This window comes from Diplotaxodon limnothrissa, linkage group LG17, assembly GCF_057381915.1.
Source record: "Diplotaxodon limnothrissa isolate DT_005_m linkage group LG17, D_limnothrissa_male_GT1.1, whole genome shotgun sequence".
Lineage (NCBI taxonomy): Eukaryota > Metazoa > Chordata > Actinopteri > Cichliformes > Cichlidae > Diplotaxodon > Diplotaxodon limnothrissa.
Genome location: NC_140612.1, coordinates 3,742,116 through 3,884,954, shown reverse-complemented (window position 1 = coordinate 3,884,954; position 142,839 = coordinate 3,742,116). Strand labels below are relative to the sequence as shown.

At 42.9% G+C, this 142,839-nt stretch overlaps 9 protein-coding genes across 14 annotated transcripts in view; 3 read left to right on the top strand and 6 right to left on the bottom strand.

Annotated features, from left to right (window-relative positions):
* The first annotated feature begins 52,203 nt into the window (after positions 1 to 52,203).
* On the top strand, positions 52,204 to 61,694 carry LOC146614503 (NXPE family member 3-like). The gene is made up of 7 exons (XM_085375797.1): positions 52,204 to 52,412; positions 54,291 to 54,444; positions 56,770 to 57,195; positions 59,308 to 59,600; positions 59,823 to 59,893; positions 60,824 to 61,030; positions 61,114 to 61,694. The coding sequence occupies exons 2-7, from the start codon at positions 54,325 to 54,327 to the stop codon at positions 61,665 to 61,667; spliced, it is 1,671 nt and encodes a 556-aa protein (XP_085231923.1). The 5' UTR covers positions 52,204 to 52,412; positions 54,291 to 54,324; the 3' UTR covers positions 61,668 to 61,694.
* A 1,880-nt stretch (positions 61,695 to 63,574) lies between these two features.
* LOC146614502 (angiopoietin-related protein 5-like) lies at positions 63,575 to 65,834 on the bottom strand. 3 transcript variants are annotated; one of them, XM_085376368.1, is made up of 7 exons: positions 65,776 to 65,834; positions 65,541 to 65,621; positions 65,394 to 65,421; positions 65,201 to 65,292; positions 64,481 to 64,598; positions 64,095 to 64,280; positions 63,575 to 63,902 (listed from the first exon to the last, which is right to left on the bottom strand). In XM_085376368.1, the coding sequence occupies exons 2-7, from the start codon at positions 65,613 to 65,615 to the stop codon at positions 63,604 to 63,606; spliced, it is 798 nt and encodes a 265-aa protein (XP_085232494.1). In that variant the 5' UTR covers positions 65,616 to 65,621; positions 65,776 to 65,834; the 3' UTR covers positions 63,575 to 63,603. The 3 variants fall into 3 exon arrangements, with proteins under 3 accessions (XP_085232494.1, XP_085232495.1, XP_085232496.1); XM_085376369.1 differs by lacking the exon at positions 65,776 to 65,834 and having other exon boundaries at positions 65,547 to 65,618; XM_085376370.1 differs by lacking the exon at positions 65,776 to 65,834 and having other exon boundaries at positions 65,394 to 65,415; positions 65,547 to 65,618.
* A 13,254-nt stretch (positions 65,835 to 79,088) lies between these two features.
* selenoo2 (selenoprotein O2) lies at positions 79,089 to 85,581 on the bottom strand. The gene is made up of 9 exons (XM_085376230.1): positions 85,148 to 85,581; positions 84,070 to 84,273; positions 83,785 to 83,962; positions 83,559 to 83,689; positions 83,159 to 83,436; positions 82,896 to 83,058; positions 82,303 to 82,488; positions 79,529 to 79,685; positions 79,089 to 79,256 (listed from the first exon to the last, which is right to left on the bottom strand). The coding sequence occupies exons 1-9, from the start codon at positions 85,579 to 85,581 to the stop codon at positions 79,089 to 79,091; spliced, it is 1,899 nt and encodes a 632-aa protein (XP_085232356.1).
* A 448-nt stretch (positions 85,582 to 86,029) lies between these two features.
* LOC146614500 (uncharacterized) lies at positions 86,030 to 94,503 on the top strand. Its single transcript, XM_085376222.1, has 9 exons — positions 86,030 to 86,165; positions 86,948 to 87,150; positions 87,288 to 87,386; positions 87,498 to 87,590; positions 87,905 to 88,015; positions 90,660 to 90,783; positions 90,879 to 91,980; positions 92,200 to 92,252; positions 93,236 to 94,503. Exons 1-9 carry the CDS (start codon positions 86,132 to 86,134, stop codon positions 94,501 to 94,503), a joined length of 3,087 nt encoding a protein of 1,028 aa, XP_085232348.1. The 5' UTR covers positions 86,030 to 86,131.
* A 134-nt stretch (positions 94,504 to 94,637) lies between these two features.
* apex1 (APEX nuclease (multifunctional DNA repair enzyme) 1) lies at positions 94,638 to 98,248 on the bottom strand. Its single transcript, XM_085376148.1, has 5 exons — positions 98,190 to 98,248; positions 96,511 to 96,629; positions 96,237 to 96,400; positions 95,963 to 96,155; positions 94,638 to 95,583 (listed from the first exon to the last, which is right to left on the bottom strand). The coding sequence occupies exons 2-5, from the start codon at positions 96,569 to 96,571 to the stop codon at positions 95,069 to 95,071; spliced, it is 933 nt and encodes a 310-aa protein (XP_085232274.1). The 5' UTR covers positions 96,572 to 96,629; positions 98,190 to 98,248; the 3' UTR covers positions 94,638 to 95,068.
* Positions 98,249 to 98,525: 277 nt separating this feature from the next.
* Positions 98,526 to 107,125, top strand: osgep (O-sialoglycoprotein endopeptidase). Of its 2 annotated transcripts, none has more exons than XM_085375684.1 (12): positions 98,526 to 98,646; positions 101,656 to 101,784; positions 101,881 to 102,000; positions 102,760 to 102,935; positions 103,082 to 103,177; positions 103,281 to 103,330; positions 103,432 to 103,510; positions 103,613 to 103,678; positions 104,362 to 104,452; positions 105,400 to 105,475; positions 106,103 to 106,201; positions 106,434 to 107,125. In XM_085375684.1, exons 2-12 carry the CDS (start codon positions 101,670 to 101,672, stop codon positions 106,471 to 106,473), a joined length of 1,008 nt encoding a protein of 335 aa, XP_085231810.1. In that variant the 5' UTR covers positions 98,526 to 98,646; positions 101,656 to 101,669; the 3' UTR covers positions 106,474 to 107,125. The 2 variants fall into 2 exon arrangements, with proteins under 2 accessions (XP_085231810.1, XP_085231811.1); XM_085375685.1 differs by having other exon boundaries at positions 98,526 to 98,650.
* A 37-nt stretch (positions 107,126 to 107,162) lies between these two features.
* Positions 107,163 to 110,727, bottom strand: LOC146614497 (uncharacterized). The gene is made up of 4 exons (XM_085376285.1): positions 110,617 to 110,727; positions 108,283 to 109,068; positions 108,146 to 108,178; positions 107,163 to 107,965 (listed from the first exon to the last, which is right to left on the bottom strand). The coding sequence occupies exons 1-4, from the start codon at positions 110,630 to 110,632 to the stop codon at positions 107,916 to 107,918; spliced, it is 885 nt and encodes a 294-aa protein (XP_085232411.1). The 5' UTR covers positions 110,633 to 110,727; the 3' UTR covers positions 107,163 to 107,915.
* A 4,801-nt stretch (positions 110,728 to 115,528) lies between these two features.
* Positions 115,529 to 120,370, bottom strand: LOC146614496 (uncharacterized). Of its 3 annotated transcripts, none has more exons than XM_085376282.1 (7): positions 120,265 to 120,370; positions 119,164 to 119,366; positions 118,981 to 119,073; positions 118,347 to 118,442; positions 118,140 to 118,250; positions 117,210 to 117,333; positions 115,529 to 117,058 (listed from the first exon to the last, which is right to left on the bottom strand). In XM_085376282.1, exons 1-7 carry the CDS (start codon positions 120,290 to 120,292, stop codon positions 115,587 to 115,589), a joined length of 2,127 nt encoding a protein of 708 aa, XP_085232408.1. In that variant the 5' UTR covers positions 120,293 to 120,370; the 3' UTR covers positions 115,529 to 115,586. The 3 variants fall into 3 exon arrangements, with proteins under 3 accessions (XP_085232408.1, XP_085232409.1, XP_085232410.1); XM_085376283.1 differs by having other exon boundaries at positions 117,210 to 117,294; XM_085376284.1 differs by having other exon boundaries at positions 119,164 to 119,338; positions 120,265 to 120,315.
* Positions 120,371 to 125,892: 5,522 nt separating this feature from the next.
* Positions 125,893 to 142,839, bottom strand: part of nav3 (neuron navigator 3) — a 182,074-nt gene continuing 165,127 nt past the window's right edge. The window contains exons 24-40 of the mRNA XM_085376519.1: positions 142,455 to 142,538; positions 141,291 to 141,402; positions 140,920 to 141,044; positions 138,110 to 138,133; positions 137,481 to 137,647; positions 136,204 to 136,357; positions 133,021 to 133,207; positions 131,803 to 131,900; positions 131,612 to 131,707; positions 131,200 to 131,368; positions 130,800 to 131,035; positions 130,210 to 130,364; positions 129,776 to 129,847; positions 129,036 to 129,232; positions 128,690 to 128,808; positions 127,813 to 128,016; positions 125,893 to 126,247 (exon numbers count right to left, since the gene is read on the bottom strand). Of these exons, the coding sequence (XP_085232645.1) occupies positions 126,128 to 126,247; positions 127,813 to 128,016; positions 128,690 to 128,808; positions 129,036 to 129,232; positions 129,776 to 129,847; positions 130,210 to 130,364; positions 130,800 to 131,035; positions 131,200 to 131,368; positions 131,612 to 131,707; positions 131,803 to 131,900; positions 133,021 to 133,207; positions 136,204 to 136,357; positions 137,481 to 137,647; positions 138,110 to 138,133; positions 140,920 to 141,044; positions 141,291 to 141,402; positions 142,455 to 142,538 (2,319 nt within the window). The 3' untranslated portion in view covers positions 125,893 to 126,127. The remainder of the gene's footprint in view (positions 126,248 to 127,812; positions 128,017 to 128,689; positions 128,809 to 129,035; positions 129,233 to 129,775; positions 129,848 to 130,209; positions 130,365 to 130,799; positions 131,036 to 131,199; positions 131,369 to 131,611; positions 131,708 to 131,802; positions 131,901 to 133,020; positions 133,208 to 136,203; positions 136,358 to 137,480; positions 137,648 to 138,109; positions 138,134 to 140,919; positions 141,045 to 141,290; positions 141,403 to 142,454; positions 142,539 to 142,839) is intronic.

Below are 142,839 nucleotides of genomic sequence, written 5' to 3'. Positions count from 1 at the left end.
ATGCATGTAATAGCGAGAAACGCACTAACGTGGTGAAACAAAGCGTTTTTCATGGTCTTCATAAAGACAGCTGTAACTTTTGATAGACGACTCAGACACACATGTTTATGGCTTCATCTTATCGAATACAATTTCCCCGTGCTGGGCAAACAGGTTTTGCAGCTGTTTGAACTAAGATTTTAAAATTATTCACAAAATGAAAACTACTTTGTGTCGGGCGAGAACTCCATTCAAATGCATGTAATAGCGAGAAACGCACTAACGTGGTGAAATAAAGCCTTTTTCATGGTCTTCATAAAGACAGCTATAACTTTTGATAGAAGACTCGGAAAAACATATTTATTTCTTTATCTTATAGAATTCAATATCCCCGTGCTGGGCAAACAGGTTTCGCAGCTGTTTGAGCTAAGATGGTAAAGTTATTCACATAATGAAAACCTATACTTTGTTTTGGCGAGTTCCCCATTCAAATGCATGTAATCGTCAGAAAAGTATAGTCTCGGCGAAAGAAAGCGTTTTTGTACAACTTCATATATATAGCTGTAACTTTTGATAGAAGATTCAGACTCACATATTTATGGCTTTATCTTATAGAATTCAATATCCCCATGCTGGGCAAACAGGTTTTGCAGCTGTTTGAACTAAGATTTTCAAGTTATTCACATAATGAAAACCTATACTTTGTGTCGGGCGAGAACTCCATTCAAATGCATGTAATAGCGAGAAACGAACTGTCTTGGCAAAATAAAGCGTTTTTGTACAACTTCATATATATAGCTGTAACTTTTGATAGAAGATTCAGACTCACATGTTTATGGCTTCATCTTATAGAATTCAATTTCCCCGTGCTGGGCAAACAGGTTTTGCAGCTGTTTGAAATAAGATTTTCAAGTTATTCGCATAATGAAAACCTATACTTTGTTTCAGGCGAGTTCCCCATTCAAATGCATGTAATCGTCAGAAACGCACTGTCTTGGCGAAATAAAGCGTTTTTGTACAACTTCATGAAGACAGCTGTAGTTTTTGATAGAAGACTCAGAAATACATATTTATGGCTTTATCTTATAGAATTAAATATCCCCGTGCTGGGCAAACAGGTTTTGCAGCTGTTTGAACTAAGATTTTCAAGTTATTCACATAATGAAAACCTATACTTTGTGTCGGGCAAGAACTCCATTCAAATGCATGTAATAGCGAGAAAGGCACTAACGTGGTGAAACAAAGCGTTTATCATGGTCTTCATAAAGTCAGCTGTAACCTTTGATAGAAGACTCAGAAACACATATTTATGGCTTTATCTTATAGAATTCAATATCCCTGTGCTGGGCAAACAGGTTTTGCAGCTGTTTGAGCTAAGATGTTAAAGTTATTCACATAATGAAAACCTATACTTTGTGTCGGGCGAGAACTCCATTCAAATGCATGTAATAGCGAGAAACGAACTGTTTTGGCAAAATAAAGCGTTTTTGTACAACTTCATATATATAGCTGTAACTTTTGATAGAAGATTCAGACTCACATGTTTATGGCTTTATCTTATAGAATTCAATATCCCCGTGCTTGGCAAACAGGTTTTGCAGCTGTTGGAGCTAAGATGTTAAAGTTATTCACATAATGAAAACCTATACTTTGTTTCAGGCGAGTTCCCCATTCAAATGCATGTAATCGTCAGAAACGCACTGTCTTGGCGAAATAAAGCGTTTTTGTACAACTTCATGAAGACAGCTGTAGTTTTTGATAGAAGGCTCAGAAACACATATTTATGGCTTTATCTTATAGAATTAAATATCCCCGTGCTGGGCAAACAGGTTTTGCAGCTGTTTGAGCTAAGATTTTATAGTTATTCACAAAATGAAAACTACTTTGTGTCGGGCGAGAACTCCATTCAAATGCATGTAATAGCGAGAAACGCACTAACGTGGTGAAATAAAGTGTTTTTCATGGTCTTCATAAAGACAGCTGTAACTTTTGATAGACGACTCAGACACACATGTTTATGGCTTCATCTTATAGAATTCAATTTCCCCGTGCTGGGCAAACAGGTTTTGCAGCTGTTTGAGCTAAGATGTTAAAGTTATTCACATAATGAAAACCTATACTTTGTTTCAGGCGAGTTCCCCATTCAAATGCATGTAATCGTCAGAAATGCACTGTCTTGGCGAAATAAAGCGTTTTTGTACAACTTCATATATATAGCTGTAACTTTTGATAGAAGATTCAGACTCACATATTTATGGCTTTATCTTATAGAATTCAATAATCCCGTGCTGGGCAAACAGGTTTTGCAGCTGTTTGAGCTAAGATGTTAAAGTTATTCACATAATGAAAACCTATACTTTGTTTCAGGCGAGTTCCCCATTCAAATGCATGTAATCGTCAGAAACGCACTGTCTTGGCGAAATAAAGCGTTTTTGTACAACTTCATGAAGACAGCTGTAGTTTTTGATAGAAGACTCAGAAATACGTGCTGGGCAAACAGGTTTTGAAGCTGTTTGATCTAAGATTTTCAAGTTATTCACAAAATGAAAACTACTTTGTGTCGGGCGAGAACTCCATTCAAATGCATGTAATAGCGAGAAACGCACTAACGTGGTGAAATAAAGTGTTTTTCATGGTCTTCATAAAGACAGCTGTAACTTTTGATAGACGACTCAGACACACATGTTTATGGCTTCATCTTATAGAATTCAATTTCCCCGTGCTGGGCAAACAGGTTTTGCAGCTGTTTGAGCTAAGATGTTAAAGTTATTCACATAATGAAAACCTATACTTTGTTTCAGGCGAGTTCCCCATTCAAATGCATGTAATCGTCAGAAATGCACTGTCTTGGCGAAATAAAGCGTTTTTGTACAACTTCATATACCGGTACCAAATGGAGAGAGCATATAACCCCAATTTTAGCCTCTTTACACTGGCTCCCTGTCCCCTACAGGATCCAATTTAAACTCTTACTTTTTGTTTTTAAGTCACTCAACGCCCGAGCCCCCCCCTACTTGTCAGAGCTCCTCTCTGCCTATGCTCCAGGAAAACCCACGAGATCTAGTTCAAAACTATTGTTGTCCATTCCACGGACTAACCTCAAATCTCGTGGTGATAGATCCTTCTCTGTGGCAGGTCCCAGACTTTGGAATAGTCTCCCCTTTAATATTAGATCTGCTCAAACTCTTGAGCAATTTAAATCTTTACTAAAGACACACTTTTACGCTCTGGCTTTTAACACATTATGACCCAAGCATTTTGGATTTATCTGAATTAGTTAGTATTGTTTCAATTCTTCTATTTTATTGTTTCTATTGTTATTATTGTATTACACTGTAGTTTTTAATTTTATTGTTATTGTTAAGCACTTTGTGCAGCATCGGCTGTTGGAAATGTGCTATATAAATAAATCTGACCTTGACCTTGACCTATAGCTGTAACTTTTGATAGAAGATTCAGACTCACATGTTTATGGCTTCATCTTATAGAATTCAATTTCCCCGTGCTGGGCAAACAGGTTTTGCAGCTGTTTGAGCTAAGATTTTCAAGTTATTCACATAATGAAAACCTATACTTTGTGTCGGGCAAGAACTCCATTCAAATGCATGTAATAGCGAGAAAGGCACTAACGTGGTGAAATAAAGCGTTTATCATGGTCTTCATAAAGACAGCTGTAACTTTTGATAGAAGACTCAGAAATACATATTTATGGCTTTATTTTATAGAATTCAATAATCCCGTGCTGGGCAAACAGGTTTTGCAGCTGTTTGAACTAAGATTTTCAAGTTATTCACATAATGAAAACCTATACTTTCTTTCAGGCGAGTTCCCCATTCAAATGCATGTAATCGTCAGAAACGCACTGTCTTGGCGAAATAAAGCGTTTTTGTACAACTTCATGAAGACAGCTGTAACTTTTGATAGAAGACTCAGAAATACATATTTATGGCTTTATCTTATAGAATTCAATAATCCCGTGCTGGGCAAACAGGTTTTGCAGCTGTTTGAGCTAAGATTTTCAAGTTATTCACAAAGTGAAAACTACTTTGTGTCGGGCGAGAACTCCATTCAAATGCATGTAATAGCGAGAAACGCACTAACGTGGTGAAACAAAGCGTTTTTCATGGTCTTCATAAAGACAGCTGTAACTTTTGATAGACGACTCAGACACACATGTTTATGGCTTCATCTTATCGAATACAATTTCCCCGTGCTGGGCAAACAGGTTTTGCAGCTGTTTGAACTAAGATTTTCAAGTTATTCACAAAATGAAAACTACTTTGTGTCGGGCGAGAACTCCATTCAAATGCATGTAATAGCGAGAAACGCACTGACGTGGTGAAATAAAGCCTTTTTCATGGTCTTCATAAAGACAGCTATAACTTTTGATAGAAGACTCGGAAAAACATATTTATTTCTTTATCTTATAGAATTCAATATCCCCGTGCTGGGCAAACAGGTTTCGCAGCTGTTTGAGCTAAGATGGTAAAGTTATTCACATAATGAAAACCTATACTTTGTTTTGGCGAGTTCCCCATTCAAATGCATGTAATCGTCAGAAAAGTATAGTCTCGGCGAAAGAAAGCGTTTTTGTACAACTTCATATATATAGCTGTAACTTTTGATAGAAGATTCAGACTCACATATTTATGGCTTTATCTTATAGAATTCAATATCCCCATGCTGGGCAAACAGGTTTTGCAGCTGTTTGAACTAAGATTTTCAAGTTATTCACATAATGAAAACCTATACTTTGTGTCGGGCGAGAACTCCATTCAAATGCATGTAATAGCGAGAAACGAACTGTCTTGGCAAAATAAAGCGTTTTTGTACAACTTCATATATATAGCTGTAACTTTTGATAGAAGATTCAGACTCACATGTTTATGGCTTCATCTTATAGAATTCAATTTCCCCGTGCTGGGCAAACAGGTTTTGCAGCTGTTTGAGCTAAGATTTTCAAGTTATTCACAAAATGAAAACTACTTTGTGTCGGGCGAGAACTCCATTCAAATGCATGTAATAGCGAGAAAGGCACTAACGTGGTGAAATAAAGCGTTTATCATGGTCTTCATAAAGACAGCTGTAACTTTTGATAGAAGACTCAGAAATACATATTTATGGCTTTATCTTATAGAATTCAAAAATCGCGTGCTGGGCAAAAAGGTTTTGCAGCTGTTTGAAATAAGATTTTCAAGTTATTCGCATAATGAAAACCTATACTTTGTTTCAGGCGAGTTCCCCATTCAAATGCATGTAATCGTCAGAAACGCACTGTCTTGGCGAAATAAAGCGTTTTTGTACAACTTCATGAAGACAGCTGTAGTTTTTGATAGAAGACTCAGAAATACATATTTATGGCTTTATCTTATAGAATTCAATATCCCCGTGCTGGGCAAACAGGTTTTGCAGCTGTTTGAGCTAAGATGTTAAAGTTATTCACAAAATGAAAACTACTTTGTGTCGGGCGAGAACTCCATTCAAATGCATGTAATAGCGAGAAAGGCACTAACGTGGTGAAATAAAGCGTTTATCATGGTCTTCATAAAGACAGCTGTAACTTTTGATAGAAGACTCAGAAATACATATTTATGGCTTTATTTTATAGAATTCAATAATCCCGTGCTGGGCAAACAGGTTTTGCAGCTGTTTGAACTAAGATTTTCAAGTTATTCACATAATGAAAACCTATACTTTGTGTCGGGCAAGAACTCCATTCAAATGCATGTAATAGCGAGAAAGGCACTAACGTGGTGAAACAAAGCGTTTATCATGGTCTTCATAAAGTCAGCTGTAACCTTTGATAGAAGACTCAGAAATACATATTTATGGCTTTATCTTATAGAATTCAATAATCCCGTGCTGGGCAAACAGGTTTTGCAGCTGTTTGAGCTAAGATGTTAAAGTTATTCACATAATGAAAACCTATACTTTGTGTCGGGAAGAGAACTCCATTCAAATGCGTGTAATAGCGAGAAACGCACTAACGTGGTGAAATAAAGCGTTTTTCATGGTCTTCATAAAGACAGCTGTAACTTTTGATAGACGACTCAGACACACATGTTTATGGCTTCATCTTATCGAATTCAATTTCCCCGTGCTGGGCAAACAGGTTTTGCAGCTGTTTGAACTAAGATTTTGAAGTTATTCACATAATGAAAACCTATACTTTGTTTCAGGCGAGTTCCCCATTCAAATGCATGTAATCGTCAGAAACGCACTGTCTTGGCGAAATAAAGCGTTTTTGTACAACTTCATGAAGACAGCTGTAGTTTTTGATAGAAGGCTCAGAAATACATATTTATGGCTTTATCTTATAGAATTCAATATCCCGTGCTGGGCAAACAGGTTTTGCAGCTGTTTGAGCTGAGATGTTAAAGTTATTCACATAATGAAAACCTATACTTTGTGTCGGGCGAGAACTCCATTCAAATGCATGTAATCGTCAGAAACGCACTGTCTTGGCGAAATAAAGCGTTTTTGCAAAACTTCATATAAATCGGTGTAACTTTTGATAGACGTTTCAGACGTTTCATGGCTTTATCTTATAGAATTCAATATCCCCGTGCTGGGCAAACAGGTTTTGCAGCTGTTTGAGCTAAGATTTTCAAGTTATTCACAAAATGAAAACTACTTTGTGTCGGGCGAGAACTCCATTCAAATGCATGTAATAGCGAGAAACGCACTAACGTGGTGAAATAAAGCGTTTTTCATGGTCTTCATAAAGACAGCTATAACTTTTGATAGAAGACTCGGAAAAACATATTTATTTCTTTATCTTATAGAATTCAATATCCCCGTGCTGGGCAAACAGGTTTCGCAGCTGTTTGAGCTAAGATGGTAAAGTTATTCACATAATGAAAACCTATACTTTGTTTCGTGCGAGTTCCCCATTCAAATGCATGTAACCGTCAGAAACGCACTTTCTTGGCGAAATAAAGCGTTTTTGTACAACTTCATGAAGACAGCTGTAGTTTTTGATAGAAGACTCAGAAATACATATTTATGGCTTTATCTTATAGAATTCAATAATCCTCGTGCTGGGCAAACAGGTTTTGCAGCTGTTTGAGCTAAGATTTTCAAGTTATTCACAAAATGAAAACTACTTTGTGTCGGGCGAGAACTCCATTCAAATGCATGTAATAGCGAGAAAGGCACTAACGTGGTGAAATAAAGCGTTTTTCATGGTCTTCATAAAGACAGCTGTAACTTTTGATAGAAGACTCGGAAATACATATTTATGGCTTTATCTTATAGAATTCAATATCCCCGTGCTGGGCAAACAGGTTTTGCAGCTGTTTGAGCTAAGATGTTAAAGTTATTCACATAATGAAAACCTATACTTTGTTTCATGCGAGTTCCCCATTCAAATGCATGTAATCGTCAGAAAAGCACTGTCTTGGCGAAATAAAGTGTTTTTGCGCAACTTCATGTAAATAGCTGTAACTTTTGATAGACGATTCAGATATACGTATGCATGGCTTTATCTTATAGAATTCAATATCCCCGTGCTGGGCAAACAGGTTTTGCAGCTGTTTGAGCTAAGATGTTAAAGTTATTCACATAATGAAAATCTATACTTTGTTTCAGGCGAGTTCCCCATTCAAATGCATGTAATCGTCAGAAACGCACTTTCTTGGCGAAATAAAGCGTTTTTGTACAACTTCATGAAGACAGCTGTAGTTTTTGATAGAAGACTCAGAAATACATATTTATGGCTTTATCTTATAGAATTCAATAATCCCGTGCTGGGCAAACAGGTTTTGCAGCTGTTTGAGCTAAGATGTTAAAGTTATTCACATAATGAAAACTTATACTTTGTGTCGGGCGAGAACTCCATTCAAATGCATGTAATCGTCAGAAACGCACTGTCTTGGCGAAATAAAGCGTTTTTGCAAAACTTCATATAAATCGGTGTAACTTTTGATAGACGTTTCAGACGTTTCATGGCTTTATCTTATAGAATTCAATATCCCCGTGCTGGGCAAACAGGTTTTGCAGCTGTTTGAGCTAAGATGTTAAAGTTATTCACATAATGAAAACCTATACTTTGTTTCAGGCGAGTTCCCCATTCAAATGCATGTAATCGTCAGAAATGCACTGTCTTGGCGAAATAAAGCGTTTTTGTACAACTTCATGAAGACAGCTGTAGTTTTTGATAGAAGGCTCAGAAATACATATTTATGGCTTTATCTTATAGAATTCAATATCCCCGTGCTGGGCAAACAGGTTTTGCAGCTGTTTGAGCTAAGATGTTAAAGTTATTCACATAATGAAAACCTATACTTTGTTTCGGGCGAGTTCCCCATTCAAATGCATGTAATCGTAAGAAAAATACTGTCTTGGCGAAAGAAAGCGTTTTTGTACAACTTCATATATATAGCTGTAACTTTTGATAGAAGACTCAGAAATACATATTTATGGCTTTATCTTATAGAACTCAATATCCCAGTGCTGGGCAAACAGGTTTTGCAGCTGTTTGAGCTAAGATTTTCAAGTTATTCACATAATGAAAACCTATACTTTGTGTCGGGCGAGAACTCAATTCAAATGCATGTAATAGCGAGAAAAGCACTAACGTGGTGAAATAAAGCGTTTTTAATGGTCTTCATAAAGACAGCTGTAACTTTTGATAGAAGACTCAAAAATACATATTTATGGCTTAGCTCAAACAGCTGCAAAACCTGTTTGCCCAGCACGGGGATATTGAATTCTATAAGATAAAGCCATAAATATGTGAGTCTGAATCTTCTATCAAAAGTTACAGCTATATATATGAAGTTGTACAAAAACGCTTTCTTTCGCCAAGACAGTATTTTTCTTACGATTACATGCATTTGAATGGGGAACTCGCCCGAAACAAAGTATAGGTTGTCATTATGTGAATAACTTGAAAATCTTAGCTCAAACAGCTGCAAAACCTGTTTGCCCAGCACGGGGATATTGAGTTCTATAAGATAAAGCCATGAATATGTATTTCTGAGTCTTCTATCAAAAGTTACAGCTGTCTTTATGAAAACCATTAAAACGCTTTATTTCACCACGTTAGTGCGTTTCTCGCTATTACATGCATTTGAATGTTGAACTCGCCCGAAACAAAGTATAGGTTTTCATTATGTGAATAACTTTAACATCTTAGCTCAAACAGCTGCAAAACCTGTTTGCCCAGCACGGGGATATTGAATTCTATAATATAAAGCCATGCATACATATATCTGAATCTTCTATCAAAAGTTACACCGATTTATATGAAGTTGTGCAAAAACCTTTATTTCGCCAAGACAGTGCGTTTCTCACTGTTACATGCATTTGAATGGGGAACTCGCCCGAAACAGTGTATAGGTTTTCATTATGTGAATAACTTTAACATCTCAGCTCAAACAGCTGCAAAACCTGTTTGCCAAGCACGGGGATATTGAATTATATAAGATAAAGCTATAAATATGTATTTCTGAGTCTTCTATCAAAAGTTACAGCTGTCGTTATGAAGACCATGAAAAACGCTTTATTTCACCACGTTAGTGCGTTTCTCGCTATTACATGCATTTGAATTGAGTTCTCACCCGACACAAAGTATAGGTTTTCATTATGTGAATAACTTGAAAATCTTCACCCAACCAGGGTCTCTGCTGCTCGTTGATGCCATCCACATTACACCTGGGCCTTTGATGCCGGCTTCTTCACCACACAAGGTTCTTTGCTGTTCGCTGAGGCCATCCATATTACAACAGGGCCTGTCCTACTGGGTGAGGACATTTACATTTCACCACGGCCTGCGTTGCTTGGTCATGCCATCCACATTTCACCAGGGGCAGTGGTGTTGGCTAAGGCCATTCACATTACACCAGTGCCAGTGGTGTTGGCTAAGGCCATTCACACTACACCAGGGTGTGTGATGCTGACCAATACCATCCATATTTCACCAAGGACTGTGTTGTTAGATGAGGCCATCAACATTTCACCAGGGCCTTTTCTACTGGCTGAGGCCAACTACATTTCACCAGTGCCTGTCTTGGTGGCTGATCCCATCCACAATATACAAAGGCCTGTGCTACTGGCTGATCCCATCCATATTACACCTGGGCCACTGCTCCCTGTGAGACCATATTCACCACACCAGGGCCTGTGCTGCTGGCTTATACCATTCTCCTTTCACCAGGGCCTGTGTTGCTGGCTGAGGCCAACTACATTTGACCAGGGACTGTGCTACTCGTTGATTGCATCCACATTACACCCGGGCCTGTTTTGCTGTCCGAAACCATCCACATTTCACCAGGGCTTGTGTTGCTGGCTGATGACATTCACAAAACACAAGGGCCTTTGATACTGGCTGATGCGATCCACATTACACCAGGGCCAGTGGTGTTGGCTGAGGACATTCACATTACACCAGGGCCTGTGCCAATACCATCCACATTTCACCAGGGCCAGTGTTGTGGGATGAGGCCATTCACATTACACCAGTGCCTGTGCTATTCGTTGATTCCATTCACATTACACCAGGGCCTGTGGTGCTGGCAATTACCATCCACATTTCACCAGGGCCAGTGTTGTTGGCTGAGACCATCCAGATTACACCACGGCCAGTGCTTCCTGTGATGCCATCATCACATCAGGGCCTGTTCTACTCGTTGATACCATCCACATTTCACCAGGGCTTGTGTTGCTGGCTGATGCGATCCACAATACACAAGGGCCTGTGCTACTGGCTGAAGACATTCACGTTAAACCAGGGTGTGTGGTGCTGGCCAATACCATCGATATTTCACCAGGGCCTGTGCTGATGGCTGAGGTCAACTACATTTCACCAGGGCCTGTGTTGGTGGCTGATCCCATCCACAATATAAAAAGGCCTGTGATGATGCCATCCACATTGCAACAGGGCCACTGCTCCCTGTGAGGCCATCCTCATTTCACCAGGGCCTGCATTGTTGGCTGATGCCATCCACATTGCACCAGTGCCAGTGGTGCTGGCCAATACCATCCACATTTCACCAGGGCCACTGTTGTTGGCTGAGGTCATACATTTTACACCAGGGAGAGTGCTTCCTGTGAGGCGATCTTCACCACACAAGGGCCTTTGCCCTGGGCTGAGGCCATCCACATTACTCCTAGGCCTATGGTGGTGACTGATATCATGCACATTTCCCAGGGCCAGTGGTGTCGGCTAAGGCCATTCACATTACACCAGAGACAGTGCTTCCTGTGAGGCCATCTTCACCCCACCAGGGCCTCTGCTGCTCGTTGATGCCATCCATATTACGCCAGGGCCTGTGGTGCTGACCGATATCATGTACATTTCACCAGGGCCTGTGGTGTTGGCTAAGGTCATTCACATTACACCAGGGCCCTGGCCTTTGTTGCTTGCTGAGGCCATCCTCATTTCACCAGGGCCTGCGTTGCTTGGTCATGCCATCCACATTACACCAGGGCCTGTGCTACTGGGTGAGGACAACTACATTTCACCAGGGCTTGTAACAACACAAGCCCTGGCTGACGCCCTGGCTGACGACATCCACATTACACCAGGGCCAGTGGTGTTGGCTAAGGCCATTCACATTACACCAGGGCCACTGTTGTTGGCTGAGGTCATACATTTTACACCAGGGAGAGTGCTTCCTGTGAGGCGATCTTCACCACACAAGGGCCTTTGCCCTGGGCTGAGGCCATCCACATTACTCCTAGGCCTGTGGTGGTGACTGATATCATGCACATTTCCCAGGGCCAGTGGTGTCGGCTAAGGCCATTCACATTATACCAGCGCAAGTGGTGCTGTCCTAAACCATCCACATTTCACCAGGGCCTGTTGTTGGATGAGGCCGTCCACATTACACCACTGCCAGAGCTTCCATTGAGGCCATCATCAACACACCAGGGCCTGTGGTGCTGGAGGAGGCAATCCACATTACACCAGGGCCTGTGCTACTTGTTGATACCATACACATTTCAACAGGGCCATCCAACAGTGGTGTTGGCCGAGGACATCCACATTACACCAGGGCCTGTGATGCTGGCTTCTACCATCCACATTACACCAGGGTCAGTGAGGCCATCTTCACCACACCAGGACCTTTGCTTTGGGCTGAGGCCATCCACATTACACCAGGGCTTGTGATGCCGGCTTCTACCATCCACATTAAACCAGGGACAGTGCTTCCTGTGAGGCCATCTTCACCCAAACAGGGCCTCTGCTGCTCGTTGATGCCATCCACATTACACCTGGGCCTTTGTTGCCGGCTTCTACCGGAATCACAGGCCGATAGAAGCCTGGTGTAATGTATCCTTGTGTAATGTGGATAAGTTACACCAGGGACAGTGCTTCCCTTGAGGCAATCTTCACGCCACCAGGGCTTCTCCTTCTCGTTGATGCCAACCACATTAAACCTGGGCGTGTGGTGCTGGATTATCATGCACATTTCACCAGGGCCAGTGGTGTTGACCAATACCATCCATATTTCACCAAGGACAGTGTTGATAGATGAGGCCATCAACATTATAACAGGGCCTTTTCTACTGGCTGAGGCCAACTACATTTCACCAGTGCCTGTCTTGGTGGCTGATCCCATCCACAATATACAAAGGCCTGTGCTACTGGCTGAGCACTGGCCCCATATTACACCTGGGCCAGTGCTCTCTGTGAGACCATATTCACCACACCAGGGTCTGTGCTGCTGGCTTATACCATTCTCCTTTCACCAGGGCCTGCGTTGCTGGCTGAGGCCAACTACGTTTGACCAGGGACTGTACTACTCGTTGATTGCATCCACATTACACCCGGGCCTGTGTTGCTGACCGAAACCATCCACATTTCACCAGGGCTTGTGTTGCTGGCTGATGACATTCACAAAACACAAGGGCCTTTGATACTGGCTGATGCCATCCACATTACACCAGGGCCAGTGTTGTTGGATGAGGCCAACCACATTACACCAGTGCCTGTGCTACTCGTTGATTCCATTCACATTAGACCAGGGCCTGTGGTGCTGGCCAATACCATCCACATTTCACCAGGGCGAGTGTTGTTGGCTGAGGCCATCCAGGTTACACAGTGGTGTAAGCTGGATGGCCTGGCAGTGGCCAGTGCTTCCTGTGATGCCATCATCACCACATCAGGGCCTGTGCTACTCGTTGATACCATCCACATTTCACCAGGGCTTGTGTTGCTGGCTGATGCGATCCACAATACACAAGGGCCTGTGCTACTGGCTGAAGACATTCACGTTACACCAGGGCCTGTGGTGCTGGCCAATACCATCGATATTTCACCAGAGCCACTGTTGTTGGCTGAGGCTATACACATTACACCAGGGACAGGGCTTCCTGTGAGGCCATCTTCACCACACCAGGGACTGTACTGTTGGATGAGGCCATGGACATTACACCAGGGACATTGTTCCCTGTGAGGCCATATTCACATTACACCAGGGCCTGTGCTGCTGGCTGATACCATCCTCCTTTAGCCAGGGCCTGCGTTGCTGGCTCATGCCATCCACATTACATCAGGGCCTGTGCTGCTCATTGATGCCATCCACATTACGCCTGGGCCTGTGGTGATGTCCGAAACCATCCACATTTCCCCAGGGATTGTGTTGCTGGCTGATGACATCCACAAAAAACAAGGGCCTGTGATACTGGCTGATGCAATCCACATTTCACCAGGGCCACTGTTGTTGGCTTAGGCCATACACTTTACACCAGGGACAGTGCTTCCTGTGAGGCCATCTTCACCCCACCAGGGCCTCTGCTGCTCGTTGATGCCATCCACATTACACTTGGGCCTGTGGTGCTGACCGATATCATGCACATTTCACCAGGGCCATTGGTGTTGACTGAGGCCAAGTACATATCACCAGGGCCTGTATTGGTGGCTGATCCCATCCACAATATACAAAGGCCTGTGCTACTGGCTGATGCCATCCACATTACACCAGGGCCAGTGGTGCAGTCCAAAACCATCCACATTTCACCAGGGCGAGTGTTGTTGGATGAGGCCATCCACATTACACCACTGCCAGTGCTTCCATTGAGGCCATCATCAACACACCAGGGCCTGTGGTGCTTGATGAGGCCATCCACATTACACCAGGGCCTGTGCTACTTGTTGATACCATACACATTTCACCAGGGCCATCCAACAGTGGTGTTGGCCGACGACATCCACATTACACCAGGGCCTGTGATGCCGGCTTCTACCATCCACATTACACCAGGGACAGTGAGGCCATCTTCACCATACCAGGGCCTTTGCTGTGGGCTAAAGTCATCCACATTACACCAGGGACAGTGCTTCCTGTGAGGCCATCTTCACCCAACCAGGGCCTCTGCTGCTCGTTGATGCCATCCACATTACACCTGGGCCTTTGATGCCGGCTTCTACCGGTATCACAGGCCGGTAGAAGCCTGGTGTAATGTATCCTGGTGTAATGTGGATAAGTTACACCAGGGACAGTGCTTCCCTTGAGGCAATCTTCACGCCACCAGGGCCTCTCCTTCTCGTTGATGCCAACCACATTAAACCTGGGCGTGTGGTGCTGGATATCATGCACATTTCACCAGGGCCAGTGGTGTTGGCAAAGGCCATTCACACTACACCAGGGTGTGTGATGCTGACATATACATCCATATTTCACCAGGGACACTGTTGTTAGATGAGGCTATCCACATTACAACAGGGCCTGTGCTACTGGCTGAGGACATTTACATTTCACCAGGGCCTGTGGTCATGGCTGAGGGCAACTACATTTCACCAGGGCCTGTGGTCATGGCTGATGCCATCCACATTACACCAGGGCCAGTGGTGTTGGCTGAGGACATTCACATTTCACAAAGGGCCTGTGGTGCTGGCCAATACCATCCACATTTTACCAGGGCCACAGGTGCTGTCCGAAAACATCCACATTTCACCAGGGCCTCTGCTGCTCGTTGATGCCATCCACATTACACCTGGGCCTGGGCTGCTGACAGATATCATGCACATTTCACCAGGGCCAGTGGTGTTGGCTAAGGCCATTCACATTACACCAGGGCCTGTGGTGCTGACCAATACCATCCACATTTCACCAGGGCTTTTGTTGCTGGCTGATGACATCCGCAATACGCAAGGGCCTGTGGTGATGTCCGAAAACATCCACATTTCACCAGGGCCTGTGATACTGGCTGATGCCATCCACATTACACCAGGTCCAGTGGGGTTGGCTTGGGACATGCACATTACGCCAGAGCCTGCGTTGCTGGCTGAGGCTATCCACATTTCACCAGAACTACGTTGCTGGCTCATGCCATCCACTTTACATCAGGGCCTGTGCTACTAGTTGATGGCATCGACATTACACCCGGGCCTGTGGTGCTGTCTGAAACCATCCACATTTCACCAGAATTTGTGTTGCTGGCTGATGACATCCACAAAACACAAGGGCCTGTGATATTCAATTCAATTCAATTCAATTCAATTCAATCTTTATTGGCAGACTACATGTCCATAAAAACAAGACAAGAAACACACACACACAACTCCCCCCCCCCACACACACAACACAAGGTATACCATTAAATATATATATGTATATAAATAAGTATATAAAGCATTTGTAAAAATATAAAACCATAATATACATAAAACACAATTACTTAAAATAAATCAATAAATACACAAACACTTTAACCAGTGCTTTCTGAGACTGGATGAGTAACGGGAACCACTCACTGTCGGATCTGTAAGTGCTAAAATTATACTGTTACTCGAACCATCCAGTCGTTCTCTAAAACTGAACATTAACTTTCTTAAAAGTGCTTTAAAAGTCCAGACACCCACAGCTACAAACATCTGACTGGCACTACCACTTCTAGGTATCCTGCAAAGGATTCTCATCGCATCATTATATGCAACATGCAGCTTCTGCATGCTACATTGTTTGTAGGATGACCACAAGGGGGCAGTATATAGCGGTGTGCAATACGCTTTAAACAAAGCCACTTTAACTGGAAGTGAACAAAAGCTGAATTTGCGTGCAATAGTATTTGCCTGCACATAGAGCTTACATCGTTGTCTGTATATGTCATCATCATCATTCATTTGCTCAGTAATAAAGTGACCGAGGTATTTCACCTTTTTATGAACTTCAAGAGTTTTTTTTTGCCAGTTTAAACAAAGGGAAATTTAGCTGTTTATCCTGTTTGGTTCTACATATCAAAACAGCACTTTTAGCAGCATACTTAGATACTGGCTGATGCCATTCATATTAAACCAGGGCCAGTGGTGTTGGCTGAGGACATTCACATTACACCAGGGCTTGTGCTGCTGGCCAATACCATCCACGTTTCAGCAGGGCCAGTGGTGCTGATCAATACCATCCATATTTCACAAGGGACAGTGTTGTTAGATGAGGCCATCCACATTACAACAGGGCCTGTGGTCATGGCTGATGCCATCCACATTACACCAGGACCAGTGGTGTTGGCTGAGGACATTCACATTACACCAGGGACAGTGCTTCCCGTGAGGCCATTATCAACACATCAGGGCATGTGGTGATGGATGAGGCCATCTTCACCACATCAAGGCCCGTACTGTTGGATGAGGCCATCCAAATTACACCAGGGAATGTTCTTCCTAAGAGGCCATCATCACCACACCAGGGCCTGTGGTGCTGGATAAGGCCATCCACATTACACCAGGGCCTGTGCTTTTGGCTGAGATCATCCACATTACACCAGGGACAGTGCGTCCTGTGAGGCCATCTTCACCCCACCAGGGCCTCTGCTGCTCATTGATGCCATCCACATTACACCTGGCCCTGTGCTGCTACCCGATATCATGCACATTAAACCAGGGACAGTGTTGTTAGATGAGGCCATCCACATTACAACAGGGCCTGTGCTACTGGCTGAGGACATCTACATTTCACCAGGGCCTGTGTTGGTGGCTGATCCCATCCACAATATACAAAGGTCTGCGTTGCTGGCTGAGGCCATCCACATTGCACCACTGCCAGTGCTCCCTGTGAGGCTGTCTTCACCACACCAGGGCCAGTGGTGCTGGCTGAGACCATCTTCACCAGACCAGGGTCTGTGCTACTACCTGATGCCATCAACATTACACCAGATTCAGTGCTACCTGTGAGAACATCTTCACCAGACCAGGGTCTTTGCTAGTGCCTGATTCCATTCACATTATATCAGGGCCACTGCTTTCTGTGAGGCCATCTTCACCACACCAGGGCCTGTACTACTTTCTGAGGCCATTTACATTACACAAGGGCCTGTGTTGCTGGCTTATACCAATTAAATTTCACCAGGGCCTGTGCTACTTGTTGATGCCATGCACATTACACCAGGGCCTGTGGTTTTGGCAGTTACCATCCACATTTTTACCAGGGCCAGTGTTGTTGGATGAAGCCATCCACATTACACCAGAGACAGTGCTTCCTGTGAGGCCATCATCACATTTCACCAGGGCATGTGGTGCTGGATGAGGCCATCCACATTACACCAGGGCCTGTGCTACTCGATGATACCATCCACATTTCAACAGGGCTTGTGTTGCTGGCTGATGCGTTCCACAATACGCAAGGGCCTGTGGTGCTGGCCAATACCATCCACATTTCACCAGTGCCAGTGTTGTTGGATGAGGCCATCCCCGTTACACCAGGGACAGTGCTTCCTTGTAGGAAATCATCACGACACCAGGGCATGTGGTGCTGGATTACGCCATCTTCACCAAACAAAGGCCCGTACTGTTGGATGAGGCCATCCAAATTACACCAGGGACAGTTCTTCCTGTGAGGCCATCATCACCACACCAGGGCCTGTGGTGCTGGATGAGGCCGTCCACATTACACCAGGGCCTGTGCTACTCGATGATACCATCCACATTTCACCAAGGCTTGTGTTGCTGACTGATGACATCCACAATACGCAAGGGCCTGTGCTACTGGCTTAGGACATTCACATTACACCAGGGCCAGTGGTGCTGGCCAATATCAACCACATTTCACCAGGGCCACTGTTGTTGACTGAGGCCATCCACATTACATCACGGTCTGTGATACCGGCTTCTACCAACCACATTACACCAGGGACAGTGCATCCTGTGAGGCCATCTTCACCCCACCAGGGCCTCTGCTGCTAGTTGGTGCCATCCACATTACACCTGGACCTGGGCTGCTGACAGATATCATGCACATTTCACCAGGGCCAGTGGTGTTGGCTAAGGCCATTCACATTACACCAGGGTGTGTGGTGCTGACCAATACCATCCATATTTCACCAGGGACAGTGTTGTTAGATGAGGCCATCCACATTAAAACAGGGCCTGTGCTACTGGCTGAGGACATTTACATTTCACCAGGGCCTGTGGTCATGGCTGAGGGCAACTACATTTCACCAGGGCCTGTGGTCATGGCTGATGCCATCCACATTACACCAGGGCCAGTGGTGTTGGCTGAGGACATTCACATTTCACAAAGGGCCAGTGGTGCTGGCCAATACCATCCACATTTCACCAGGGCCTGTGGTGCTGTCCGAAAACATCCACATTTCACCAGGGCCTGTGATACTGGCTGAGGACATTTACATTTCACCAGGGCCTGTGCTACTGGCTGAGGAAATTTACATTTCACCAGGGCCTGACGTGCTGTCTGAAACCATCCACATTTCACCAGGATTTGTGTTGCTGGCTGATGACATCCACAAAACACAAGAGACTGTGATACTGGCTGATGCCATTCACATTACACCAGGGCCAGTGGTGTTGGCTGAGGACATTCATATTACACCAGGGCCTGTGCTGCTGGCCAATACCATCCACGTTTCACCAGGGCAAGTGTTGTTGGCTAAGGCCATTCACATTACACCAGGGCCAGTGGTGCTGACCAATACCATCCATATTTCACAAGGGACAGTGTTGTTAGATGAGGCCATCCACATTACAACAGGGCCTGTGGTCATGGCTGATGCCATCCACATTACACCAGGGCCAGTGGTGTTGGCTGAGGACATTCACATTACACCAGGGACAGTGCTTCCTGTGAGGCCATCATCACCACACCAGGGCATGTGGTGATGGATGAGGCCATCTTCACCACATCAAGGCCCGTACTGTTGGATGAGGCCATCCAAATTAAATTTCAAATTCAAATTTTATTTGTCACGTACACAGTCATACACAGTACGATATGTAGTGAAATGCTTGGACAACTGCTCGTGACCTAAAGAGAACAAAAAAGGAAAAGGCTATGAATAAGATAGGAAATAAATATGAAAAATTAAAAAGGGTAAATTTAACTAGGAAGGAATAAAATATAAATTAAGGTTAAAAATGAAATAACTGTACAACACAAATTAGAATGAAGGGTAAATTTAACTGGGAAGAATAAGATAAAGATAAATATATAAATTAAAGTTGAAAATAAAATAACTGTACAACAAAATACACAATACACAATATAGAACTATATAAGAATGTATGAAGGAATCTAAATATAAATAAATATATACACAATAACAGCAGCTGTACAAGTATTAACCGGAAATGAAGAATATAGTGACCAGTGTTGTGCAAAACCAAAGTCCAGAAAGTCCAGTGTGTGTGTAAGAACCATATGTGTGGGTCAGTACTGTGTGGTGGTGTGATTGAGAGACCGTATCGCCTGCGGGAAGAAGCTCCTCCTCAGTCTCTCTGTGTTGGTCTTCAGGGAGCGGAATCGCTTTCCTGACCTCAACAGAGAGAACAGTCTGTTGTTGGGATGGCTGAGGTCCTTCACGATCTTCCTGGCCTTGGTCCAGCACCGCCTGCTGTAGATTGAGTGCAGGTCAGGGAGCTCGGAGCGGATGGTGCGCTCAGCTGACCGCACAACCCTCTGTAGAGCTCGTCTGTCCTGCATGGTGCTGTTCCCGAACCAGGTTAAGATGTTTCCCGCCAGGATGCTCTCTATGGTGCACGAGTAAAAGTTCCTGAGCACCTTGGAGGGCAGTTGGAAGTCTCTCAAGCGTCTGAGGTGGTAGAGACGCTGTCGGGCCTTTTTCACCACGGTGTTGATGTGACAGGACCATGACAGGTCCTGCGTGATGTGAACTCCGAGGTATTTGAAGCTGTCCACTCTCTCCACTGGGCACTCGTTGATGACGGGGGTCTGGTAGTTCCTCTCCTGCTTAGTGCTGAAGTCCACTATCAGCTCATTTGTCTTACTGACGTTTAGAAGGAGGTTGTTCCTCTGGCACCAGTTCTCCAGATTCCTAATCTCCTTCAGGTAGGCCGTCTCGTTGTTATCAGAGATCAGGCCCACCACGACGGTGTCGTCAGCAAACTTGATGATGGTGGTGGAGCTGGTAGTGGCCACACAGTCATATGTGTACAAAGAGTACAGCAGGGGGCTCAGAACACACCCCTGGGGGGCTCCAGTGCTGAGAGTGGTGGAGGCTGAGACATGTCCGCCCATCCTTACTGCCTGTGGTCTGCCAGTTAGGAAGTTGGAGATCCACTGACACATAGATGAGCTGAGTCCCAGATGCTCCAGCTTGGTGGTGAGTGTGGAGGGAATTATGGTGTTAAATGCAGAGCTGTAGTCTATGAAGAGCATTTTAACATAATTCCCCCTTCTAGTGTCCAAGTGAGTGAGTGATGTGTGGAGGAGATGAGAGATGGCATCGTCTGTGGAACGATTTGGACGGTAAGCGAACTGTAGTGGGTCCAGTGTGTCTGGTAGTGAAGAAATGATGAAGTCTCTGACCAGGCGTTCAAAGCACTTCATTACTACTGAGGTGAGGGCTACAGGGCGATAGTCATTGAGAGAAGCAGGGTGGGGTTTCTTCGGGACAGGAACAATGATGGACTCTTTGAAGCATGTGGGGATCACCGACTGAGATAAAGAGATGTTGAATATCTCAGTGAACACAGGAGCTAGCTGGTATGCGCAGTCTCTTAGGATACGACCTGGGATGCCGTCTGGTCCTGCTGCTTTCCTGGTGTTCACTCTCTTGAAGGCTCTCCTTACTTCATGCTCGGAGATGACGAGCACGTTTCCGGTGCTGGCAGTATCTTCCTGTCTGCAGCCGTTAGCGCCGCTAACACTAGCATTGTTGGAGACCTTAGCTGCAGCCTCGAAGCGAGCATAGAAAGTGTTCAGCTCGTCTGCCAGAGTCACGGCCGCGTTCGTCATACCGGTTGTTGGTGCTTTATAGTCCGTTATTGTCCTTAGTCCCCGCCACAGGCTCCTAGAGTCACTCTGTTGGAGTTGTGACTCTAGTTTCCTCCCGTAGCGCTGCTTCGCCTCTTTCACCGCCCTCCGCACGTTATATGACGCGGCTTTGTACGGGTCCATGTCCCCCGTCATGAGTCCCGTGTTGTAGGCAGCGGTGCGGGATCTCAGAGCGTCGCGGATGGTTTTATCCACCCACGGCTTCTGGTTGGGAAACGTTGTGATAGTCTCCACGGTATCATCCGCTAGTTTCCCGATGAATCCCACAACCGCTTCCGTAAACACGTTGACGTCATCGTCGGAGCTGTTTCTGAACATGCCCCAGTCTGCGTCATCGAGTGCGTCCTGTAACGCGGCCACCGATTGATCCGTCCAGCGCGCGACCTTCCTCTGAACCGGAACTTCCTGTTTCAGCCTTTGTTTGTATTTTGGCATGAGGAAGATGGCGGCGTGATCAGATTTGCCAAACGGGGGGCGGGATTGTGCCTTGTAGCCGTCCTTGACCGTAGTGTAGCAGTGGTCCAGTGTCCTTTCACCCCTGGTGGGGCAGGTGATGTGTTGATAAAAGTTCGGCGCTGCGCGTTTGAGGTTGGCGCTATTAAAGTCCCCCATCACAATAAGCGCAGCGTCCCGGTGTTGTGTCTGGTGCTGTGTGAGTGCCTCATGCAGCTCGCATAAGGCGGTGACCGTGTCCGCTTGTGGTGGAATATAAACGGCACTTACAATGACCGATGTAAATTCCCGAGGTAGATAAAAAGGACAACACATGATGGACAGTAGTTCCAGATTTGGTGTGCAGGAGCGTGTGAGAGGAACAACGTTCGCACTGTTGCACCAGTTGTTGTTCACCATTAAACACACGCCGCCTCCCCTTGACTTCCCCGAGTCCCGTGTCCTGTCCATGCGGTGAACCGAGAAGAACTCGGCCGGCTGGATGGCGTGGTCCGGCACCGCTGGGTTCAGCCATGTCTCGGTGAAGCAGAGGAGATTGCAGTCCCGAATGTCTCTCTGGAACTTTATCCTGGCCCTGAGGTCGTCAAGCTTGTTCTCCAGTGACTGGACGTTGGCGAGCAGGATGCTAGGCAGAGGTGTGCGGTGTGCACGAGCTCTCAGCCTGTTCCTGACGTCGGCTCGCTTCCCTCTAGGCCGCCGCCGCTTCCCTTTGTTCTCCCTCGAGATCTCACTCGGCCAGCTCGGATCCGGAGTTAAAAACTTCGAATTGTGAGTACATTGTATACCAATAGAAACAAGAGTGTCACTGTCATACCTAATGTACCCAATGGTGATGATTTTGCCGATTTAGAAACGCTGAAAACTAACTTAAAAAACAAAGACAAAGAAAAAGTGGTCGGAGCAGTCGTGACGGCAGCCGACCTCACCGGCGCCATCTTAAAGAGGCATCTTAAATTACACCAGGGAATGTTCTTCCTAAGAGGCCATCATCACCACACCAGGGCCTGTGGTGCTGGATAAGGCCATCCACATTACAAAAGGGCCTGTGCTTTTGGCTGAGGCCATCCACATTACATCACGGCCTGTGACTCCGACTTCTACCATCCACATTACACGAGGGACAGTGCGTCCTGTGAGGTCATTTTCACCCCACAAGGGCCTCTTCTGCTCATTGATGCCATCCACATTACACCTGGCCCTGTGCTGCTGCCCGATATCATGCACATTTAACCAGGGACAGTGTTGTTAGATTAGGCCATCCACATTACAACAGGGCCTGTGCTACTGGCTGAGGACATCTACATTTCACCAGGTCCTGTGTTGGTGGCTGACCCCCTCCACAATATACAAAGACCTGCGTTGCTGGCTGAGGCCATCCACATTTCACCAGGGCCACTGCTCGCTGTGAGGCCATATTCACCACACCAGGGCCTGTACTTCTGGCTGATACCATCCTGATTTCACCAGGGCCTGCGTTGCTGGCTCATGCCATCCACATTACACCAGGTCCAGTGGGGTTGGCTTGGGACATGCACATTACGCCAGAGCCTGCGTTGCTGGCTGAGGCTATCCACATTTCACCAGAACTACGTTGCTGGCTCATGCCATCCACTTTACATCAGGGCCTGTGCTACTAGTTGATGGCATCGACATTACACCCGGGCCTGTGGTGCTGTCTGAAACCATCCACATTTCACCAGGGCTTGTGTTGCTGGCTGATGACATTCACAAAACACAAGGGCCTTTGATACTGGCTGATGCGATCCACATTACACCAGGGCCAGTGGTGTTGGCTGAGGACATTCACATTACACCAGGGCCTGTGCCAATACCATCCACATTTCACCAGGGCCAGTGTTGTTGGCTGAGACCATCCAGATTACACCACGGCCAGTGTGATGATGCCATCCACATTGCAACAGGGCCACTGCTCCCTGTGAGGCCATCCTCATTTCACCAGGGCCTGTGCTGCTTGTTGACACCATCCTCAATTCACCAGGGCCTGCATTGTTGGCTGATGCCATCCACATTACACCAGGGCCAGTGGTGCTGGCCAATACCATCCACATTTCACCAGGGCCACTGTTGTTGGCTGAGGTCATACATTTTACACCAGGGAGAGTGCTTCCTGTGAGGCGATCTTCACCACACAAGGGCCTTTGCCCTGGGCTGAGGCCATCCACATTACTCCTAGGCCTGTGGTGGTGACTGATATCATGCACATTTCCCAGGGCCAGTGGTGTCGGCTAAGGCCATTCACATTACACCAGAGACAGTGCTTCCTGTGAGGCCATCTTCACCCCACCAGGGCCTCTGCTGCTCGTTGATGCCATCCATATTACGCCAGGGCCTGTGGTGCTGACCGATATCATGTACATTTCACCAGGGCCTGTGGTGTTGGCTAAGGTCATTCACATTACACCAGGGCCTTTGCTACCCGCTTAGGACATTTACATTACACCAGGGTGTGGTCATGGCTGAGGCCAACTACATATCACCAGGGCCTGTATTGGTGCCTGATTCCATCCACAATATACAAAGGCCTGTGCTACTGGCTGATGCCATCCACATTACACCAGGGCCAGTGCTCCCTGTGAGGCCATCTTCACCACACCAGGGCCTTTGTTGCTTGCTGAGGCCATCCTCATTTCACCAGGGCCTGCGTTGCTTGGTCATGCCATCCACATTACACCAGGGCCTGTGCTACTGGGTGAGGCCAACTACATTTCACCAGGGCTTGTGTTGCTGGCTGACGACATCCACAATACACAAGGGCATGTGATACTGGCTGATGCCATCCACATTACACCAGGGCCAGTGGTGTTGGCTAAGGCCATTCACATTACACCAGGGCCAGTGGTGCTGACCAATACCATCCATATTTCACCAGGGACAGTGTTGTTAGATGAGGCCATACACATTTCACAAGGGCCTGCATTGCTGGCTCATGCCATCCACATAACAAAACAGGGCCTGTGCTACTGGCTGAGGCCAACTACATTTCACCAGGGCCTGTGCTAGTCGTTGATGCCATCCACATTATACCAGCGCAAGTGGTGCTGTCCTAAACCATCTACATTTCACCAGGGCCTGTTGTTGGATGAGGCCGTCCACATTACACCACTGCCAGTGCTTCCATTGAGGCCATCATCAACACACCAGGGCCTGTGGTGCTGGAGGAGGCAATCCACATTACACCAGGGCCTGTGCTACTTGTTGATACCATCCACATTTCACCAGGGCCATTTAACAGTGGTGTTGGCCGAGGACATCCACATTACACCAGGGCCTGTGATGCTGGCTTCTACCATCCACATTACGCCAGGGACAGTGAGGCCATCTTCACCACACCAGGGCCTTTACTACTTTCTGAGGCCATCTACATTACACCAGGGCCTGTGTTGTTGGCTTAGACCAATTAAATTTCACCAGGGCCTGTGCTACTCGTTGATGCCATGCACATTACACCAGGGCCTGTGGTTTTGGCGGTTACCATCCACATTTTTACCAGGGCCAGTGTTGTTGGATGAGGCCATCCACATTACACCAGGGACAGTGCTTCCTGTGAGGCCATCATCACATTTCACCAGGGCATGTGGTGCTGGATGAGGCCATCCACATTACACCAGGGCCTGTGCTACTCGATGATACCATCCACATTTCACCAGGGTTTGTGTTGCTGGCTGATGCGTTCCACAATACGCAAGGGCCTGTGCTACTGGCTGAAGATTTTCACATTATGCCAGGGCCTTTGGTGCTGGCCAATACCATCCACATTTCACCAGGGCCAGTGTTGTTGGATGAGGCCATCCCCATTACACCAGGGACAGTGCTTCCTGGTAGGAAATCATCACCATACCAGGGCATGTGGTGCTGGATTAGGCCATCTTCACCAAACAAAGGCCCGTACTGTTGGATGAGGTCATCCAAATTACACCAGGGACAGTTCTTCCTGTGAGGCCATGATCACCACACCAGGGCCTGTGGTGCTGGATGAGGCCATCCACATTACACCAGGGCCTGTGCTACTCGATGATACCATCCACATTTCACCAGGGCTTGTGTTGCTGGCTGATGACATCCACAATACGCAAGGGCCTGTGCTTAGGACAATCACATTACACCAAGGCCAGTGGTGCTGGCCAATATCAACCACATTTCACCAGGGCCACTATTGTTGACTGAGGCCATCCACATTACATCACGGTCTGTGAAGCCGGCTTCTACCAACCACATTACACCAGGGACAGTGCTTCCTGTGAGGCCATCTTCACCCCACCAGGGCCTCTGCTGCTCGTTGATGCCATCCACATTACACCTGGACCTGGGCTGCTGACAGATATCATGCACATTTCACCAGGGCCAGTGGTGTTGGCTAAGGCCATTCACATTACACCAGGGTGTGTGGTCCTGACCAATACCATCCATATTTCACCAGGGACAGTGTTGTTAGATGAGGCCAACTACATTTCACCAGGGCCTGTGGTCATGGCTGATGCCATCCACATTACACCAGGGCCAGTGGTGTTGGCTGAGGACATTCACATTTCACCAGGGCCTGTGGTCATGGCTGATGCCATCCACATTGCACCAGGGCCAGTGGTGTTGGCTGAGGACATTCACATTTCACCAGGGCCTGTGGTGCTGCGCAATACCATCCACATTTTACCAGGGCCTGTGGTGCTGTCCGAAAACATCCACATTTCACCAGGGCCTGTGATACTTGCTGATGCCATCCACATTACACCAGGGCAGTGGTGTTGGCTAAGGCCATTCACATTACACCAGGGCCAGTGGTGCTGACCAATACCATCCATATTTCACCAGGGACAGTGTTGTTAGATGAGGCCATACACATTTCACAAGGGCCTGCATTGCTGGCTCATGCCATCCACATAACAAAACAGGGCCTGTGCTACTGGCTGAGGCCAACTACATTTCACCAGGGCCTGTGCTAGTCGTTGATGCCATCCACATTATACCAACGCAAGTGGTGCTGTCCTAAACCATCTACATTTCACCAGGGCCTGTTGTTGGATGAGGCCGTCCACATTACACCACTGCCAGTGCTTCCATTGAGGCCATCATCAACACACCAGGGCCTGTGGTGCTGGAGGAGGCAATCCACATTACACCAGGGCCTGTGCTACTTGTTGATACCATCCACATTTCACCAGGGCCATTTAACAGTGGTGTTGGCCGAGGACATCCACATTACACCAGGGCCTGTGATGCTGGCTTCTACCATCCACATTACGCCAGGGACAGTGAGGCCATCTTCACCACACCAGGGCCTTTACTACTTTCTGAGGCCATCTACATTACACCAGGGCCTGTGTTGTTGGCTTAGACCAATTAAATTTCACCAGGGCCTGTGCTACTCGTTGATGCCATGCACATTACACCAGGGCCTGTGGTTTTGGCGGTTACCATCCACATTTTTACCAGGGCCAGTGTTGTTGGATGAGGCCATCCACATTACACCAGGGACAGTGCTTCCTGTGAGGCCATCATCACATTTCACCAGGGCATGTGGTGCTGGATGAGGCCATCCACACTACACCAGGGCCTGTGCTACTCGATGATACCATCCACATTTCACCAGGGTTTGTGTTGCTGGCTGATGCGTTCCACAATACGCAAGGGCCTGTGCTACTGGCTGAAGATTTTCACATTATGCCAGGGCCTTTGGTGCTGGCCAATACCATCCACATTTCACCAGGGCCAGTGTTGTTGGATGAGGCCATCCCCATTACACCAGGGACAGTGCTTCCTGGTAGGAAATCATCACCATACCAGGGCATGTGGTGCTGGATTAGGCCATCTTCACCAAACAAAGGCCCGTACTGTTGGATGAGGTCATCCAAATTACACCAGGGACAGTTCTTCCTGTGAGGCCATGATCACCACACCAGGGCCTGTGGTGCTGGATGAGGCCATCCACATTACACCAGGGCCTGTGCTACTCGATGATACCATCCACATTTCACCAGGGCTTGTGTTGCTGGCTGATGACATCCACAATACGCAAGGGCCTGTGCTTAGGACAATCACATTACACCAAGGCCAGTGGTGCTGGCCAATATCAACCACATTTCACCAGGGCCACTATTGTTGACTGAGGCCATCCACATTACATCACGGTCTGTGAAGCCGGCTTCTACCAACCACATTACACCAGGGACAGTGCTTCCTGTGAGGCCATCTTCACCCCACCAGGGCCTCTGCTGCTCGTTGATGCCATCCACATTACACCTGGACCTGGGCTGCTGACAGATATCATGCACATTTCACCAGGGCCAGTGGTGTTGGCTAAGGCCATTCACATTACACCAGGGTGTGTGGTCCTGACCAATACCATCCATATTTCACCAGGGACAGTGTTGTTAGATGAGGCCAACTACATTTCCCCAGGGCCTGTGGTCATGGCTGATGCCATCCACATTACACCAGGGCCAGTGGTGTTGGCTGAGGACATTCACATTTCACCAGGGCCTGTGGTCATGGCTGATGCCATCCACATTGCACCAGGGCCAGTGGTGTTGGCTGAGGACATTCACATTTCACCAGGGCCTGTGGTGCTGCGCAATACCATCCACATTTTACCAGGGCCTGTGGTGCTGTCCGAAAACATCCACATTTCACCAGGGCCTGTGATACTTGCTGATGCCATCCACATTACACCAGGGCAGTGGTGTTGGCTGGGGACATGCACATTACGCCAGGGCCTGTGGTGCTGGCCAATACCATCCACATTTCACCAGGAAAAGTGTTGTTGGCTGAGGCCATCCACATTACACCAGGGCAAGTGCTCCCTGTGAGGCCATATTGACCACACCAGGGCCTGTGCTTCTGGCTGATACCATCCTGATTTCACCAGGGCCTGCGTTGCTGGCTCATGCCATCCATATTACACCAGGGCATGTGGTGCTGGATGATGCCATCCACATTTCACCAGGGTCAGTGTTGTTGGCTGACACCATCCACATTACACCACTGCCAGTGCTTCCTGTGAGGCCATCATCACCACACCAGGGCCTGTGGTGCTGGCTGAGGCCATCCATGTTTCACCAGGGCCAGTGCTCCCTGTGAGGCTGTCTTCACCACACCAGGGCCAGTGGTGCTGGCTGAGACCATCTTCACCAGACCAGGGTCTGTGCTACTACCTGATGCCATCAACATTACACCAGATCCAGTGCTACCTGTGAGATCATCTTCACCAGACCAGGGTATTTGCTAGTGCCTGATGCCATCCACATTATATCAGGGACACTGCTTCCTGTGAGGACATCTTCACCACACCAGGGCCTTTACTACTTTCTGAGGCCATCTACATTACACAAGGGCCTGTGTTGCTGGCTTAGACCAATTAAATTTCACCAGGGCCTGTGCTACTCGTTGATGCCATGCACATTACACCAGGGCCTGTGGTTTTGGCGGTTACCATCCACATTTTTACCAGGGCCAGTGTTGTTGGATGAGGCCATCCACATTACACCAGAGACAGTGCTTCCTGTGAGGCCATCATCACATTTCACCAGGGCATGTGGTGCTGGATGAGGCCATCCACATTACACCAGGGCCTGTGCTACTCGATGATACCATCCACATTTCACCAGGGCTTGTGTTGCTGCCTGATGCGTTCCACAATATGCAAGGGCCCTACTGGCTGAAGACTTTCACATTACGCCAGGGCCAGTGGTGCTGGCCAATACCATCCACATTTCACCAGGGCCAGTGTTGTTGGATGAGGCCATCCCCATTACACCAGGGACAGTGCTTCCTGTGAGGCCATCGTCACCACACCAGGGCATTTGGTGCTGGATGAGGCCATCTTCACCACACAAAGGCCCGTACTGTTGGATGAGGCCATCCAAATTACACCAGGGTCAGTTCTTCCTGTGAGGCCATCATCACCACAGCAGGGCCTGTGGTGCTGGATTTGGCCATCAATATTACACCAGTGCTACTCGATGATACCATCCACATTTCACCAGGTCTTGTGTTGCTGGCTGATGACATCCACAATACACAAGGGCCTGTGCTACTGGCTTAGGACATTCACATTACACCAGGGCCAGTGGTGCTGGCCAATATCAAACACATTTCACCAGGGCCACTGTTGTTGGCTGAGGCCATCCACATTACATCACGGTCTGTGATGCCGGCTTCTACCATCCACATTACACCAGGGACAGTGCTTCCTGTGAGGCCATCTTCACCACACCAGGGCCTCTGCTGCTCGTTGATGCCATCCACAGTACACCTTGGCCTGGGCTGCTGACAGATATCATGCACATTTCATCAGGGCCAGTGGTGTTGGCTGGGGCCATTCACATTACACCAGGGTGTGTGGTGCTGACCAATACCATCCATATTTCACCAGGGACAGTGTTGTTAGATGAGGCCATCCACATTACAACAGGGTGTGTGGTGCTGGCTGAGGACATTTACATTTCACCAGGGCCTGTAGTCATGGCTGAGGCCAACTACATTTCACCAGGGCCTGTGGTCATGGCTGAGGCCAACTACATTTCACCAGGGCCTGTGGTCATGGCTGATGCCATCCACATCACACCAGGGCCTGTGCTGCTGGGTGATACATCCTCATTTCACCAGGGCCTGCGTTGCTGGCTGAGGCTATCCACATTTCACCAGAACTACGTTGCGGGCTCATGCCATCCACTTTACATCAGGGCCTGTGCTACTCGTTGATGGCATCCACATTACACCCGGGCCTGTGGTGCTTTCTGAAACCATCCACATTTCACCAGGAATTGTGTTGCTGGTTAATGACATCCACAAAACACAAGGGCCTGTGATACTGGTTGATGCCATTCACATTACACCAGGGCCAGTGGTGTTGGCTGAGGACATTCACATTACACAAGGGCCTGTGCTGCTGGCCAATACCATCCACATTTCACTAGGGCAAGTGTTGTTGGCTAAGGCCATTCACATTACACCAGGGTGTGTGGTGCTGGCCAATACCATCCACATTTCACTAGGGCCAGTGGTGTTGGCTGAGGACATTCACATTTCACCAGGGCCTGTGGTCATGGCTGAGGTCAACTACATTTCACCAGGGCCAGTGGTCATGGCTGATGCCATCCACATTACACCAGGGTCAGTGGTGTTGGCTGAGGACATTCACATTACACCAGATACAGTGCTTCCTTTGAGGCCATCTTCACAACACCAGGGCCTGTGCTTTTGGCTGAGGCCATCCACATTACATCACGGCCTGTGACGCCGACTTCTACCATCCACATTAGACCAGGGAAAGTGCTTCCTGTGAGGCCATCTTCACCCTACCAGGGCCTCTGCTGCTCGTTGATGCCATCCACATTACACCTGGGCCTGGGGTGCTGACAGATATCATGTACATTTCACCAGGGCCAGTGGTGTTGGCTGAGGCTATCCACATTTCACCAGAACTACGTTGCTGGCTCATGCCATCCACTTTACATCAGGGCCTGTGCTACTCGTTGATGGCATCCACATTACACCTGGGCCTGGGGTGAGGACAACTATCATGCACATTTCACCAAGTCCTGCGTTGCTGGCTGAGGCTATCCACATTTCACCAGAACTACGTTGCTGGCTCATGCCATCCACTTTACATCAGGGCCTGTGCTACTCGTTGATGGCATCCACATTACACCAGGGCCTGTGGTGCTTTCTGAAACCATCCACATTTCACCAGGAATTGTATTACTGGCTGTTGACATCCACAAAACACAAGGGCCGCTGATGCCATTCACATTACACCAGGGCCAGTGGTGTTGGCTGAGGACATTCACATTACACCAGGGCCTGTGCTGCTTGCCAATACCATCCACATTTCACCAGGGCAAGTGTTGTTGGCTAAGGCCATTCAAATTACACCAGTGTGTGTTGTGCTGACCAATACAATCCATATTTCACCAGGGACAGTGTTGTTAGATGAGGCCATCCATATTACAATAGGGCCTGTGCTACTGGTTGAGGACATTTACATTTCACCAGGGCCTGTGGTCATGGCTGAGGCCAACTACATTTCACCAGGGCCAGTGGTGTTGGCTGAGGACATTCACATTTCACCAGGGCCTGTGGTGCTGGCCAATACCATCCACATTTCACCAGGGTCTGTGGTGCTGTCCGAAAAAATCCACATTTCACCAGGGTCTGTGATTCTCGCTGATGCAATCCACATTACACCAGGGCCAGTGGTGTTGGCTGGGGACATGCACATTACGCCAGGGCCTGTGGTGCTGGCCAACACCATCCACATTTCACCAGGGCAAGTGTTGTTGGCTAAGGTCATTCACATTACACCAGGGTGTGTGGTGCTGACCAATACCATCCATATTTCACCAAGGACAGTGTTGTTAGATGAGGCCACTCACATTACAACAGGGCCTGTGCTACTGGCTGAGGACATTTACATTTCACCAGGGCCTGTGGTCATGGCTGATGCCATCCACATTACACCAGGGCCTGTGCTACTGGCTGAGGACATTTACATTTCACCAGGGCCTGTGGTCATGGCTGAGGCCAACTACATTACACCAGGGCCAGTGGTGTTGGCTGAGGACATTCACATTACACCAGGGACAGTGCTTCCTTTGAGGCCATCTTCACCACACCAGGGCCTCTGCTGCTCATTGATGCCATCCACATTACACCTGGCCCTGTGCTGCTGACCAATATAATGCACATTTAACCAAGGACAGTGTTGTTAGATGAGGCCATCCACATTACAACAGGGCCTGTGCTACTGGCTGAGGACATCTACATTTCACCAGGGCCTGTGTTGGTGGCTGATCCCATCCACAATATACAAAGGCCTGCGTTGCTGGCTGAGGCCATCCACATTGCACCAGGGCCACTGCTCCGTGTGAGGCCATATTCACCACACCAGGGCCTGTGCTTCTGGCTGATACCATCCTGATTTCACCAGGGACTGCGTTGCTGGCTCATGCCATCCATATTACACCAGGGCATGTGGTGCTGGATGATGCCATCCACATTTCACCAGGGTCAGTGTTGTTGGCTGAGACCATCCACATTACACCACTGCCAGTGCTTCCTGTGAGGCCATCTTCACCACACCAGGGTCTGTGCTTTTGGCTGAGGCCATCCACATTACATCACTGCCTGTGATGCAGGCTTTTACCATCCACATTACACCAAGGACAGTGATTCCTGTGAGGCCATCTTCACCCGACCAGGGCCTCTGCTGCTCGTTGATGCCATCCACATTACACTTGGGCCTGTGGTGCTGAACGATATCATACACATTTCACCAGGGCCAGTGGTGTTGGCTAAGGCCATTCACATTACACCAGGGCCTTTGCTACTGGCTTAGGATATTGACATTACACCAGGGTGTGTGGTCTTGGCTGAGGCCAAGTAAATTTCACCAGGGCCTGTGTTGGTGGCTGATCCCATCCACAATATACAAAGGCCTGTGCTACTGGCTGATGCCATCCACATTACACCAGGGTCAGTGTTGTCGGATGAGACCATCCACATTACACCACTGCCAGTGCTTCCTGTGAGGCCATCATCACCACACCAGGGCCTGCATTGCTTGCTCATGCCATCCACATTACACCGGGGCCTGTGCAATTCGTTGATGCCATCCACATTACGCCAGGGCATGTGGTGCTGTCGGAAACCATCCACAATACACAAGGGCCTGTGATACTGGCTTATGCCATCCACATTAAACCAGGGCCAGTGGTTTTGGCTGAGGACATTCACATTACACCTGGGCTTTTGGTGCTGGCCAATACCATCCACATTTCACCAGGGCCACTGTTGTTGGCTGAGGCCATACATTTTACACCAGGGAGAGTGCTTCGTGTGACGCGATCTTCACCACAAAAGGGCCTTTGCCCTGGGCTAAGGCCATCCACATTACACCAGGGCCTGTGGTGCTGACCGATATCATGCACATTTCCCAGGGCCAGTGGTGTTGGCTAAGGCCATTCACATTACACCAGAGACCGTGCGTCCTGTGAGGCCATCTTCACCAAACCAGGGCATCTGCTGCTCGTTGATGCCATCCACATTATGCCTGGGCCTGTGGTGCTGACCGATATCATGCACATTTCACCAGGGCCAGTGGTGTTGGCTAAGTTCATTCACATTACACCAGGGCCTTTGTTACTGGCTTAGGACATTTACATTACACCAGGGCCTGTGGTCATGGCTGAGGCCAACTACATTTCACCAGGGCCTGTGCTAGTCGTTGATGCCATCCACATTATACCAGGGCAAGTGGTGCTGTCCGAAACCATCCACATTTCAACAGGCCAGTATTGTTGGTTGAGGCCATCCACATTAGACAACTGCCAGTGCTTCCATTGAGGCCATCATCAACACACCAGGGCCTGTGGTGCTGGATGAGGCCATCCACATTACACCAGGGCCTGTGCTACTTGTTGATACCATCCACATTTCACCAGGGCCATCCAACAGTGGTGTTGGCCGAGGACATTCACATTACACCAGGGCCTGTGGTGCTGGCCAATACCATCCACATTTCACCAGGGCCAGTGTTGTTGGATGAGGCCATCCACATTACACCAGGGCCTGTGATGCCGGCTTCTACCATCCACATTACACCAGGGACAGTGAGGCCATCTTCACCACACCAGGGCCTTTGCTGTGAACTGAGGCCATCCACATTACACCAGGGCTTGTGATGCCGGCTTCTACCATCCACATTAAACCAAGGACAGTGCTTCCTGTTAGGCCATCTTCTCCCCACCAGTGCCTCTGCTGCTCGTTGATGCCATCCACATTACACTTGGGCCTGTGGATATCGGTCAGCACCACAGGCCCAAGTGTACCAGGGCCAGTGGTGTTGGCAAAGGCCATTCACACTACACCAGGGTGTGTGATGCTGACCAATACCATCCATATTTCACCAAGGACAGTGTTGTTAGATGAGGCCATCAACATTACAACAGGGCCTTTTCTACTGGCTGAGGCCAACTACATTTGACCAGGGACTGTGCTACTCGTTGATTGCATCCACATTACACCCGGGCCTGTTTTGCTGTCCGAAACCATCCACATTTCACCAGGGCTTGTGTTGCTGGCTGATGACATTCACAAAACACAAGGGCCTTTGATACTGGCTGATGCCATCCACATTACACCAGGGCCTGTGGTGTTGGCTGAGGACATTCACATTACACCAGGGCCTGTGCCAATACCATCCACATTTCACCAGGGCCAGTGTTGTTGGATGACGCCATCCTCATTACACCAGTGCCTGTGCTACTCGTTGATTCCATTCACATTACACCAGGGCCTGTGGTGCTGGCCAATACCATCCACATTTCACTAGGGCCAGTGTTGTTTGCTGAGGCCATCCTGATTACACCACTGCCAGTGCTTCCTGTGATGCCATCATCACCACATCAGGGCCTGTGCTACTGGGTGAGGCCAACTACATTTCACCAGGGCTTGTGTTGCTGGCTGACGACATCCACAATACACAAGGGCATGTGATACTGGCTGATGCCATCCACATTACACCAGGGGCAGTGGTGTTATCTAAGGCCATTCACCACACCAGGGCCAGTGGTGCTGACCAATACCATCCATATTTCACCAGGGACAGTGTTGTTAGATGAGGCCATCCACATTTCACAAGGGCCTGCATTGCTAGCTCATGCCATCCACATAACAACAGGGCCTGTGCTACTGGCTGAGGCCAAATACATTTCACCAGGGCCTGTACTAGTCGTTGATGCCATCCACATTATACCAGGGCAAGTGGTGCTGTCCGAAACCATCCACATTACACCAAGGACAGTGCGTCCTATGAGGCCATCTTCACCCCACCAGGGCCTCTGCTGCTCGTTGATGCCATCCACATTACACTTGGGCCTGTGGTGCTGAACGATATCATGCACATTACACCAGGGGTGTGTGGTCTTGGCTGAGGCCAAGTACATTTCACCAGGGCCTGTATTGGTGGCTGATCCCATCCACAATATACAAAGGCCTTTGCTACTGGCTGATGCCATCCACATTACACCAGGGCCAGTGGTGCTGGCCAATACCATCCACATTTCACCAGGGCCACTGTTGTTGGCTCAGGCCATACATTTTACACCAGGGAGAGTGCTTCCTGTGAGGCGATCTTCACCACACAAGGGCCTTTGCCCTGGGCTGAGGCCATCCACATTACACCTGGGCCTGTGGTGCTGACCGATATCATGCACATTTCCCAGGGCCAGTGGTGTTGGCTAAGGCCATTCACATTATACCAGAGACAGTGCTTCCTGTGAGGCCATCTTCACCAAACCAGGGACTGTGCTTTTGGCTGAGGCCATCCGCATTACATCAGGGCCTGTGATGCCTACTTCTACCATCCACATTACACCAGGGCCAGTGCTTCCTGTGAGGTCATCTTCACCCCACCAGGGCCTCTGCTGCTTGTTGATGCCATCCACATTACGCCTGGGCCTGTGGTGCTGACCGATATCATGCACATTTCACCAGGGCCAGTGGTGTTGGCTAAGGTCATTCACATTACACCAGGGCCTTTGCTACTGGCCTAGGACATTTACATTACACCAGGGTGTGGTCATGGCTGAGGCCAACTACATATCACCAGGGCCTGTATTGGTGGCTGATCCCATCCACAATATACAAAGGCCTGTGCTACTGGCTGATGCCATCCACATTACACCAGGGCCTGTGCTACTGGGTGAGGCCAACTACATTTCACCAGGGCTTGTGTTGCTGGCTGACGACTTCTGTTAGGCTTTGTATTGTTGATTGTCATTTATGCTTAGAAATATTTAACCATACAGTGGGGCAAAAAAGTATTTAGTCAGCCACCGATTGTGCAAGTTCCCCCACTTAAAATGATGACAGAGGTCAGTAATTTGCACCAGAGGTACACTTCAACTGTGAGAGACAGAATGTGAAAAAAAAATCCATGAATTCACATGGTAGGATTTGTAAAGAATTTATTCGTAAATTAGGGTGGAAAATAAGTATTTGGTCACCTCAAACAAGGAAAATCTCTGGCTCTCACACACCTGTAACGTCTTCTGTAAGACGGTTTTCTGTCCCCCACTCGTTACCTGTATGAATGGCACCTGTTTGAACTCATCATCTGTATAAAAGACACCTGTCCACAGCCTCAAACAGTCAGACTCCAAACTCCGCCATGGCCAAGACCAAAGAGCTTTCGAAGGACACCAGGAAAAGTATTGTAGACCTGCACCAGACTGGGAAGAGTGAATCTACAATAGGCAAGCAGCTCGGTGTGAAAAAATCAACCGTGGGAGCAATCATCAGAAAATGGAAGACATACAAGACCACTGATAATCTCCCTCGATCTGGGGCTCCACGCAAGATCTCATCCCGTGGGGTCAAAATGATCATGAGAACGGTGAGCAAAGATCCCAGAACCACACGTGGGGACCTGGTGAATGACCTGCAGAGAGCTGGGACCAAAGTAACAAAGGTCACCATCAGTAACACACTACAACAGCAGGGAATCAAATCCCGCAGTGCCAGACGTGTTCCGCTGCTGAAGCCAGTGCATGTCCAGGCCCGTCTGAAGTTTGCCAGAGAGCACATGGATGGTACAGCAGAGGATTGGGAGAATGTCATGTGGTCAGATGAAACCAAAGTAGAACTTTTTGGTATAAACTCAACTCGTCGTGTTTGGAGGAAGAAGAATACTGAGTTGCATCCCAAGTACACCATACCTACTGTGAAGCATGGGGGTGGAAACATCATGCTATGGGGCTGTTTTTCTGCCAAGGGGACAGGACGACTGATCCGTGTTAAGGACAGAATGAATGGGGCCATGTATCGTGAGATTTTGAGCCAAAACCTCCTTCCATCAGTGAGAACTTTGAAGATGAAACGAGGCTGGGTCTTCCAACATGACAATGATCCAAAACAAACCGCCCGGGCAACAAAGGAGTAGCTCCGTAAGAAGCATTTGAAAGTCCTGGAGTGGCCTAGCCAGTCTCCAGACCTCAACTCCATAGAAAATCTGTGGCGGGAGTTGAAAGTCCGTGTTGCTCGCCGACAGCCCCAAAACATCACTGCTCTCGAGAAGATCTGCATGGAGGAATGGGCCAAAATACCAGCTACTGTGTGTGCAAACCTGGTAAAGACCTATAGTAAACGTTTGACCTCCGTTATTGCCAACAAAGGTTATGTTACAAAGTATTGAGTTGTATTTTTGTTATTGACCAAATACTTATTTTCCACCCTGATTTACGAATAAATTCTTTACAAATCCTACCATGTGAATTCATGGATTTTTTTTTCACATTCTGTCTCTCAAAGTTGAAGTGTACCTCTGGTGCAAATTACTGACCTCTGTCATCATTTTAGGTGGGGGAACTTGCACAATCGGTGGCTGACTAAATACTTTTTTGCCCCACTGTATATGCTTAGAGGTGTATAATCAATTGTGTAGTGATAGGACTGTGATCTTTAACAGGCTGCAAAGGCTTGGTGTGTATTCCACACTAGAATGCACACCCACATCCTGGGAGCACGAGAGAGGTCGTACCTTCTCTTATTGTTTTATGGTAGGATTAACGTAGCTACGTCTGTTCTAGTCTAAGTGCTTTTTGTTTAGATGAACTGTTGGATTTTCCAGACCAGCAGGTTAAGGAAGTCGTTTATGGGGTCACACTCTGACCCCCCCCCGCCCCCCCCCCACACACACACACACACACACACACACACAGTATTCTTTGTTTACATGTATACCTATGTAAGATGTTATATGTTAATGACCCTATGCATATTCATGTAACCACAATTAAAGGAGTGCTATGGGGAACCTGGCTGAGAGTCTGATGGAGGTCAAGTGGTGGAACGACACTTGGCTCCAGGCAGGACTCCCTCATGCATGAGTAACATGAAGAACTTTGCCTACTTGTGTCTTGCTTTGCAGTGTAATTATATTGTCTTCAACGTTCCAGCAGATGGGTTCAAGCTACAAACCTATCAACTTCCACAATACACAAGGGCATGTGATACTGGCTGATGCCATCCACATTACACCAGGGGCAGTGGTGTTGGCTAAGGCCATTCACATTACACCAGGGTGTGTGGTGCTGAACAATACCATCTATATTTCACCAGGGACAGTGTTGTTAGATGAGGTCATCTACATTTCACAAGGGCCTGCATTGCTGGCTCATGCCATCCACATAGCAACAGGGCCTGTGCTACTGGCTGAGGCCAATTACATTTCACCAGGGCCTAGTCGATGATGCCATCCACATTATACCAGGGCAAGTTGTGCTGTCCGAAACCATCCAGATTTCACCAGTGCCAGTGCTTCCTTTGAGGCCATCATCAACACACCAGGGCCTGTGGTGCTGGATGAGGCCATCCACATTACACCAGGGCATGTGCTACTTGTTGATACCATCCATATTTCACCAGGGCCATCCAACAGTGGTGTTGGCCAATACCATCCACATTACACCAGGGACAGTGAGGCCATCTTCACCACACCAGGGCCTTTGCTGTGGGCTGAGGCCATCCACATTACAACAGGGCCTTTTCTACTGGCTGAGGCCAACTACATTTCACTAGTGCCTGTCTTGGTGGCTGATCCCATCCACAATATACAAAGGCCTGTGCTACTGGCTGATCCCATCCACATTACACCTGGGCCAGTCCTCCCTGTGAGACCATATTCACCACACCAGGGCCTGTGCTGCTGGCTTATACCATTCTCCTTTCACCAGGGCCTGCGTTGCTGGCTGAGGCCAACTACATTTGACCAGGGACTGTGCTACTCGTTGATTGGTTCCACATTACACCCGGGCCTGTTTTGCTGTCCGAAACCATCCACATTTCACCAGGGCTTGTGTTGCTGGCTGATGACATTCAGAAAACACAAGGGCCTTAGATACTGGCTGATGCCATCCACATTACACCAGGGCCAGTGGTGTTGGCTGAGGACATTCATATTACACCAGGGTCTGTGCCAATACAATCCACATTTCACCAGGGCTTGTGTTGCTGGTTGATGCGATCCACAATACCCAAGGGCCTGTGCTACTGGCTGAGGACATTCACATTACACCAGGGCCTTTGGTGTTGGCCAATACCATCCACATTTCACCAGGGCCAGCGTTGTTGGATGAGGCCATCCAAATTACAACAGGGACAGTGCTTCCTGTGAGGCCATCATCACCACACCAGGGCCTGTATTGCTGGCTTAGGCCATCCACATTGCACCAGGGCTAATGCTCCCTCTGAGGCCAACTTCACGACAGCAGGGCCTGCGCTGCTGTCTGAGGCAGACTACATTTCACTAGAGCGCATGTTGCCGGCTGAGGCCATCTACATTTCACCAGGGCCTGGCTGCTGTCTGAGAACATCCACATTACACCATGGCCTGTGCTTCCTGTGAGGCCATCTTCACCACCCCAGGGCCTGTATTGTTGGATGAGGCCATCCACATTACACCAGGTACAGTTCTTCCTGTGTGGCAATCATCACCAAACCAGGGCCTGTGGTGCTCGATGAGGCCATCCACATTTCACCAGGGATTGTGTTGCTGGCTGATGCGTTCCACAAAACACAAGGGCCTTTACTACTGGCTGAGGATATTCACATTACACCAGGGCCTGTGGTGCTGGCCAATATAATCCACATTTCACAAGAGCCACTGTTGTTGGCTGAGGCCATACACATTACACAAGGGACAGTGCCTCCTGTGAGGCCATCTTCCCCACACCAGGGCCTGTACTGTTGGATGAGGCCATCCACATTACACCAGGTACAGTTCTTCCTGTGTGGCAATCATCACCAAACCAAGGCCTGTGGTGCTGGATGAGGCCATCCACATTTCACCAGGGATTGTGTTGCTGGCTGATGCGTTCCACAAATCACAAAGGCCTTTACCACTGGCTGAGGATATTCACATTACACCAGGGCCTGTGGTGCTGGCCAATATAATCCACATTTCCCAGGGCCACTGTTGTTGGCTGAGGCCATACACATTACACAAGGGACAGAGCCTCCTGTGAGGCCATCTTCACCACACCAGGGCCTCTGCTGCTCGTTGATGCCATCCACATTACACCTGGGCCTGTGGTGCTGACCGATTTCTTGCACATTTCACCAGGGTGTGTGGTGCTGACCAACACCATCCATATTTCACCAGCGACAGAGTATTTAGATGAGGCCATCCACATTACAACAGGGCCTGTGCTACTGGCTGAGGACATTTACATTTCACCAGGGCCTGTGGTCATGGCTGAGGCCAACTACATTTCATCAGGGCCTGTGATCATGGCTGAGGACATTCACATTACACCAGGGCCAGTGGTGCTGGCCAATACCATCCACATTTCACCAGGGCCAGTGTTGTTGGATGAGGCCATCCAAATTACACCAGGGACAGTGCTTCCTGTGAGGCCATCATCACCACACCAGGGCCTGTGGTGCTCGCTGATACCATCCACATTAGGGCCTATGATGCTGGCCGATATCATGCATATTACACCAGGGCCAGTGGTGTAAGCTAAGGCCATCCACATTACACCAGGGTGTGTGGTGCTTACCAATACCATACATATTGCACCGGGGCCATTTGGTTGGATGAGGACATTAACATTACACCAGGGAATGTGTTGCTGGCTGAGGCCATTCACATTGCAGTAGGGCCTGTGCTGCTGGCTGAGGCCACCTATATTTCACCACGGCCTGTGTTGATGGCTGATGCCATCCACAATACACCAGGGCCAGTTATTTCTGTGAGGCCATCTTCAATAGACCAGGGCCTGTGCTGCTAGCCATCCAAATTACCCAAGGGCCTGTGTTGCTGGCCGAAAACAACCACATTTCACCAGGCCCTGTGGTGTTGCTGGATGAGGCCATCCACATTACACCAGGGCCTGTGCTACTCGTTGATACCATCTACATTTCACCAGGGCTTGTGTTGCTGGCTGATGCGATCCACAATACACAAGGGCCTGTGCTACTGGCTGATACCATCCCCATTACACCAGGGCCAGTTGTGTTTGCTGAGGATATTCACATTACGCCAGGGCCTGTGGTGTTGGCCAATAGTCAAAGGAGCTTGCAAAGAAAAGCGTCTGGACTTCTTTAAGTTGCTTGAAGACGTTTCACCTCTCATCCGAGAAGCTTCTTCAGTTCTAATGTCAAATGGTGGAGAGTCCCAGATATAAACCTAGTGGGAGTATATCTGGGACTCTTCACCATTTGACCTAGCCGAACATCATGAAATCTGTATGTGTTTCATAGTGTCGAACAATCTTTGTACAGTTAAAGCCAGCAGTTAATACATGACGGAAACACCAACGTTATCTCTTTTATGTGTTTATACACAGGTCACGCTGATTACTGAACAAAAACCCAAAGATCAGATGTTAAACAGATTTATTTGCTCTCTCTCCTCCTTAAACATGTTTTTAATGTTAGTTATAATTCAGAATTGGCGACTGAAACACGTAGGACACATAAGAACATCAGGAAATAAAACACCGATAAATAAAAGAAGTAAAAGAAGTAAAAGAAGTCAGCGGGGGTTACTACAGCTGTGTACCGGGGCCTGCGCTTTGTCGGTGGGATTGCTTGCGAGGCGAGCGGGTCTATCCCACGCTTTGCCGTGAGACTGGGCAGACATCTCCAAAATCATCGAAACACTTTTGCAAAGAGGCTGTATCTTGACAAACCGACCAGACACATGAAGATTAAACCACTACATTCTCGGCTAAAAAAAATATTAAAACGGTATTTGGTAACACACAAACAGGGTTTTTCAAAGCTCAGTTCTGTTAGCTTCCACATGCTGTTGTGTGCTAGAAACAATGGCCACCAGGCCAAAGCAATGGTTTTGACTCGATCAGCGTTAACCCCGCCCCCTGAGTTTGATAAAATTATTTCATGATGAGAGCCAGGCGCCAGGACTGCCAAAATGAAATAAATAAATATATCATTAAATAATTAATTAAATGTGTCAATAATTAATTAAATGTGTCAATAATTAATTAATTACATGTGTCAATAATTTATTAATTACATGTGTCATAACTATTTATTTAATTAATTAATTCCAATTTTAATTAATTATTGCCACATTTAATTAATTATTTAATGGTGTATTTAATTAATTCATTATGGCAGTCCTGGCGTTCCATAACATTAAACATTATCTTTGTTAGAATTAGCTTTGAGTGTATATTCCAGATATCTATAGTATTATTAGAATCATGAGATTACAACACATTTACCTCTCCTCCACTTCTTTGAAGTGTCTCCCAGTGCCACTGGTTAGCATGTTTTGGTTCGTGCAACTGGTCCGTCGGGTTATTGTCTCCCCAGGAACATTTCCGTTGTCTTTTTTCCTATTTCCGTTGTGCTTTGTGTGCTTTTGCAGCGTTTTTCTTTTTGCAGCGTTTTTCTTTTTGCAAGTGTTTTCTGAGGTTGCAGTCCGTTTGGCCTCTCAGGGCCACTGTAAGGAGCTGAATAACGCGACTGAAAAAAATCGCAGTGTTTGCCCAGCTTAACGCAGACTGTTTAAATTAAGCTGCTGTTTCACATAATAAACCCTGTCAGCCGCAGTATTGCCTTCTGTCTTAACAGTTAAAGCAGTAGAGACGAGCTGTTTACATGTGCGTGGAACTCTAGCGTCATTAACCATGCTAGCTGTTAGCTTATAGCTCATGCTAGCTAACCAGCGAGCAGTTAAAAGGACAACCGAAGCTGCACAAAACACCCACAAACTTATCTCACTACAACGTAGCGCCGAAAATATGACTCGCAGCTCGAGCTCGACACAGCGTCTGTAACATAAGACTGACATCCAGCTAACCACAGCTAAAAAGATATTTAGAGAAAACTTACTGTTTCCTCAGGTTACACGAGTTTTTTCACGCTGAAAAGTTGTTGTTTTGGCTCTCACTGAAGACACTGACGCTGAAGACATAGCTGTTCTTTTGTACTGCTTTTAAGCGAAACATCCTTTGTATGTAAGGTGTTAAGGTTCACATAATTGAGGAAGGAGAGTACAAACAACCAGGTCCAGAAGATCTTGGTCAAACAATTGATTTTAATGAATACACGCGTGGGAAGACCACTGTACGCAGACAGCACTTGATCTTCGACTTAATCAAAGCATACACAGATTTTTATAGCATCAGGGTTTGAATTAACGACACCCCTTCATACGTCACAAACAGAATATATACATACGTCAAATCAAAACCACAATGACTTTTAACACAGTTTAAAAGAACGTTGTCTTCGTCTCGTCTGGAACACGAGCCCCACATCCTGCCAGACGCTGTTCCTCTTTCCAGAGACAAACATGACCAACTTCTCACCTATAAATGAGTCTAACTAGTGTGTGTGTGTGTATGTGTTGACCTTACATGCTCTCTCATCTCACCCGTTGCACTTCTGACCTTTTACCAAACCAGAGGCTCATCCTTATGTGTAATAACCTAACTGAAACTACATGTACTATGTTGAATAAATGTTTTAATCAAGAACCTCTACTAAGAGCTTAGTAAAAGAATATAAAAGTATAACAGACAATTTGAATAACCTAGTAATTCAAATAGCCTCGTCTAACCTGCTACTCAGAATAACTTAGACTCTGCTTTCACTTCTGCTTTCACTTCTGCAAACTCTCTGCAACTTCCTGTCAGCCTGCAACTTAGTCTTTCTAAAAGACACACACACTGTTTAAACCTCTGAATACAATATCAATGCTGCAGATTCTATTATTAATGCAATGGTAATGATGATGATTATTTAACAATAGCAGTAAAATAATTTCCCTGCTCCACAAAGGCCAAGGGTGTTCATCCTCTTCAGCTCTAGCGTAGACGACTGGCTCTGCCATGTTTTTAATGTTTCTTCTTTCCGTGTGTCCGCTACTTTGAAACGCTTGGGCCGCTCTGCCCGCCACAGGTTCAAACTGGTCATATCACTGCATGGCCACATCTGATTGGTAAAAAAGTTACCGGAAACTCCACTGGCAGCATGTTATCTAATGTGTTAAACTAATTATTTTTTAAAAAGTAACGAGTCAAATTTTGCAAATGTAGCGGAGTAAAAGTACCGTTTCTTCTTCACAAATGTACTCAAGTAAAAGTAAAACCTATCGTGCAATAAAGATACTTTAAAAGTACATTTTTTTCAAAAACTTACTCAAGTAAATGTAACGGAGTAAATGTAACTCGTTACTACCCACCTCTGAGTACACAAGGGACTGAGCTGCTGTTGGTAGAGGCCATCTACAGCACACCAGAGCCTGTGCTGCTGGCTGAGGCCATCTAAAGCACAGAAGGGCATGTGCTGCTTGCTTAGGCCATCTACATTACATCAGGGTCTGTGCTGCTAGCTAAGGCCATCAACATTGCAACAGGGCCTGTGCTGCTGTCTTAGGCCATCTACGCCACACCAGGGCCTCAGTTTCTGTTGGTAGAGGCCATCTACAGCACACCAGGGTCTGTGCTGCTGGCTGAGGCCATCTACAAAACATCAGGGTCTGTGCTGCTGGCTAAGGCCATCTACATTACACCAGGGCCTGTGCTGATGGCGGAGGCCACCTACGTTACATCAGGGCCTTAGCTGCTGTTGGTAGAGTCCATCTAAGGCACATCAGGGCCGGTGCTGCTAGCTGAAGCCATCTACAGCAGACAAGGGCGTGTGCTGTTGGCTGAAGCCTTCTAAATTACACCAGGTCCTGTGGTGCTGGCTGAGGCCTCTTTTTTTTTTTTGACTAAATAATATCAATGCAGTTTATTGTAACAAGTCCTTTTTTCCAATAAGAATATAATTTAAAAAAAGAAAAAGAAAAAGAAGGGCCAACACTACAAATACTGACTCTTTGCATAAATGTCATGTAATTGTCGATAAAAGCCTTTGAAACATATGAAGTGCTTGTAATTATATTTCAATACATCACAGAAACAACTGAAACAAAGATCTAAAAGCAGTTTTTTCCCATTGTGATGTTTTCAAAGCGTTCCGCTTAATTTTATTTTGAGCAGTCAAAAATATTCAGATGAGCAGTGTTTGTTGCTCTCAAAAGGAAAAAATAAAATAAGGTGGTTTCTATGAGGGAATGATCTGTTTTGGCTTTTCTTGATCGAGCTGTTGTTATAGGTCAGTTAAGAAATAGAGAGATATTTTTTAATGCGTATTTGCTCATTAGATTGTTTTATGTGTAAAAGAAGGCCAGCTTTGAGACTAGGTCACAGGCTGACAGGAAACTGCATGTTTTTTGTAGACTATGAGCTCCAGACAGAGTGAAACTAAGTTCAGAGAGGTTGCCCTGGCAACAGACCTTAGAAAGGGGAAGTTATTGCAAGCTGCACAGGAAGTTTTAGTGCACAGGCATATTCATAAATCAGACACAGAAAAGAGGAACTGAATAGAAGAAGTTTTGTTTGTAATGAAACTGTGTGTGTCACGTGGGACGTGTGTGACGTCTGAAGTACCGAAATAACACCATATAAGACACATGTTGAGCTGGTAATGTTAGAGATCCTGCAACTGGCGTTTTGGGCTGTGAAGGGGTCTCTCTCTTCCGGAAGATGATTGAATAAAAAGAAATATAAAATGTTTTGACCGCTATGAGTTGGGTTTTCTCTGTTCTATCATGGGGACTGTCATGAAACGCTGTGTGGCAGGCAGGAGATGTGGACCCAAAATGCAGGACTCACAGACTCAGGGGAAGAACTCAAAATCACAGCTTTATTTGCTGGCAGGAAAAAAAACATATAAACTAAACTAGGGAAACAACAAACTAAAACTCACAGGGAGATCCACACAGCATGAGGGACAACACGACACTGACTCAGAGAAACACAGGGTTTAAATACACTGGGAAGTAACGAGGGGAATGAGACACAGAAGGAGAGCACAGCTGGGAGAAATCAGAACTGACAAGACAAGGGAGCAAAGTAGGATACACTCACATGAGACATAGACCTTCAAAGTAAAACAGGAATTAGCACAGACGCAAACTAGACTAGGGGAGACAGAGCAACTAAGAAACACAGACAACACCAACTCAGAGAACTAAACAGAATACAAGAAAACCAAACTAAGACACTACACTAAAGAATAAGCTGGGACAACAAAGAGAACTAAGAACATAATACAAAAAACTCAGAGGCACAAGAAACTCAAAACACTGGGTCACTGACCCAGGACCGTGACAGGGACAAAAGAGTTAAACTGTGGTTTAATACTGTGTACACATTGCATGGTCTGAATGGTCATCTGAATAACTGAGTTCAGACTAAGTCAGGATTAAACATTGCATTCCCTTTCATCTGAGAAATGTTTCAGGTCAAGCATGCCCATATGGAAAAGAAATAGTAAAAACTTATATGTGATTACTCATGAAAGTGGCCACTTTCATGAGTAAATCATATAAGGCTTACATGATTTACTCATGAAAGTGGCCACTTTCTCATTACTTTCATATATTGTTTTAGTAAGTATCCACAAGTTTCATTATATAATTTTTCAAGGGATCTTACAGTGGGGCAAAAAAGTATTTAGTCAGCCACCGATTGTGCAAGTTCCCCCACTTAAAATGATGACAGAGGTCAGTAATTTGCACCAGAGGTACACTTCAACTGTGAGAGACAGAATGTGAAAAAAAAAAATCCATTAATCCACATGGTAGGATTTGTAAAGAATTTATTCGTAAATCAGGGTGGAAAATAAGTATTTGGTCAATAACAAAAATACAACTCAATACTTTGTAACATAACCTTTGTTGGCAATAACAGAGGTCAAACGTTTACTATAGGTCTTTACCAGGTTTGCACACACAGTAGCTGGTATTTTGGCCCATTCCTCCATGCAGATCTTCTCGAGAGCAGTGATGTTTTGGGGCTGTCGCCGAGCAACACGGACTTTCAACTCCCGCCACAGATTTTCTATGGGGTTGAGGTCTGGAGACTGGCTAGGCCACTCCAGGACTTTCAAATGCTTCTTACGGAGCCACTCCTTTGTTGCCCAGGCGGTGTGTTTTGGATCATTGTCATGTTGGAAGACCCAGCCTCGTTTCATCTTCAAAGTTCTCACTGATGGAAGGAGGTTTTGGCTCAAAATCTCACGATACATGGCCCCATTCATTCTGTCCTTAACACGGATCAGTCGTCCTGTCCCCTTGGCAGAAAAACAGCCCCATAGCATGATGTTTCCACCCCCATGCTTCACAGTAGGTATGGTGTACTTGGGATGCAACTCAGTATTCTTCTTCCTCCAAACACGACGAGTTGAGTTTATACCAAAAAGTTCTACTTTGGTTTCATCTGACCACATGACATTCTCCCAATCCTCTGCTGTATCATCCATGTGCTCTCTGGCAAACTTCAGACGGGCCTGGACATGCACTGGCTTCAGCAGCGGAACACGTCTGGCACTGCGGGATTTGATTCCCTGCCGTTGTAGTGTGTTACTGATGGTGACCTTTGTTACTGTGGTCCCAGCTCTCTGCAGGTCATTCACCAGGTCCCCCCGTGTGGTTCTGGGATCTTTGCTCACCGTTCTCATGATCATTTTGACCCCACGGGATGAGATCTTGCGTGGAGCCCCAGATCGAGGGAGATTATCAGTGGTCTTGTATGTCTTCCATTTTCTGATGATTGCTCCCACAGTTGATTTTTTTCACACCAAGCTGCTTGCCTATTGTAGATTCACTCTTCCCAGTCTGGTGCAGGTCTACAATACTTTTCCTGGTGTCCTTCGAAAGCTCTTTGGTCTTGGCCATGGCGGAGTTTGGAGTCTGACTGTTTGAGGCTGTGGACAGGTGTCTTTTATACAGATGATGAGTTCAAACAGGTGCCATTCATACAGGTAACGAGTGGGGGACAGAAAAGCTTCTTACAGAAGACGTTACAGGTCTGTGAGAGCCAGAGATTTTCCTTGTTTGAGGTGACCAAATACTTATTTTCCACCCTAATTTACGAATAAATTCTTTACAAATCCTACCATGTGAATTCATGGATTTTTTTTTCACATTCTGTCTCTCACAGTTGAAGTGTACCTCTGGTGCAAATTACTGACCTCTATCATCATTTTAAGTGGGGGAACTTGCACAATCGGTGGCTGACTAAATACTTTTTTGCCCCACTGTATGTATATATGTAGCTGTAGCCAGTCTTATTCATGATCTCACTGAGGCCTTTGCAGAACAGCAGTGGGGACAGCGCATCTCCTTGGTAGCACTTGATGGTGACTTACACTGTAAAAAAAATAACCCTATTCAAATTAAAAAAAATGATGTCCAGTTGTCACATCCAAAATATTTGGCTTTATAGAATCCAAATTGAGTCACTTGATATGACCTGATACTTTTATGTTGATATAAACAATATTACTAGACTTGACTGAAACTTTAAATTTTGCATTGATCCAAATTGATTTTTTTACATAGAACCATATTTTAATTATTGAACCAAGCTAATATATTGAAATTTAACCAACCTAATGTATTCACATCGAACCAAATTAACATGAACTAATATGTTTGTGTTGAAGCCAGGTAATTGATTTACATATATTCAAACTATATTTTTTACATTTCATTTCAGTTCAAAAATGCTCTGCATTTCCTATAAAAAACAAGACAGTTGGCCAACCAATTATTTCAAAATTATTTATTGTTCCAAACCATTTTAACTATAATCAATAGAGAGGATTAGTAATATACAGATTTAGTGCTACGGCAGAAATGATTAGAGAAATGTTTGTTTTATAAAACCTGCAATCTTTTGAAAACCAGTATAAAACCTGCAATCTTTTGAAAACCAGTATAAAACCTGCAACCTGTCTAAAACTGGCATAAAACCATTATAAAAACTCTTTTTAAACCAATTTGCAAGTACTCAAAAATGTTTATATGTGCACTGTGCCTGTACAATGTAAAAAAAAAATAATCTACACATGTATCAATGAAATCAACTTAAATCTCCCTTTCAAATGGGTGTTCTTATAAATTTTGAATGTAGAATACCACTGCAGGCCAACCAAGCAAAATAACCAAGCACACATGCACATGCATGTGCACATACACATGCACACATGCATGCAAACACACTACTGTGCAGTGTTAAGTTCACAATTAAGTTTGCGAATCTTAGAGGTCATCTTGTTAAAGTCAAGCTCCATCATAATCTTTTGAAGAGCCTCAAAGGTGAACCTGAATCCTCGTGGATATTCCATATTAAGAGCATAACAGAGTCCAAAGACCATTGCCACTCCAGCTGCCACAGAAGGCAACTCATTCAGGACTTCCACACCATCAATGATTATCCCGATGTCTCGAGGCTGATGTAGGAGGCTTGAGTTGTCCCTGAAGACGAAGAGTGCCATGGTGGTACTCTGCAGCTCTTCCTCAGCTTCATCTTTCTGGGATATCTTGAGGTAAAATATGGAACAAAATGTACAAGTGAAGAACTGAAGTCTGGCACACCTGATAAATCTTTGACCATAATAAACTACTATTTTGATAGTTGTTTGGTCACAGACTATTAGAACAATTATTTGACTAATCAGATTGTGAATTGCATAATCATTAAATTAAATCAATGGTGGAACATTTTCATAAATGTTCCACAAAGCCCAAGAAAAAAAAAAGAAAACAATACAGAACCCTAAGATATTAACTTGATGAGTTGATTAATCGTTGCTGTCCTACATTAATCACTGCATTTAATAGCAGAGTTGTCAAATTTACATCAAGAGACTGCATCTCATGTAGAGACAGAACAGATATGGACATACCATGTATTCTTTTATCAAGTCCTCAACACATCAGCAAGGTGAATGAGAGGATAATGAGGGAGAGTCTAGATTATTATGAAATGTTTAAAAAGGATGTGCAGTGTAAATGCAAAATGATACCTGTTCAGATTAAATGAAAATGTATGCTTCAGCCATGGAATGGATGGAGCGATCTGTGGTTCTGAAAGCATACAGAAAAAAAAGAATAATGTTACTTCTCTATAAAACACATTACATAGAAAAACCAAGAAATACGTAACATGACATACCAAACAGTCTACAGACCAGCCATTAGCGACTAAGTTTGGCATAGGGTCAATTTTTTGCTGTTAAAATTAAAATTTCTTCAGAAAATGCACATTTTTCCGAGCCGCGCCTGAAAGTCAATTGAAGGAATTAGTCTTATGTCATTGATCTTATATGCTGGCTTGTTATTTCTGTCTCTAAATCATGCACATTAATAATTATCTTTTGCGCTCGGTGTACACACACATAACACACAGATATTTATATGAAGAGAGACAAACGTGCGCGCACAAACACAAGCTTGTGTCTAGAAACCGCGAGCTCACCAGAAAAATTCAAACGAAGCGGAGCACGGAGTTATACTATGAATGTTATGAACTATGAACTTATGCTAGCTAGCTTTATCCACCACCGATGCATCGTGGTAACGCTAGCTAGTTAGGCAAAAAGCCGTTTTTTACCAGTATACTAACTTGTATTCCCGACTGTGATGGTCGGTTTCTGGTAACCAGTTCTAACGTTGCGCAGGATAGCTAGCTAGCTTATAGCTAGCAGCTACAATCATGCAAAAATTAGGGGTGGCTGTCGACCCAGCTTAAATGGGGTTATTTTCTGCAATTTTGGCAATACAAATTATAAAAGCTTTTGTAACACACTTGGCTTTACTTACGTTTATTTTCAGATGAAATTAATCAAAGATGTGACATGATGTTTCCAGCAGCCATGCAGAATAAAAATGGGTCCCGGTCTATTTCTGGTGGGCGTGTTCAAGTGCAAATCACTTTGACTCAAATTAAAGATATTATCTGTTCAACATGAAAAGAAATATATGTTTTGAGAGAAATCAAAAACTTTGCGTTGTGTCCTTTGTACAGATATTTAGTTTCATCCAAATCAAAAGTGGTATTTTAAAATGCAAAAAGAAAGGGTTTCACAATCAAATCAATGATTTTATTCTGTTTTGAATGGCACTTATTAGATTGAATGAATGACTGCATGTTAGACTTTTTTCAGTGTATCGTATGGGCTTGAAGTTGGCCTGTAGTGTTGCACTCCACATAGAGTTTCCGATGAAGGATCCAGGTGTGGGGATATTCTTCTTTTTGACATCCATAATCTAGAGGGGTTTTGGAGCCAGCCTTTGGACGCAATTCCCAGAAATAAGGAGTGACAAAGAGTGAGCAAATGTTCTCTTGTACAGCCACGACAATAATCAGGTGGTGAAAGGCCTTGTAGGAGGAGAACATGTTCAGAGGTAAAAATGTGTGGGGGGGCAGGAGTGCTTGATGAGGAACCCAACGTGGTTGTGGAGAGTCTCCCCTCTTCCAGTTATTGTGCCGTTCTCATCCTCCATCCCACAGAGTAAAAAAAATACTCAGTAAAAGCAAAGGGGTATAGAGAGAAACACACTGACACTACTGGCCAAGTAAGAACAAAATCCAAGTCAATGCTGAAGTACTCCTGTCCATGTTTTTCTATCCTCCTGCGTGGAAAGTGGCGCCGCATGACGTCACACATAAACAGGAAATAACGATAGTGAGCGGTGCTGTGGAGAAAGAATTAAGAAATCACGACCTGTCGGATTTAAAATATTAACACACAAATACAATGTAAAGCTATCAGTAACAGTTAAGACGGACGAAGTCTGAGTTTGGTCCCAGTACGACGTGTCGTTTTCCCAGCTCCAGGAAATCAGCAGGCTCAATGGTCCAGAACGGCACAGATCAGGTCCTGCAGCACGTCAAACCTGTGAGTCACGCTTTGTGCTAAGAAAGACTTAAGTAGGGGAGACCGGGGATAGTTGTAACATTTTTGACATTTCTGTCTGTAAATTGGAGCTCTTTTAAGGTAGTGGATTCAAAATGTAATGCAAAGTATTTACATGTCTCGGCTATTAAATAGTGCAGCTATTTTCTCTGCAGCACAATTACCCATTGCATGGTATGGCCTCAAACACAAAGAGTGAAATGTTACAATTAACCCCATAGTCTGGGTTAGTTGTAACATATCCCGGGGTGAAATGTAACACAATGAAATAAGGGTACTAACAAAACATTAACATGTAATCTTTGTTTATTCAACACATGAATGCACTTAGAGCCATTTATGTAGCTGTGTGTGTGTGTGTGTGACAGAATGCAGAAATCTAGCTTTTGAACATATTCCAACCCCCCAAAAAAGACAAATTATGGAATTTTCTGTTTTCTGCAACTGAATATTTCATTAATTTTGGTTGGTCTTCCTTGCGTTTGGCCTCATTGGCTCAGTGGGCATTATAACCTACAACTCTTGCACCAATTTTGAACATAACAATGAAGCTGAAAAAATTTAGTTGTTCACCAGCATCGCAATTCCATTACTTTTTATCATGGCTTACCTTGGTGTGGTTTGCAGAGTGCTTCAGAAAGATGAGGAAATCTGTTTCTTGCACCCATCCTGATTTATTTCCACTACCAGTACTTCCTACTGGTCCATCTCTGACACAGTGTGGGAATGTGTATGTGTGGGAACACAAACAGTGGAGGAATTTTGTTCCCAATGGCATTAACCGCATATACAAAGGTGACCAGTGAACCTCTCTCTGCTGATGTCATTGCCCCAACTTGTTTAATATAAGTTAAAGTAATAGTGTGGTAAGTTGTAACATCTGCATTAACCCAGACTGTTGCTGTTACAACTGACCCAGACTCCTATAGCCATGAACTAGCTAACATTACAGCCAACGGCTAAAACATTAGCTCTAAAGACCTACACAGAATATATCCCCATAGACATACAAATAACATAATTTAAGTTTGATGAGTTTAACTGCAAAGCAGATAATGCTATTAGAAATTGAAATAAAGTAGAAAAACTTACTTTTTGGCATACAAATTACTTTTTTTCGTGTTAAATTGTTTGTGTTTGACAAAATGTGCTGATTTTTCACATGTGATAGCAGAACTGAGTTGGGCATGCACAGGATTAATCACATCATTTGAAACTTAGCCCTGATTGGAGAAATTGGAAGTGTTACAACTGACCCACGTTACAACTATCCCCGGTCTCCCCTACAATAACTAGAGTCAGTTATCCGCAAAAACAAACATGACGAGGTCATATTTGTTAGGATAAGACCATATGTCATTTATGTTTATTTATCCCAAAGTTGTGAAATTCAACTACAGCTGTCATAAGTGTGCGTGCGTGTGTGTGAAAACCTAGATGAATATGGAAATGCACAGTAGTTTATACAGGAACCATTTTCCTTGTTTTAGTTTTATATTGTTTTAAATGCAGGGAAAACGTGCTGCTGTTGTACTGAAGGGTTAAAGTACCAAATAATCATAAACAGCCAAAATAAATAAATATCTGCTTACACCTATGAGTAATGTTGAAAGCTCATTTATATTTTACAGGCTGGGCCGCAATCATTATAACGTTCAAATATTTTGATGAAAAATCACTCCATGTTTATTAGCTGGCAGATGTTCATCATCTTCTATGATTCCAGAGAAGTTTTATGAGAAGTTTTATGAGAACTTTTCTTTTCTTTTCTTTTCTTTTCTTTTCTTTTCTTTTCTTTTCTTTTTGAATAAATAGTTACCAACCCTTTTTTTTTTTTTCTTTAATTTTTACCTGTACCAGGTGAGCTGGGAAAGATGAGTACTGTTCATCGATCATGAAATTCCAAGTTTATAAAAGAAAGGTCTGCACATGCCTTCCAAGGTATGGCTGCATCTTCCTATTCTTGGTCGTGTTTGCCTTAAGCTTCGTGATAGATTTCATGGACATCCTGGAGGTGAGGAATTGTTTTTTCATTCATTTATACATCTTTTCTCTTACGCTTGTCCAATTCAGGGTCATGAGGGCTGTCCCAGCTGTCTTTGGGGAGGAGGCAGGGTGCACCGTGCACATAGAGACAGACAACTATTCACACTCACATTCACACCTATGGACAATTTAGAATCACCAGTTAACCTAACCCCACTAATTGCATGTCTCTTTATTCATTTATTTGGGACTTAAATCATTTTAGGCAGTGAGATAAGGTTCAAGAACTGTGTTTTTAGAATAGTTTCATTTAATGACAGGCATTGTTTTTGTTTTGTTTTTTTACATTTCAAAATTAGCAGTGTAGTTTTCTTGCCAATGGTTTCTGTATTTAACTGGAATGTTGTAAATATAACCAGCAGACATGATGGTGAAGGATTGATCTGTGAACTCTATGTGGCAAATAAATGTCTACCTGTGCTAACCAAGAAGCATTGTAAACAGGTGTATTTATCTTATTTCCACCAGTCCTGATACGAGAGTAATTCTTTCACCTAGCATGTAACAAATAAATCTAAACCAATTTAAAAAGTGATTGGTGATTATACCCCCACATTCCATACATTATACACCTCTCCAGAAGTCCCACAGTCACTGTGAGTGGAAACACATGTAAAAAATGTTTGTACAAAATGGCCTTGGGCACCTTAAATAGCAACATAATGGCTTCTTACACAAAAAATACAATTTCTAATCTGACAACTTAACTATAAACTTTGAAAAAAGTAACAAAATAGGAGTATATTTCACAAATAATTATTTTAAATATTGCTTCAGTAAAAATGTTTAAAATCCACAGTATACTACTAAAAGTTTTCAAATCTATTACAATCGACTGTGCTGTTCTCATTGTCAAATACAAATTCTTTTCCATTATGTGTATTTTGTCGTATATGATAGGAAAGGTCTAGAAGTTACTCCATAGTCATTTGCAATTACACTGTAAGGAGGGGAAGTCTTATTTCCTATTTACCCATTGGTAAAACTAAATACCTACACTAACTGAGCAAAAGAATGAGAAACAATATACAGAATCTTCAAGTTTTATTTGTTTTGTCCCTTTTACCAGGACAAGGTAACTCCATAAACCTTTTTTTAGGTTTGCCCCCTTATGATTGAGGAGACACGCTGAAGCTCACTCACCAGATAGCTTCCAACTCTCTTTACTTGTAAGCACAATCAATGAAGAGCAGTTACAACCCACTCTCTGAATAATGATTTGTATTCACAATGTAAGAAGAGAAGGTTAACATGCTCCATAATATGGGCTGCATCAAAAATATTGTGCAGTTAAAATGTGCAAACATCATTGTTTTTTTTGTTTTTTTGTTGAAAAACAACAAAAATCTATCTAGTACGACCATCTTTTTTTTTAACTACTCAGAAGGTACTCATTAGTTTAAAAAAAATAGATGAAGTATCCATCCATGTAATTTGAAAGTTTTGTCATAATTTCTTTCTCTTGCAGTGTATTTTTAATCTTTACTGTAAAAGTCCAGGTCAAAAGAAAATTAAACCATGAGTCACGGGCAAGCAACATGACTTACTATGTGTTAATAGACCTCTCTGCATTGACTCATACTTGTTATTAATCTCTGTCTTCCTTCTCTCTCCCCAACCGGTCGCGGCAGATAGCCGCCCCTCCCTGACCCTGCTTCTGCCGTAGGTTTCTTCCTGTTAAAAGGGAGTTTTTCCTTCCCACTGTCGCCAAAGTGCTTGCTCATAAGGGGTCATACGATTGTTGGGTTTTTCTCTATATGTATTATTGTAGGATCGATCTTACAATATAAAGCACTTTGTTTGTATAGCGACTTTTGTATTGATTTTGTGCTGTATAAATAAAATTCAATTGAATTGACCGTGGACCACAAATTACGCCCTTGGAACTGTTCTGTAGGATGGATGTCTGGAAAGATGGCTGGCTTTGTTGCCTCATTGTCCTAAATAGAGCCAACATTGTGATAAAGTGCATGTTCATGGTAAATCATCTCTTTCTGTCAGTTTAATGTTAATGTTAACCCAGACAAACCTGAAGTAACTCAGATATTGGAACAAGCTCGGGTTTAGTGCACTCATTTGTATTTGACATCTTCACTGAATAGTTTATTAATTTTACTGAAGATTGAAGATCAAGCAGATGTGGATCATTAGACATTTGTATTGGCACAAATAAGACATGAAAGTAGGAAATACAATTTCAAGAGAAACGTTTTATTGTAATTTGTTAACTGCTGGCCATTTATTTGATGGATTTTTGTGTCTGCTGTGCTCTCTCTCTGTTTCCCATTTTCAGAATACTGTGAAATCTACCATCCATAGCTCATATGCAGACAGACATTATGACTTCTGCAAATTCCAACCACTGTCCCTTAAGGAGACTCGTGAAGAACACCTCCTATTAAAGTCCATCGCTTGGCCTGAAACTCCACCTTTACCATTTCCTCATTACCTGAGCAAGACCAGTGATCCCTCACACAGCAGCTTCACCATTCTCTCAGGGAGGGAAGACGGAGAGTGGCACAAAGATGATAACCTGGAGATTCTGATCAAAATGTACGACTTCCAGGGGCTTCCAAAGAAATTTGGGGGAGACGTTTTACTTGCCCGGCTCCATAACCCGACTCTTGGTGCAGGTGTGGTAGGGCAAGTGGTGGATCATCTCAATGGCTCCTATTCTGCTGTGTTCTATTTACCCTGGGAAGGAAACGCAGAGGTTGAGGTGATGCTAAAACTGAATTTCAATGTGATCATGGTCTTTCAGTCAACCTTCCTTTTTAATACAATATGATCTTCAGACAAAGGTAGGATTCTCATTTCAAGATAGTAGACTAAACAAGACACAGGTGCAAACGATTAAAATAAGGATAGGGAAGTAAAATTCAGACACAGGAGACAACTTTCAAAGTAAAACACAGAAATGGTAACAGAATCTAACCAATCAGACACAATTCACACTTGACATAAAATGAACTAAATCTGAAAGCCAAGCTATAAACACTGAAAAAAAAGGTTTCAGGTCCTAAAAGGACATGGAAGTTAGCTCTAATTTGGCACTTGTCACGTTTAACTTTAAACTTTGTTAAAACTTCAACTGCACCCAGTCAAAAAGCCACACTCTAAAGCCGAGACCACATTTTTGTGCATGACTCTTACTGCAACCAACTTTAAGCATCAATATTATGTGATACATCATACAACCTCACTTCCAAAAAAGTATGGACGAAGTGATTTGCAAATATCATAAATCAAGATTTTCTTCATAATAGAACAATATAACAAGTTTAAACTGAGAAAATGTCCTGCTGTAAGGAGAAAAAATGTCATTTTGAATTTAATGGTAGCAATACATGTTGAAAAAGTTAGAACTGGGTCGTGTTTACCACTGTGTGGCATCTCTTCTTCTTTTAACAACTAAGGAAACCAAATTTTGTATCATCCTCACTTGATATAGGATTCTAGTGGCTTAACAGGCCTCATTTTATTTTCCTAATGTTGGTCAAAGTCTGTACTGTAGGTAGCCCAATTAAGCAGTATGTGACTCTTCTACTATGAAGCCATGATGTTGCAAAAGATGCACTGTTTGCTTTTGCATTCTCTTTCTGAAACATGAAAGTCTTCCCATGAAAATGCCATCATCTAGATGGGAGCATATATTCCTGTAAAACCTGTAGAAGAACGGATCCTCCCACCAAGCACTGATGATGCTTTTCCACATGTGCAAGCTGCCAGTTCCAATAGCATTAATGTGGTGCGCCTGACATCAGAGAAGCAGGCTTTTGAACGGAGTGCTACTAACATGTTTCCTTTCCTCTTTATTAGAATTTCAATTCATATGACCACAGAGCAGTTTTTTCCACTTTGTCTTAATCCAAATGACCTTAGCCCAGAGATGATAGTGGTGTTTCTTTATCATGTTCACATGTTGCGTCTTCTTTTCAGGATAGATCTTTAACCTGCACTTGTGAATTGCATGGTGAACTGTGTTCACAGAGTGATTTCTGGGAGTGTTCCTGGGGTCACACAGTGATTTCCATGACAGAATTATGCATGCTGTCTGTAAGCCTGAAGGTCATAGCTATCTAATATTTTTTCCCCTTATCCCATGCTTACAGAGATTTCTCCAAGATGCTTGATGATATTATATATTGTAGGTGCCGAAATATGCTAAGTGTTTTCAATCCTACATTTTGGAGCATTGTTCTGAAATTGTTCCACAATTTGTAATTTTTGCATATTTTCTTTTATTCAAAGAAACTGGGCCTCTCTGAAATGTTCTTTATACCCAAATATGTTACTACCATGTTGCCCATTAATCTAATTACTGCCAAATCCAACTGTGTTTTAGTAGAGCTCACTTTTCCACTTTTCTTTCCATTATCCCAATTTTTTTTGAGATGCTGCCATCAAATCCAAATTGAACTTCTATTTCTTAGAAAATAGTCAAATCTTCAAACTTCTAAAAGTATGTTTAAAATGAACAAAGAAAAAAAATGTATATATATAAAATGTATTTCTGTTCCCTTACAGATAAATACTCAGAGAGTGCACTGGTGTGGTAGCGGTTTGCACTCCTGGAGTACTTCTTTTGCTTGTTGATTTCTAAAGCAACTAAAACCATATTAATACTGATAAGATGACCACTATACATCGATATACATGATGTCTAAAAGTGTGGTTTGCATATTTAACTTCAACCATTTGTTCTTGTCATAAGCAGTATGCCGAGGCATGATCATTATGACGTCATCATGATCTAAGGGAAGTTTAGCTGTGCTGTATGCCAATCCACAGGGAAATACACAAATAGGAATGTCATTCTTTGTCCTCCCAGGTAACACTGGTTCACCCCAGTGAGGCAATCACAGTGCTGCGCAGTCTGACCAGAAAACACCCTGACAGGATTTACTTCAAGAGCTTCTTCCGCTCAGGCTACATCAATGAAACTACTGTCTGTAACGTATGTTTGCGTCCAACCCAGCAGCCTGTGTGCAACTACACTGACCTCAGTACAGGCGAGCCGTGGTTCTGCTACAAGCCAAAGAATCTGAGTTGTGATACCAGGATCAATCACTCCAAAGGAAGGCTTAAAAAAAACCTCAAGACCACAGAGACCCTTTTTCAAAGGTGTGTATATGCCACATTATCTGTGTGACCTAAATGGGGAATTTCTAAAGTCGAGGCAAAAAGTGGGTTTTGAGGCTTTTCTTCCAAAAAGCTAATTATTTACACTCTGATATGAAGAAAACTTCGTCTGTACTTGTGTTAATGGTAAATGGGCAAAAAAAAGGGTATTTTTGTTTTGTTCTCTGCAATCTAAATCATTTTGTTGCGTGTGCTTTGCCTCAGTGATGTCAACATGAAAGTCTCCATTCCAGCTTCAGGACCTTCCTGTGTCACTGTTTTGCCAAAAACTAAAGGTAAATTACAAGTTTTCCAATTTTTTACATTTTTTTTAGTAGTATGGAGTAAGCTAAAAGTTTTTGGATGCGATGTTAGTGTTCATGTGGAGAGATAATCCCTAAGAAGTTTTTTTCAGTGCTCCTTCAGAAGCTTGACTGCTACACATGGATCACTCCCTGGAAGCCATGTTCTGTGCCCTTGCAGTGCTGGGTCTTCGTAACTGTGTCAAAACACAACTTGTCTTGATCTCACAATTTTCTTTGCACTGTGTGTGGGCCCACAGTTGTGTGCTGATACATACTACATGTTCAGTTTCCAGTGGATATACTCAGACTTCCCAAAATGTTACAGTACAGCTGTCCTTCAGGAATTCACCTGCACAAACCTGTAAATGTCAAACAGTGACTACAGTTCCAGTTGATCTCCCACTGGATGTGCTCTCTGCACAAATTTAAGGTCCATAAGTAAATGTAAGTGATTATAACAGGACCTTCCAGATGCAATTTAAAAGTAGCTGCAACAGAAGAGTGTCATAAATGAACCATGAGCAAGAGATAAGGTTTTTGGTTTTTCTGACTAGTTTCCAAAATGTTTTGATCACAACACAAGCTGCACTTAGCAGATAAAATGCTGAATGAAGTGCACCCTCTCTCTTTAATCTTCAGTTTGAGGCAAGTTTTCAACATCCACATATGTGGTGAGTTGTAAGGTTTACAATCAAGACAGATTATGATATGTTCAAAGCTGCCATGATTTCATGTAGATGGCCACAGGGTTAAACTGTTCCAAAACTAATATAGTGGTGTGAAGTCTTGCATCTGTAGTATGATGGTAGAGTGGCTTTTTTTCTCTGGAATTTGCTTAACTTACGCATGATTGCCACAGTAAGATTAGACTTATCAGCTGGTTAAAAATATACTATTATTTATTTTTTAACGTCTTCTCAGGTTGGTCCATGGTGAGTAGGCGCACTGTGAAGTCTAGACCCTCTGGGTATTATTTCCACGGTGTGTGGCGAGCATTACGTGGCCACAGAGTTCCTCACTTCAACACTTCCTCAGCTATCACTCAGTGTCTGAAAGGAAAGGTGGTTCATATATACGGAGACTCCACCGTCAGGCAGTGGTTTGAATACTTTAACGCAACACTACCAGGTAGCTGCTCCACAAACCTCTCTGGCAACAATTTGATTTTTTTCACAGTGAAACTTAAATCATTCTCTCTGTATTATTTTCAGATCTTAAGGAGTTTAACCTGCATAGCCAGAAAAAAATTGGACCTTATATGGCTCTAGACTATGTGAACAACATCTTGGTGACATACCGCTGCCATGGTCCTCCTATCAGGTTTTCCAAAGTCCCAATCAGCGAGTTGCGCTATATTGCCAACGAATTAGACAGCTTGACTGGAGGCAGCGATACCGTCGTAGTTCTTGGCATTTGGTCGCACTTCAGCACTTTCCCCGTTGAGGTCTACATCCGGCGTTTGCAGAGCATCCGCAGGGCGGTGGTGCGGCTGCTGTCCAGGGCTCCAGATACACTGGTTGTCATTCGGACTGCAAACCCAAAAAATCTGACGCTCTATGAGACAATCACTAACAGCGACTGGTACTCGCTGCAGCGTGACAAGGTGCTCAGGGCCATGTTCAAAGGACTGAATGTCCATCTGGTGGATGCTTGGGAGATGGTCGTGGCCCACAACCTGCCACATGAACTCCACCCACAGCCTCCAATTATTGAAAACATGATTAATGTTCTCTTGTCCTACATATGCCCTAAAAAAGGTGGCTAGATGTGATTGTTTTTCAGCAGCCCATGCACACACACATTTATTCCTTGCTTATTTATAACAGAGATAAATAGTAATGAATAATTAAACTGAGCCTTTGGATTCTCATGCAACAATCCAGGAAATACTGGAACTCCTTATCTGACACACAAGCAGGATTTACATAAGGGAATATTGCCTCATACAGGCTCATTCCAATGAACCAATCTATGACACACTATGAATGTTTTATTGACAGTAGGTTGTAATTCAAAGTCACTTATTGAGTAGTTTACTCATTACCACAAAAGAAGTAAGCTTCACTATGCTGCCTTGCTTCCAAAGAAAATGTGTTTCGCCACAGTCATCTTTTCAGTGCAACTCTTATTGTGTTTTCTGCAGCAAATCAAATAACACAAAAAGGCAAAATAAAAACGTAAAAAGGGGTAACATTGAGCAAAGTTAGAAATAATTCAAATGTTTGCCATAGATATATATTCAGGTGGACATAAAAATACCGAAATTAATGCTACTAAGAAGGGACATAAGATGGGATATAACATCTCGAAATAGTCACTGATTGTTAATTTAATAATGCTAAACATTACTTTATAAAATATGTAAACCCTGTAAAATGACGTCAGATTTTACACAACACTGCCAGTGAATTTGCATCTATTTCTAGAGTACTGTTGGGAGCATTAATCTGACTGACTTCTCAGGTATTACCTCTAGAGTTAAGTGTTTACTGAAAATATCACAAGACACGTGAATGTATTTTCTGGATTCATGAAAGGACAAAAACAAGAAAAATGTTCTCCAGCTGAATGAAAAGAAAAAGGAAGTCCTTGTCTTTGCCCGTGACAGATTAAGTTAATGACAACTTAGGTTCTCTTGCCACATTTGCTAAATCTTCTATCAGGAACCTTGGTGTAACGTTTGACTCTGTCTTCACTGTCAATGCTTACTTTAAATCTCTGGTTCGTTCTTATTTCTGTTACTTGGATCACCAGGTTGAGTTCTACTGTGTCAGGCTTTGGATTGATATTTGTTATTTATGCCTTTATTTTATCACATCTGGATTACTGTAAATTCATTGTTTACTGGTTTTAATAAAGCATCCTTGGAATGCCTGCAGGTTGTTCAGAACGCTACCCACATACATTAATCCAGGTGCACTGACTGAATTATGCTAAGGACAATTTGGAGAAAAATTATTTATACCAAAAGCATGACCTGTGGTCAGATGAGACTAAACTAGGTCTATTTGGGTAAAGAGATACTGCTCATGTTTGAAGAATGAATCCATCCACAACCCAAAGAATACCGTCCCCAAAGTAAATATGAAAAAAAGATATGAGAAGATTTTGAAAGTAGTCAGCAGCAAAACTTGGGTTCTCGTGTTCTCTTTCAACACGACAATCTCCAAAAATATACGTTGGCATTCTGGTCTGCACATAGCCCTGACTTGAATCCCATTCTCAGGGGTGAAGACCAAGAACCATGCCAGAAGATGGTCAAATCTGGAGAAGTTTAAGAGATTTGCCAAAGAAGAATGGTCTAGGACTGCTCAGGTGGTGCATGTGAGACTTGTTGAAAAAGACAACAAAGGACTGCTGGCTGTTATCCAGCAAAAAGGATTTTCAACATAATTACTGGCAACAGAGGGGCTAATAATGTTGACTCTGGCATATTTTAGTTCTTGTAAAAATATTTTTAATACATAAAAAGAGAGGGTAAGCAGTGCTTTAACAGGAAGAGACCTCGGGTAGAACTTGATTATCTGGAAGGCATGTTTTTCAGTTTAGTACAGAAATGACTAAGCATTAACAATACACTGATTTTCATGCTTTTAGCATTGTATTTTACATATCTCCTTCACAGTTACTTTTCTTAAAAGCTTTGTTGAAAGTTTTTTGCAGAATGAAAATCAGCACTTGATAATTTGAGGAGGTTCCTTTCACACCGACTTGATCATCATTCTTGTGGCCTTGGCTGAGTATGGTGCAGGTGGTTTCCAGGTGCGCCAGTGGAGGCCCGAAGCCCAACCTATGTGTTCACCGTAGGAATGCCAGTCACCGTTTAGATTGGCGGACCCACACTTGCTGTACCACCACCCGCCGCCCTCTGTAACGGTACATGCTCCAACAGCAATGTCACCAAAGATGCAGGGGGAGCAGCCATCATTATCGCGGTCAACTGTGCTAAAGCCATAGCCATTCTGATCAATGCCTTTATAGGCACCACGGATGGCATCACCTTTGGATAGAGTGGGAAACAAATCAAGAAAAATGAATTTTTAAAATTCACAGGGTTTCTTTAAAGTACAAAAAAAGAACAATATCTAACACCTGATTGCATTAACAAACAGTGAGTAACATTTATGTGTATATAAAAAGCAAAAGAAATATGGCGACAGTAAAAACTTCAACAGGCTTCAGGCTTCAGTACCTGCATTTCCACGGTACTTCCCAACATGTAGTTTGAACGCAGTTTTCTCATTTCCCAGTCTAAAGTTTTTGTACTCAGCGAAAGCAGTCCCATCTTCATGATCCCACAGATCCACCCTCATTGTCCACTTCTTGGACTTGTCTTTGGTAAGATAAAAAATCTTATTCAGCCCGAGCCAGTGGTCCTCTGAAAATCAAAGCACAAAGAAATAAATGGTAAATGGCCTGTATTTGTATAGTGCTTTATTTAGTCCCTAAGGACCCCAAAGCGCTTTATACTACATTACACTACAAAGAAAAGATTTAATATTTTTATGTTAGATCCATTCTTGATCTCTAGGATTATATATCACTACATCATAATAATAATCATTGTAATTTATTTACGTGTCAGGTTTCCAAAGCCAGTTTTATATGCTGCCCATTTTCTGTGGAAAGAAACGGCTCCTCCGCTTCGTTTTTGAAACACCGTCCAGCCTCCATCTGGATGCATCTCACAGTAAACCTGAGTAAGAAGTTCATTCACCACATATTAAGAAATTCAGCTGGCATTTACTTCTACTTTTTATCTAAGGAGCAAGAAACATTTTAGAATATGGCCTACAAGTAGTGGAGTAATTCACCTGTAATAAATGGAAATTGAATATTTTATTTGAAATTACAATCTAATCATACTAACCTATGAATACTTAAAAGTAGGTACACTACAATAACTCGGGTTTTTACAGGAAACAAAGAAATTATTATATTGTATGTTAAGTACAGTGTAAGTAATTTTAGCTTGTGTAAAATGTCATGGTAATTTTGCAGAAAAATAAATATTTATGTATCTTACATCCATTTAGATAAGGGGAAATTACACCCTTGGTCGGGGCTATATTATCGAGTATATAACCAGAAGCTCAGTGTGCTTTTTGTCTAACATTATTGTTAACTTAATAGTTATGAATATAAAGTAAACTGTATCCTGTTATCTATAACCAAATGAAACCTTGTTCTGGTGAAATCATTTGATAGATAAATTGCAGTTATAGTTTACAGTGCTGCTTCTGTTTGCTGTGATCTTATAAACATGACTTTGTTATTATTTCTTGGCTCGATCGATACCTTAAACTTGGTCGCGGCTCCATTTGGCTGGATCGTATAAATGCCACTGGATGCTCGTGGTGACAGAGTCTTAATCTGTGTGCAGTCTGTTCCTGAGGCGTACACCATAACAGAAAGAAACACAATAAGAAGCAGAAGAATAAGACTGAAATAGTATACTTATCTGAGTAATAACAAACAAGATGATCCATACCTTGAGGAGAACCTGCTTTGTCCTGTCTCTAGCAATACAAAGAAACAGTTTTAAAGTGAGTCTTAACCTCGTTTAAATATCCATCTTAAATACTGACAATACAGAAGCAGGACAGACCAAGTAGGGAAAGAATTTTAAAGCTCTTACTTTTACCCCGGCCTGTTCTGTGCAGCTCGAAAGAAATGCCAGGATGAGTCCACAATACACAACCAGACTCTTCATTTTGACCTGTGTTTAAAACAGACCAGACTGTAAACAGTGTTTAGTCCGATGAAAATTGCTGGTAACTCTGCTCTCAGAAGATGACTGGCTGCTCAGAGTAACTCTGTCCTGTTCATTACTGCAGCAGTAATAGTCAACAGTTTTTTCTCCAAACACATACTTGCGTGTTAGGTGAACCTTAAACCCCGTCTCAAGATTAACAACAGCAGCAGTCCCTTTATCCAATAGCTTAACTACCACACCCCCTTCACTGCTATGACAAGCGCGTCACTTCCTACCTTAGGTCAGTGTGAGTGTGACAACTCAAATCTGAACAACTGATGCAGTCATCCAACATGAACTGCACTGTTCTCTGAAAGAGCTTGTTTACCTAATGTTACACAACTTTCACAATGCTAATTTCTCAGACCTCTCTGGCTACACCTCTCTCTAACATTCCAACTGAGTAGTTCTATTTGCACAGCAATAAAGTCAATGTTTGTGGAAGCCAGTTACAGACATTATCTTTTTATTGACTCGGATAGCAAGGGATGTTTACAATTGCTCCTTTGGCGTCTGTAGTTAGAAAAATTACATGTTTCCCTTAAATCTAAATTTCTCTTCAGATATTGTTATTCCCCAGAGACTCTGCTCAGTCATTTCTTCTTATTCTTGAAGATGATAAATTTGATGTAGATATGAAACTGAAAGAATAAATTCTAACTACTTTTAAGCAATTGCCTAACTTTTTATTTAATGGCTCCACCAGATGAAATGTTTTAACCATTTAAGCATGGCACCAAATTTTCCAGTTATTTATGGTTTGTAGTAGTTTCAGTGATCGCCAGGTGTCCCATGAGACGTGTCGTTTTAAGTAAAATGTTTTTGCAACTTTTAACTTCAACTTTTTACTATGAAACACAGAGGTGCCACAGTTCTCAAACCAAACTCTGGAAGTTGATCAAAAAACAATTTATGTCTTATTTTTCCAAATGTTTACAGTAACTTTGGATAAAGCACTTGTGAGATGCTCCACATTTCCCTTGTGTATCTGCGATAATGTCTATATGTACTCTAGCAGGATGATCTTTGTGGTTGTTATGCTACAATCACAGTAGGAAAAACAGTGGTTGGAGAATGCAACACAACCAAAATTACTGTGTATGGTGCGCAATGAACTTGGTTGTTTCGAGTGATTGTTTCGACGACGGGGCCAGCATGACGCACAGGGTGACGGCTGAGGGAGTTGCATGCTTAATCTCTGGGTGACCTTGGTTAGAGCAACTACTTCCAACTGGTTTTTGACAGCAAAGAAATTGCAATTGTTTCTAGGGAGGTTGCAATCTACTCTGGTGTGACTGAGCCATTAAATACAAAAAAGCTAGACTGTGGTGAGTAGAGCAGACAATAATAGCAATTAAGTATGTTATTGTGTGTACCCAATAGGGTAAGCATGAACATGCATGAAGATTGTCACACATACAGCGATTATCAACAGCTATACATATAATTCTTTTGATTTTCATATTTATCATCCCCCTGTGAATCCAATGTTATTTGTTTCCACAATGGAATTTCACCACTAAATAGGGAATGAAGAAATTGAAAAATTTGATGTAATTTGGTGTAACTTGGTGTACCTATTTCTACTGGTCATGTCATCGAGTCAAGTGCTGACTTGGAGTCAAAATTGGGACCAGTCATTGGTTGGGAGCAATGGGACATCTGCAAAAGGGATGTTTAGTGCAGCTATCAAGTTGAAAGCTAGCAGTTACAGTATTAACATTTTATAACCTGTTACCTTGGTCTTGAATATTATTAATGGAATGAACATGGTTTCTGCCATTTTTATGGTCATTTTTTTTTACCTCTTCTTTTGTGGCAAACTAGTAATGGAGTGGGCTCATTGGAGGGTGAAAGAAGGTATCTTTTGTAATTAACTGATTTAAGCCTTGTGTAACAGAGATGACTGTTAAGCTGTGAATGCTAAGTTACGAAATTTGGGCATGTGCTATGGTACTAAGGTTTATCCAATTTATTGTAAATCTATTGTGTGATATGTGTAGTGTGGTGTATTTTCCAGTTGTTTAATGATTCAAAAGCTGTATATTTTAATTATATAAAACTCTAAGTAGCCAATTATGACCAACTGTCACCAACATGATTATCACTATTGTTTTCATCAGCAGTGATTTTTGAATTATTTGCCACAATTATTCATCGGTTTTAGTGACAAAAATATTTTTAATGCACTGCCATCTACACCAAACACTGCTTTCGCATTTTCTCACCTGTACAAATCTTTACATCCAAGTAAAACTGGTCTTCCGCCTTCCTCCTGCTTTAATTCAGTGCATCTCTTATCAGAAAAATAAAAAATTGACACCAAAACTTAAAGAAATTACATCAACAGGGCATTGCCTTCACTTTTACATTGTCCTACATTCCTGCTAATTAAAATTTCTTTGCAGGAAATGTGTTTAGTATAAGTCCTTCACTACATGCATTGTAGGGGGGGCGTGGTATGAAAAGGGGAAAAAACCCCAAAGAAAATGCTTGGACACTGCTAGCATGGGCGCCCACACAAAGGCAAAGCAGGAGATGAAGCATCGCTGAATATGTTTCCAAAACAACTTCATTCTAAGCAAAGACTAGAAAATATGGTGAAGCATATCTTCCCTTTGGCTTCACCTGCACAAGTGCCAAGATAGGTCTCCCTTGCATAATTGGGTTTCCCTTTGTTGGAAGCACGCGTTGGGCTCTTCAAATCACGGACAAACAGTATCCCACATTCTTAATTTTTAGTTCACAAACACTTCTTTAATGACTAACTACTGACATTTTGGGGATGTTAGCTCTTTATACAGTAAGGTTACAGTGGGATACAAATAATATCAGGCTGATCCTGCCACGATTTGTTCCCTCAGTTCAAATCACGGACTAACAGTATCCTACAGTTGTTTATGTTTTTAAACCCATTTTGCACAGAGAGGCATTTTTTGACAAATGTATTGATAGCAATGTTGAATATTATTATCCATCCATCCATCCATCCATCCATCTTCATCCGCTTTATCCGAGGCCGGGTCGTGGGGGCAGCAGCCTAAGCAGAGAGGCCCAGACCTCCCTCTCCCCAGCCACCTCCTCCAGCTTATCCGGGGGAACACCAAGGCGTTCCCAGGCCAGCCGAGAGATATAATCTCTCCAGCGTGTCCTGGGTCTGCATGCCCGGAACACCTCACCCAGGAGGCGCCCAGGAGGCATCCTTGTCAGATGCCCGAACCACCTCAGGCTGGCTCCTTTCGATGTGGAGCAGCAGCAGCTCTACTCTGAGCCCCTCCCAGATGGCCAAACTTCTCACCCTATCTCTAAGGGAGAAGCCAGCCACCCTTCGGAGGAAGCTCATTTCTGCCCCTTGTATCTGCGATCTCGTTCTTTCGGTCACTACCCACAGCTCGTGGCCATAGGTGAGGGTAGGGACGTAGATCGACCGGTAAATTGAGAGCTTCGCTTTTACACTCAGCTCCCTCTTCACCACGACGGACCGGTGCAGCGTCCGCATTACTGAGGCTGCAGCCCCAATCCGTCTGTCGATCTCCGGCTCCCTTCTCCCATCACTCGCGAACAAGACCCCGAGATACTTGAACTCCTCCACTTGGGGCAGGAACTCATCCCCGACCCGGAGTGGGCACTCCACCCATTTCCGGCTGAGAACCATGGCCTCAGATTTGGCGGTGCTGATCCTCATTCCCGCTGCTTGACACTCGGCTGCGAACCGTTCCAGTGCGAGCTGGAGGCCCCCATCCGATGAAGCCAACAGAACCACATCATCCGCAAAAAGCAGATTCTGAGGCCACCAAAGTGAAAGCCCTCCGCCACTTGGCTGCGCCTAGAAATCCTGTCCATAAAAATCATGAACAGAACCGGAGACAAAGGGCAGCCCTGGCGGAGCCCATCACCCACCGGAAACAAGTCCGACTTATTGCCGGCAATGCGAACCAAGCTCTTGCAACGGTTGTATAGGGATCAAATGGCCCATAGCAATGGGCCAGACACCCCATACTCCCGCAACACCTCCCACAGGACAGCCCGAAGGACACGGTCGAATGCCTTCTCCAAGTCCACAAAACTGTTGTAAACACGCAGTTCTTTGAATCTTTGGGCTGAAGGAAGGACACTACTCGGTGTATATATGCTCAATCAACAATCATTTATTTCGGTACAAATCACAATAAGAGCATTACAACGTCCGGACGGGAGAGATGCCTGCAGAGGTTCGACAGCATGTCTCAAAATGGTGGCAACTTTCACAGACTTTTATAGCTAATCCTGGCCCCCCTCTTTGTCATAAAAGCTGCATCTTCACATGTTTTTCTAATTCTTAGTGAGCCTGGCTCCTGACCTTGCCTCCCTGTCTTTCTGTGTGAAACTAGAAGGGGGGTGAAGAATGTGGTTTTATCTCTTCTGCCCAGACACCTAGTCTCCCTCTTATGGCCTTCTTCACATGATTCAGCAGTAAAACATTCTCAAGAAGACAGTGTCAGACATTCACAGCTGATCAAGGATACAGAGTAATGCACATTTTGTCTAATGAACTACAAATGATTATGTTTCTTTTATTCAAGAGTATAATAGAGACTAAACTACATACATAGCACACCATTAGAACTAAAGGATAATATATGGCCTGCAGCTGTTAAGCTAATCTACTACCTTGACTACTGGTCATAAAATGGCATATGTTTAGCTACTTGTCATTAACAACAAAACACATGTAGACTGGTTGGGCAAACTCCCATGCACCCTCAGGTATCCTTGAGAGGATAAAGAGCTGGTCCAGTGTTCCGCGACCAGGACGAAAACCGCATTGTTCCTCCTGTATCCGAAGTTCGACGAGTGGACGGACTCTCCTTTCCAGCACCCTGGCATAGACTTTCCCAGGGAGGTTGAGGAGTGTGATCCCCCTGTAGTTGGAACACACCCTCCGGTCTCCCTTCTTAAAGATGGGGACCACCACCCCGGTCTGCCAGTCCAGGGGTACTGCCCCTGATATCCATGCAACATTGCAGAGGCGTCCACAACGTCCTACAACGCCCAGAGCCTTCAGGAACTCGGGGCGGACCTCATCAACACCAGGGGCTCTGCCACCAAGGAGTTGTTTAACTGCCTCAGTGACCTCGCCCCTGGAAATTGGCGGGTCATTCCCCTCATCCCCAGACTCTGCTTCCTCCCCAGAAGACGTGTCAGTAGGTGCACCCGGTCTGTCCAGCGTCCTCCCCCGCCACCTGATCCAACTCATCACCAGGTGGTGATCAGTTGACAGCTCAGCCCCTCTCTTTACCCAAGTGTCCAGAACATATGGTCGCAGGTCTGGTGATACGATTACAAAATCGATCATCGACCTGCAGCCTAGAGCGTCCTGGTGCCACGTGCACTTATGGACACTCTTATGTTCGAACAAGGTGTTCGTTATGGCCAAACTGTGATTTGCACAGAAGTCCATTAACAAAACACTGCTCGGGTTCAGCACGGTGGCACGGTGGTTAGCACTGTTGCCGCACAGCAAGAAGGTCCTGAGTTCAGTTCCAACATCAGGCCGGGGTCTTTCTGTGTGGAGTTTGCATGTTCTCCCCGTGTCTGCGTGGGTTCCCTCCGGGTACTCCGGCTTCCTCCCACCGTCCAAAGACATGCAGCTTGTGGGGATAGGTTAATTGGATAACCCAAATTGTCACTAGGTGTGAATGTGCAAATGAATGTGAGTGCGAATGGTTGTTTGTCCCTGTGTGTTAGCCTTGCGACAGACTGGCGACCTGTCCAGGGTGTACCCCGCCTCTCGCCCTATGACAGCTGGGATAGGCTCCAGCGCCCCCTGCGACCCTGAAAAGGATAAGCGGAAGTGAATGGATGGATGGATGGATGCTCGGGTTCAGACCAGGGAGGCCATTCCTCCCAATCACGCTGTCGTTACCCACGTGAGCATTGAAGTCTCCCAGGAGGACAACAGAGTCTCCAGGTGGAGCACCTTCCAGCAATTGATTAAAGCAAAAATGAAAGCTTTCACGTAATGTCAAAATTGAAAAGCTTCGATTTTTGAGTTCATATATTTGTTTATCTGACTCAGAGGAGTCAGTGCCTTACCAATCATGAACCTCACTGCACGTCACTGATGTGAGTTATGAAACACTGCTTAATCACTTATCTGGATTATGTGTTAATATTTTTGACTTTGTTTTGTAAAGAGGTTGAAAGGAACCAAAATAGGAAACTTCCCTCATATTGAGTTCTTATCTCCACCAGAATCCCAGCGTTGATGTTTGACGGGAATGCATTCTGAAAGCTGTCTGTGTCTACTTAAATGAAAAGCCAGATAACCTGTTCAAGGAATTCTTGGTAAGTTAAAAACGGAACGATCAGTTATTTTCCTTTTTTTTAATTTGGGATTGGAAATGGAAGGTGGACTTACTTGTCCATATGTATATGTAATTAACTTATCTTTTTCTTTTATTTTTATTTATGTGGATCTTGGAGCAAGCAGAGAAACAGAGAAGCTGACTTTGGGAGTCTATGTTGTCAGACATGAAGGAGCAAGCTCTGCAGATACACCTTAGGACATTGGTGTCATCGTAGAAGGATGCACTGTGCAGCAAGCTCTTAGTGATGTGGCAAAGGGTTGTGCCCTCCTGCTTGGACTAATCTACACTCTAAATCTGAGCATTTGAATTTCTTCAGAAGGTACTGATGGAGTTAGATGGGAACAACCTATCCATGAAGGTGCAGGTTCTGAAAAACAAACTGCTTGAGTTTGAGCAGCCTGCACTCTATAGTTCTATAGAGGACACTGAACTTCTGCAAGGCCTTTCACTTTTCTGCGTTCTTTGTTCTTGGACCTTTACCAACATCCAACTACACTGAAAAAGACTGCTCCTAACTTTGGACTTCAGTTTACGTTTTGAAGCAAAGGTTATTTTTCTAAATATGGACAAAAATGACACTAAAGTAATTTCTCCCTGCTGTTTGCAGGGCTGTATTGTGGGCTTTTCATTGTAGCCCAATCAAGTTTACATTAAGTCATGTTAATGTTAAAAGGGCGATTGTGGCTCAAGAGTTGGGAGTTCGCCTTGTAATCGGAAGGTTGCCGGTTCGAGCCCCGGCTTGGACAGTCTCGGTCGTTGTGTCTTTGGGCAAGACACTTCACCCGTAGCCTACTGGTGGTGGTCAGAGGGCCCGGTGGCGCCAGTGTCCGGCAGCCTCGCCTCTGTCAGTGCGCCCCAGGGCAGCTGTGGCTACATTGTAGCTGCCATCACCTGTGTGTGAATGGGTGGATGACTGGATATGTAAAGCGCTTTGGGGTCCTTAGGGACCATTTACCATTTAAAAATGTTGGAATCACAACACTTTCCAGTTTTAATCATTTCAGTTTAACATGACATTCTTTATCTTGTCTTCCTGCGCTTAAAATGCACTTGAATACATGTAAAGATTGTTTAGGAAAAAAGATCTAGAAGCATTTGAATTGCTCAAAGTGTGCTTCAACAAGTTTTACACAAAGTGTTATTAAAGTTAGGTTAACTGAATAAACTTGTGTTCGATTTTTTAAATTTACAAACTTAAATAGAGTAAGTTGCAATTCTGTTAAAGTGATTTAATCCTATAGTTTCAGTAGAGCGTGTTTTGGGTGAGTAGATTTATCAGATTTACTTAAAATTTGTTGTTCAAATTAAATATATCATACATTTTATATTTCACTAACCCAGTTGTGTGGAACCGGTTGACATAACTGGGTGGAGTAAATACAACATTTTATTTCTTAGAGTGTATAGAAAAACATATTATAGCTCCCATATCAACAGCCATAAAAGAGGGGTGGCCATTCTTATGGCGAACAATATGTCATTCGAACTCTTTAAAGAAATAAAAGATAAAGAAGGACGGTACATTGTTGTAAAGGGCAAAACCTTAAATAGTGTCTTGACTTTTGTCTGTATATATGCACCACCAAATAGTCCCAAATCATTCTTTAAAGATCTTTTTGACCTAATCTCAGTGGAGGCAGAGGGAATTTGTATTTGTGCAGGGGACTTCAACGTAATATTGAATTATAATTTGGACACGACTAGTCAAACTAGATGCAAAACACATATAAGCAGACACTTAAACTTGACACTTGAGGAAACGGGACTGGTGGATGTCTGGAGATTACTGCACCCTTCACAAAGGGACTACACACATTACTCAATTCCACACTCAGTGCACACCCAGACTGATTATTTTCAAATGCAAAAGGAAGAATGTCACAGAGTGTTAGACTGTAGAATCGGGGTAGCGGATGTCTCAGGGCATAATGCGATTTTTTAAACAATTCAGTTGGACTCACTTCCAAAGAACACGGTTTGGCACCTTAATGTTGGGCTTCTGAATAATTTTAAAAGAAATTTTTTTTTTTTTAAAAGAGCTGGAACAAATCTTCAGGACTAAAAAGGACACCATAACACAGAAACAAATTTTAGAGGTTAAAATACAAATAGAAAATTTATTGAATCAGGAAGCAGAAAGAAAGGCAAGATATTTGAAACTAAATTATTATGAGATAGGCCCTAAATCTGCCAAATTATTAGCTCGCAGACTGCGAAAACAACAGATAGATACAGCAATACACAAAATTAGAAACCCTATAACTCAAAAGTTGGAAACTAAACCGGAAGAAATAGAAAACATTTTCAACAATTACTACCAAAATCTCTATCTGCAAGAAGGAAATGTAGATGTACAATCAATGAAAAACATTTTGTACTCCCTAGATCTACCTACCATCGGGAAAAACCAAAACGAAGTACTTACTAAGGAAATCACAGTAGAAGAACTGAATAAGGCAATCAGTAGACTGAAAGCCAACAAAACCCCAGGCAGTGACGGGTTCCCCGCAGAATGGTAAAGGTATTTCGGGAGAAGCTTAACCCTATATCCTGCTAAGAACTCTGAATTGGACATTAAAGAATGGCCAGATACCCCCGTTGTGGAATGATGCTATCGTATCTTTGATCCCCAAGGAAGGAAAGGAAGGATGTAATATTGTATCTGAGGGACTTGAACACCTCCCTTCCTAAGCTTCTGGAAGTAATAGCAGAATTTCATGAATGCTCGGGATATAAACTAAACATCGCAAAAACACAAATGATTCACTTCAATTATGTACCGAGCAAAGAAATTAAAGAAGGCTTTAATATCAATTGGAAAACTAAAAATATCAAATATTTGGGTGTCTTCATAACAAGAAGCCCAGCTTCATTGTACATCCATCCATCCATCCATCCATCCATCTTCATCCGCTTTATCCGAGGCCGGGTCGTGGGGGCAGCAGCCTAAGCAAAGAGGCCCAGACCTCCCTCTCCCTCCAGCTTGGAGGAGGTGTACAGTTCATTGTACAGTTCAAATTATTTTCCAATCACGGATGATATTAGAAAAGACTTGGAGAGGTGATCAACATACCCATTGGACTTTAGCAGCAGAATAAATGTGATAAAAATGAATATAATGCCAAGGCTGCTGTACATTTTCCAGGCACTGCCGGTTGAAATCCCATCTCAACAGTTCGAGGCCTGGGATAAAATGTTGTCGATATTCGTATGGGGAGGCAAAAAAGGCAAGAATACACTTCTCCACCCTGCAGTTGCCAAAGGACAAAGGGGGTGCCCAACCTTAAATTATATTTCCAGGCAGCACAATTACCCTTTATGCCTATGGTGTGATAATTCATACACTGCAAAGTGGAAACAGATTGAGACACAAGATAGCACGGACTATAATGTCCAGACACTGTTAGGAGAAAATACCTTAACTGACATTATTAAGTCAAAACTCGATCCCATATCCCAGTTTTCATTACAAATGTGGTACTCTACTGTCAAACATTTAAAACTGCAAAATGGCCGGAGGAAGTTGAGATGGATAGCCTTGGACAAGAGTTTTAAACCAGGACAATATGACTGCTCTCTGTTTAATTACCAAAAAGGACAAAGTTAGGAGCTTTCAAGAGCTTAAGGACATGTTTGAATTGGAAAACCAGGATTTTTTTCGATATCTACAACTTCAAGATTATTACAATAAAGAGATAGCTGAAGCTGAGATGATTAACCCTCTAATTGAAACATTGTGCGACACCTACCAGCAGAAAACTACTAAACTAGCATCCAAATTATGCTCTAATTTGATGAAGAATCAAAGATTTACCTCTTTATATGTAAAGACAAAATGGGAACAGGAACTAAAACTATCAATTACAGATGAAACATGGTACCAGTTATGGGGTTCACTTCAAACGTCTACAAATCCCCTACAGTGACGGGAATTTAATTGGAAATGTCTTATTAGGTTTTTTATCACTCCTCACATTAGGAGTAAGCAGTTGGGCATACAGCAGCCTTGTTGGCGAAACTGTGGTGAAATGGCAGCTAACCACTCCCATATCTTTTGGTCTTGTTCTAAAATTAACCCATTCTGGAAAACAGTGAATGATACCTTACAAAAAGTCTTTGGTTACAAGGTCCCTGAGGATTGTACTGCTTTATTTTTAGGAAATATTGATGATAGAGTTAAAAGAGAGGACTTATATTTAACTAAGATTCTTCTTACTGCAGCAAGAAAAGCCATTACCAGGCTGTGGCTTAAGCCTGAGGCCCCAACTTTCCTTCACTGGACAAACATAATTCAAAAAGTATACATAATGGAAAAATTAACTTTCGCATTGCGACTGAAACTACAGCTCTTTACTCAGAACTGGAAGAAGTGGTCAATGTTTATCATTTCTGATGCAAGAATTGACTTTACTCTCTGAGAACTGTCTCTTATCTGGAAACCATAACAACAACGACATGTAGTCCTGTGGATTTTTATGGATGTAACTTTTATTGTTATTATTAATATTATTATTATATGTGTGCTTTATCTTTATCTACCTGCATATAATCTGTACGAGGGGTTCAGTGGAAAACCAAATTACTGTCCTTTATGTGTACAAACGTTCTAATCTCTACAAATTTTCAACATGAAGGTTTTGGTTTCACATAGGAATCTTAAATTTTATTTTAGTTTATGATCAAATTCTAACTAAGAAACAAAATGCTAATAAAAAGAGATTTGCAAAAAAAACAAAAACAAAAAAAACATTACCTTGTATGTATGTGTGTGACTGTCCTTTATATTCTTACCTTTGTCCACATGATTGCTGGGAACTGATAAGGAAGCAAAGAAAAGAAAGAGCTGTTATGTAACCAAGCTCTTTTGCCTTTCAAACTTTAAACACTAAAGTTTGTACCTGTAAAAAATGTTTAACCTTTACTATAATCCTCCTTTAGAGTATCAGCCCACAGTTTGAGTTTCATTCTCATCAGTATATCCTCAGTAATAGCAACAGCACCATCGTAGCCAAATGTTTGCACCAACAGATCCACAGTGCCTGTTCTGTCCATCCCATCAACCCGAGACTTTGGAATGTGTGTGAATCCTTTCAAGTAATGTGCTCAAGCACATTACTTGAAAGGTACCAGTGGAAAGTCCTGAGTTGCTCATCGACCATTTCTTCCAAAATCCCAAGAAGCAGCTCTGGAACACGGGCCATAGTTACATGTCGTGTAATTAGTTGCACTGCTTGTGTCCATCCTCTGCTTGAGTTCAAATGCAGAAGCACTTTCAGTTTTGAGTTCATCTAGTCTGCTGTTGTTGTTGTCGTCTCACCCACTTCCTGCTGACCTCACAGTCATGTAATCAGATAGAAACTGCTCTCACTGCACACAGTTAAGAGCCGGGTGTTTACTGTAAGTGCTTTACCCCTGCCCTTTCTGCCTATTTTTCATAGAAGTCAGTACAGTATATGGAAGAACAGGTTCAGCTAGTCCACTGAAGGTGGTTGTATGTGGATTTGGGGGTTTCTTACAGTAATAAAGTAATAATAATGTAAAGTAAAAGACAAGATGCCTTTTTATAAAGTGCTTTGTACAAATAAATGTGACTCACATTATAAATTTATGAAAGACATCAGGTAAGATTTCACTTTATTGTTGTCAGAAAAGTTGAATCTGACCTGATTGTTATAAGCCTTACCTTATATACCTTATAATATAAAGTGCCTTGGGGCGACTGTTTTTGTAATTTGGTGGCATATAAATAAAATTCAATTCAATTCAATTGAGAAGTGTGTTTGTGTGTGTGTGATTAGTCCCAGCTGTGTTTCCCTCCTGGTCCTCATTCCTATGCTTGTGATTATTTTTACATTTGTCTTATATAAATATGATTAAATAAATCCTACTTTATTGAAAAACTGGCTATACCATGATTTGATGACTGGAACAGGAACTCCCTTTATCTACTTGTTGTGCTCCATTATCCCTAGAATCTAGGGATCTCAAAGTCCTCGAGGGCTGGTGTCCTGCAACTTCTCCATGTGTCCCTGTTGCAGCACTTCTGAATATAATTGGTAGGGTCATTAGCAAGACTCAATAGAACTTGACTGCATGCTGAGGTGGCAATTTAGTCATTTGATTCATGTTACAGCAGCGCATAAGTGAATGAACATGCTGCAATAAAAGTACTTTTAGAAGTACATTTTTCCAAACACTTACATTTACTTCAATTTACTTGAGTAGGGTTAGGGGTTGCCACTTCAAAACATGCAGTCAGGTTCTATACTCTTGCTAATGACCTACTAATTTTATTCAGAAGTTTTGCAACATGAAAACACATGAAAAAGTTGCAGGACACCAGCCCTCAAGGATTGGACTTTGAGACCCCTGCCCTAGATGGTATGTAACTAAATCACACTGGCTTTCTTACTAACGGTCATCTATCTGTATTGCTATTACTATTTCTGAGTAAATGTAAGACATGTACATGATTATAGTGAACAAATGATAAAAAATAAACACATTTGAGAAATTATAAAATAATTAGGAATGAAATGCTGTAAAGTATACAGGCTATTATTTGCAAATGATTTATTGGGACTTTAATTAACAGGTCTAAAATCATGTTATTTAACAAACAATATATTGTTATTAACTAATACCCACAAATTCTCACATGCTTATGCCACTAATCATATCATGTTCAGCAATTTAAACTTCTTCATTTTGTTACTATTAAGCTATATCCTGATGTTCATTTGTGTTTCAAGCCCAGGCAGATCATTGTGTGACTGGTAGCCTGAGCCATCATACTTCATCAGCAGTGACGTTTCTGTTTGTCTATTTTTTAGTCTTTTCATCAGACACATTTGCACACTGAAATAAAAGTGTGTGATCACACAAATACCAAACTAATTGCACAACAATGAACACCAGAACACAGAGGACTGCATCACATCCTCCTAACAGGAAGCAGGAAATACAGTCTGAGAAGAAAATGGAAAATAAGTGAGTTGTTGATAACAAAATGGCAACAACAGATATCATTTGCTTGTAAAATTGCTGTCCTACAGACCTTCCTCCACCTGCCTCGGAGGCTTTACGAGGATCATGTGACACAAACTGTTTGTGCCCAGGCTGGAGGCTTCCCGTCATATGCGACATCAAGCTCCGCCCCACTGTGCTCCATCTCACCACATCCATCAGGTCCAAACAAAGTTTCAGGATCAGAATATGGTTTCTTGAGAACTTTGAGAACCCTAACAATCTGCAGGACACATTGATAATAACCTTTAAATGACCTGTAACTGGAGGTACAATAAGTTCACTCAAAGAAATGAAACAGCTGCTAGACATGCAACAAGGCAGGTGATGACTGAAACATGTTTTTCTCCACCTAGTGACGGACTCAATTTAACTGACTTGTACTCACTTCAATTAATTCCAACAATAATGCTGAGGTAAACAAGCACTTCAATGAGAAATTCACTACTTAAGGACTACATTAAAGTTTCATGAAAAAAAAAAAAGTTGCCTAACCTCAGAGAAGTCTCCTTTTTCTGCAGCTTGAATTGCATTCTGAGCAATGTAATTGCGTAAGACCACACGGGGGTTGATGCCGTTCATCACTTTGAGTCGCTCCTTTATGATAACAGGTAAGTCACTTGTGCTATCACACTCCCGTCCTAAACGCATCCTGAGATTTAAACACATAAAAAAGCAAGATGGTAGAAAAATGATGGGGGTAAAACAGATATTCCTGCTGATTCATACAATCTGAAACATTGTGTAAATAAGCATGAACAGATATTTAGCTAGGCAGCACTGTGGTGCGGTGTTTGCATGTACTATTTATATGTGGCTTCTTTCCAGTACTTTAGCTTCCTTTCATGGTCCCAAGACATACATGTTTGGTTAAACTGGCAATTCTAAATTTCCCTTAGGTGTGAATGTGAGCCCAGGTGGTTGCCAGTCTCTCTGTGTGAGCTCTGCAAGAGACTGGAAACCTGTTCAGGATGTACTCAGCCTTTCACAGCTCCAGCCACCTTACAGCCCTGAACTGGATAAGCAGAAAAAGCTTTTTGTTTCATATTGGATGGATGGATAGATAGATAAATCACGGCCTTGCTGTATTGGTCCATTTGATCGACCTTTGTTGTTACTATTTATTTTATTTTCAGTTGTTACAAACGGGACAGACGTGTCTGGGGGATAGGAAAGGGAGAAAGAAAGAAAGATGAAGGAAAAGGAAAAACAGAGGGGAAGAGGGACAGTGAGAAAGGACACTTAAAAAGAAAGAAAATCTCCCGGATCACCTGTTGAGAGAAAAAAAAGACAGAAAACATGCAAAAAAAAAAAAAAAAAAAAAAAAAAAAAAAAAAAAAAAAAAGCGCAACATAATAAACACAACACCATCCATCCATCTCCATCTTCATCCGCTTTATCTGTGGCCGGGTCGCGGGGGCAGCAGCCTAAGTAAAGAGGCCCAGACCTCCCTCTCCCCAGCCACCTCCTCCAGCTTATCCGGGGGAATACCAAGGCGTTCCCAGGCCAGCCGAGAGATATAATCTCTCCAGCGTGTCCTGGGTCTGCCCCGGGGCCTCCTCCTGGTGGGACATGCCTGGAACACCTCACCCAGGAGGCGCCCAGGGGGCATCCTTGTCAGATTCCCGAACCACCTCAGCTGGCTCCTTTCGATGTGGAGCAGCAGCTGCTCTACTCTGAGCCCCTCCCGGATGGCCGAACTTCTCACCCTATCTCTAAGGGAGAGGCCACACAACACCATCGCATTAATCTAGCTAAGTGTAAATAACAGTAAATACTAAATATTGAATGTTGTTTTGCAGCACGCAGGACCAACAGCACAATGTGCTTTGAGGTAGCAGCCAAGAAAGGTGTAGTTTGTGTCTATGAACAGTGCACACCTGTGTGCACACCTGTGTGGATGACCGCGCTTGTATTCAAAAGGTTTCTCCATGTAATGATCTACTAGATGGTGTAGGGAGACATAGCCCCGTCCCCCAGGGCATCAAGCAGGCATGGAGGAGATCCAGCCAGTACATACCTGAGCAGCCAGCCCCAGACACCAAGAACCACCAACATTTTAATAAATAAATAATAAATTCAAATAAAATAAATAATGCTGTTCCATCCCAGCGGTGCTGAAGGTAGTCAGGCCATTAATGGCAAAGGAATGGGCTATCTGAGTCCGGCTCTGGAGGTCATCCATTCAAGGCCTTGACATAACCCCTCTCCCATAAGTGCACAGCAGGACTGTATGTGCCACGCCTGAGGGCATCAGCAACCAGCAGGGAGTGTGGTGAGGGGAGATAGGCCTCCATACTTTGGAGGGCCTGAGATGTTCCCAGAGAGGTGGAGTCTGAGACCCGACCTGACATATAGACACAGACAAACAGGCACACACAGACACAAATGTGCATTCCCACCCTCATGCACACATATACAAACACTTGGCACTCACCCAACGTAAAAACAGACACAAATACATATTGCACACACAATCACACTCCCCAAACATACTCTATACCCCAGGTCCAGGTACCCTCGCCCCCAGAGGGGGAAACCACACCCAGGAGACCCAGGAGGTGTTACCCTTTCCCCTGGGGTGGAGGCAAGCAGACTGCCCCCAGCTCCGCAGCAGCAGGGAGGCCTCACATCCCAGACCCCAATTGGACAGCTAACACCTTCTCCCAGCCCATCCGCCCCAATGGATAATAGAGAACGGGGGTGTGTGAAGATGTGTGCTGCCCACAATATAAAATGAGTTGGATGTGGAGCAGCAGTCCCCAACCCCCAGGCTATGGACCGGTACTGGTCCGTGAGTCATTTGGTACCGGGCCACGAAAGTTGAGGCTCAGGTGTAAAATTCATGGTTTTTATCGTTTTTATTGTTAACTGTGTTTCCCTGGGTCTTTTCCTGTGTGTTATGAAAAAAAAATTTTTTTTGGTTTTATACTGGTTTTATTTTGCTGTATTTATCCGCTACACCTTAAAGGCCGGTCCGTGAAAATATTGCTGAACATAAACCGGTCCATGGTGCAAAAAAGGTTAGAGACCGCTGATGTAGAGTACAACAATTATTCTTTTGTTTTGCATCTTCTTTTCAGTTTTTCTGGTAAACATTCATCAGCGATGCTATTCCAACAAATCAGAGTGCAACACAATCAATCACAAGTACCCTCAGTGCTCTTGCAGATTGGGGGATCTAGGGACCAAATCAGTTTTTCAATTAATGTGCTGCACCAGCCGCTTTTGTAGAAGCCATAAAAAAAATTCTGGCTTTCTTTTCATACCTGTATCGACCAATCCAGTGGATCCAGTCATCACGTTGCTTCCTTTTAAGGTCATCTTGGTTGGTCTCGACGAGCTCCTTGAGTCGGCCCAATAATTCAAGCTGTTCGGTCATACCTGGGCTGTCTGCCACCATGCCATACATGAGTGGATTGGTTTGTGCCAGAGACAGGATCATTGCCAGTTCACTAAAAAGAGACATGGTTATGTTTAAAGTTCATTTTAACCCTGGGGTCAAATTTGACCCCATGGTTTCCCTAGAAAACCAATGGGGTCGGCTCTGACCCCATGGGTTCTCCAGGGTTAAGTCCACCTCTAGTGCTTCTTGGTTTTTCCATATATACATATTAGAGTCTTCCACAATATACCCATTTAAAATACCAGAAAACTTAGCTTTAACTTACAGATTATCCTGGTAAGATTGGCTCCCGAATTGCTAGCATATAAAAAGAAGAACAGATGTAACAATTTGAAACTACAGTGGTAAGCAAGGATTCGAGTAACATTGGGAGTATATGGTGGGCAATTGGCAGATCTTATATACATGTTCTGGTTGTTCTATGAAAAGAACATCAGCCACCATACACCCCCTCACCGATCTTCCATTGTTGGCTTATTAGCCACCTTTAGCTCCTCAATAGAGGCACACTGCTCTAGGATGAGGTCCACCACTGAGCCCACAGTGGCTCTCTCACTATCGCCCTCTTCAGGCCAGGGGACACGACTCAGCAAGCGGAAGGTGTTTGTGAAATCGGCACCTGGAAGGCATAATACCAAGGCACAATGGTGACAGAGTGAGAGGGAGAGGACATATAGGTAGCTTAATGATTAGGCTTCCAAGAATCCTTTTTTTTTTACCTGTGTTGTGCATGACACGCAACAGATCTGATACAAGCTCTCGGTCCTCTACCTCTTCTATTCTTACAAGGCCCAGCTTTTTCCTCATGATAGATAGGTAGAACGCCTTATACGTGGGCATGAATTCATCCAGGACGGCTCCTGCCTCTGCTGGATCAAGCTCAGAGCCCAACGCCTCAGCTAGGCGAGCCAGGTTCCAGCGGCACACAGATGGCTGTGCTTGGTACGAGTAGCGCCTCTTTTTGTCTGAGGCATTGCTGACAAAGTCTGGATCAAATCTGACACACAGAAAGACGGTCATCATGTATCATATAATACAAGCACAGAATGTAATTTTCAGTTACTATGTCTCCAAACACTGCAGAGTTAGACTGTAAGGCTTCTACTCTCCGCTGCATACCTCTCCATGAAGCCAAAGGGGCCATAGTCCAGGGTAAGACCCAGGATGCTCATGTTGTCTGTGTTAAGGACACCATGGCAAAAGCCAACACACTGCCACTGGGCCACTAGCCTAGCAGTTTGCGTCATCACCTGAAAATAAACAGAAACTGAAAACTGACACACCAGCATGGAATGAACCAACCTAAACGGAGAGTAAAACACGTGAAATTTTTGTTAGTTCTCACCGCTCTGAAAAAAGCCAAATTCCTGTCTTTCCGGATGCTGTGAGCCTGCTGAATTTGAGGATAAAAAGTGCCACCAATATAATCCAGCAGCTGAGCACGGATATCATCCCGCCCGGCACTGGGACCCTGCAGACCTGAGAATTCATCTCGGCCCAGAAAGATTTCAAAAGAGCCAAACCTTCAAAAATGAAAAAAAAAGAGAGAAAGAGCCATGATAGCATCTGTTTTTTAAAAACACCATTATTACTTATATTTTTCTCTCTATACTGCTTCCTGTGTGGCAACCTGATGAATGTAGGAGCGACACGAAGGACAACTGAGCAGCGCTCAAGAATGCGTTGGCCATTGTTGAGTGGATCTCTGCTGACATAAAGGTCAGAGGTAACAAGGGATGCTGCTCGAGTGCTGGGTATCCCTAAGGCAGCCATGGCCTCGCTGCAAAGGAACTCTCTGATGCTGGAGCGCAGCACCTTCCTGCCATCGCCGTCTCTGAGAAAATCCAAAAATATGTCAGATTATTCAGCTCTCAGTAACCATCAAGTGGCCAAGCTATTTTAGCAACTCAAACAAAGGCTGAGATAATTTATGATCAATTCCAATCAAGTCATAATACTAGCACAATTCTTAAAATCTGAGAGGGGCTTTCCCCCTTAACTTCAGCTGCATCCAATGGTCCTTAAAGGTGATTTTTTTTAAGCTAACTTCATCCACTGGGAAGCCATGGGAAAAAAGTTTTTCTTCGAGTGCTAGAAATGTGGTTAGGAAAGATTGAAAAACTACATCCTTTTGTTATTTATTTACTGATTTATTTTTAATTTGAAGAAAACCTTTTCAAAAGCTCTTTACCCCCAGGTCAGTGTGAAAATAATAATAAATAATGGATTAAGACTGCTGAATTATAGCTACTTTCTTTCTTTTAGTTGACAGTCAGATGTTTGCTGTGCATATAACACTTTTGGAATAGTATGATTATTTCGACCTCTGTTAGAGGGAACTTTCTCTGTTTAACCTCCTTAACATTTAATTGAACACCCCTACACTAATCAAATAAGATGGAAAGGCTGGGTGCGCTTATTTGTAACAGGCACACAGCTATTGAGCAGCATTTAATGTGTGCCAGGCAGTTAATCTCTTAAGCAGCTCTGCCCGGGTGAACGCTTTCACGTGAGCTATACTAATGTTTGCTATGTCACTTACTGAAGTGACCTTATTTATCATTTAGCAAGAAGAAAAACGGTCCCGGATGTATAAATATCAACTTTGTCCATGAGATGAGTCTGTATAATGTTTGAAAACTGAGATTAGTATTTTGGTCTAGACAACCCAAAACGTGGTGTCCACATATGTGGGAAGCAAACAATACCTGGAGTAAGGTGTGACTCCTGCGCCTTTCACCTGAACCTCCCATCTCCCGTGTGCACAAGACTCCACTTCACCGAGATACATCACAGCCCCATCTCCGAGCTGACCCGCAAACAGCCCGAACTGGTGCCCGCTGTAGCAGTGCGCCGCTGGCTCGGAGCCTGGCAACAGCCTGGAGCCACTCATATACTCCGGACCCAGAGGATCGCTGAGCACCTCCTGCGCACTCAGGCCCAGTAGCGAGAGCGCTGACTGTGATAGTGCCACAAAAACAGGTCGGACCAGCGGTTGGAGAGCCCGAATTCGGGAGAAACAAGCCTCTGGCACCACCCGAGACCCGGGTTGGTCCGAGTCATCTATTGGTAGTTTTTTCAATACGGTGTTATTGAAAGGTAAGCGCCCCAGAGCCGACGGAACACACTCAGCAGACTCCATGAAGACGTCGTGCGGCTTAATATGAGCCAGTCATTCATAATCACAGCTGTGTGGTGGTGTCTGGGACTTTGTAATGTCAACGAGTGTGAAATAGCCCCCAAGGATTCAGTTCTATGAGGTCTAAATTATGTGTATGAAAATATTAAGTTTAGAAATATAATAATTTGTCATCAGTGTTATTTGTAAAAAAACAACAACAACAAGGGGGTGGGGGGCAAAATAAGTTTATTTGGGGGAACATGGGACGTTATACAAAGAATCTCCAGCAGATGGCGGTAACAAGACGAAGAATGTAACGTAACGTAAAAAAAAATACATATATAAAGAAGAAGAAGCCCTTAGCAACAAAAATGCAACATGTATGATGTAAATATGTGTGTTTTTAATATTCATACGTTTTTCCTCTAGCAGCTCGCTTAATTTAGAAAAGAGCTTCCAGTTGGATAACGACCGCGTTCAGAGCTGTGTCTTCCTCTGGCTGTGTGGGTAGTTGTCAGGCTAACAGCTAATAGCAGCTAATCAAACTTTTCAGCACCGATCCGAGAAGAAGATGGATTCAGGGGTTTTAATGGCCACCTCCAGAGGTCGGTTTGTGGAGGAACACTTAACACACTAAAACACATTTTCTAAACAATTAGGAGCAGGTCACAGTTGGGTTAACGCAGACATTTAGGGATTCGTTCCTAGCAAAATTAGCTTAAGTATACAACATACCTTTGAAATTAGCTCTGTATGCTAGCTTATTGTCTTATTCCTGTGTGCTAAGGTTACCTTGACAAATAATTTTACAGCATGTCTTATGAACGTGAATGCTGAATGTACAGACTAGGTAGCAAACATGGGGGAAATGAAGGTAACGGAGTTTGAGAAACATTGTTGTTGTTGAACATTCACTTGGAGGTTGCATTCAAAAACAAAAAGCTCCAGTAGGTAATGAACGAAAACGCTTTTGCTCACTGTGAACTACAGAATATTATTGTCTAACACCATATTTGTTTTATTGATTATACCGTTTTTTATTATTCAATACAAAAAAATCACATAATGTCTCGGAAGTAACTGTAAATGATAACTTAAAGTTTACATCCCAAAATCATATATATATTTTGGTGTAATGTAATCGTTAACATCACAAGCTAATGTGATTTTCCAATATGGTGTCTATATACAATTTTTGTCCTATTCTCAATTAAATATAAGATGTAAATTATTTGCATAATTACATTTCATTGTTATTAATTAAATTTTACAGGGCATGCAACCTTTTTTTTTAAAAACAACAAAAAAACTGGATAGTCTGAAACGATGGGCTTTTGGTTAAGCATAAATGGAAGTACAGATTTCAGTGGTTTCTTTTTCTTTACAGGTGACTCATTACCTCTGGCATCACTGCGCCTTCTGGTATCTCCTTTGCAGCTTATGACAGCGTCAATGTGGCAGGTGCTAAAGAAACAGGACGTGATGAACTACTGGAAGGTGGCAGAGTTTGTCTCATTGGTGGTGGATATGGTCCCTGAGCTGCTAATGTGCAAATACAGGACTCAACTGAACCTAGGGTTAAGAGCTAGAGTGAGTACTAATGATAGTTATTTTAAAAAAAATAAGGCTTTAGGCTCATCACCCTCATGGATGCAGATAAACTACATGACTAGTAAACTGTGCTGTGAACAAAGGGCTTTTCTACTTTTTTTCTTCCCCTTAAACAGTATATTCTTGAATTGTGTCGAAATGAAGACCTTGTGAAACCTGAGTTTATCATGCGTTACCTGGACAAGGTTAAATCGTCGCACACCACCCTGGTAGATGTGAGTGTTTATACACAGATTAAGTTTTCATATTCAGCACACCTGTGTTTGACCCTTAATCCGCTTAGTCATGGCTTTATGAGGAACATAATTTTTATACATGTGTTGCAGACAGAAGCCTCAAAAGAGGATGTTACAGTTACCTTTCTTGAGTTGATTCAGACTCTCCTCAAAGACCCTGAAGAGAGACAAGACTTTTTCACGGTGAGGCAGCATAATTTACAACCCGTTAAACCAAATGCACCCAATTGTGTTATTTGTAGTGACAGTAAATTTCATATGAAGCAGATTTCTGTTGTCATTATTGTTATCAAGCTACAATACACCATGTTCTTTATTGTTTACTGTAATTAAGAATGCATGAATGAAAATGCCATAAAAGATAATAATGATGACAGAAACAAAATATCCAAAATGTATTATTTTTAGGGGTTAAAATGTTAAAATAATATATTACACTGCTGCAGTGTCTGGGTGTGGTTTTTATTTGGGTTCCAGTAACATTGCTTTTATCACAGGAAGTCTTTCCTGCAGAGTTTGGATCTCAGTATGACCGTGATCTGCAGACGCTGTTTTGGGAGTTCTACTGTCGACTGGCTCAACTGCTGCCTGTTCCTGACGTTGAGCAGGTGAGAGGTGTTGTACTGATAAATACAGTGTGTAACAATAAAATTTGTTCAATAAATCACTATGATTTAGTGAGTCACTATATAGGATCATTGTACAAATACTGATGTGGTAATATAAAGGAAGTGTTATATGGAGGTTTCCCACAAAATTACCAAAAAGACCCCACCCCAATTAATTGTATGTTTACAGCTATTTGGTACAGCTCTTAAGTTTAATGCAGTTTAATACAGCATATATTAAGCTTCAGTAATTTGAGTCTTTGATGTCAGAAAGTTGGCAATTCTACTTTGTGTTTATTATTACAGTCATGGTGATAGTGATGTATTGAGATTTTATAGAGATGTGACATTAAGTTGTCTGCCATTTTGGACAATCATGGTGACAATGTAGGATCAAGTGAATAAGGCCCCAGTCACTCAGGCCTAAAGACCAGTCCACAATCATCTTGTAGCCACTGGTCATGAGCGAAAAATGAGTGTTCCTGATAGTGATGTGTCGGTCGCGAACGAAACGGCTCTTAGAGCCGACTCTTTGAAGTGAACGACGCGAGCCGGCACCTTATTAGGAGTCGTGGGTTTTTTTTTTTTTCTTTCTCTCACCCTCTCTCTCGCACTTTTTTTCCGCTTCACTCCGCACGCGAGCCTTGTGCTTTGCGCTGGGAAGAGGGGGGAGGGGCAGTAGTTACACTCTCAGTAGCACAGGAACAGAGCGGGAGGGAAAGAGAGCCAGGGACAACAGCGTCACATTAGAAAGGTATAGTAATCATCTACAACTATTTTCATTTGCGGATGATAAAGGATTCAGAAAGTTTATTCATGCAGGCCCATATGACAGAGAATGTGCATCTTCTTTTTGTTTTCGTATTTTAATTTATATTTAATTGTGTTGTGGTTTGCAGTGTTTTGTGTTGTTTCACTTTAAATTTGTTTAAAAGGAAAAAGCTGAAAATTTAAATAGTTAAAAGTTGAAATGTAAATAGTTGGTTTTTGTATTATATGATTTATTTATTACATTTTATGTGGAGTGAATAAATAAAAGTATATTTACAGTGGCCCCTAGAGACAAAGCACATAAAAACTCCAAAACACGTACAAAACACAACAGAAGTGCTCCAGGATGCTGGGCGCAGTGTTGAGCTTTTGTTACCTAGTGGCTACACAAGCCAGCAAGTACCAACAACCGGATTTGGTGTGTGGTAGTAACAGGTAAATGAACTTTTTTTTTTTTCAATTATTTGAACATATATGAGTGCTTGTGTATAAATACACACACACAATACACATGTGCTTTCAATTGTGTAATTTAAGTGATCTAGGTAGCTCTGGTTTGGAAGTTCAGTTAATGCTAGAAATGTGTTTTGGAGTTTGTATGTGATTTTTGGAGTTTGTATGTGCTTTGTCTCTAGGGATCACTGTATATATTTATATATAAATAAAACCACTTTTTTTTTTCTTTTACATTAGTAATTCTTTTTGTGAAAGAGCCGGCTCTTTTTTAGTGAGCCGAGCCGAAAGAGCCGGTTCTTCAAAAAGAGCCTAAAATCCCATCACTAGTTCCTGACTGGTTGTGTTTGGTTGCTCGAGGTTGATGATAGTTGCTGGGAAAATTGCTGAAGCCTCAGTCAGGCAGAGAGTCATTGGCCCTGTACTATGAAGCAAGTTCGGTATACCCAGGATATATTTATGCCATCTGGCTTCAGATTTTTTTAAAAGATTTTTTAAAAGATTTTTTAATATACAATAACAATAAAAAGGTTATGTACATAAAATCCAAACAACAAAACTGGTTGAAAACCTACAACTTTCTGTCCATGTAGCATTTATTCCAGTAGTCTTTGCACTATATGCTCATGCTCATCAGTTCACAAAATGTGTTTTTTGTCTAACTCTTAAAGGTAAATGGATAAGAGCTCCTTGTATCCTTGTATTTGTCTAACTCGGTGTCTTTGTTTAGCTTTCACTGTGTCAGCATATTTTACTCTGAGCAGTCAGTTTTAGTAAAGTTTCAAGCCCAATGACACAAGAAATTACTGCTAATAAATTATATGTTAAATGAGTCAAAATAAGTTAAAAATGTATTTTTATTAAAAATATATTATAATAATAATATATATTATGAATAATAATAATAATAATAATAATAGTATTATTATTAAAATGCTTCTGCATTCTTAGTCCTAAACCAGTGATGAATCTTACACCTGTTGTAATTTTAGGATCCTGTATGGGTCTGTATTATAGATGTGTAGAAAACTGCAAAAGGTCGAATCAACACGTAACAAATTAATGCTCTTAAATGAAAGCTGTGACCTAATATTTTAAAACCTACTTATTGTAGTGTCACCTGTTATGACATATGGAAAAAGATAAAGTTTATGATTAATACGAACTACATTATGTCACTGCTAATAATGCCACGTGCATTAGTAACACTGTTTAGGAACTGGTAACTGTCTGCACTTCTGAGGATTTAGGCCTTTTCATTTATTTAATCACTTGTACTAATAATGCCTGAACTACAGTAAAGGCACATTTTACTTGATAATACCAATGGTTCAGGTTGTTTTTAAGCTATTTTTGAAGTTCAAACCTGTGTTTAGGTAATTAATTCAAGTATACTGCATATTTATTACCTTTACCACAGACTGTGTCCTGGCTCAGAGCTGAATCCTCTGCATTGGAGGATTGTGTTCATGCAGTCTGTGAACCTGCAGATCTGAAAAATCTGCTCCAACACCACAAAAACCTTGCGCATTTAGAGCAACATGGTTAGTCACTTCTTGCAATCGCATCAATTGTATTTTACATTTTTGTGCAAACCAGTGGAAGTAACTCATGAATCTACCTCATTCCGTTTGTGCAGTTCCACCTTCAAGTATGGGCGACAGCATCGTTTCCTCACTCTCTGCAGTCCTCCCCAGCAGAGGATCAAAATGTATAGAACAGGCCAACGAGTCAGATCCACCACAGGGTACCGGTGAAGACGCACACACTGTGACATTTGTGGATGACATTGCAGTTGAAATAATCGCAGTGACTGATTATGCAGAGGTTGAATTGGGTCCAAGCACTGATATTGAAGTGCTGATGGGAGAACACTGCTTTGAAGGAAGAGGTGCTAATGCAGTGGCTGAAGATTCATTGGTCACATTTGCTGAAGAGAGAGCCAAGGAAGAGGGGTCAGGTGAAGCAGATGAGAAAGAAAGACAAGAAAAATCAAACGCCCATTCAGAAGTGAACATGGTTGACTCGGCATCCCCTCAGCCTGTAATGCCTGCGGGGCCGCATGACTGCCCTGACTGCGAAAAGAAATTCAAGTTTGCGTCTTCACTAATTGCCCACAGAGTCATCCACACCGGGGAGCGCCCTCATCGTTGCAGCGACTGTGGCCGCTGCTTCTCCTTCAGGCAGTCCCTCGACAGACACCGGCACACACACAAAACTGGGCGCAAGTATAACTGCCTCATCTGCGGAAAGATCTTCAACTCCCTGTCAGCACGCACTGAGCACAAGCAAACGCACATGAAAGACTACGTTTACACCTGCCAGCAGTGCAACAAGACATTTAACTGGGAGCTGTCGCTTGCGAGGCATCTAAAAACTCACACTGATGGGCAGACTGCAGACGTGCCTACAGACCGCTGTGAAGATGGGAAAGACTTTGCGATGGCCGAGGCCAACATCAGTGAGGCTAATGTTGAACTCTCTGAACTGCAGTGCCAGGTGCAGGCAGATGATAACTGCAGCCCAGACGGTGAGCAACATAAGGGCAGAGAGCCTCAGGGTCTCATCTCTGAACCTGACAATGATGTCATTACTCCAGTCAAGGTCCGTACAAGTGGGCGCAAACGCAGACCAACCATGAAGATCCAGCTGATAAATTTACAGAAGCAAATGATGACTAAAAGCAGGAAAGAGATCACGAGTGCAAACCCTCCTCCACTGAAGCCTTTGCCTTTAAGCTGGTAAAAACTTGCTTTTGATGCGTCATGTTTTAGATATGGTTTAGCTAGTTCCTGATTTTGTTGTGGTGGCATGATGCATGCTCTCTGAAACATAACATCCTGTTTTGCTTACACTTTTTATTACAAGTGTAGTTGTACATATGATTGAGTATAAAAATAATGGGAAAGAGGCTGATTAAAATAATTTTTGATTAATGTCTCTTTTCTTTTCTTTTACAGTGCAGAACACTCATATGGGTCACCTGTGGTCTCGTCGAAGGATGCTAATGAGAGCAAGTGTTCTTTAGCATTTTGGAGTTACTGAATCTTTGCACCATTAATACAAAATCCCAGAGAGAACAATTCATAAATAAGATTGAATAGAAAGTTTATTTATAATATTTATATAATATTATAAATGTCAAAGTATTGATAGATGTAGAAATTATAACTTTATTAAAAACGCAAGCACACTAATAAAGGAATAAAAAAATCCATTAAGAAATTGAAATAGTAAAAGAAAGGGCGATCATAAAATAAAAATCACATAAACGCAAATCTACAAGGGTGTGCATGAGAAGTGATCAAGGAGGTCACTGATTCTGTTAGGATTGGCTCATTGGGCAGGTGATTTCATGGCACAGGGGATCTGACAGCAAAAGCAAGGTCATCTGGAGGTTTATCCTCAACTGTGGAACAACCAGTTCACCTTGTCCTGGTCAATATTCCTGCTGTGTATAGTTATCGGTACAGTCTTAAATTAATTTTAAAAACTGTACATGAAGGTAGGATTGATGAAGCCAGTGCGAAGTCAGGCTGCCACATAATGAACTACTTGGAAACAGGAGAGCTTAGTTTGTTAATGCTAGAAAAAAAATTGAATTACTTTGAATTCCACCTGACCCCCTCAAAGTCAACTTTTTTTAGTATAAGTATTATATTATGACATATCTAATGAAGCTTCGTCACCTTTGAATCATGTCATTCGATTTACTTTAACTCAAGGGTTATTTATATAGAGCTGTTCAAAACAAGTCACCTCAATATGCTTTATATAACTGTCAAATAGCATTTAGGGTCACCGGCTAGGCGTATCTGTGGCCTCTTATAGTGCATAGCAGTGAAAATAAGCCTGAAGTACCTTATTAAACAACAAAAATATAAAAGCATGTAACTGTTAAAACACAAAAGTTATAACAATTTATCCAACATTGATTTTGTTTTATTTTTAGTATGTTTTGTTTTTTTTTACTCTCATTTATGATCATTTTGTCAGGTTCTGCAGCAGACAGCTCATCGGCTGCTTTCTCCTGTCCTGAGTGCTCCTTCCATCACTCAGAACAAGCACAGGATCAGCAGCACATCTATGACGTTCACTCCATTGAGATCACTGAGGACAAGTCAGTTCTTCAGGCACTCACAGATGAAGAGGGAAATTTTAGTTGTGCAGACTGCGAGAAAAGCTTCAGGTTCCTTTCCTCACTAAAAGCCCATCGGCGCATCCACACAGGTGAGCAGCCCTTCTCGTGCTCCCAGTGCGGGCGCCATTTCTCTTTCAAACAGTCGCTGGAGAGGCACAAGCAGACACATACCTTGGGACGCCAGTACGAGTGTGTGATCTGCGGGGAAGTCTTCAAGTCCCTGGCTGCTCAGAAAGAGCACAAGAGCACCCACATGGAAAATGGGGAGTACCTGTGTTCAGATTGTGGGCGCGCGTTTACCTGGAAGTCAGCACTGGTGAGGCACCTAAAGACCCACAGCCTGGATGCTGGCAAGTCAGAGGATTCTTACAAATGTCCTCGCTGTGATTTGAGTTTCAGCTGTGCCAGCTACCTCAACAGGCATCTCCAGACTCACCAGGAGGAACGAGTCCATACCTGCAACTGTGGAAAGAGCTTTGCCTACCGAGCAGCTCTTACTGCACACCAGCGTATTCATCAGAAAGAACGGCCACACATGTGCACACAGTGTGGCAAGGGCTTCCTCTACAAGGGAGGTCTTCTGAGCCACATGAAGATCCACTCCAAGGAAATGCCATTCATGTGTTCTTTCTGCGGCAAGAGCTTCAAGAGAGAACGCAACATGAAGAAACACGAGCGCTGCCACACCAGAGAAAACGTTTTCAGCTGCTCACAGTGTGACAAGAGTTTTGTGTACAAGGCAACACTTGTCAGACACGAGCTGACGCATTCAGGTGAGAGGCCGTATCTCTGCTCTGATTGTGGGAAGGGTTTCTTCTCCCACGCAGAGCTTTTGAAGCACGAACGATTCCATACAGGCCACAAGCCCTTCCAGTGTCCCCACTGTGGCAAGAAGTTCACTCAGTCTTGCTACCTTACTATCCATCTGCGTTACCACACCGGAGTCCGACCATACGCCTGCAACGAGTGTGACAAGAGCTTCCTGAGTGCCAACCGCCTGAAAAGACACCAGCGAACACATTCAGGGGAGAAACCTTATGTCTGCGGAGAATGTGGGAAGGGTTTCAGGCAGTCTTATAATCTGAAAATGCATCAGAGGACACACGTCATGAAGTTTCCATAGAAATGATTTTCATTGTATTGACTGCATTTGAATTGTGTTGCAGGTAAAACACACTGACTAGAAGTTTGTTTGTCATCTTGGCTTGAATTCCTCAAATAATAAAAGTAACAAGGTACTATAGAAATTCAGTCTTTTATTGGTAAGTGTGGCAACAGAAACTTTAACCAAGGTTTGGGGAAAAAAATGTTTACAACAAGACACGTTATTTTCTTTTAACAGCAGTTGATTCATTTTACACAGTAACAAATATCTGGCAGTTCCTGAAAATTAGCTTACACATTTTGATTATTTAGTGTTGCATTTGTTATAAAATTGTCAAAAGAAATTTGGATCTCATTTAGGGACAGAATTCAGTTACAGGAAGGAAGGACATTTTATGTAGAGAGGGGGGGAAAAGTACAAGAAAGTATGTCCTAAACTACCAAGATGAAACGCTGATTTTACTGTAAGAGTGAGTTTGAGCAGCACATAGAGAAGACACCTCAGAGTGACCGGATTATACAAGTTGAAACAGACGTATGAACAGACTGAAGGTTATGCAAAGCCTGTTGAACTCAGAGTGAACTTACACAGCTATGTGCAGAGTGATAGGGCAGTGGTCGCTCCCCATCGCTTTGTTGCGGATCTTGCTGTCGCACAAGCCCGGCAACAGAGAGGATGACAGCACAAAGTAGTCGAGCCTCCAGCCCACGTTCTTTGAGCGGGCATTCATCATGTAGGTCCAGAAGGTGTAGGCGTTGGTCTGCTTGGGGTAGAGCTCGCGGAAGCTGTCGACAAAACCTGCCGCCAGTAGCTGGCTGAAGCCTTCGCGCTCCTCGGGGGTGAAGCCGGCATTTTTCTTGTTCCCCTTGGGGTTCTTCAGATCGATCTCCTGGTGAGCAACGTTGAGATCTCCACACAGCACCAGGGGCTTCTGCATGTCCAGCTCACTCAGGTACGCCCGGAAGTCCACGTCCCAGGTTTTGCGGTAATCAAGGCGAACAAGGCCTCTGCTAGCGTTTGGCACATATGCCGTCACCAGGTAGAAGCTGGGAAACTCGGCAGTGATGACACGGCCCTCCTTATCGTGCTCTTCTTTGCCTAGAATATTAGTCAAAATTAAGTCAGTTGCTTCACCAGTACTTAAACTGTTTGTATAGGTTTAATGTGTTGGTAAAGCATACTAAAAATGTCTCTGTTGGTTTCATCTAAAATTTTATACTGATAAGGCAAAAACATTAGTTTTTCAAGAGCAGGAATCTGGTAATCACACAATGTGCTCATTATGGGAGGACCTTCTAAACTACCAATGGGGCTTCATGCTAAACAGTCCCTATTTGCTGTTATCCACTAATAATTTAAAATAATCATTTACTTCAAACATAGAAGATTACACATCTTTAAAATGTTGCTGTACATGTTTTTTTTGCCATTTCTAGGCACCATAAATAACTAAGCAGAACACAAAGTTCCCCCTTACCAATTCCATAGGTCACTTTGATGGGTTCAGTCTTGCAGAGCATAGCCACCCCACTGTAACCCTCCTTGTCACCTGATGCAGCCCAATACTTGTGAGGGTACTCAGGCATTGAGGTGATTTCAGCAGGGAGGGCTTTCTCTGCACACTTTGTCTCCTGTAGGCATAAAATGTCTGGATCCTCCTCTCGCACCCACTGGGAAAAGACAAATGTGCTTGTTAGTATCAGTCAGTCTCAAAACTAGCTAATTAATGCTTCTCCAGACAGCAAACTCACATCCAGGCCCTTCTTTTTAACCCAGGCCCTCAGCCCATCCACATTCCACGACGTGATCTTCATGTTTGCGTTGCGTCCGTCTTTGCTGGTCATTTTGTCAGGAGGGTCATCATACAGTATCGGAGCCTCTGGTTCCTTGGCTGCCTTTGCTTTCTTTGAAGGAGCTGTGAAATGAAAGACAAATAGCACAGGGTTGGATAATAGATGATGTTGGAAAATCTATCTATAGTAAAGGAAAAATCCATTTCAGTTCATCAGGGCATGCTGGTAGTACCAGAGGCTGTGTCATTTTCTCCTTCCGCAGCTGCCTCTTCTGCCTTCTTGCCCCTCTTCATACTTGAACTCACTCGGACGGCAAGCACACCTCGCAGACACACAACACCACAGGCACCGCTGAAAAACACAACAAGAACCATTTAAGTAATGCATCTGTTCAGTGCACAAAGGTCAAATGCTGCACCAGTATGCAGGACACACAGGAAGGAATCTCATACATAATAGAAAACAATCTCAACATTGAGGATTTGTTGCGTTTCCACTTTTATGTCTTTGTGTACACGTAATCAGCGTTTTAAAATGTAAGCCACAGCAGTCTGAAACAATCAACTCTGTATATTTTTATATATTTTATTTATTGTTTACTCTATTTAATTTGTAAAATGTACACACACACACACACACACACACACACACGTAGAAAAATATTTAGTATACACATCCAGAAATGCATATACTATTATATATTGTACATATATTTATTAGTTTCAGATGTAGCCATTCTTGTATTTTGCTTGTTTACATTATTGTATTTTGCACAACTCTGTTGCTTGTGAAGCTCGCACACAAGAATTTCACTCACATGTGCTGTACCAATGTACCTGCACATGTGATGTGACAATAAAAGTGATTTGATTTGATTTGATTTTGATTTGATTTGATCATCCTGTGTTCTGGATAATTGCAACCAGCTCTTTTCTGAATCAAGACAAATTCAGAAAATCAGCGTTAGTTCAAGTTTTAATTCAAATAAATTAAAACTAGATTGATTTAGCAGAGCATTTATATAGGTTGTTTGGCTGAATACAGAGCTGTAAACATGATTAAGGCCAACAAACTAGAAACGGAAATTAAAGAAAAAAAACAATAGAAGGAAATGGAAAAGGTTTCAACACTGTAAAGGTAGCAGGTACACCAGAGACGTCTTGAAGAAATTTCACCAGTATGATCGGCAGTTGCTGACTTATGTTATTATATTCAAAGATGCTCAGGGATACATTCAGAACCTTGCGGAGCGTCTTAACTACATCTGAAATGTATTATTAATAAAAGTAACTAATACTGGACAGATGCTGCTGATATCAATGTTTATGTTTGACAGTTAACAATTTGGATAAAATTAAGTCCTTCTATCGCATAAACATACGTAAAACGAAAATAAGCGAACATAAACACAGTGCAGAGGAGCAATAAATACGTACAGTAAGTTTTTCTAGTTCTCTCTGTCTGTATGCCGAGAATTAGACTTACAATGGCCGACTTCAATGTGACTATTTACATCCTAATCACATTTTCTGACAAAGCGGAAGCGAGATGAGCTTTTATTTCAGTGCAAGTCTCTGGTTGAGTGCTTTAAATTCAACACATTGTAGAAATTGGCGACCAGCTGATGTAAAATTAATGCATGCATATAATTTAACAGCAACAGAATGAGCTATTAGGAAGTTTGCCATGTTAAACAACAAGTTTAGCTAAAAGCAGACTGTGCTACCGCTAGCCTTTTCTCTCTGACAAAGAAAGCATGCGGCCTACGCCGAGAATGAATGGAGAATAAGCAGCCAGCTAACAAGCTTTCCTCCGAGCTTATCTGATTATCAACGAATGCAAATGCGCTGAGAATAATTAGCGTCTTCATTTCAAACACGTTTCGGTGAAAAGACATGCAAATAACCTTACTTGCACTTTCACAACAGGATGTAAAGCCCAGACAACTGCTGCTTCCCAGGCACTCCCCCCCAAACACACACAACACACGCGCCACAGCACAGCTAAGACTTCTGTCCACGTGCTTTGCTGAACTACTGACTGTCTAAACACATGCCTGAAAATTACCGAGAAAAATTCCACATTTGTATGTCTTCTTGAAAAATAAATACGTACTTGCTGCTGTAATGTACACAGTTTATTACCGTGGCATGTTAGTTAAGTAAGGCTCTGTTTTTACGTTGTCTTATGTTAAGGGAAAATGTTAAGGCAAAATGGTCTGTCAATCCTACCAGTGTTTGGGTCCTCTGGGCTTCGTTATGGAGGAGCTGAGCTACAGAAATTAGCCCAGCCAGTTAGGTTTACGTGCGTAAAAGTTAAAGCGATATGAATTAAGATTAATGTGACCTACCGAAGGAAATTTTAAAAAGTAGGTAAATATATTTTGTTTTCAAAACCGCATCACCATAAATTTACTTTTGGAAAAAAAAGTCGGTCTGTTCTCTGGCGGTTAGCATAGGAGCTAATTAGACAGCTATCAGGATGCTTATGCTTTGGTTCTTTTAGAATAGAATTGAATAGAATGCCTATATTGTCACTATACAGTTGTACAATGAGATACAGAGCATCTCCTACTCAGTGTAAACATGCTGGGGGGAGGGGGGGGGGGGTACAGTTCTGCAGCGCTATGTACATATGGACAGTATTAACAAACACCCAGCACGCCCCTGCGGGCGGTTTATCCTTCAAGCTCGGGTCCTCTACCAGAGGCCTGGGAGCTTGAGGGTCCTGCGCAGTATCTTAGCTGTTCCCAGGACTGCGCTCTTCTGGACAGAGATCTCCGATGTTGTTCCCGGGATCTGCTGGAGCCACTCGCCTAGCTTGGGAGTCACCGCACCTAGTGCTCCGATTACCACGGGGACCACCGTTACCTTCACCCTCCACATCCTCTCGAGCTCTTCTCTGAGCCCTTGGTATTTCTCCAGCTTCTCGTGTTCCTTCTTCCTGATATTGCTGTCATTCGGAACCGCTACATCGATCACTACGGCCGTCTTCTTCTGTTTGTCTACCACCACTATGTCCGGTTGGTTAGCCACCACCATTTTGTCCGTCTGTATCTGGAAGTCCCACAGGATCTTAGCTCGGTCATTCTCCACCACCCTTGGGGGCATCTCCCATTTTGACCTCGGGACTTCCAGGTTATACTCGGCACAGATGTTCCTGTACACTATGCCGGCCACTTGGTTAACACACATATACATATATATATATATATATATATATATATATATATATATATATATATAATGTACAATATACAAGACGTAAGTAATATGTAATAAATAGTGTTATGTATATACAGTTGAGTATTGCACATGGAATTGGTATAAATAGTGTTATGTATACGTTATGTTGTTAACGTATGTTATGTTTACGTATTGATTGTCCGAACGTTTAATGTGGAAATATGTAGGTTAAAGGTGTATTATCAGGGTTAAAAAAATGCGCGCAATAACATGTTATCTGCATAAAAATGTTTGCTGCTAAATAATTTGAATCTTGAATTTTGGTGTTGATTGTATTTGTGTTGTGGTCAAGTCAAGTCAAGTGGCTTAGGACCATCCATCCATCCATCCATTCGCTACCGCTTATCCTTTTCAGGGTCGCGGGGAGTGCTGGAGCCAATCCCAGCTGTCATAGGGCAAGAGGCTTAGGACCATATAATAATAAATATGTGCGTGATGAAAGTTGGGCAGCTCGACTTTATATGCTCATATGGGTCTGACCCTTTCACTCCTTTGATTTTTTTCCGTTTTGTACATAACTGTTTTTGGGGCAAATAAAATGCAAGTAGGGATTAAAACCGCAGAATTAATGATTACCGGTGCTGGAAATACTAGCGCTTGATGCAGTGTTTTGATTTTGTTGCCACGGGTACCCACAAAGCAATGCGTGAAAGTCACGTGGTCTGTCAATCTATCCGGTTGTTCAGTCTGACGTCACTAGCCGTGTCTGGGTCTAAACTCCGCTGCAGGTCCATATATCAAACGATCACTATGGCATTACTAAGAGTTGAAAAACTGTCTAAAGTCTTTCATCTTTAATAAAATGATCAGTGTCTGCTCTACCAGGCGTAACAATTGAGTTTAACATCCAGGCATCCATGAAAACGGAATTTATGACATTTAATGGAGTTAGAAGTTAGCAGGGAGTTAGCTCGCTAGCTTCTATCTAAATACAATATAGCATGTCCTGACTGCGGGGTTTTGGAAACAAATTAAAACGTACAGCTCTGTTATCACTTCCAGCATAAATGAAGACAGAAAACTAAACAGCAGTGACGTTTGTAGGGTTACTGAAGTTGGGCTAGCTGGTATATAATGGTGTGCTACGTGACCGCTAGCGACACAGGTATGTTAGCATAATATAAACAAGCTAACTTTTTTTCCACTCGATAAAAGTTAACGTGAGTGTTCTCGGTGGTCAGAAACAAATGTAATCGCATGGCAGGATGCTGTAAAAGGACCAAACTTCAACCAGGAGAACAACTGAGATAATCCATCCACAATACGAGGTTAGTCATTCATATACTGCTGCATGGGCTGGGCTGTAGTTACATCCTAAGGTTTTAAAAACTGAGCTTAAATAAATGATTAGCGGTAATAAAAGCCGAGGGAGGTCAACAGTGATCACTGACTGTTTTAGGAGCTTTTTGAGATCAAATAGAAGAAAATACATAACATTAAACATGTTAACAACACAAAAGCCATATTAAACGCAGACAACTTTAGACCCGGAAGTAGGCTTCGTGGCGTCATCACTGAACAACCGGATTGTTATTTCAACCATGAGCACCGCAACACCAGACAGAACAGCACGGTACAGACACAAGACAGTGCAGACACAACAGTGCAATAGAAAAGGGCAACAATGACAGTGGGTTGTGCAAAAAGTAACTTGCTGTATGAAGGTGTGTGTATGAGATTGTGCAGATGAGTCCAGTATGAGTGTTCTGACGGCTTGGGGGAAGAAACTTTTTTGCAGTCTGGTAGTGAGAGCCCGAATACTCCGGTACCTCTTGCCAGAAGGCTGCAGGCAGGGTAAAGAATGTGTGTGAAGGGTGCATGGGGTCCTCCACAATGCTGGTGGCTTTGTGGATGCAGTGGGTGTGATGAGTGTCTGTGCTGGAGGGAAGAGAGGTTCCAATGATCTTCTCATCTTTTCTCACTATCCGTTGTAGGGTATTGCGATCTGATACGGTGCAGTTACCATACCAGACATATTTAGATATGTGGATGTCTAGTCCAAAAATTTCCAGTATAATCTGATTTTGTTTTATTGTGCCTTTTTCTTGCCTGTAATAGACTTCTAAGAGAGATGAAGGGTTTAAATGAAAAGACACTATAACAACACAATGACTTCCTTCTTTCTGAAACAGTTTTTTCTGCAGCCATGACTGTAGTGATTGGATTTGAGGGCAGTGCCAATAAGATCGGCATAGGCATAATCAGGGATGGGGAAGTGCTTTCCAACCCCAGACGGACTTACATTACACCTCCGGGTCAAGGTAAGTTAGAGTTCCTCTAAGATATTAATGATAACTCCAACATACTGCTTATATGAAAATCTGTTAGTTGACTGCATGCTTTTTTTTATATCTCAGGGTTCCTGCCAAGTGACACAGCCAGACACCACCGTGCTGTCATACTAACCGTCCTGAAGGAGGCGCTGGAGCAAGCGGGGCTAAAACCTGCAGACATCGACTGTGTGGCATACACCAAAGGTAATATAAAAGATTTTAACTTTCAGATGTCTGTCAAAAATTTATCCAAACATGTTCTCATCAAATAAGGGTCATAGTGAACTTTAAATAACTGAGAGTTGATTGTTTGTTAACAAACAAATGTTAGTTTTATATTGTAAGTTACTCAAAAATGTCACTAATTTCTGTGTGCCATTAAAGTTCAGACCTTCGTTAATGAAGAGCTCCCAGTCAGAAAAAGGATAGCTTAAAGAGATAGGGGATTTTTCCTAATAAACAAGCCAAAGAACATTTGTCAAGCTCCACAGTTTATAAAGAAAATGGATCATGTCAAAATTTCTCTTATTTGTCCTTCCTTTGACAACTATGACAATTATTAAGGCCTGCTTTAAGAAACACATGCTTATCTGACTTACATCTTACATCTTGGGTTTTTTTTTTAACTATGACAGAGAGAATATAGCTTAGGGCTATAGCAGCTTTAGACTCTAAGAACATAACTAATGGAGGGTTCAAAACCACCTGATCCAGCCCTAGTTATCAACTATAACAAAAAGTAAGTTTAATCAGACCCTGAGGAGTCTGAGAGCTGAAGGCTCTGGCTCCCATTCTATTTTTATAAACTCTAGGAACTTAAATTAAGCCTGCAATCTGAGAGCAAAGTGCTCTGTAGGAATATTATTGTACTAAAAGGTCTTTAAGATATGAATTGAAATAAAGGGACTGTGATTCTTGACTGATGTCTGTAGAAGACCAAACCAATAAGTTGTTCTCCTTCAGGTCCTGGTATGGGTGCACCCTTGGTGACGGTGGCTCTAGTGGCACGCACAGTTTCACAGCTTTGGGGAAAGCCGCTGCTCGGTGTGAACCACTGTATCGGACACATAGAGATGGGACGACTTATCACCAAAGCCAACAACCCCACCGTGCTTTATGTTAGTGGGGGCAATACACAGGTTGGTTCCTCCCTGTAAGCCTCATGCAGAGCTTTTTGGCACAGAACATCTGCACTGCATTTTCTGATGAGCAGCTGTCAGCTAAACAGCAGTATATTTGAAGTAGAAATGCAGTTTGAGTTTTGTTCATCCTGAATTTTGTGCAGGTTATTGCATATTCAGAGCGGCGGTACCGAATATTTGGGGAGACCATCGACATTGCAGTCGGCAACTGTTTAGACAGGTTTGCCAGAGTTATTAAGGTTTGTGTCATACTTCTCAACATGAAACCATCAAGTTGCATTTCACTTAGTGCAACAGATTATCGAAGTAATCATACATCTATGAAACGATTTCTACACTCAGATTTCCAATGATCCAAGTCCAGGCTACAACATAGAGCAGATGGCCAAAAAGTGAGTGAGATCACTGAATAGTTGTGAATATTTAGTGTTCTTTATGTCTTTTAATTTTTTTTATGTTTATTCTAAACTTTGCTTTCTCTCCACATTGCCAGAGGGAGTCAGTATGTGGAGCTGCCATATACAGTAAAGGGCATGGATGTGTCCTTTTCTGGCATTTTGTCCTACATTGAAGTAAGTCCTTTGCTCTTCTGTAAAGTTGGTTGTGTCATATTGATTGAGTTATCTCAAGGCTACTTTTGGTTTACGTTCTTTACATTTATATTCCTTCCACAGGACGCTGCTCATAAGATGCTGAGCTCTGGTCAGTGTACATCAGAAGACCTGTGTTTCTCACTTCAGGTACAGCATAGCGCCTTTATACACACGAAAGTCAGAAAGTTCATATTTTGGTTACGTGGAAAACATTTGATCCAGTTACCTTTGGTGTCGCAGTGTAGTTATCCTCTGATAAAACACGTTAAAGGAGTTTTTCTCATTGACTTTATAAGATTGTCAGAACATATTCTGAAACAAAAATGCTCCTTCTCATTTCAAGTGCAACTGGAATGAAAAGGAGCAGCTGGCATCTTCTGGCAGCTGGTTTACCAGGTTTTGTACATTGTGTGATTTACTGAAAAGTGTGATTCAATTTGTTTAAGGAGCGGCACAGAGGAGGTTTCACACTTTTTTAATTGATAAAATAAACTAAAATAAAAAAAGAACAAGCTTTTCACACACACTGATTTGAACATAAAGTCCTTTTTTGAAAAGCTTGTTCTTTTTTTATTTTAGTTTATTTTATCAATTAGTTTTAGCGAGAGTTACGAGAGTTTTAGCTAATAGATTAATTACATTTTGATTACTGAAATGATCAGTTGAAAGCAGCACATTATTTGAATTGTTTAAGATGATTAAAGCATACTGGATTATCAAAATATTTACCTCTTGAATTTCTGTTAATCAACTACTTGTTGCAGCCCTGATTGGTGTGTTGGCATCAGTGATGTCAGTATTTCCCATTAGTATTGCTTCTGTCTTTGCAGGAGACATTGTTCTCCATGCTGGTGGAGATCACAGAAAGAGCTATGGCTCACTGTGGCTCCCAGGAAGTGCTGATTGTCGGGGGCGTTGGCTGTAAGTATATCTGAAACGATCAGCTGCAGCTTATTCTAAAATATTAAAGCAAATATGCTGAAGCATTTAAGTTTTTGCAGTCATTTTGTGTGCGCTACTTTTACTGTTATGAAATGCTTTGCAATCAGAGTGTAAGGCTCGATTTTATCTGTAAAGAAACGGGAACACCAGTTTTCTTCTGTGTAAAATCCAACAGAATAAAATGACTTCCCACAAGCAGTAAAGCTGTCTACATGAACTTCAGCAATTCTAATTATTATACTCTACAGCGATGGGATACTGTCATTGCCTATCCCTAGCCTGGTTGAGGAGTTTAAATGTGCAGAAGTGAGGCCTGAGATGTCACTCATGGACTCCCACGACCCCATAGTGAGAGGCACTGCTCCCACCCTAGCAACGGGGAGGAAGTGGACCCCAGCCACATCTGTGCTACAGGCGAAATCCGCTCTTCGGCATCGTGACGTGGTGGGTCACGTCCAACAGGGCAGAGGAGGATAATGGCCGAATCACTCGATGAATCCAAGGTCCACTACTGATGATGTGTCCCAAATTTTAAAATGATAAGCTAGATCAGATCTCTAATCCCTAAACCTAACCAAGGAAGGAAAATGGCAGATTAGCCTGGGTAAAAGACCGAAAGTTGAGGCACACAACGATGCGTGCTGCTGACAAAGTTTCTGGGCTGCCTTTCCATCCCTCAAGAGTCTCTCCATCTAAAGCAATGCATTCTTATCAGGGACTGTAACATCTAGTCCTTCTTACTGATTCCAAGGTTCGTTGTTTCTAACTACTGTTTGTTTATGTACTTATTGTTACAGTCACCCAGGAATGCCTTGGATCCCTTAAAGTCTAAGCCCATTTTTGAAACTCCTCTCTGTTTACTGTTGCTATGAATGGAAATGAGTTCACGCTCTCAGAAATGTGTTTATCTCATGTTCCAACCACAGGTAATCTGCGTCTGCAGGAGATGATGGGAGTGATGTGTAAGGAGAGAGGAGCAAAGCTGTTTGCCACAGATGAAAGGTAACCCAGTCTGCCCAACACTCAGATCCTTCACTTTCATTTCCATTGAAACTTCACTAGAATTAGTTTCACTTTTACACGCACGAGCAGCAGTTTGGTCCTAAGACCGAGTACAGCATACTCTCACCCGCCCTACTTTTAAGAGTTAATGTGTTTGTTATTTTCAAAGCTCTGTGAATTCCAGGTACCGTACAGTCATGAAATTTCCTAGCTGATTCCACAGTCAACTGTTAGTGATATTTTAAGAAAGTAGAAATGATTGGGAATGACAGCAACTCGGACATAAAGAGGTAGGCTACATATAATCACAGAATGGGGTCAGCGGCTGTTGAGCCACATAGTCAAAAATTTCCATAGACACACCAGAAGGTCAGAAGCTGTTATAACTGCAAAGCCTGTGGATTAAGAGTTGGATGTCACTCAATCTCATATGTGTGTGAAGGCAGATGAGCAAATACTTTTGGTTATAAAGTGTACCATTCATAGCCACAAAAACATCTGATGTATGAAGCTGTTCTTGTGTGAACACATGCAATGGAGCTCTTCATTGTGACTTTTTCAATTGGTGTGATAGGATGTTGATCTGGCTGAAAGATGCAGATAACAAAGATCAGTTTGTTGCCACAGATTTTGCATTGACAATGGAGCGATGATCGCTCAGGCCGGCTGGGAGATGTTTCGGTCTGGTCAGGTGACAGAGCTAGAAGACTCATGGATCACACAAAGGTAAGGCTTCATAGACCTTTTCAGTTGTGATTTACGGTAATAACCCACCATAGAATCACATTTATGTTCCTTACTCATTATAGGTCGATTATATGTCTGTATGAGTTAAAGTGGCTGTTGGGTTTAAAAGTTGCTAATCCTGACTCTAGGATGGAAAAATTCATTCGTATTGTGTTTGTGTTCATATTGCTGTGCTTGCAGTAAATGACCATGGGTTTCTCTCCTGTTGCAGGTATAGAACAGATGAGGTGGAGGTGACATGGAGAGACTGACTGCAGCACCATCATTTTGTGGTCTGTTGTGACACATTTAGCGTGGTACAGCGGGCCTCAAACATAACACGGCAGCTCCACAGATGAATACTTTTCTGTACATCCAAAACCTGATCTCATCACATGTTTGAAAAACTATTCAAACACATCCAAGAGACATACTGCTGTAACATGGTCCTTCATGAAAAATGTCTCAAACGCTCAGACTGTAAATTAGTTCAGTTCCTGAGCTATGCTTCACTGGTTAAGGCCTTTACACACCAACAACAAAAAATGCAGACTATTAACCAGGAAGACTGCAGGTTTCCATTTTGAAGGGTTTATCCAGACAGATATTTGATATCAAAGGAGCTGGTTTCATATTTTTAGTGCCTAACTAACATTTAAACAGCTCACACACAGAGCTCGGTGTTGGATTGTATGAAGGAGTAGCTTTGTATTACCAAAAATTTTACTTTTCTTAAATTTCCCACCTTTGTAACTTTAGGTTCTGGAGATGTACCCGTGGAGGCCCTCTCCCAGAACTTGCTAGTATAATTTCTTGCACATTTGTGCTCTTATGTACAGTTACAACAGAAAGTTTCTCATGAAATAAGTGAGATTTTCAACCCTGTGAGGTTGCCAGCAGTAAATGACAATTTGTATTGAAATAAAGAGGATTAACAGATCCACTCAAGTTTACTCATTTTTATTAAGCAATACTGTCCTTTTACATTCTTCCTCCTTCTCCAGTGTAATTTTTATTTAATAAATTCTTTTCAAAAATCAACACACTGAACATGGTGACATCCCTTATGGATTCATAAGTAACATTCACCCAATTGGGACCAAATGAAAACAAAAGGAACACAGCATTAATATGGTGATGTGATAAAGGGTGAACTCTTCTGTGCCTTTGACTACACCCCCTGTAAACTGAAGACTTGGGTACAGGAGTCCTCTGCATACATTAACAGTAAAACTCAAGCAGGAATGAGACATTCTTCTGATTTGTAATTGATGGGGGAGGGGGAAAGTCACTCTGGTGAGGGCTTGCACACAGGGATTGGTAAACAAATTCTTTGAACAAAGTGCTTGATTGACCACTCGCTTCACAGAGGACAAAGTATGATAAAAACGGCAGCTTTCAAAAAGGAAACAAATTAAATTACAGCGCCTATAGTTTAAAAAAAAAATAAAAATCTACACATACAAGCTTAAAATGGTAATGAGAGACAATGAAAACAGGTCTGATTAATTAAGGCAGGCTTTCTGTAAGGCGTTAAAAAAAAAGTCCATTGCTGTAAGATCTTAAAGGAGTTAGTCCAAAGTGTCTCAGTGTGGCTTTGCGTGAAGACATCATCCTGAGTGCAGTGTGTGAGAACAGGACTCAAATTCGTCCATCTTTATGTATTTTATGTGTATGTACTTGTGTGTGTTTCCACTAGGGGCCTGTCACACTGCTAGGCTGGGTGCTCCTTGGTGTCCTTGTACCAGATCACCCTTTTTGGATCTGAGAAGCCAAAAAAAAAAAAAAAAGTCAAAAGGGACGCTTCATACAAACAGCAAAGATTAGACCACTTTGTTATGCAACACATTTTAGCAAATTACCATCAATGAGTGTGTGTGACAAAATAGTAGGGAATAATGTCTTGCGCATATGAATGAATGCGCATAAATTAGGAAAACTCACCTTTTTTCTGTCTGTTGCAGATAGCGTTCCACTCTATGGAGTGAGAGAGGGGAAAAGAGGTAGTTGTTATTCACCATAATTTCAGATTTAATGATCTCTAGCCAGATGTCATTTTTAAAGCTTCTTGTGGTGGTTACCTTTACTATGATAGTTCAGAGCTTCCACTAGGTGGCGACAACTGAGCAGCAGCTTTCCATTGCTCTCGTCGACCTCTGCGCATGCAATTGGGTTGAGGGAGGTAGACACTGGAATTGGCCTTTCTTCTGGGGGCCTCACTGTGAGAACTGTGTCTAGCTGTAGGTCTGCTGGATGTTTAGAATCTGTGGGCAGTGGGGTACTGGAACGGGAGTTGGGGCCGGAGCCCTCTGTGACTGGTCTTGCCTCGCTAATGAAACTTAGACCCCACTGGTTCTGTAGCAGCATGCCGATGGCAGGTCGGTCTTCCTCCAGTGCTCCAGTTGCAGCTCCCGCCTTCACCTTGGAGGCATAGCTAACAGCAGGCTGTAGCTTGGCAGGACTGTCTTGCACTGGGAAGGCAGGTGGGGGCTTAAGTAGAGACAAACTGTCCTCGACCCATCTTTCCTTTTGATTAACCTTTTGTGGCCTTTCACTTACACGGCCAACACCCTTCTGACTTTCCCTGCGCAGACTACGACCTTTGTGCTGTGGGCCCCTGCGTTCCTTTTCCCTGCGGAAGCTAAAGGCATGGCTGGGACCCATCAGGTCACCATCGGGTGAAAGCTGCCGTGGCAGCTTGTCGCCTCCAGAGATGCATCCTCCACCCCCACCACCTCCACAGTTTCCCGAGCCAGGAGACAGGCGGCGGTTCCGAATGTGTGGCTCAGAATTGGCGGCTGAAACAAGGACTGCTTGGTCACATAGACCATCAGGCTCACACACAGTGTTGCTGGCTTCCCATGTACCTGAAGAAAATGAGCATTGACAAGTTGATCAGGTATCTGCTGTTTTAATATGTTATCATGCATATGAGCAGAAAATTCCAGTGCTTGGTGATTTGTAAGTGAAATCACTAAATCATATCATAATCACTTCCAATCAACATTACTGTCCTACTAGTATCTTGCCCTTACTTTAGTAAGCATACTTGTAGTGAGTAGTACACAAAGACTTATCACTTGGCATTGGTTAATAATGGTCTTTGCACTTGTCTCTACCATGCACACAAACATTAGGGGTAGATGACACACTTTCATGTGACTTCGGTGTGGCAGAGGAGGTGAGGCTGAACAACAGTTCCCTGTATAGCTGGCTACTTGCAAAGTTGTACAGAAAAAAATACCAATCCCAAAATAGACAGGATTGCTGGAATCAAAACAACTCTTCTGAAGAAATCTACCATCAACACTTTTGATGAGCAATTTATCAAGCACCAGTATAAAACGTTTTAGGTTCAACTTCCTGAGTCGGAAGGTGGAAAAAATGTAATTAAACAGACTTCACCTCGGGCCGTACCATGTGACTATTAATGCAATCTCACACAAGATGCTGATATAATTCAGGTCAACTAATCTCAAATTAATAAATAAATAATGTTGCCGTTGGTTAAGAGTAAACTAATTGTATTCCTAACTGGCAGTTGCCCATCACAGGTCTCAGCTGTCATCACCATACTTGTCCCCGTGTCTGATCTTGCCCAATGACCTGTGTCACGCTGTCCCACTTGCTGGCTCATCATGAAAAGGAGTGACTGGGTAACAGTCTTTACGGGAAGGCTCTCCCGTTTTGGTTGTTAAATCATTCTCTGTCCGCATGGCGCCACTGAAACATACTCAGACCGACTCAGACATTACTGTTGGCCGTGTTCAAATGCACCACAAGTTGAAACATAAAGAGGAAGCACATAGCTTACAGCGGGCCTGATTAGCGTACCCGCTCCAAAGCGCCACATTTCAAAAGAACTGGTGAGACCGACCACCGCCCGGCCGACCCCGTCTCATTTACCGCTCCGAAATTTCGAGAAGCAGGCTACCTCCGCAGACTCTTCAGTGTCCCGACTATTTAGAAACAAAGATGTCAGAAATGATTTAATAGTTTCCATTTGTGGAAAACAACTCCCGCTGGTTCATGTGAGCGGTGCTTGCGGCTAAAAAGATAGAAGCTAACAGCGAGCACCGGTGTTAGCAAACTTTAATTAGCAGCGTCACGATGTGGAGCATAAAACTCGACGGTTTTATGTATCTAAAGGTTCCACTTTGACCATCGAAAAATGTATGAACATTAACTACAGCGGGTCGAGTAGATATGTTTGTTTTTACACGTATTAAGGTTGTAAAAAGCCACCCAGAACGCTAGCCGAAGTTTCGTAACTCCCCCCACCACCTCATTCAAAGCGGAGAAAGGCTTCCCTCGGCGCTGCTAGCCCGCCGCTAATGCCGCGGCCAAACACATAAATAACACATCTGAAAGTGAAGCGTTACACTCAAATATACCGAAATATAGCACAAACTCACCTGTTTTAATATGCATCTCTTTTCGCTTGATGTGTCGTTGAAGCTAAACCGTTGAGTAACTTGTTTACAGCGTTGAGATAACGACAGCAGCCTGCTTGTAACCACCACCCGGAAGCGACACGAAAATGTGGGTGGGACAGGAAGTGCCTGCAGATAAGTGGTCCGGCGGGAATCTCGCCGTGAATTTAACCCTCCACTTCACACATTGTGATAGTGTATGCTTAAAATTGTTCAGCATTATTTTCTGACACATTTTGGACCATTTTATTGCCAAAAAAAAATGTTATATTTCAGACACCCGTTTCCGAGATATATCCACAACTTGCCCCTAGGCAACTAGGCTTGTATAAAACAGGCAATTACTAACTCATAGATCATTACACAATTGTTGGAAAGCAATAAAAACATAAGAAAATCGTCCAAAAATGTCAACCAATTTTGATCAAAGAATTGAAAAAACACATTTAGATTATTTAGCTTTATGGCTTGATACAGGCTTAAGTTCGAATTGTCCAATATAATGTCATATTGATTCTCATGTTGTGAGACTTTGCTGTCATTCTGTGTGAAACTTAATAAAAACAGTTCTTTTGTGCTGTAAAACAGAGCCGCACATTACACTTTATAGACATTACCTCTGTTTTTTCTGTGCACCCGGGAACCCTGCATCTTGCCTTGTTCAATATTGTATATAACAATGCAGAGAAAACCCTGACAATTAGACGAGCCCCTATAAGCAAGAACATGGCTACAGTAGAAAAGGTAAACTCCCTTTTAACAGAAAGAAAGCTCCGACAGAACTAGACTCAAGGATGGGCGCTGTGGGTCTCTGCTTCCTTGTTTTCTCTTCATGCTTTTGAGATATCCCACACTGGATTTGCACAGACTTTGAGCAATTTTGCATTTAAAACCACATTTTCATTTTCAGGTGCCCCTACACCTGGAAGCTCAGACAGATGGACACACTTTCCAATGTAAACTTAGGATTGTAAAAATAATAATCTGATATCATTATTATTACTTGGTGCTACATGAAATAATATTATTATGAAAAAACACACAGTTATCAAAGTCTTCCACAAAAGTACCCCTTATCGCACAAAGAAAAACTGAATTTCTGATCAGGCAAAGTAAAAAAAAGCAAAATTAAAAACAAAAACGCTCTCCACATCTTCTTACACTCACACGTATTTTTGATTTACAGTTTATGTCATTTTAAATATGATTACTAGAGGAAATATTCTTACCTTCTTCTCACATCATGCGATCGTGTCACTGTGTCAGAAAAGGATGCCCGATGTTCAAATCACGCTTCATAGTGATTCCCACATCTTATTGAACTGAAATTAGATACCTTTCCAAACATTCTGATTGATCATTTAAGTTCACATGTACTGGGCCTGAGGCTTAAAAATGTTCTGTGTTGTGCTGTAGAGGATTAATGTACAAAACAGACTACCATGACAACTCATGTGAAAATCATGTGGACACTTTATGTCAGATACAATTTTGTGATTATTATTGTTACAACACTCATTACATTACTTTTTCATTATTCCACAAAATATCCTGAAATGTATTGTCTTATAATTACAGTTAACCCCTCTGAGGTAGTGTTAGAGCATGGTTCTTAAGCCCAGGTCCTCTGCCAGAGGCCTGGAAGTTTGAAGGTTCTGCACGGTATCTTTGCTGTTCCTAGGTCTGCAGTTTTCTGAACAGACACCTCTGTCTCTGACCTCTGTGACTGTGGAATCTTTAGAGCCAATCTTACAGCTTGGCAGTTGCAGCTCTTAATGCTTCTATTGCCACCGGGACCAGTTGTTCTTCTAGCCACTGTTACTTTTCCTGTGCTCCATCCTGATGTTGCTTTCAGCTGGGATTGCCACACATGTCACAGCTGTGATCTTCTGTTCCTTCCAAAGCACCTCTATATCTAGTTGGTTGGCCAGCAGCTGCTTTTCTTAGCCCTGTGTTCTCAACCACCTTTGGTGGTAATGATAATTGGAGACTTCTAATCTATATAATAATAATGGATTGCATTTACAGTGGCTTGCAAAGGTATTTGGCCCCCTTGAACTTCTCCACATTTTGTCACATTACAGCCACAAACATGAATCAGTTTTATTGGAATTCCACATGAAAGACCAACACAAAGTGGTGCACACGTGAGAAGTGGAACGAAAATCATACATGATTCCAAACATTTTTTACAAATAAATAATTGAAAAGTGGGGTGTGCATAATTATTCAACCCCCTGAGTCAATACCTTGTAGAACCACCTTTTGCTGCAATTACAGCTGCCGGTCTTTTAGGGTCTGTCTCTACCAGCTTTGCACATCTACAGACTGAAATCTTTGCCCATTCTTCTTTGCAAAACAGCTCCAGCTCAGTCAGATTAGGTGGACAGCGTTTTTGAACAGCAGTTTTCAGATCTTGCCACAGATTCTCGATTGTATTTAGATCTGGACTTTGACTGGGCCATTCTAACACATGGATATGTTTTGTTTTAAACCATTCCATTGTTGTCCTGGCTTTACGTTTAGAGTCGTTGTCCTGCTGGAAGGTGAACCTCCGCCCCAGTCTCAAGTCTTTTGCAGACTCCAAGAGGTTTTCTTCCAAGATTGCCCTGTATTTGGCTCCATCCATCTTCCCATCAACTCTGACCAGCTTCCCTGTCCCTGCTGAAGAGAAGCGCCCCCAGAGCATGATGCAGCCACCACCATATTTGACAGTGGGGATGGTGTGTTCAGAGTGATGTGCAGTGTTAGTTTTCCACCACACATAGCGTTTTGCATTTTGGCCAAAAGGTTCCATTTTGGTCTCATCTGACCAGAGCACCTTCTTCCACATGTTTGCTGTATCCCCCACATGGCTTGTGGCAAACTGCAAACGGGACTTCTTATGGTTTTCTGTTAACAGTGGCTTTCTTCTTGCCACTCTTCCATAAAGGCCAACTTTGTGCAGTGCACGACTAATAGTTGTCCTATGGACAGATTCCCCCACCTGAGCTGTAGATCTCTGCAGCTCGTCCAGAGTCACCATGGGCCTCTTGGCTGCATTTCTGATCAGCGCTCTCCTTGTTCAGCCTGTGAGTTTAGGTGGACGGCCTTGTCTTGGTAGGTTTACAGTTGTGCCATACTCCTTCCATTTCTGAATGATTGCTTGGACAGTGCTCCGTGGGATGTTCAAGACTTGGGAAATCTTTTTGTAGCCTAAGCTTGCTTTAAATTTCTCAATAACTTTATCCCTGACCTGTCTGGTGTGTTCTTTGGACTTCATGGTGTTGTTGCTCCCAATATTCTCTTAGACAACCTCTAAGGCCGTCACAGAGCAGCTGTATTTGTACTGACATTAGATGCACACAGGTGCACTCTAGTCATTAGCACTCATCAGGCAACATCTATGGGCAACTGACTGCACTCAGACCAAAGGGGGCTGAATAATTATGCACACCCCACTTTTCAGTTATTTATTTGTAAAAAATTTTTGGAATCATGTATTTTCGTTCCACTTCTCACATGTGCACCACTTTGTGTTGGTCTTTCATGTGGAATTCCAATAAAATTGATTCATGTTTGTGGCTGTAATGTGACAAAATGTGGGAAAGTTCAAGGGGGCCGAATACTTTTGCAAGCCACTGTATATAGCACTTTTCTAGGCACCCAAAGCGCTTCACAATTCCACTATTCATTCACGCACTAGTGCAGGCAAACCACAGTTGTAGCCACAGCTGCCCTGGGGCAGACTGTCAGAAGCGAGGCTGCCATATCGTGCCATCGGCCTCTCTGACCAACACCAGTAGGGTAAAGCGTCTTGCCCAAGCTTTCTTTTTCCTTTTGAACTACATGTTTTGTCTCTCTTTAGACCTCTACAAGTTATTTAAAGCACAATCAAAATAACACAGTTCACTGTCATGAATATGCTGCTACAGAATAAAAAATATTCCAGACTTAGCTATCCAACAAACAGGAGGGTCTAAGACTGGGCTGTAAAGCAAACATTTAAAGCCTGCTTCAGTGTGATATTCAGCACACTGACTTCGTGTTTAATCTTTAATTCAATTTGATGAGCCAAAATATCAGAGCAGTCACTGCTGATGTACCTTTAGAGACAATGTATAGATGATGTCCAGCTTGAGCGGACTGCTAACATCCTACAAGATGATCTGTAATCTATTATTCTGCTCCAGTGATATTTACACAGATGGATGAGTTAATCAACACGTAAAACACTAACAACACAGTAATTTAACACAAGCTCACACTGGATGCAGTCCTCATCCTGTGCCAGTGGTTTCATCTAACAAAAAAAAAAAATCTGTTTTCAAGATCCTTCTTCCAGATTCTTCCACTTTTGTAACTTCCCTTTCTGTACCTCATTCAAATTTCTTTAGCCATCCTCCTCTTTTCTGTAATTCAGATGTTACACTTTTTTTGCTCTCTGCTTCTGTGCTTTTAAAGATTACAAATGGTTTTCTTGATAAGCCAAAACATAAATCCATAAATCCTCCATGTAGTGGCATCAGTGGGAAACATGTTTCAGGACCATCCCCACAGACAGAGCGGCCAGGAAAGCAGAAGAACACCATGTCAAAAAGGCCCTGAGTAAATGTGGTTATTCCAGCTGGCCATTTGTCAAAGCTGGGAAGACACTTAAAGAAAGCTCCAGGCAATCCAGGAGAGGAGGAGGACAACGTAGGCAAAAACCCTTAGTGATCTTATGTGTCATGAGTATTGGAACAGCTGACATACATTTTCTCAAAATACTGCCTATCTGTGGCTTTCAAACCCCAAAACACGTTGCGCCAAAAATTGGTCCGCAGCAAAGATCCGCTCCCCTGGCACAAACACAGTAATATAGTGCCAAAAAACAAAACAAAAAAATACACACAGTGAACTAATTTAAGGCTCTTTTTATTTTAAATGACAACAGTTATGTTGGAGCAACGAAGTGATTTTCTCCCAATAGCTCAAGGACTCAATAAATCCACCTTCTCTGAGTGTGTGCGCATGTGTCTCTTCAGCCTCGTAGACGTACAGAAGCCCTTCTTACAGAATGCGCAGCTGTGTGGCTTCTCGCCGGTGTGAGTCCGTACGTGTATGTTGAGGTCTGATGAGCACCTGAACCTCCTCTCACAGTAAGAGCAAGGGTACGGCCTCTCTCCAGTGTGTGTGCGTTTGTGCAGGAGCAGCTCCCCAGAGGTCAGGAAGGTTTTCCCACACTGGGAGCATGAGTGTGGTCGCTCCCCCGTGTGAGTCAGGTTATGTCGGACGAGCGAGGTGGACTTGGAGAACCTCTTTCCGCAGCGGCCGCATTCGAACGGGTGCTCGCCTATGTGGCTGTGGAAGTGTTCACTCTGAGCGCGCTTGGTTTTAAAGCTCTTCGGGCACTGAGGACAGCTGAAGGGCCGGAAGTTGCTGTGGATGCGCTGGTGCCTCACAAGCTCTCCGTGAGTGAGAAAGGACTTCTGGCAGGTGGTGCAGAGGTATGGCCGCTCCCCTGTGTGGATTCTCTCGTGGCGTGTGAGGCTGGCCAGCTGGGTGAAGCTCTTCTCACAGTATGAGCACTGGAAAGGCCGCTGGCCATTGTGAGTCAGGAGGTGCCTGTTAAGGATCTGAAGCTGCGTGAAGCTCTTTCCGCACTCTGCACAGGGGTGGGGACGCTCTCTGCTGTGGGTCTGCTGGTGCTTATTCAGAAGCCACATGTGGGTGAAGCTTTTCCCGCACTTGCATGGAAATGGCCGCTCACCTGTGTGCTTCATCTGGTGTCTCTTCAGGTCCGAGGCTCGGCCGTAGATCTTCTCACACATGGGACATTTGTACTGACGCCTTACGATGTGCCTCTGCCTGTGCCTCAGTCGATCCAGGATGCTGCTAAAGCTCTCACCACATTTCTGGCATTTATACTGACCGCCCCCCTTCTCTGACACCACCTCTGTCACCACCACCTCTGTTGTTAGGTCTAGCTGAGGGTTGCAGGTCTGGCCACAAGCTGTTCGCTCAGAATGCAGTTTGAGCAGCCCCATCTGAGTGAACCGTTTGCCACAATGAGAGCAAAGGAAGGGGCGCTCTCCAGTGTGGATGCGCTGATGTCTGGTCAGATCCCAAGAGTTCTTGAAGCCCTTCCGACACTCCTCACAGGTGTACGGGCGCTCGCCCGTGTGGGTCCGCTGGTGACGAGTCACGTCCGAGACCCGCGTGAACGTTTTGCCGCACTCCTGGCATGTGTGTGGGTCGGGCCTGTTGTGGATGGGGAAGGGCTTTGGGAACTCAGGAGGGAACGTCTTCTTGGGGGTCTCACATGTCTGTGCAGCCCTCTGGAGTTTGGCGTATTGTTCAGGATGGCTGTGCTCAATGTGCTGCAGCAGGTAGGACTCTTGCATGTGGAAGAAGGGACACTCTGAGCAGGCAAAGACCTGGGTGGACATCTCCACTGTGGTGCCTACAGAGAAACACAAAAGTTAAAATGTGCAACAAAAAAAGAGAGAAAAACTCACCTTAAAGTGTAGATGCCTCATCTAAAACTTTAAATGACAGTTATTAAAAGTGAGACAGCAAACCTTGAACAGCTTTAAAGTGACTAACTGATTTACCTTGGGTGCTGAGGTGCTCAAGGCATTTGTGGTGTTGCAGGAGAGACTTGAGGTCACTGGGATTGGAGAACACCTGCAAGCAGTCCTTCAGCACAGAGGGGGCAGAGGTAAGCCAGGAAACAGTCTGTTTGATTATGGAAAAAAAAGATTCAGTCTGAAGAAGTTTAAATTCCAAAAGACAACTGTTTTGAAGAGAAGGAGGGGGAATGGTGATTAAATATGAGACGTGACCAAATAGTCTCGGGAACCAGCTCACTAATATAAAATAACTTTATCTGATTGAAATTTGCCCAATCTCACCTTCAAGATCATCTTCTCATGTATCACTGGACTGCTTTCACTCTGGCTGTTGGTTTTTTACCTGGCTTCTTGGGAAACCTGTTCTGTCCCTGTTTACTTACAGACTGGATCTTTGTTGAAAGATCACAGTGTGTTAAAACAGTAATCCTTCAATGTGATATTCATTCAGGTGAGTCAGTGAAGTCTTGGGGAGTACTGAGTGAAGACACAGTCCTACTAACAATCAGCCAACTGCAACTAAATGCAACACTTTTACAGCAGAGCTGTGCACTGACAGTTTTCACCCTGTGGGTACAAATTCAAACGTGTAAAATCCAGTGAATGCTGGTGAAAATCAGGGAGGTTCCTGGTAATTAATTTCTTAATCGACCAAACAATGAAAAAAAATACTTGATTAACTGCTGAGTAGTTGAAAACTAAGAAGAAAAAACAAACACTGAAAAGGCTAAAGATAGGAAAAATGTATGTATATCTTTAATACTACATGCACAAACTACTAATACTGTTACTCATCTTCAGTACCTTTGGTGACTGCTGCCCAACCATTCAACAGTGTTTGATGTATAGAACAGTATTTTATAATAATAATGAATCTTATATGGCCAATATTACGCTTTCACGTAGGCCTACCTGACCGAGGTCTGGCACCGGCAGAAGTCTTTCTAATTTGGAGAGAAACTCCCACACAAGCAGCTGCATGTCCGCATCATAGCTGAGGCCATATTCTGTGGGGAAAACCTCCTGAGAAGAACAAACATTAACAGCTAGTAATACAAAAAAAAGTTAAAAGGAAGAAGATAAGAAATACATGGATTGGCTACATCTAAGAGCATTTGCCTGGTAAAAATGTTCCCTCTCTGCTGGGTCTTTCAGGAGTGTTTGGGTTAGCTCCACAAAGATGGCCTCTTCTGCATCCACCTCTGCATCCCCACTCTGAAAGAAATCATTACAACTGAGATCTTTGTCACTATCAGACCAACAATAATGATAAAGGATGAAAAATGATCTTGGAAAGCTAACATTTATATTTGATCATCCACTGCATATTTAATGGGTGATTAGAATCATTATTCTGTTTTAGAAGCCATTCTCCCTCTCTACAGAATATGCAGATTAAACTAATCCATACCTCTCACAACCAGTAAAACGTTCCACATGACACTAACAGCAACACAAGCCCTGAATGTGATCAATCCACCGCAGCTACTGGTAATACTGATAAAATATGTTGTCTCTGAACGCAGCTTTGCTCATTGCATTCAGAAAGCTCTATTTTAACTCTACCAACAGACTATGCCTGTTTCCAAAATGTATCGCCTTTCACAGTTTGTTATCAGACTTCTGATGCTGGATTTAGAGGTGAGTTCAGATGAAATGTTTCCTCTGCAAGGTCTTCACTCACTGAACTTTTAACAGTAACACAACTTTGGACCTGGACTTTGGACTTGTTCAAAATGGTGCTAACACTTACTCCTGTGTATCCCGGTGGGTGGATTCGCTCTAGGTGAGGCTGTACACACAGGATGTTGGCTGTTTCCTCATTTCTGCACAGCTCAAGTATAACCTGAAGCAACAGGAAGGTATTCATTCAGCTACTGTCACTGGATTACCCACTTGTGGAGTGGAATGCATTTCTGTGCACCTACTGACTCACTCTGGCTCGCAGCCGAAGCAGCAGTTTTCCTCGTTGCTTCGGATTGAGCAGGTCCGGAACTGATGCTGTGACCAGTGTCACAAATTCATCAAGCTTTTCATAGTCGAGAACATCCCTCCGTTGAGCCACCTGCCACATGGCTGCAGAAATCAGCCGCATAGGAGGGATCAGCAGTCTTAGGGATGACAACGGCAGGAATATATCTGATTAAACACACACAGTGGACAGAGTTATGTCTTTTTTGGAAAGTCAGATGTCCTCTTGTGACAGCTCGGCAAACCATCTTTATAATTTAGCACCAAGAGACAAAGTTACAAGAAAATCATCTGTGAACCCGCTGGTGCACAGGTGCTGCTAAGCTACTGTGAGTATAGATGAAGTCTAGTCTTCTCAAGACGTTGTGAGCCACGTAAGCCTCAACAAAATATTTCACAGGTACTTAAAGAAACATCAGAGAGATGCATGAAGGTGGGAAAAAATGGGTGTTTTTCAGGGTGCTGCCTAGATTAAAACACTGCTCTCCAAAGCAGCACTGTAACACATGTCGGGATTGCAAAAAATAATATAAAACATCCAACCTGTTTTTCGAGATAAAAGTTGAACTTGTTGGCAAAACAGTCCAATAACCTTTTGAGAGTACAAAAGTACTGTTTCTATAATTGGGACTCAGGTGAATTTATGGCCACATATTACAAGCAATCGATTAAAAATTCCCAGTTATTTCAAAATATTTACAAACATTTCCAAGATAGCTTAATGTTGCCATTTATTGAAAGTATATTTAATTACTCACACAATATATCAGAAATAGAAATTTAGTCATGTTGAACAGTATTTGAATATAGCCCAGTTAAATTAGCTAAAAACAGATTAACTAACTTAAAATCATAACACTAAGAACAAATTTACTTAAAAAAAACAACACGAATACAGTGAACATATTGTATGAACCTAAGTATTAACGGTTAACCCATTAAGTTTTCCATGTTTACATTAGCATAGCTAACTAGAATCACTGCATTTAGCCGCGGCGAGGAGCTAACGCGCACACACATGGGCGGCCTGGCTCGCGGTACCAATGAACGCTGCTGTGACACGGACCTGTGCTCTCAACTGGACCGCTTTCCATAACGCAAACTACAAGAATTCCTTTAAAAAAGTCACTAGAAAGCTGCAACCAGCAATTAATTTGCTATTAGCCCTAACGCAAAGCGGAAACACGTGGGCCAATGTGTGATTTCCAAAATAAAAGCATTAACAAGTGCCCAAAAGTGTAAAGAAAAAAAAAAGCAGCCCCGGTTAATTCAAAACATTTAAGTCATTAGCTAAACAGTTGCGCTTTATGGGTCTCAAAAGTGCAGTCACTGCCAGTGGTATAAGAACCTAACACTGAACTCAGATCCTAATAACAGATGTGATGCTGATAAATGAGAAGTTCATCCAACAGATAACAGAATGTTGTAATTTACCAAGTAGACAAAAAACTTTATTTGAAGTGTTTTCCAAGTGCAAATTTCCATGACTTTGGCATTCTAGTATTTCTCCCAACACAGCATTGTTCTTTCACGAGTGAAGGTGGACGCTAATCTTCTGGTGTCCATATGGGTCCCACACCTATTGATCGCATAGCTTGATATGACAATACATTCATTTGGAGATGTCAGATTTATTTACAGGTGATGATCAGGAAAACATGGAAACAAAACCAAAACACTAGGAAGAAGCCAGAAAATTAAACATTATTAATAAAACATGGGTTAATAAAACTACTTAACAACTGACAGTAACAACACTTAAAGTGTCTTAGTAACTTTCTGGTCAAAGCATTTTGTAAGTCCTGATGACATCATTGTGACTTTTCAACAATACAGCACTTGAAATGTTTCTCGCCCCCACAGAAAAACTGATTCCACGCATTAAAGAGGATAGTCCAGTCACAGCAGCTCTGTAGTTCAGATGTTTGTTATGCAGCCAAATGATGTACGACATCCAATCACATGGTGTTAGATTCAAAGCAGAGTTAGCATTTCCAAGGGCAGGGCAGGGCGAGCACTCTGCATCTTCAAGCTCCAAAGTCCTGGAACCAACCTTTAACAAAGAGAAGTACTTTGAAAACAAAGTTCTAACACAGGGAACACAAATGCATAATCACAAATACTACACATCTATACATTCTAATCAATAACATTTCCAGCATCTCAAACTGGAGAATTAGCTGTTCGTGTCTCAGTGTAGCAGTAATAGAAATAGATTTTGGATATGGAGGGCTGATTGGACAAAACGAGGAGCCGATAACAGAAGAAAATTAGTAACGGGGAAAAGTCACTGCGCTTCTACACCGGATATCTCGTATCATGCACTTCGAAAAGCACATAAAAGCATGACGTTAAATTATTGCATCAAAATTAGCGAAGACAGGCACATGACTTTTCTAGAGCGATAACGGCCCACCCTACACAGGAAGTGTAGAGTGTAAATTCTTAAAAATAGTACAATTTACATTGTAAATTGAAGACCTTTCAGGCAAACGTTGCATAGCTAATACTAGATCCAAGGAAGTGATCTTGAATCTTGATACCAGCTGGCTAACCACTGAATATGAGCTCTCAGAATGGTATTTATGATACAGCTGCATCAATACTAACTTTAAAACTGTTTGTTTCAAATTAGCGCTATTTAAATCCCATTTTTATATCAGGCTCGGCAGCTGTGGGACAAAAAAAGTTAGATAACATCCGTAGCCACCCACTTTTAGCTGGAAACTTCCACGCGCACTCATTCTTACCTTTTAAGGGACTAAGAAATACACGACGAGGAATAACACGAAATCAAAGACCACGAAAGCCCAGAAGTCAAACCAGTAGGAATGTTTCGGTAAAGATATCGGAGCTCCTTTAGATTTAAAGATTTTAAGATCTTCCTCTGACTCCGTTACAGGAGTCGTGCCGGGTGCCATGTTTGCTATGGCTTCAGTCTCGCGCTCCTGGAAGAGAACACGATAATCCTTCAAAATAAAATCACACCTTTGCAACAACGATTGGTTACTGAATATTATCACCTCATTTCGTCTACTCCTGCGTGTATAGATCTGTTTCCCCCCCTTTGAACAATGTATTTCATATAGCAAGCGCTAGATGCTAAAAAAAAAAAAATCACAAACATTTTAGGATTAGGCCACCTCATGTGACTGGTCGGGTGACATGAATTGTATAATATATAGTCTGTGACATGGTATTTTCACCTAGTTTTACTGCACTCTTACAGCTAATATTTGTGACATTCAATCAATTATATTTTCAATGGACAGCACCTAATTATAAGCATGTTACTTCTCTGGCCTTCTTTGACACACCAGAAACTGAAAAATCCTTCTCAGTTTCAGGGTGGCTGTAGCTCAGGAGGTGGAGCAGGTCACCTACTGATTGGAAGGCTGGTGGTTCGATCATTGGCTCCTCCAGTCTGCATGTCAAGTATCCTTGGGCAAAATACTAACCCCAAGTTGCTCTCCAATTCATCCATCGGAGTGTGAATGTAGTAGCACTAAGTACAGTGAAAGTGGTTGTGTAAATGGGTGAATGTGGCATGTTGTATAGAGCGCCGTCAGTACTCTGGGACAGTAGAAAAGTGCTATATAAGAATCATTCCATAGTTGTCATCTTATAATCTTGTTAGGTGCATCTTTTGTATTGGACTGTAAAAACTCTTCCTACAAACCAAACTCCAGACTGCATCCAAAGCATATAACATACACGCAATTGATATCATCAGCAGAACGTCCTGCATGTAAAACTCTTTAGAGTTAATGCCACATCTAGCACCATCTTTGTTGGAATTAGTATATACTGATCTGATTCTAAGTAAAATGTGTTTCATATTCCTTACTTTCACTTGAACATGTTTTTTTTATTTATATTTTTCTTTTAATTCTTATCATTCTAAGAGACATGAATAAAATAAAATGAACACAAAAGACCGTTTTTGCCTGTGTGACACCAAATACCATTTATTAGGGCTTTACAAAGACTACAAAATCCTCCAGATGAGGTAAATCACTGTCTCTGTCTATTTACATGATATGTTACATACAAATGTACAAAATATAAAACATTTAAGGACAAATGTTTCACCCAAAAAGAAGAAAACGTTCTCTCAAACCAGAGTAAATGCTATGGTTTTCAACTGAGATGTAACTGCAAAGTGTTAAGTGGGGAAAATGTCACCATGGTGTACACTGTTAACAGGAGTGTAGATAGGTTTGATATGCGGGTGTAAGTCTAGGTAAGGAGCAACCACCCCTTTAGCATGCAACTACACCCCTTTGCCAAAAGAATGTGCGGACCATCAACAACTTGGCTGCGGAGACACGCGTGAAGCTGAACACAGGTAGGATTGTAGAGGATAGAATTGTCCTGAGGTTGTGACAACATGACTTCTTGGTCTCTGGTGAGCTCTGACCAGTAGCACCTGTTGGTTGTTGGTAAATGTTTACAGTACGGTGTCAGATCAGCTTCGGTGCCTCGGCCAACTAGCAAGCCTAACATGGCGGTAAGCTTCAGTTAAAATGTCCAGAGGGGAAGTGTTTCTAATGAACAACTGGGATTCCTAAGATCCAGAAATATTATGGCAGGATGAGGAATACTGGAGTAAGTGCCTATTTTTTTTCTTCTCCTTTTGTGATTTTAGTGAGTTAAAAAAAAGCTGTTTCTTACTGTACACTGTATGCCTCCTGCATAGGCACAACATCCAATCACCACAAGACACACACCTGTTTCTGACAGCGTGTTAAATTTTGCATTTCTTTTTTTTTCTCTCTGTTTTCAAAGTACAATAATTTATTCGGCGGGTTAAGCATATTGGAACATCGACAGGGCAGAATGCATCTTTGATTCACTGTGCAAGACTTAAGTATTTACAACCCAACCCAACCTCAAAGTGTGCAAAACCAACCCACTCGATAAACAAAGAGAGGACAATCAAAAATCTAAATGGCTTCCGTCCAATACACGCATACATAAAGGTAAAGGTCTCCTCATAATGCATCCCCTTTAAAAAGGTTCAAGACATGCTCATCAGGCAAGAACACCTGAAACAGTTTGGTTGTGCTCCTATCAGTTCAAGTGAGCCCAGCTCAACTGGGCACAAAACAACAACTTAAAAAAATATCCCAACCCCTCTATTATATACTTTTTTAAATGTTCATACAATATTGGTCAAATTCAAATACACTATTCACTCTTTTATAATCTAACTGTCAGAAAGGAGAAAGGGTGCTTTAGAGGGAAAGGGAGGGAAAACAAACAAAAGTGGCTGTTTGTCCCACTGCAAGCAGCATCTTTGACATAGCAGGAAGCATATCAATACTATCTCGTCTTCTCACCAGAAGATGCTTGAAAAAAAACTTTTGAACATTTAAGGCAGTGGAGAAAGCACCAATATCATTGTTCCCCTATTCAGCTCTTTGACTGATCTGGTTAACTTGTATACGGATGCGACAATTTGGATTCCTTTCGGGTACCTCACGGGTAGAAACCGAAGCACATGTCAAAAAAGAATTTCTAATGAGGGCCGCAGAATACCACGCTACTCTGTTAGGTATTACTGAACTCAGGGTCAGCCTACATTGCACCAAACCCTGTGCAGACTGCCAAAAATACCTGGTTACTCCTGTTACAATCCACAGAGGGCGCTGTCTGCTCTCTTCACGGTACATTTCATCCAAACATTGACAGCAGGCCAAGAACAGCGTAATGTAGACTTCTACAACCATGTTCGGCTCTGCATTGTGTTTACATTTGGCAGTCAAATCGAAACGAAACGTTGGCACTTTTCAATTTTTTTCTTCACAGTAGTAGTGAGACTGGATCACACACACACACACACACAGACAATGCGCTTTCGTTGTGCTTGTTGTCGGCATGGGGGGGGGCGAGGAGCGGCTTGGCAGTGCCTGACGCCGACAACGTTCAGGGCAGGAGACCAGCACCACGAGGCTCAACTAGTGACTGAGCTGAGGGCAGCAGAGTGTGTTAGTATGCTCCAATATTAGCTACACCCTCGTCATGTTCACAAAAAGCAAAGATATTTTTTTAAAAATGGTACAGCGGTGAACAAAATCTACCCAGTAAGGAGCAGGTTTGGTTGACCATAAATAACTTTTACTGAAACCTGATGATTTGTGTGTAAACACAATGGATGTAAAACAGCCTGTGGCCACTAGAGAGCATTACATCACCTGAAAGATAGTGTAAGAGATCAGGGTAGTCAGAAGTGGAGATATGGTACTTTGCTCAAGGACACTGTGGCAGGCTGGACTGTAGATTAAATGATGGCCTGAACTTTTAAAAGCTTTCATTAACAGAGAGTCTCCTCCTGCTGCCTGTGTGCAAGTGCATTCATTTGAGTGTGTGTCTGTGAGAAGCACCTCTGTAAACAAGGAAAGACATACACAACAAAACCCGACCCTAAATGTAAACACCTGAAAATATAACTAGATAACAAAAAATCCAGTTTGATCACGCTGAACTTCTTTCATTTTCTCACACCCAAAATGAAAAGTGTGAACAAAGTGTGATGTTCCTTATCAGACACACTAAAACCTATAATATATATGAAAAGTTGTATTCTTCAAATGTTACACATCCATTAAAAATGACTGGCGAACACTATCCGATGTCAGTAAAATAGATTCGATCTTACGCATATTGTCGTTTACCTTTTTGATCACCGGGGACCAAGTTGAAGACACATCTTTAAGACATAAAATAATCTGATTTAATATTGCACCATCGCTGTGTAAAAATAGGCTTTTTTCTCTCTCAAATGTTGGGTAAATCATTTTGGATAATAAAACTTTTCATATATCATTTGCTAACTATAGGGGTGTCCGGTAGTGATGGGGGTTTGATAGTTCCCAGGTTCTGGGAGGTCCAAGGGGTGCGGGTTAGGGGATCAGTATCTCTTGCTCTCATAGTGCTGACTCCAGTGAAGAGTCTAGCTGGTCGTCATGGTGACTGGTGCTGTCACTGTCGCAGCTCTGCGTGCTGGAGTAGTTTGCTGCCTCCTGCAGCCGTAGCAGCATGTTCATCTGCAACATAATGCAGAGTTAGAATGGAATGGAAAACTAGAGACACTCAAAGCAGGAAAACCTCAGCATTTCATAACTTTAGCAGGGCTCTACTGTTGGCGTACAGGTTTGATCGTGCTCTGATGAGTGTGATAATTCCTACCCTGGTGATCAGCACATTTGCCAAGAGTTTACAAGATAAATCTGAGGACTCTCCAAATGATTACTACAGTTAGGATTTACTGTTGCTAATATTCAAAAGCAGATTTCACAAAATCAATCAAGAATTTTACGCAACTCTAAGCTTGTGGCTCCTGTTTTTATTTTATACCTTGTGAGTCAGTCTCCATTACCATGGCAAAATGTGCTCAAGAGATACTGTAATGGTAACTACCACAAAGGTGGCACATAGTACACATAGTGTTTGTAGACACCATAGCATTGCAAATGTGCAAGATGAAGTTATGAAACATTACAGGTTCGTATCTGAGATTAAAACCCAACAGAAAACCTTGTGCTAAATAGCCCGCAATAAAACAGCAGCACTTTTCATCCCTGCAATAGAGCTAATGGTCTAAATAATGCAGGAGTGTTGCTGCATCTGGCGCGTCACTTCAAGTGTTCCTGAAATGAGCTGTGGCACACCTGCGCTCCAAATGCTCACACGTGGACACACACACACATTTATTAAATCAAGCCAGTTGATTTTGGGTGACTAGTCTTTATATCCTTTTGGGCTGCAATAATGATTATGAATTCTCTCTTTCCACCATTTCCTGCCTCGTCTTCCAACCCTCCGTCACGTTAAGCATCTGGTGTGTGTGTGGGTGGGTCACTGTGGTACTGAGGAGCATTCTCTTCTCAACCTGTCCTTCTTTTCTAATAGTGCTGTGTGGTACTGCAAATAGTATCAGTCTGATACCAAGTAGATCCAGGACCAGTATGGCTACTACTGACACTGATACTTTTAACTCATACAGCTTAGAGACAGCAGTTTGTCATGATTTATAAATAAGTTACATCATCAGTAAACAAATGCAAACATATTGTCATAATACACATATGGGCTATAAATAAAATAGAATAAAATAAATAAAACAGGAAAAAAAGCATTTTCCATAGTGCATGTCTGAGGTGTATTTTTTCATTTCCCAAAAAATATTTTTCTGTACTTACAGGACAGAAATAAAGTATCGATACTGCTATGATGGCATTGATCTGATACCAACACCAGCGTCAGCATCGATGCTATCAGCCCACTTAGCTTTTTTCATTTTCATTTTGTTCTGGTGCCAATGTAAACGACGTGTTCATTCATTTGTTAGAAATCAAGTATTGACAAAATGCAACCTGCAGGTTATCAACAGCCGCTGGTAATAATTTTCAGTCCCATGAGTCTGTACCTCTTTATAAGGCCACGTCAACAACACCCAAACACTGCCTGAGCAGTGGCCCGCAGCATTGACGTGAACATTCATGCTCTACAAAGAACTTGCTCCATCAGCTTTCTCAGCATTCATGTTTGCTCTTTTAATTCTTAGTCACTTAAAAAACTCTGAGAACATCCTTTGTCTTTTGTTCCTCACCAGTGGGTCTCCCTCAGTGTCACTCTGAGACACTTGCTTGGATGAGGCGCCCTCCTTGGACGAGCTGTATCCATCATATCCCACGTCCTCCGGCCTCAGCTGGAGCAGCGACTGCCCGTCCTGCTGCAGTGAGGCGGCGTTCCATGGATATGTGTCATTCACCCACTTGGATGGATCTTCCCATGCAGCTCTTTTGCCGTACAGCTGCAAGAAAGGCAGAAAAGGGAGAGAGGTCAATCAAGCTTTCTTTTTTAATAAAACACTGTTGTTCTAATCTTATGATGGTAAAAATTTATGGTCACAGAGACTAAAACAGTTTGCCACTCTAACCTACAATTTTTTTTAGCATTGTGTGAAGTGACATAAAAATCAGACACTGTGGTGATGATAATTTCTTTCTCAGTTTTATTTCTCGTCTCATGCCATTTTAACATTCATGCCAGCCCTATGGTGCATGACAAAATGGTCCGGCAGAACGAGAACCCCCTTAGATGAAAGTAAAAGCGTAGAAGTGTTTTAACACCGCTAATTTCATCTGGACTAATGTGTCCTTTGTAATAGAAATACTGCTAAAATCCTGTTATGCAGGGTTAAAAATGTTGAAATTTGATCTCAGCATTTTCTCTCACAGTAGCAGCCAGCATTCATTCACACAGACAATGGCACACATTAAAACTTGTGCAGTTAATGAGGCAGCAGTGCAGATGTGTTAAGGCTTTATTTTACTGCATACTTCCTTTTGTTTGGATTTTATTAGATGCTGTTATATACTAACCTGAAAAAATGTGTCACTTTAATGTTCTTTTTTTATTTCTAGCATTATGCTGTAAAAAGATTTATTGGTGAAACCACACAGTTATGTTTTATCAGGTCCTACCTGCAGTCCTTCCCTGACAGCCTCCAGCAGGTAGGGCACCAGGGAGTAGTTCCACAGGTCAGTGAACCAAACCCGAGAACCCTCTACATCCATGGGACAGGACAGGAACAGACGAGGGCCTGTAGGGACAAAAAAGAGAAAGAGGATGATGAGTGAAGCAAAGATCAGTGACATGGTGCACAGTTAAAACTAATGAGCTGCCGAAGAGACGACATACAGAAAAACTTTATATTACTGTGCACCGAGACAGATAAGAGCTAAAATAAGGCACAACAGAGATTTCAGTGTTAGACAAACAGCACACACACTAGTGTGTGTGTTTTTGTTTGTGTGTGTGACACCTGACCTATGGTAACATCGGAGGAGCTGTGTGCCTCCAGGAAGCTGTTGAGGTGCTGCCAGGTTTTGGGGATCCAGTCAATGATCTTAATCAGGTCATTGCTGCGCATATTCTTATCAATCTCTGTCTCAATCAGCTTCCGCCGTAGGAAGCGCCCCAGGAAACCTTTGACTGGTTCAGTGTGGTTGGTGCACAGCACCCACCTATGATAGGACAGATGATCAATGGCCAAACAAAAGCACAGAAACAAATCAATCAGCTCAACATCAAATCAAATTTCTCATCAAAACATCTCAGTTTAAACATGATGTGATAGCGTTTCTTCCATCACAGTTTGGATCCCATTCTGTGTAACTATAATAGAGTCATATTAAATTAATTTCTGGCTCATGTTAATCTCTTTCTAATCATATTGTATTTGTCCAATCATCAACTAGTCAAACATGCCAAGCAGAAATGGTCCTCACTCAGAACAGGCATCACAGCCTATTAATTCTCATTTAACAGGGCTAATTATCCAGGAGACATAATTAGAGCACTCCCTGTGGAAGAATTTATTTATGATCTCTGAGACACAGAGTATTGCAACCAAACAGATCCAAAGCTCGGCAGGAGGACAAGTAAAAGTACAAATCATTTCTCTTTTGGAGAACTGAAGGAGCTTTTAAACACAACACAATAAAAGTAAGGTATACAAGTGAATAAGCAATGTTACACAAAGAATAACAGAGCCAAATGTGTCAAACCTGAAGTTGTGATGCAGCTCGAGGTTAGGAGACGAAGACACCCCCTGATTCATGGTCCCAATAACGTAAGGGCTGGACAGACAAACACATGCGATTACTTAGAGTGCTTAACCGAGAGAAAAATGCAGAGTTTTTAATACATAACATTTAGATATGTTATTATAGTGAGTTTACAACTTGACTTGAGTGGGCACGAGCATGCTACAAAGCTGTTCTTTCCTTTTGCCTATGAAAGTTTTTTTCTTCCCATATTTGAATCCAGCTTTCAAGAACAGAAGCTGAACAGACTAAAAATGCTGAGAGGCAAAACTTGTGACATCTGAATTTAGGCTGTGAAAATAAAATGGACTTGACCTGACTAGAGCTGTGAGCGACAGTAGGACTTGTCCCTGCAAGGCGTTTCAGCATAGAGGAGAGGAAAGTTTCTGGCTCACCATTTGTGATACTTGCAGTTGAGAAAGCCATTGAAAATGTCGCTGAGGGAGCCGATATGGTGGAGGTTGTCCAGGATGACCACAGTGGGGAGCTCTGTGTCCGTGTCCTCAGAGTTACACTGCTCAGCCAGGGTTGATAGGTACTGACGCAGGTCCTGTGTGGAACAAAAATATTAATTCATTTGTGATATAACACTAATTGGACAATTTTTAAATGCAATGTAACAAGTCCTCATATTTCTGTATAAAATCCATATGACATGCGCCACTATCAAATCTGTATGTAATAGCCTTTCTACCCTTCTGGATAAACTTTTATGCTTAAATTATGAATTATAATGACTTGTGACTGGTCAGAAACAGCATTCAGTAAACGCAGCAAAAATGGAGCAGGCATTGATGACAACAGATTGATGGGGTCAGTATGAAAGGAGGAGGTGGGCAGCAACAGTGGACAGGCTAAAGCAGCTTAAATAGTGCTACCTATATCAGTTTTTCCTGATAGGCAGGTAGCTGATCTGCCACAATCGTGACTGAGCTTGACTTTGTAGCCTTGATAAGCTAAAAAAAAAAAATCTTGTTCTTCATACCTTGCTGGAATTCTGGTCGACATTAAAGCTGGCCACATTGTGCTCCGTCACTTCCTGCCCCATGTGGGAAATGATGTACTCAGCCAGTTTGGCAGCCAGAAAGGATTTACCGGTGCCACTGGGTCCTGAGAGGATGATCCGACGGTGCTCCATCAACAGGTTGAGATATCGCTGGATGATGGGCTTCGGGATGAGAGTGTCAAACACGAGACTGTCTATGCTGTTCTCCTTAACACCTGTAATGAACAAGGAAGGAAAGAGGAAAGGAAAATATGAATATTATACAGCAGACTGGAAAATGAGGCTCAAGTTTACGTTATTGTTACCAGGTCTGCATATTTTCTGCATTGCATTACTACAAAATCTATAATCCACAAATAAAACGTCCCAGCTGACTCACCTTTAAGGTTGACCTTGATGATGTTGTTGCCACCCACCAGGTAGCCGCAGGGCAGCAGCTCGGGCACTTCAGAGGCGTGGGAGCGAATCACCTCACCCATCCTGTAGCAGACAATGCTGTCTGAGCTGAGACCCAGGCTGGTCAGAGGATCCACGCGGAACACATACTCCTGCAGCGAGGGTGAACAGTGGAACTTTAACAACTGCACAATCAGCCAAGTTTACAAATCTCTCTGTGTTGTGAGGGCTTTTTTTTTTTAAGTCATTTAAATATGAAATCAACGATGACAACAGGAGCTTTAATTTGCACAGATTCATTACTGAGATGATTTATTACACAAGCTAGTCCTCTTACAAACTACAGCAAGCTCAGTAAGGAACATCTGTCATGTGGACAAATGATTTCTGCTTACTTTAAAGAGGCGTCGGATAACCCCATCCAGGACATCCCACTTGGTTTTCCCACTCACACCTATAGACCCAATCAGGTACTCCTGGCTTTGTGTACCCTGAGGAGTTACATACATGTATTACATATAGCAATATAGCCTAGAACCTCTCAGAGTTTAATACAGTGGTTTTCCTGGAGGAATCATTCACAAACCTTGGTGATATTTGGCCCACTGCTGATGGTAACCACTATTCGCACACTGCGGCCCTCTTTGCGTAGGTTGCCCTCATAGCTGTCATCGAGGAGAATATCTGAAAATAGACCTTAATGTTAGAAGGAAAAACCAGCTTGAATCCGTCAGAATAAACACACTCTTGCTCTGCCTGCCAAAAAATATAGCTAGAAACACACAGACTCCAAAGTAAAATGCAGCTATCTTTAATGTGATAATTACATTTAGTCGGGGTTCTCATACACTGATTTTTAGGAAGTGCACAGAATGATAATGTATGAGCAGAAATGAAAGGCGAGTAAAGAAATGAGAAATCGTTCAGTGGAATGAGCTCATTTGAGTGTTTCTAGCCGAAGAATTGTTCATCCATTCACGAAGGATGTGACAGAAGAGTGGGATGATGTGACTTTTGCCACACTATTAACAGCTCCCCTCCTAAGTCTCATTCGTTCTCTTTTTTCTCAGGTTCCATTTTGGCGAGAGGAAGGGGGTACTTTGTATTCGGCTGGCTACCCTTGGCAGAGGGCTCTGTGCTCGGGTGATAACAGCCCACTGGCCCACTTGCCTTCCCATATGTCGCTGCTCTTGGCTCACCGGACGTTCAGGTAATGAGAGGCTAGGTCATCAGAGGGGGCCGTGCCTTCTAAGTTAATTACAGTCCAAGTGAGAGGGACAAAGTTTTCCAGCTCTCAAAAGGGGCAGGCCTGAAGAGATTGAAGAGTGTTTATGTAATAGGTCCTGCTTGGCTGCAAACCCCCACAGCAGGGAGGGGCAGATATTTCATCATTTTAATGCAGCTCATCCGGATCATTTCTCTCCACAAACACAATTCTCTGGCATTTATTGAGGCAAGTATGAAGAGAGCTAATCCAACTTGATGCTGCACAAAAACACGAATTACTGCAGACTATAAACGATGTCCTTCAGCATCACCAGACACACAACTCCTACACTTACTTCTCAAATGAGAAGTATGAATACAACCTTGATGATGAATACAACCTTTCTGAAAGAAGTGCCTTTTATAATCAAAAAACATATCTAGTTGTATGCTTTGTCTTGACTGTGAAAATCCTTTTTGTTTCTTTTTTTCCAGTTATCCACCCTCCCACTGCATTCACTGCCCAGAACAAACTGCTGGGTGCAATGCTGCTACACAGAGACACCTCAGATCGACGGGCTGCAGAAACTGAGCTCACCTGACATGATGGTGTCTGTGATGTTGAGGTTATTGAGGGACAGCCCCAAGGACTGACGTGAGGAGGATGAGGAGGTGCTAGAGGTCTCAGAGGGTGGCCGGGCTGTCTTCACGGGTGTGGCTGTCGGTGTTGCGTTACCGCTGGACTTCAGACGATCATTTTCTGCTTTCAGCGTCTCAATCTCATTCTGTGTGTTGCAAATAAAGAAAATCATAGCAAATCTAACAGAAACTGCTTTTAAAGACACTGACTGATAGGCTCCTCCAACAGCAGATGGTCATTTCCTGCATTGTTGTTATTCTGAATCAGTATCACTGGAATTATAGGCTGTAGGCAGCTTTTTGATCTTCGAGCCTTCTTTGTACTGAAGATTAAGTCTCAGATAAGGAATTGGACATGATCCCCATCTGACAGGGAAACTATACGCAGCCCACATTCAGAGGCATCCACTTAACTGAGACACAGGATATTCTTTAATATGTGTTCCTTTGAAAATTTGAAAGTCACAGCATCTGTGTACACTATGCTTTGAAAGGATGATTTCATTACACTGCATCAGGAGTACTGGAATAAATAATGGGAGTTTGTTTTCATGGAGAAACTCCCCTTTTTAAAAATTCAGCTTCATGGAAAAGTAAACAATTGAATTCCACCTTCATGAGGTGTTTTCCCCTCGAGAACCTAACTTTATCAACAGATATTTGATAGGAGTCTGTTTGCAGTACGTTAGAGGCTATGCTGGGTTGCAGGTAAAGATTAGTGGAAAGCAGAAGAGAAATGCTTTGGCTCACCGACAAACTCAAAATCATCGACTATCATCTGAGAGCTATTTAGCTTTTATCAGCTTTTTACTTTATCTGCATTCATAGCTGGACAGCAAACAACGACCGGTGGAACAGGAAGTCTTGGCCTTGGCCATCCTCTGTTCTCTGATAATCATCAGAGAACAGAGGATGGCTTTCCAGACTGCTTAAAAATAGAATGACTGTTTTTTGATGATTAGTGCCTGTTTGGAGGCTGCTGGAAGTTTTTGCATTTCCCAAAGTTTATATCCTAATAGGACTTGATGTAATGGTTGGACTTTTCTGATTTAAGCTTACCTTCTTTCTTGCATAGCATTAGATGAAAACAACTAGTACCACGATCAAGTACCAATAGCAGTTTTCTGTTGCAGGTAGTGGAGGGTAAGTCATGCGGAGTATTTCTCAGTGTTGTTTACCTTGATGCAGATGTCTGGAAGGTGTGCTCCTCACAAACTAGAGTGAGATTTTGCAATCTGCATCTAATTTCAACTCACCATGCTCATTGCTGTTTGCACTATTCCTCCCTCCAACATTTTAACACTTGTCTGCTGACCAAATAACAGATTATGCTTTAACAGCAAGACATGTTTGGTTTGCATTGGCAGGAAGTTAACACACCTCTCACCTCTCACTGGAAGAAAATCAATTAACAGCAATATGTGCTCATTTTAATGTCAGTGTTTTGCCCATCTCCAGTGGCTCCCTGTGGCCACTTTACTTTTTTTTTAATTCTCCTGAACTTTAACAGCAGTTAAAGCAGATTTAATCAGATTTCAATTATTTAAAAAAAAAAATTTAGCAATTGAAGGAAAAAGCAGGTTGAATTCACAGCCAGACTGTTGGCTCGCTGACATGCCTGATATTAAAATGCAACTGGATGATTTCTTTTTTACTTTTAGTATTATTAAAATTATTATCCAAGTAGGATACTTGGATTTTAATTCATTTGCACAAAGACAGGTAAAATTCAAAATGTCAACATTTTAAGAGTAGGTATAACAGATATAATCACTTCATTCTATTTCTACAATTTCATAATGTCTGTATTAATGTTTTGTGACTCTATGCAGATTGTTGTTGGTGAAAAACTGCCAAAAAATGGCTCAGCTGTTACTAAAGCTTGCAGACCCCAGTACTAGGAGCTGAAAAATAAGACATCAAGCACAAAACCTGAAAGTTTGTTGTTTTCACTTCATCACTTAAATCACTTTAAGCATATTTGCACTGCACAAGACATAATGTGGATTGCACAACACTGGTCACTATATTCTTCATTTCCAGTTAATACTTGTACAGCTGCTGTTATTGTGTGTATATATATATATATATATATATATATATATATATATATATATATATATATATATATATATATATATATATATATATATATATATATATATATACACATTCTTATATAGTTCTATTGTGTATTTTGTTGTACAGTTATTTTATTTTCAACTTTAATTTATATTTTATTCCTTCCTAGTTAAATTTACCCTTTTTAATTTTTCATATTTATTTCCTATCTTATTCAAGCCTTTTCCTTTTTATTTCTTTAGGTCACGAGCAGTTGTCTAAGCATTTCACTGCATATCGTACTGTGTATGACTGTGTACGTGACAAATAAAATTTGAATTTGAATTTAATTATATCGTCCTACATGCTGTTATGAAGGACTGCAGCATCACTTTGCACAATGTGGTGAAAAAGCACTGACAGAGGTGACTAAATGAAACTGGGCCAAAGTAGGCGGAGTTAGCAGTGAGTCAGCTTAGCTTAAAAAAGGCTGAAAGTCGAGGGAAAGCCTGGCTTCCAGGTCAAGACAGCCAAGTGTACAAATGAAAGAAATGAGAGACAATTTCTTCATCAGTGGGCAGAGCCAGGACAGACATAATATGAAGCTATACTAATTTGCTGCAAGTTCCAGCTACACATTAACCACACTGACAGTTCTATTGTGCCTCTCATTTTACTCTTGGCCCGAAGGCAAAGAAGTTTAAATGTCATTACGGTCATTGACAGTTTCATTTTCATTCTGGATTATGAAGCTGCAGTACATTTAAGATAAGATAAGATAACCTTTATTAGTCCCACACATGGGAAATTTGTTTTGTTACAGCAGAAAGTGGACAGTGCAAAGTTATATAGCAAAAATGAGAGAACATTACCTGGGTTACACATTTTAAACAACACCATAAAATAGAATTTAATAGCTAAAGAGTGAGAGCACTAGGTGACTTGTTATGTTGTGAAAGGATATTCATATTTTTCACTACAATGACCCCTGGCAAGCTGATAGCTGTGCATGCTGATGCAGCTTGAGCTCAAATATAAATCGACACAGTTCAGCATTGACCTGGGTTTAGTTTAAGCTCACCTGCATGCGGTTCATGGCCTCTCGGATCTGGTCCAGGTGATGGGCAGAGCTAAGTGCCTCCAGGCGGATGTCCGTCAACTTGAGCTCCTTCTCCCTCAGCTCGTTCTTCAGCTGGAGGATGATTTCTGCCTCAGCCTCAGTGCATTCACATAGCCTGAAAGTGGGTTCACACACAGGGAGGAGGAGGGCTCACCTTTAGGGTTATACCAAGCACGTACACCAAGTCTGGAGAATGTGCACTTTCAGGGGGAACAAGAAAGCTGAAGTTCAAGCTGAGTCAGTCTGGGCTGGTATCACATGGGTGAACAAGGAACGTTAAGCACTTGGTACAGCAAATCCTTCCCATTGATACTACAGTACTTTATTTTAGCAATCTTACAGGAAAAGAAATATTGCAATATGTGTAGGATGTTTATGCCAGAATTTATGACAGCCATGCAGCATACCGGTTGCTCTTTTCTTTATTTAACATTAATGTTTAGTCTGAAATGTAAGAGATCATTTTCAGAGTAAACTAAAAAGGCTGATGTGGTGTTGTCATAATGACAGAGATTCAGCTGTTTTCGTAATCAGCAGGCAGATATTAAAAAAGTCGACATGTAAAAATGCTTTGTTTGCTAAGTCAGAAACCTCCACATGCCGAGACTATAAGAGTTAAGATACCACGCATGCCAGGTTATCTTAACCCAAACAATACCTGGCATGACTGTGATATATATTTATATATCTATATATAAATAGATATATTGACCTTTTGTAGTAAGATGCAGACAATTTTTTCTGACATGTCTGACAAAACAAGAACAGTTTTCTTTCCATTCTGCTACTTTTCCATAACCGAGAACTGGACAATTTTAAGGTCCTGGTTCAGTTTGTGTCCCGGAGCAAAGCGCTAATATGGAGAAGAACGCCACACAAACACAAACCACTGCAAACACACTCCCAGGGAGCATGCCACTCAGTGCCTGTTACCGAGATCTGTGCTTGTAGACCACATAACCATTTAGCTTTTTCTTTGCCGTCCAAATGGGGGAAGACTTGCTATCGCAAACGCACTTGCTACAGTAGGTAGAGAAATAGTAAAGAAATAATGAAACAGAGTGGTTGGATGAAAGAGAAAAGAAAAGTGAAGTGAGGGTCAGAAACAATTACATATTCAGAGAAGAAAAAGAAATGAGACAAGTGTGTATTTCAGTTATTATAGATCGTAGATACGGCAGAAGACAATGTCTCATGTGAATAGAACTGTGAGAGTGAATGAGTATACATTTACTCACTCTGTGGTGGAGGGTGAAGAGCGCAGCGTGGCGATACTGCCTTGCCTGTTGTCGTGCTGCAGTTTGGGTGAGGAAGGCAGAGAGTCGGTCATCTCCTCCATCTCATCGTGGGCTGACTGCGATTTGGTTTTCTTCTTGCTGAACGCCTGCTTGAAGGAGCTTCGTAACTGCAACACACATAACACAAACACACAGGGGCAGAAACATCAGTACCGGCCGTGCTAACCTCCTCAGTCATATCATGTCAGTTCATATTAACCCTGATGATATTGCATCCTGTCAGGAAGTTACTCCGTGCTGTTTCCAAGCAATGGGCACTGTCTGGTTTAGGTAAAAAGGCAAGAAGCAAGACCATAAGTACAGATGAGAATGGGGGGGGGGGCAGGCGTTTTTAATGTTCCTAAAAATTTTGGGATGAACAGGCAGTCAAAATGAGGAGGGGCGGAGGAAAAGGAGGGGGGAGGAGAAACAATGGGGGAAAGGGGAAGGTCGCTGTATCCATGCCGACGTTCTCAGAAAAAGGAGGAGGTTGCTCTAAGAGGGGGAGAAGGCAGGGCAAACGTAGGAGCAAAGGAAGTGAAGATGAGGAATCACTGCACACAAACGAAGACACTCTGGGAACCACTGACCTGAGCCGGGAGGGAATCGGCCACCTGAAGATGCAAAACACACCCAACATTAAGCCACGCAAACACACACCCCTGCTCTGCAGGAGACTCAGTGTTGATTAAAGCTAACTGCTGCAAATATCACTGTTTTACTGGAGACATTCCAGTTACTGCTGTTGCTAGAATGGTAATAATCGTGATGAATGTTATTACAGTTGCGTTCCCTTTGGTAGGAGGAGAGCATTTCTGCAAGCATGCTCAGTGTTTGATCACCGCTGCCTGAGGTGATCTGAGGTGACAAATAAACTTGTCTGAATACGGGACAGTTTAGATCTCAAGTCAATAAAACCAACATTTTACAAAGCAAAGAGTTCAGGACGCAACATGAAGTCAGCACAATGATGCACAACACAAAATATGCAACATTTTACAACACTGACACTCATAAGACTGATATTGAAATGCTAATTATTTGCAGCTTAGGTTATGAGTTGAAATTCATGGTTGTAATTGCAGCTATATGATAATATGCAACTTCATCCTTCACCTTGCCACCCTGCAAGCCTGATGTGTGGTTTTTGTCTTTGCTTTTCATTCACTAACCTCAATTCAACTCTGTCCTCCACCCATCATACACCCAGGAAGAATTTATGCAAATGAATAATTAATTGCTGCTGAAATAAGGAAACGGCTGGTATTCATGAGGCTGGCTTGATGTTGACATGTCAGGCTTGGTGGGGAACTTTTACACTGTTAGTATGCATTTCATTTCAAGGGCATGTGTTTTGCATTGCAGCAGAGACTGGAGAATGGCTCTAGTTTGTGTGCTCCTTGGCTGAGACAGAACTTCTAATATGTCATCTCTCTCACTCAGGGGACTGCAGCAAATCGCAGCTCTCAGCCAGGGATGCTGAGTAGCTTGTACAGCAACCAGCAAAATTAGCACAGATAGAGCAGAGAAAGGGGAAAAGGCTTTATGGCTTTGGATGTTTTGGGAAAATGTATATATACATTTGTCAATTGAAGGAAAACTGCTTTAAACATACATCTGAGACTAGGATTTAACTTCAGTTCAAGATGCATTTTAGACATGTGAGTCAGCAAACACTCAGTTTCCTTTTTATTCCCCCAACATGCTCTGTAGGAGGAATAAAGCTATATGCCATGCTGTTTTACACCTCCAAGCTTGACCAAGTCCAATTGTGTAACTGAGGGATTAAGAGCTTTTCTCAAAAGCACTTTGACAGGAAATTTCGAAGAGTGTTTCTCTTCTATCCAAAATTGGAAATTTAACAAGCACTCCTCTAACCTCTGGGCAGAAACTCGACTTTTTTCAGGCTGAACCTCTGTGTACATGACATTGGTGGCCTCTGCTTCTTTTCCAACCTCATCTGCATGTTAGACTAAATATGAATTTCCAAGTGTTTCTCAAACAGTGACTGCAGTGTGGTTCATTATGCTTGATCCTCTTTTAGGTCAAGATGCCTTCAAGACTTTGCTGCACACTCTGCATACTCAATCCTCGGAGGAATCTCAACTCAAATATGACTAAATATTAGATTTTTGATCTACATGGTGACTTGATCACACGTATCAAACCAGTTAATCACAGACTGATTCAGTCATGTAAGGCAGCAAACACCCACTTTACACTAAAGAAGGAATGATTGGGCATAAAAAAATCAGAGCATTAAAAACATGGATTGGCATTTTGGGGCAGAAATGATCCATTTGCTTTTGATTTGATGAGCAAATAACGACTAAATAATGCAAGTTCTTCTGAGCTCATGCAGGTATAGTTAATGCATTCTTCTTGTAGGAATGTGGATGATTTTTAGTGAGAGCAACAGTACAATCACATTTATTTGATAGAGCTGCAAAAATATCTTTTCTTTATGCAAATAAGACATTTAATCTCTTAATGTGGGCATATAAAGCACATCTAAAATAGCTTCAATGCCACTGAATAATGTATATGTATCTAGGGGATTTTTTACCAAATCCACCTCCAACAATGTCTGGATATTTTCATGTGAAAATATAAAGCATCTGTTGGTTGCAGCAAATGAATGCAAGCCAGAAATTAAAAGACACCTGCATATATAGCATAATCTCAAAATACCCAAAACAGGCAGCTGAAAGTATTTTGAATGGTGCTCATGGCCATTGATCAGTGGTCATAACAGTTTGCATATTAATGATCAAGGAACCGACCTCCCAGCCCATTGTTCGAAGACCATTGCTAGTTTCAGTCATTATGCAAATGCACTGTTTATAAGATTGGGGAAACCTGCCGAGTGGGAGAAATGACGAAACCGAAAACGCTGCGCCCAGATGAACAGAATCAACCTTTTGGGGCTTTGGTTAAGAAGTACTCAGTTCCACCCCTCTCTTATATTTTGCCTTAAAAATTAAGCTCAAGGTCCAAAAGTGCAGTTCATTGTATGAGCAGTTGAGGCTGTCCCCCAAACAATCAATCCCAATAGAAAGGCATGTTTAAGGCATAGTACAACAAGTGCTTTAAGTCTTTCTAGCTAACCTTCTGTTCATGAGTACAAGTATGTTTTACTAAGGGTGCAGCCACTTTTACTGTTAGATTTTCTAGCAGATTTTTGTGTCTGTGCGATACACTCGTAAAGCGAATGGATGTAGCTTGTTAGTAAGAACTCAGATTACACCACGCTCCCAACCAAAAATCAGGGTGCTATGTCCTTTCATGATGAGTCTTTGAGAAGAGCCACTGTTAGCCACTGGAACTATGGAAGGTTTGAGGTCTGGTTTTGAAATGTGATTTTACTCTGAAGCTTTAGTGTTTTTATCTTTTCACCTACCCAGCTCTTCTTCTTCTTCTTTTTGTCTTCGGCATCCTTGCCCAAGCTGCCCATACTGGAATGACTGGCTGCGCTGTTAATACTGGACATACTTTCAGAAGAGTGCTGCCGTCTAATCCTCAGATCTGGAAAGAACAGACAAAGCTTTCTTTAGTGCAAAGAATGTTTAGGTGAACAGTGTCACTACATTTATTGGTTGATACTGGTTCTTATTTAAAGTGCTGCAGGAATTGTTTCTTTCAATCTGACTCACACAGCACAAAAATCTGTAAATAACAGGGGTTCAATTACCTATGGAGCCAGTTGCGCTAAATGTTCATCCACTTATCAAAACATCATTTAATTTTGTCTCCTGCCAGCCTGCTCATTACCTTTGTCAAGGTGGTTTGGGCCATTGAGTGCCACCTGGATAGCTGTTTGGGCGTCTGTGTTCTGGGTCTTCAGCATTTCTATCGTCTCCCTCAACTCTGCCAACTCGGACTCCTTTAGTCAGAAAAAAAGAGAGAGAACAGGAGGTGCTGTTTTATTTTTTATTTATAAAGACAGAAATCTCTGTAGTCTAAATAAAACAGACTTTCCAAATCCAAAATCAGTGATCAGACCAGGTTATTTTTAAAAAGGATGAGGAACCCAAAAATGTTGGAATCGTCCCCTTAGTTACATTACTGAGAGCAGATTCTTAAATTTGGCATTGAGGTAGCTGTGTGTGTGTTTGTGTGTGCGTATGGATGTGTGTGTGTGTGTGTGTGTGTGTGTGTGTGTGTGTGTGTGTGTGTGTGTGTGAGGGGTACATTTTGAGAAATACAGTAGATTTGCCCCAAAGCCAGCACCACCTGCTTAGAATAAGAAGAATACTGGACCAGATAAAGGGAGACTCCTACTCTGTCTTTCCCCAAAACTCACTGAGGGCTGCAGATAGGGTTTTCACTTTAATTAAAAGTTAGGATGGCCTTGTTTGACAAAGGCAGCTCACCCATCTCAGTCTCCTTTAATTTATAAAGGATTAAAAAGCAGCCAGGGCTTGTCAGCTATGTGTGCATGTATATGTGAACAGAGGGGAGCATTCTTCATTTGTGGTAGGGGTATGCCTAAGAACATATTGCTGCTGCTGTGATGAGTTTTAGTTCTTTTCAAGCTCTTTTGAAGTCCTAGAGAAAAAAATAGCTGCGGGCAAAAAATGATGACGGAAAGACCGCTTTAAACAGATTTTTGTTATTAAACTGGATACTTTTACTTACATATAAAGCACTGAAGTTTGAATCCTAAGCATGTCAAAAGACTTTGGTTAAGGTTAAGAGCACTGCTAGAGAAAAACTTTACCAAGTAAACTCCTTCAGCAGAAAACTTTTCACGAGTCGAGAATTGAGCCTTTAATATATTTTTATTATGTCACAGTGACCAACCTCTGACTTGATACTTCCCACTGAAATTATTCAGTGCCACACAGTTTCACGTTTCTAATCATTTCTCCTCTTTGTAGTCTCTTTTGAAGATGCCACACAGTGTATTTTAAATTCAAGAATAAGCTCTTGTACCTTTTGCTCGGCTGTCATGGTGAGGCTCTGCAGGCGGCAGGTCATGTTACTCAGACTCTTCTCAAAGGCTGCCACCAGGTGAGCCTACAGACACAGGAAGACAAGCAAACTTAATCCTCGCTTTTACTTTTTTTACATGCTTTGGCTCACTATTTATGTTTTTCTTATGCAAATCGAAAATCTAGATTCAAAAAGAGAAAGCACTGAAGTAAATAAAACACACACACACACACACACACACACACACACACACACACACACACACACACACACACACACACACACAAGCCCCAACACATTCTGTATGCAAAACTACAAAAGTAAATCTCAGAACTGAGTTCAATATGAAATTTGACTTTTCTCGGTCAATACAATAAACGCAATT

What these genes read in the sequence shown, in the direction of transcription:
- LOC146614503 (XM_085375797.1), top strand. Translation starts at nt 54,325, where the DNA reads ATGAAATTCCAAGTTTATAAAAGAAAGGTCTGCACATGCCTTCCAAGG. An exon ending in AAGGAAACGCAGAGGTTGAG is followed by an intron (nt 57,196 to 59,307) that starts GTGATGCTAAAA and finishes TTGTCCTCCCAG; the next exon opens with GTAACACTGGTTCACCCCAG. An exon ending in ACAGAGACCCTTTTTCAAAG is followed by an intron (nt 59,601 to 59,822) that starts GTGTGTATATGC and finishes GCTTTGCCTCAG; the next exon opens with TGATGTCAACATGAAAGTCT.
- LOC146614502 (XM_085376368.1), bottom strand. Translation starts at nt 65,615, where the DNA reads ATGAAGAGTCTGGTTGTGTATTGTGGACTCATCCTGGCATTTCTTTCG. An exon ending in CAGAACAGGCCGGGGTAAAA is followed by an intron (nt 65,422 to 65,540) that starts GTAAGAGCTTTA and finishes TTGTATTGCTAG; the next exon opens with AGACAGGACAAAGCAGGTTC. An exon ending in GAAGTACCGTGGAAATGCAG is followed by an intron (nt 63,903 to 64,094) that starts GTACTGAAGCCT and finishes CTCTATCCAAAG; the next exon opens with GTGATGCCATCCGTGGTGCC.
- LOC146614500 (XM_085376222.1), top strand. Translation starts at nt 86,132, where the DNA reads ATGGATTCAGGGGTTTTAATGGCCACCTCCAGAG. An exon ending in ACCTAGGGTTAAGAGCTAGA is followed by an intron (nt 87,151 to 87,287) that starts GTGAGTACTAAT and finishes CCCCTTAAACAG; the next exon opens with TATATTCTTGAATTGTGTCG. An exon ending in CTGTTCCTGACGTTGAGCAG is followed by an intron (nt 88,016 to 90,659) that starts GTGAGAGGTGTT and finishes CCTTTACCACAG; the next exon opens with ACTGTGTCCTGGCTCAGAGC.
- apex1 (XM_085376148.1), bottom strand. Translation starts at nt 96,571, where the DNA reads ATGAAGAGGGGCAAGAAGGCAGAAGAGGCAGCTGCGGAAGGAGAAAAT. An exon ending in TTAAAAAGAAGGGCCTGGAT is followed by an intron (nt 96,156 to 96,236) that starts GTGAGTTTGCTG and finishes GTCTTTTCCCAG; the next exon opens with TGGGTGCGAGAGGAGGATCC. An exon ending in CAAAGTGACCTATGGAATTG is followed by an intron (nt 95,584 to 95,962) that starts GTAAGGGGGAAC and finishes CTAATATTCTAG; the next exon opens with GCAAAGAAGAGCACGATAAG.
- osgep (XM_085375684.1), top strand. Translation starts at nt 101,670, where the DNA reads ATGACTGTAGTGATTGGATTTGAGGGCAGTGCCAATAAGATCGGCATA. An exon ending in CTGTTTGCCACAGATGAAAG is followed by an intron (nt 105,476 to 106,102) that starts GTAACCCAGTCT and finishes TTGTTGCCACAG; the next exon opens with ATTTTGCATTGACAATGGAG. An exon ending in GACTCATGGATCACACAAAG is followed by an intron (nt 106,202 to 106,433) that starts GTAAGGCTTCAT and finishes CTCCTGTTGCAG; the next exon opens with GTATAGAACAGATGAGGTGG.
- LOC146614497 (XM_085376285.1), bottom strand. An exon ending in TCTGAACTATCATAGTAAAG is followed by an intron (nt 108,179 to 108,282) that starts GTAACCACCACA and finishes CTCACTCCATAG; the next exon opens with AGTGGAACGCTATCTGCAAC. An exon ending in CTGCAACAGACAGAAAAAAG is followed by an intron (nt 107,966 to 108,145) that starts GTGAGTTTTCCT and finishes TTGGCTTCTCAG; the next exon opens with ATCCAAAAAGGGTGATCTGG.
- LOC146614496 (XM_085376282.1), bottom strand. Translation starts at nt 120,292, where the DNA reads ATGGAAAGCGGTCCAGTTGAGAGCACAG. An exon ending in CGGTCCAGTTGAGAGCACAG is followed by an intron (nt 119,367 to 120,264) that starts GTCCGTGTCACA and finishes GTGTTTAATCAG; the next exon opens with ATATATTCCTGCCGTTGTCA. An exon ending in TGAGCACCTCAGCACCCAAG is followed by an intron (nt 117,059 to 117,209) that starts GTAAATCAGTTA and finishes GTTTCTCTGTAG; the next exon opens with GCACCACAGTGGAGATGTCC.